The sequence below is a fragment of the Rousettus aegyptiacus genome, unplaced genomic scaffold (genome assembly GCF_014176215.1).
Source record: "Rousettus aegyptiacus isolate mRouAeg1 unplaced genomic scaffold, mRouAeg1.p scaffold_m13_p_4, whole genome shotgun sequence".
Taxonomy (NCBI): domain Eukaryota; kingdom Metazoa; phylum Chordata; class Mammalia; order Chiroptera; family Pteropodidae; genus Rousettus; species Rousettus aegyptiacus.
In genome coordinates this window covers 5,268,359-5,409,840 of record NW_023416307.1, presented here as the reverse complement: position 1 = coordinate 5,409,840, position 141,482 = coordinate 5,268,359, and the positions used below count along the sequence as shown (strand labels likewise).

General features: G+C 49.0%; 2 protein-coding genes, 1 long non-coding RNA gene and 1 other non-coding gene across 8 annotated transcripts; 2 read left to right on the top strand and 2 right to left on the bottom strand.

Annotated features, from left to right (window-relative positions):
- Positions 1-13,397: 13,397 nt before the first annotated feature.
- Positions 13,398-22,975, bottom strand: KCNE1 (potassium voltage-gated channel subfamily E regulatory subunit 1). Of its 4 annotated transcripts, none has more exons than XM_036219516.1 (3): positions 22,883-22,975; positions 21,872-21,966; positions 13,398-13,915 (listed from the first exon to the last, which is right to left on the bottom strand). In XM_036219516.1, exons 2-3 carry the CDS (start codon positions 21,872-21,874, stop codon positions 13,475-13,477), a joined length of 444 nt encoding a protein of 147 aa, XP_036075409.1. In that variant the 5' UTR covers positions 21,875-21,966; positions 22,883-22,975; the 3' UTR covers positions 13,398-13,474. The 4 variants fall into 4 exon arrangements, with proteins under 4 accessions (XP_036075409.1, XP_036075410.1, XP_016019562.1 ...); XM_036219517.1 differs by having other exon boundaries at positions 21,881-21,966; XM_016164076.2 differs by lacking the exon at positions 21,872-21,966 and having other exon boundaries at positions 22,883-22,972.
- A 9,143-nt stretch (positions 22,976-32,118) lies between these two features.
- On the top strand, positions 32,119-32,187 carry LOC118602371. Its single transcript, XR_004950708.1, has one exon. It is a non-coding gene; the product is annotated as a small nucleolar RNA SNORD109A (small nucleolar RNA).
- Positions 32,188-50,421: 18,234 nt separating this feature from the next.
- RCAN1 (regulator of calcineurin 1) lies at positions 50,422-125,828 on the bottom strand. Of its 2 annotated transcripts, none has more exons than XM_036218929.1 (4): positions 125,455-125,828; positions 55,607-55,780; positions 53,694-53,853; positions 50,422-50,960 (listed from the first exon to the last, which is right to left on the bottom strand). In XM_036218929.1, the coding sequence occupies exons 1-4, from the start codon at positions 125,698-125,700 to the stop codon at positions 50,788-50,790; spliced, it is 753 nt and encodes a 250-aa protein (XP_036074822.1). In that variant the 5' UTR covers positions 125,701-125,828; the 3' UTR covers positions 50,422-50,787. The 2 variants fall into 2 exon arrangements, with proteins under 2 accessions (XP_036074822.1, XP_016019584.1); XM_016164098.2 differs by lacking the exon at positions 125,455-125,828 and adding an exon at positions 58,449-58,635.
- On the top strand, positions 99,568-100,791 carry LOC118601611. Its single transcript, XR_004950356.1, has 2 exons — positions 99,568-99,662; positions 100,431-100,791. It is a non-coding gene; the product is annotated as an uncharacterized LOC118601611 (long non-coding RNA).
- Positions 125,829-141,482: the final 15,654 nt, after the last annotated feature.

Sequence of the window (141,482 nt, the reverse complement as noted above, 5' to 3'; positions counted from 1 at the left end):
CCCCCTGCAATGCAAAAGAACATTTAAAGTGTTGGTTCAGTTCTATGGGCAACTGAGCTTCTTCCTCGCCCCACTAGACAAAGGACTCCCCACAGCCCTGACCGGTCAAGAACACAGATTCTGGATGTTTCTGCCTCTGCAGGGGGTAGAACCTTCTAGAGGATATTTAAGAGATATTTTGCATATTCAAAATCTTTAATTTATATGTCACTTTTGCCTTTTAACTTTAGTATTGTTTTCTCCAGCATTTAGGGACTTTAATGTCACCGTCCGTCTCCAGGGAGGTACAGAGGAGGGCTCACGACCTTTGGAACTGGAGGACGAGAAGACAAAAGCCAGTGGATTCAGGAGATATTTAGAAAGTAGAATGCGCAGGACGCGATTCGTTTGTGTAGCAGGTTGAATGGTGTCTGCTATGAGCCGAATCGTGTCCCTCTAAAATTTATATGCTGAAGCCATCGGGTTTAGATGGGGTCACAGGAGTGGGATTGGAGCCGTTAAAAGAAAAGCCATCCAGAGATCTTGCTTCCTTCCTTTCTCTCTCCCTGATGTGAGGGCATGGCCAGGAGGCTGCCGTCTACCAGCCAAGAGAGCTCTCGCCGGACGCCTAATCTGCCAGCACCTTGATCTTGGACTCCCCGGATTCCAGAACCATGAGGAAAACATTTCTGTTGTTTAAACCACCCAGTTTGTGGCATTTTCTCATGGCGGCCCAGACTAAGACAGCGTTCTCAAAAATATATGTCCACTAGAAACCTCAGATGTGACCTTCTTTTAATTTTTTGATTAATGACCTTTGCAAACGTAGTTAAGGCAAGAATCTCCACTATCCTGGATTAGAGTAGATCCTGCAGCCAATAGTGAGAATCCTTGTAAGAGACAGAAGAGGAGAAGCCACACAGAGACACGGGAAGGGGCCACGGGAGGACAAGAGGCAGAGACTGCGTGACGCCTCCACACGCCAAGGGACGCCTGGAGCCACTCGCGTTTGGGAGAAGGGAAGAGACAGCCATCCCCCTCAGCATCGCATGTCCTCGAACTTCAAAAGCATGATGCCGAGTGAAAGAAGCCAGACACGAAAGGCCACATATTGTATGACGCCATTTACATGAACTTTCTAGAAAAGGCAGAATTACAGAGACAGAAAGCAGACCGGTGGTTGCCTGGGGCTGGCGGTAGGAGTAGAGATGGGTGCAAACGGGGAGCAGGGAACTTTGGGGGCTGATGGAAACTTTCAAAAACGGGACCGTGGTCGTGGTTCACGATTGTACACATTTATGAAAAACCACCAAACTGTACCCTTACAACGGCTAGATACTATGATGTATAAATTATATCTCAATAAAATCGCTTTATATTTAAATTAAGCCAATTCATTCCAGATGTTTGGAGAAGAATAACAAAACAAACCTAAGGAAAGCAGTGGGGAAATGATTAAAAAGGATAAGAACGGAATTTAGAAACCAGGAAAACAATAATGCTAATGATAGTTAAGAGCTGATTCCTTAAAAAAGAAAGAAAGAAAAAGAAAAAGAAAGTGGATAAACCATTAATTACCCTAATAAAGAAGTAAAGAAAAAGGTATACAAAATAAGAATTGTTTGTGAATGAAATAACAATAGATACATAGGGAATCAAAGAAATGATTCCTTAATTCTTCTGCTCGATTCTATGCGAATAAATTTGAAAATCTTGACCAAATGAATGATTTTTTAGGAAAATATAAATGACTAAAAATGACTCTAAAAGAGTTAAAATACACACATATAAATAAATAATCAGTTACCAACGAAGATTCCGAAAAACTTGCTAAAGGGTCATCCACCTGGAGAAGCATCTGGTTCAGACGGTTTCGCAGGTGAGTCCTACTAAACCATTACTGACGAGAGAACGCTGTTTTCATACTGCTCTAAAGCATGAAGAAAGAAGAAAACTTCCCAGTTTTTCTGACGAAGCTGATAGATCAATGATAACCTCACCTGGTAAAACCATCACAAGAAAAGGGAAACCCAGACACCAGCTTCGCTTATGGATAAAGATGTAAATAGTCTAAATACAATATTAGCCAATAGATCCAACAGTGCATTAAAAGACTAACATGCCACAAACAAAGATAGTAATGCCAAATATGGAAGAATAGTTCAATAGTGGGAAATCCATTAACGTGATTTACCACACGAGTAAGTCTAAATGAAATGTGTTCATCTTCACAGATGCTAGCCAGGTCTTTGTTCAATTTCAATTCTATCCTGATTTTTAAAGTCTTGATAAATAAGATTACTTCTTTAATTTGCTAAATTAAATCTACCTAAGGTCAGAAACTAGACTTATGCTTAATGGCGAAACACGAGAAGCACTTCAACATAGTCAGAAATAAGAAGCAAACACCTATTATCACCACAGTCATTTAAGTTGTTCATTAAGGAGTTATCCGATTCAATCAAGCAAGAGGTACAGACACTGGAAGAAAAAGAGGCAAAAATGATCAGTGGCTGTACGATTGGAAAAATGAAGAGGATTAAAAAACCATTAGCAACAGTTGGATAATTTAGTAAGCTGAGTGGGTACAAAATAATACAAAAAATTCAATTTCCAACAATCTAGACTAACAACTATAACTTTGCAAATATCATTGAAGAAAAGATCCCACTTACAAGAAGCACCAAAAAGATAAAACACCCAAGAGTTCAATAAGATTCATACGAAGAAAATCTAAAAAAGAGGAATAAAAAGGAAGATTCAACTAAATGCAAATGTTCCCTATCTTAGACTTGTGTAAAGATGACAATTCTTTCCAAATTAATCTATAGCTTTAGTATAATCTCAACGAAAAGAGCAACAGAGGTTTTTTTTTTATTATTATTGTTGATATTGTTCTGTCTTGTTTTGAGAACTGTGCCGACTGCCAACTATTCTGAGCCCATTCTCCATTTGTGAATGATCTTATTCTTTTCTTTTCCAAACAAAGGTTTTGAGGGCCTTGCCCCATTCCAATTGACGTGGACAAGCTGAGTCTAAAATATATATGGAAAACTGAACACACAAGAACAGCCAAGACAATTCCAAAGGAAAAAAGTAATGACATTTTCCTGTAAGATGCTAAAATGTATTATAAAGCTATAGAAATTGAAAGCACTTGATCCTAGCATATAAACAGGCAGACAGATCAATGAAACAGAATAAAGTCCAAAAACAGACTTAAAAACTTTCAGGAAAGTAGTATAAAATAAAGGGGGCATTTCGAATCAGGGGAGAAAAGATGGGTTATCTCATAAATACATAGGATGACTGGGTAGACATCTAGGAAGGAGTAAATTGGATCTCTACTTTGACATTCACACCAAAATAAATTCAAGATGGAGCTAAGTTATAATTTTTTAAAGCATGAAAGAGCTTGGAGAAACATGAGAGATTTATTTTTATAATCCCAGATCATGGCAGTCTTTCCAAGCATGACATAAAAGTCAGAAATCATGAAAGACAAGACCGATCAATCCAATCACATAAAAATTAAAAATGTCTTTGTGGCTAAAACAAAAGGCTATCAACGGACTCAATAAATAAATAAATGATAAACTAGGGAAATCATTGGCAACACACATGATAAAGTGTCAAATTTCTTAATATTCCAAAGGCTTCAAATGTTAAGAAACAGGTGAGCAACTCAACAGAAAGATGACCAAAAGACATGAACAACGAGTCACAGAAAAGGGAGCACAAATGTTTTTTAAACAGATTTTTTTAAATGCTCATTCTTATGTATAAGTGCAAATTAAAATTTTACAGAAATGTCACTTACTGCTTGTAAGTGAGTAAAGATTATCTGTAAAATGGGTCTACCCACAGCGCCTTCACCACAATTCACAGAACAGTCAGAACAGTGCCTGACACATAGTGACAGCTCATAGAGGCCAGTTACTGTTAATTGGCACTATTAAAATTTTATAGCATACATATCTCTGATTGCTCAGTCATCCTCTAGGAATTTTGGGGATTTAGGCGTGAGCTATTTCCAGGACATAGTTCCGGGTCTTGTCACTGCCCCATTGTAATAGTAAAAGATTGAAAATCATCTAAATGTCCATCTAGAGAGAACTGGTTAAAGGCAGCATGGAAATCCACGCCATGGGGTCTTGTTGAAGCATTGGTCTATGCACCATGAGGAACAACCTTGAGAAAAACAAGCCGGATGCAGGTTGGTGTGTGTTGTACACCATTTGTATATAAAAGCTGGATATCCTTACATATGCATAAAATATGTCTGAAAGGAGACCTAAGAATCCTGTTCTTACCTCCTTTCAAATAATTATTTTTTAAAAATGTGTGTCTACCGCCTATTGAAAGACAAATCTATTGTCTGAGTAAAGAGTTTGCAGGGAACATATTAACTCTTTGCAGGCAATCAGCCGTTTCTGCTTAGAAGTTCTCGCTTTCAGACATTTTAAATCTGATTCCCCGGACTTTCCTCTCTGCCCCGGATTTGCATCTTCTTGTACGAATGTTCGAATGTTCGTTTGTGGAAGAGAAACGACCTGCCTCGCAACACAGAGAATCAATCACCTGAGGTGTGAAAACTGGACGTGCGGATTGCCCAGACTCTAGCCAAAAGAGCCTTTTGAAATTCAGTAATTCGTTCTCCCTTTGATTCAGGGCCGCCGGAGATGACCAGTTCGGTAATTCAGCGTAGGCTGCCCCGATGCTAACGCCAGCAGACCTGGGCTCTCTGAGCGCGCTGCGGGGCCCCCACCCCGCCGAAGGCAGGCTCGGGGACTCCGGGATTCTAGAGCGCGGGGCTCCACGGTACCGGTGTGCGCTCTGCCCCCCTGTGGCCAGAAGCTGCTATAACAACCAGGCCAGCGCCGCAGGGCTGCCGGGCGGGGGGTGGGGGGCGGGTGGGTGTCCCGGGGTGTCCAACGCAAGGGCTTTCCATAGAGAGCGCCGAGGAGACAACCATGTTCGCGTGCTGGAGCAGCACGCTTCTTCCTAGCACAACAATGGTCGCTATGTGGATTTTACGCATACACATACACAGCACGGACCTAATGATAGTTATTGATTCTTTTTTTTTTTTTTTTTAAATCAAATTCTGGTATTCTATTTTTAATCGACAAAATTCTTGCCAAGAACTAGGGATATGATCATCAGGTACCTGCCTCAGTCCGACCTCAGAGTGCCCACTTGCCTCTCACCTATGGCTCCTGTAGTTGGATGCCCCAGAATGTGCATCCACGGGGCCAGGCTTAGCAAGCTTGGCCACATAACCAAACATTCAGAATGGTTCTAGAACAGAGGTCAGCATCCTTTTTTTTTTTTTTTTTCTGTAAAGGGCCAGATGATCAGCATTTTTGAATCTGTGATCCATATGACCTCTGTCACTAGGACTCGAGTCTGCCTTTGTAACATGAATGCAGCCTTAGGCAGGTTGTAAATCAATATGACTGTGTTCCAATAAAACTTTATTTATAAAAACAGAGGGTGGGCCGGATTTGGCCTCTGGGCCATAGCTGGCCCAAGTCTGGTCTAGAATGTTCATCTCTGTCTCCAAAATCCAGTAAAATACTGTACGTCGTTGGCGGTGTGATGCTTCGCGGTTTGCTGTCCTGCACGGTTTTGTGCAGTGCAGCTGTGGGACGTGCACAAGCTCAGTGGCTGCTGTTTGCACAGTTAGCACGTCCACCGTGAGTCTGTTCCAAGTTCAGTATGTCCAGACATGCCGCTCCCTAAGTAAACGTATAACCTCGGTCAGCTGAGGGGGGAGGGAGGGGTCACATTGAATGCCCCAAAGTCTTTGATCTAAGAACCCAGCTCAAAACATGTAGCCATCGAATGTTCCCAGCCTCACCTGGCTGCATCAAAATGCAAAGTTTCCATACCTGCTTCAACCTCTCCCAAAGACCCTGTGAACCCAGAGCCCGAAGGAAACGTATCTTCTGCCTCGGTTCCCCCGGCCCCACGTGTGCCTCGCTCCTTGCCCTTGACCTGACTGCATGATGACGCTTTTCTCTCCTTTTTCTTTTCTCTTTTAAGGTAGGGTCCGCCCTTGAGTGTGTGCCCTCGGCTTCTTCCTGAATTCCTGACCGGAAGGGGTTCTGTTCTTTCAGTTCCTGGGGACTTGCTTAATAGTTGACACTTTGGGGTTTTTCTTTTTGTTTCTTTTTGCCACAAGTATCAGAAAGTCCATCCTTTAAAGTAAAACAGGCAGGAAGCTTCTATCTACTGTGTCCAGCATGTAGCTTTAGAAGGCGGTCTCTGACCCCTTCGGCCCTAAAGGAAGAGTCTTGCTTCTAATTCCCTGCTTCGGGCAGCACATGCGAGGATTTGTTATCATTTCATTTTATTTTTTATTTACGTATAGTTGGTATGCAATATTATATTAGTTCTATTAGTTTCAGGTATACGACATAGTGATTCAACATTTATGTACCTTACAATGTGACCACCCCACTAAGTCTTGTTATCATTTGTCACAATGTTATTGACTATTAGCCCCTTCACCTTGATCATCCATCCTCCCACTCCCCTTCCCTCCGACAATTGTCCCTTTGGTCTCTGTTTCTATGTCTTTGTTTTGTTTTGTTTGTGTGTGTGTGTGTGTGTGTGTGTGTGTGTGTGTATAAATGAAACCATACGGTATTTGTCTCTCTCTGTCTGACTTATTTCACTCAGCATAACATCCTCTAGGTCCATCCACATTGTTGTTAGTGGCAAGATTTTATTCTTTTTTTTTTTTCTTTTTTATGGCTAAGTACGTTCCATTGCATATATGTACCGCATCTTCTTTATCCAATCGTCTATTGATAGACACCCAGATTTCTTTCGTATCTTGGCTATTGTAAATAATGCTACACTAAACAGAGGGATGCAGGTATTTTTTTTTTTTTTGGAATTAGTGTTTTCATTTTTTTCGGATAAGTACCCAGAAGTGGAATTGCCGGGTCGCATGGTTATAGGACCCCCGCCTTTTCCTGTGGCTCCGTTTGCTGGCCACTCCCTGCAGTATCTCCATGTTTTCTCTGCCTCTTTTGCTTTTTTTGCCTCGTTAGTTCTTTAACACCTGCTTAACCAGTTCTTCATATTAATTTCTCTGTCAGCATAGAGAGTGAGGTTTCTGTTTTCCTTTTTGGACCCTGAAGGACCAGCTGCGATGATAGGCATGTTTGCCGAGAGGGGAGACTATGCAGTGAAAACCTCACTTGAGAAAAACCACGAATGGTTTAGAGCAGCAACTTCCACTTGGTGAGAACTGCCACGCATTGAGTGCTTATTAAGTGCCTGCAGCTGGTCTGAACCCCAGGCCCAGAATCGCTATAGGGAGCTGAATAGAATCCACGTCCACCCACCATCTCAAAATGTGGCCTTATTTGGAGATATTGCCGTGGCTGATGTAATTAAGGTAAGGGTCCCTATATGAGGTCATCCCGGATTAGGGTGGTGTCCTAAATCCAAGGACCAGTGTCCTTATAAGAAGAGGAAAAGGCCACGTGAAGACCAAGGCAAAGATCGGGGGATCACCTGGAGCCACCAAAAGCTGGGAGAGGCAGGAAGGGTGCTCCCCTAGAGACGTCGGAGGGGACACGGCCCTGCCAACACCTGGATTTTGGACTTCTGGCTTCAAGAACTGTGAGAGAATAAACCTCTGTTGTTTCAAGCTGCCGATTTGTGGTGACCGGTTATGGCAGCCACAGGAAGCAAATAGAATCGGTCACAGAATTCTCACCCACCAGCTGTGTTTAAAAAGTAGTCTAGAAACCTGGGTCCTTGTCTATGCATCTCCTGGATTTTCCCCAAAGAAGGCTCATCCTCCTTTCTTCATGTGACCTCCGGGCCATTCGCTGCCAACTTACCTCCGAGTCCCCTGCCCTGTCCCCGGCGGAAGCCCCCCTGACCTGCGGTGCAGCCCAGCCTAGCTCAAGTCTCTGCTTCCCCTCTTAGTGTGTCTTTGGAACTGTAAGCGAGTGGCCTGTTTCTGAGAATTGTCCAGTGTGAAGGGCTCAAAGGCCAGCGGAGACAGAGGGGCTGGAGCAGGTCGGGGAACCCGGCCCGTTTTGAGTGAGCCCTAGACAAGTAGCAATTTCCCTCGTTCTTCCTCCCTGTGACGGAGTCTGATGGGGGCGCCCAAACAGTCAATTACCCAAACTTGCTGATCCGTTTCAGGAAAGCAGCTTAGATTTTTAACCTCACACGAGGCGAAAAGCCTTGTTCTCCCTCCCTGTCATGACTCTGCAAGGCCATCGGGAGGCACGAAATTGCTCCACTGGGTCACTTAACATGCCCCCCTGTCCCCTCTCCTGGGGGGCCCCAGCGGGGACTGTGCTTGCAGGGCCGTCCTGTTTGTGGGCCGGGTTGCTGAGCATCGTCTGCACTCAGTGGCAGGTGTGGGAGTCTCAAAGGAAACGAAGGTCAAGGGCGGTCACAGAGCCCCACAATCCAAGTAGTGTCCTTTGAACACATTGGAGAAAGAAGCCCCTTCTGCCGGCAGCCACAGTCCCACTCATCAGAGACTAGTGAACTGCCGTGGATCTCAGTGAGCAGGGTGGGGCGCTGTGCTGGGCCATCGTCGCGCCCCTGGAGTGGGTTCTGCCCCCTCGGCAGCGGGGTGAGGAGGAAGCGCCCCGAACGTCAGCATCCCCCATGGTTTCCGGTCGGCTCCTTTCTGCATGCACAGCGTGGGTGGGCGCAGGACTAGAGCTGAGAGGGGCTTGGGTCTGGGTGAGACATTACTTTCCCAGAGCTGAAAAGGATGATAAAGAGTTACTTCTGGAAAGGGAAGGGGGACGAGCAGCCTCCAGCACACAGGAAAGGAGAGGGGGTCCCAGCTACCGCCGGAGAGCTCTGCGCGCCCTGCTCAGAGGCCGGCTCCGTAAGGTGCTTCCAGGAGACAGAGAGAGAGAGACAGACAGAGAGAGAGACAGAGAGAGACAGAGAGAGAGAGAGAGAGACAGAGAGAGAGAGAGAGAGAGCGAGAGCGAGCGCGCGCCTCAACGTGACCAGCAGGGGGCGGCCGCACCCCAAGTTCCTTCCTCTGCACAAGGGAGACTGGCGGGCAGAACCCAGCAGTTTCGGAACTACCTGCAATGCCAAGCTCAGCAATGCACGCGAGAGGCCAACTGCTCTCAACCTCGGCTCCTTTGTGTACTTTGATTGGATTTGCGTTGTCCAACGAGCCTGCTCACTCAAAGACGTACCCACGCCCTGCCAATCCGTTCACAGCTCTCTGCACGTTTGCTTTGCCCCCAAGCGCTCAGAGCCTTCGGTTATCTCCCGGAGTCTGACTTAGTCCCTACGTCTCACTCGTACCCGTGGAGAAGTCATCTACTGATGTGCAGGAGTCTGCACTCGGCCCGGCGTTGCCTGAAGATTCAAGGATTATGAAATCCCTGTTTCCTCTGCCTGTCTGCTTATTTCTAACTCTTGTGGCTACTGTCGAGAATGAGAGTCGGAGCCAGTCCAGAGGCAACATTTCAAACCACATTCTCATGGTCTGCAACTTGGTGCCATTTTTGGCTGGGTCTGCTTTCTCTGCCCCCCTTCCCCCGCCCCACCTCCCCCCACCTCTTTTCTCTTTTCCTTTTTCAGTGCTCTGGCTCATGAACTGGACTACCTTACGGCTCCTTAAGCAGACCTCTGGGTGTACGGTGCAGACGGCATTCGCACCCTTTTTGAGAATAACCCGTCTGATGGTACTGTTGTCCTATTTGAAAATGATCGCGTTAGCGTACACGAAAGAATCAAATCAGCGCCCTGGAGGGATCCCCGGCCCCTTGCCCTGCAATGTCCACAAAGTCGTTGCCCCCCATGGTCATCGGCAGTCACTTTCCACCTCCGAGCAGGCCTGTCGCTCCTTCCCCGCCTCGCGGGCCAGGTGTCCGGCAGCCCTTGGCCTGTCTAAGCACCAGGAGGAGGGTGAGAGCCAGCAGTTAGGGAAGGAGAGAGCTTGCTGGCTTCCCCCTTGAAGCAACCGATGGCCTGGGGTGTGTCCACGCTGAGTCTGCTTCCTCAGTGGTTCAGTGACAGTCAACATCACAGTTAATGGTGTCGTTAACCTTGATGGCTCTTCAAGGCCAACTGTCCAATGAATTGCATACCTATTCTGGAGAAGTTTTAGAGCTATCCGGAGCCAGGCAAGGGAACTCCAGGACCGGTGAGGTGTGAATGTTGGCTCATTCGCCCCAGGCCACGGTCAGCCCTCAGTCTCGTAGGCGGCTCAGAAGCCTAATTTGTCTGCAACGTAGTGGGTCTCTCTCACCAGGGCGGACTCCCACAACTAGCTCCAAGGGTCTGGGGGGCAAAATTGGAATTGCAATTTCTATAGTGACAGAGCGAGAGGCCTGACGTCCCAAAGGGGGCGTCAGATGAATGGCATGTCCTCTCGGTGCCAGGTGACGGCAGTCTGATGCGGCGTTTCATCGTAGGGCCGGGCCCTGTGGAGCCGCTGGCCAGGACCGCATTTGGGAGTGATCCTGCCCGCTTCTGTCACCAAGGGCGGCAGCCCTTTGGATGCAGGGTCCTCGCCCTGACTGCCTTCTGTCGGCATGGCTTGGGGCCAGCTGGGAGCCGTTCTTTCTCTTTAAAGCAGAGGTTATACATCGGAGGTCTTTGGGCAGAATTCAGCTCAAGGTCATATTGTTTGGCCCACATAATTATAAAACAAAAAAAAAAATTGAATGCGTTGCCAATATTTAAAAATCAGGAGATTTGAAATAAATATCCAGATTTCCAGCTGATTTTAAAAACCCACAGGTTCGACAAGATGGTGCCACATTTCCGGCGGCTGAAAACGCATTAAGCTGCGCCGCGGAAGCGCCCTGCCCGGGGCTGTGCTCTGCTGCGCAGAATGCGACCATCCACGGGCGATCTGACGTCCTTGTTCCCGAGCCCCTCGGGCAGTCTCATCAGAGCTCGCGAGAACCTACATCCGCTTTCTGAAAGTATCGTAGTGATACTCAGAGGTCACACACCACGGATCGTGATAAAAGGCTTCAATTTTTAAAGAAGATCTTATGAATACCTCGATAGGCATGTCGCCTTATCTGATGAACACATAAAATAGTGCATATAAAATATTAATCGGGATTCTAATTTTTAAAGAGCTCAGAACAGTACCCGTGCACAGCAAGCCCTCTATGTATGTTAAACCAATTTTTGAAACACGGTGACAAGCGTTTGAAAGTCGGCGGCTTGCAAGAGGTTTGAGGGGTGCAGGGAAGTGAGCCGAATGGCTGGTCCCTCGAGGGCAGGGAGGACTAAGTCTTCCCCTGCAGGAAAAGCCACGGGGGCTTCAGTGGGGCCAAGTGGATAAGGAGCCCGGTCCCGTGCCAGGAATATCACAGTCAGTGTGACACTGAGTCACGTGATGGGTCACACGTGCTTTGGGTCCGTCTCCGCACCCCGAGCTCCCAGCCTGCCTTTCCTTCAACACAGGCGACATGTGTCTGTCAGCAGAAACTCGCACGGGGCCATGGCGGGTTTTATGAACACCTGAGAGGGTGGGCAAAATGGAGTGCATGTGTGTATTTTGGGGGCGCGTGTGGGGGCGGGGTCATTAGCTTTCATCAGATTTTCAAAGGACTCTATGACCCGAAGAACCACCCACCTCGAGGACTGCACTAGTCCATGCCAGGGCTCCGCCCGGAAGGGCCGGGGTCGCCCGGGCCGGGTTGGTCCACTCGCGGAGGGCCAACGATGCCACGTGATGCTTTTCATGTACATCACGTGCAGGTTCGGAGCGGCTCTGTGTGCTTTAAATAGTCCCCCCTGTTCAGGAACGCCCGAGCAGGCGCGCGTTCTGGGTGTCGCCCAGGGCTAATGCTGCCCATGCGCTGTGGTGCCCTCGGGCAGGTCGCGCTGCCGAGGCCCCGCCCCAGCCCCCTCCCCGTCTCTCGTCTGCCGGGGAACCTTGTCTTGTGAAGGGAAGGAGGCCGAGAGGAAAGGAGCTGAGCCTCTGGGGTAGAGTGAGAGGCACCGTGTGAGTTTCTAGTGGCTGCCATAACAAAAAGTCCCAAACTAGGGGCCCTAAAACCATAGAAACGCGTCGTCTCACAGTCCTGGAGGCCGGGAGTCTGAGGTCGAGGTGTCATGGGGCCGCGCTTCCTTGGGAACGTGAAGCGGAGAACCCCTCCTTGCCTCTTCCGGCTTCCGGGGTGGCCATCAACCCTTGTGTCCCATGGCTGTGGCCACATCACTCCGGCCTCTGCGGCTGTCATTGCGTGGGGTTCTCTCCTTGTGTCTTCTGCTAAGGACGCCAGTCATATTGGATTAGGGCCCATCCTAATGACCCCAACCTAGCTAGATGACCCCTGCCAAGACCCTGTTTCCAAATAAGATCTCCTTCGCCCGTACGGGATTCAGCACTTGAATGAATCTTTGGTGGGGGCGATGGGGGGGGGGGCACGGTTCAATCACAATGGGTCCATCGCCTTAGTTCCATGTGCTTTCATTTGTCTGCACCCACTTCTCCCCTGGCTTTCGGGGTGGTGGGTGTTCTCCTCCCTCCTACCATGATCCCGAGCACGTTCCTTTCTGAAGTGGGGATTTTTTTCCTCTGCATGTCAGCTCAGCAGGAAGCGGGTTCCTTGGAGAGTGGGAAACGTGAGTTGGAAGCGTGCGTGTGCGTGCGCGGGGGTGTGTGTATGTGGGGGGGTGTGTGCGTGCACCTATGCATCTGTGGGTACAGATGTGTCTCTGTGTGTTTCTCTGTGTGGCGCATGTGCCCACATGTGTGTTTGGGGGCGAGGCTTCGTGAAAGGTGGGCCTGATGGAGAAGTGGGAGGCAGGAAGGAAGAGGAGGACAGAGCCCCGTCGTGAGGGTAGAATTAACAAGGCGGGCCGTGAGCTTGCGACAAAGAGACAGAGATTACGCCTTCGGTCTCAGCCCATAAGGTAAGTAAATTATTCAGGATACGGATCCTGCTGTGTCACCAGAAACCAACGTAGCCGTGGCTTAAGGAAGGCCGGAGTTCGCGACTCTTTCTCGTAAAGTCTGAGCTGGTGGGTGCGCAGCACGGTCAGGGGGTCCTGCCCACAGCACTGCCCAGGGACCCCGACTCTTGCTGCTCTGCCATCTGTGAATACACGCTCTGTTTCCAGAATCGAAGCCGACTCACCGCCTCGGCCACACCCCAGCTGCTGGGAAAGGGTCTCTCAGAAATTACCCGGATCACTCCCACTTCATCCCATGACCTTGCTAGCTGCAAGGGAGCCTGGGAAATACAGCTCATCCTCAGAGGCCATGATCTCGGGGCTTCTGCTAAAATTAACAGGGCAGGGGCAGATCCTGGCGGACAGCTGATAGTCTGTTATCGAAGGAATGTGATTTTAGAGGAATAATGTTATCAACGCACCCTTCACCCCCCCCCCTTACAATAGAAAAAAAAACAACCTCAAATGTATCCATATAATAAAGAGTATAAGAGGCATAGGATTAGAAAAATCAGATTGTCAGGTAGGCTTCGTCCGGGTTTAACCGGCTTTGGGATCACGGTGAAGGCTTCATCTCGGGAAGGAACGTGTGGGGCCGTTCCACGGCCAGCTGGTTGGCAGCGACGTAACATGCCTTGTAGCTCTCCAGGACCCGGGCCCGGAAGTACGCCTTGTCTTTCTCTTGCCAGGCGTCCGACTGGATGTACACGCTGTAGGGGTCGTGCGAGTGCTCCAGCTTCTTGGAGCGGATGTAGCTCAGCATGATGCCCAGGGTGAAGAACCCGAAGAAGCCCAGCACCATGAGGATGTAGACAGCCTCCATCTTGCCGTCGCTGTCACCGGGGGACCTGCGGACCGGGCCGGACCCGTTGACGCCAGGCTGCGCCAGCTCCTGCCACAGCTTGGTCAGAAAGGGCGTCACGGCCGTGGTGTTTGGCAGGACCATCCTGGACTTCGAGGTCCCACTGCTGGAGAGCGACCTTCCTGGGCAAACCTTCTGCAAGACAAGTTTGACCTGGAATCAGAAAGAACGTCTTGGCCAAAACCCGCGCGCGCGCGCGCACACACACACACACACACACACACGTACACATACACGCACACATGCGTTTCTTTAAAGCTCGGGTGAGTGGTGTGTCCTGACACACTCTTCGGTCATGGCATGTGCCATCTTGGCTCTGCACAACACCCTCTCTGGATGGATCAAGTGACAAATCGATTCCCCTTTGCCTCCACCACCACTCCCACGCCTCGTCCCCGTAAGTGCCCACCAGAATGAGCGCCTTTAACATACACATTGCATTGCATGGGTGCATTTTATTTTGGTGCTAAGGACCAAATATGTCCCCACCCCCCAATTCATATGAAGCCCTCACCCCCAATAGTGACTGTATCTATGAAGGTAATTAACGTTAACGCCCCTAACGAATGGTACCCTAACCCGATAGGACTGCAGCCTTATAAGAGGAGGAAGAGAGGCTTCTCTCTCTCCTTGCCATGTTAAGACTCCTTGAGAAGGTGGCCGTCTGCAAGCCAGGACGAGAGCCCTCACCGGAAACCACACTCCGCTGGAACCTTGATCACGGACTTCCCAGCCTCCAAGGCTTTGAGAAGATACATTTCTGTCGTTTAAGCCCTGAGTCCACGGCGCTTTGTTACGGCAGCCGGGGAGACCGACACATTGCGAGATGGTCCCAGGTTACATCCCTCCGTCCTTTCCTCTTCTCCTCAGCGCTGTGGCTTCACGGCTCACTTGCGAGGCTACGGGTGGGTACCCCGCGTGCCTTAACTCCCACTGTTGCGTGGTACCCATGGCGTGCACCTGTTTATTCTCTCTGCCCATCCCCCAGAGCTGGACGCTGCCGCGCCACTAACTCCATAAAGAAAGGGGTGACAAACAGCCTCATCGTTGTCTGCCAATGGACCTGGGGGAAAATAATCACACATTTCATCCAACTGGTGCCCGGTGGTGTATACCTCTAGTCAGACTGCGGTGCCGTCAGGCATCTTAGCAGGTAGCGGGGGATGGGTGGTCTAGGCCACCGCACACATCAGAGGAGCAGAAAGCCGACCCTACCGTGTGCCAGCCTTTGCGACGACTCTGGGGCTTCATGTCGAGGGCCCCTCGAAAGGGCCAGCATTCCAGCTTGTGCTGTGTTCGCCTCCTCTCTGCCTACGGCCGATGTAGAAGGCGACGGTTCTCCCATCACTTTAATCTGGATGTCGCTGTCCCTGAATAGCCACATAATAGGTCTGGGCTCCATAACAGGAAGCTCTGGCACTCTGTCAGGGGGGTTGTGTATTCTGAAAGCCTCACTTCGGCGGCCTCGTGATCACCGATAAGTTAAAATAGGTTTTATTCATTCTGTCGTTGTTGTTTGAGAAAATGCCGGCCTCTACCCACCGTTCCTGCCGGAAAACAAAATCCCCAGGGCCAAGGGATGCGGCCACACTCCAAGCTCGACCCAGACGGGGCCACTGGCCAGACAAGCGGTCTCACTTATTTCTCGAGACCCTCGAAGCGGCCGAGTGTACCACCCTCGGGGCAGCTGCTGCGACTAGGGGTGCAGGGCGTGCGGGGGAGCATAACTTCTCGCAGAAACGCTATGGAAAGAGAAATTCCAGTGTACACTGTTGGGGGAGGGGCAGTGACCTCATGCCTTGTCTGCCTGAGACCAGTGTCAGCCTCAGACACCTCCAGACTAGACCAAGAGCTGCTGCTTTACAGAACCGGCCTAATTTTCAAACATGCCCAGAACCCAGCGCCAGGCAGACGGGAGGCCCCTCCCCTGCGCCCTCTTCCCCTGCGCACCCCTGAAACGTTGCTGCACCCAGATTTCTGTCATCAGCATTCCTCTTCCTCTCCCTCTGCCCTCCCCTTGGGTGACTGCACCTGCTCCTTCAGGTTCTCCCACCTGGCCATGATCCCGGGCACCCTTCTGAGCACCACAGCAGTGCGGCCAGCAGCCAGCCAAGGACGCACTCACCTTTGGCCATCCCCAGGCTGCTCGAACTCAGCACCCGACCCTCCTCCTAGAACCTGCCCTACGTCGCCTCTGTGAGCCGAGCGGCAGTGTCATGCTCTCTGAAATCGAGTCACCCTCACTGCAAATCCTGTCATGCCAGTCCCCAGCTCAAAGGCCGACCTTGGCTCCCCCCCACCTCCAGGGGAAACCTTAGGTGGGAGGGGCCCCGCCCCCCTGTGCAGCTCCACGTGGCCGCTGTGCCCGGACCCCGTGCTCCAGGCCCCTGGCCACGTGTGGAACCCTGTCCTCACGGTCATGTCTTTGCCTGTCTCCAGCACCAGCTGCCCTCCTTGGCCCATGAAACTCCTCAATGGTGTGGAGTCATGCTTGAAAGGCCACTGTGCTAACTTCGGCGCCGTCATGGTCTCTGTCTCCCTACCCCGCTCCCCACAGCCTCCCTCGGCCAGTGCCTGGCACACGGCACACGGGAGATGTCCTTGAACTTCTTAATACCTCTTCACGGGTGGGGCCTGGCTCTTCGTGGCTCACTTATCCGATCAATAGATGCCATGAGCTGCCTCCAGAGCCGTAATGACTTATCAGAAGCAAGTCCCTTTTTAGAAGGGACGACTGTCTCCCTCCCTGGACCACGGGCTGGGATGCTGTGAGGAGAGGAGCAGACAGCGCTCAGATGCTGGGTTTGGGTTCCAGCCCTGAGGCGTCACGGCCACGTGACCCCGGGTCAGGGTCCTCAGGCCCGCTCAGTCCTGACTTTTTCCCTTCGGAAAATGGAAAGAAACAATCACCAGCCTCTGCGGCTTTCAGATCCCTGAGCGAATGCTCAGAGTAACCAGCACAGAGTGCGGCGCACAGCGGTGCCTACTTAGCGTCCCGCGCCTGAGCAGGTTGGTTTCTCTACCTCATTAAGAAACAGCGGCCCGGGGATCTGCGGTTTGGGATCTGCCTCCTCTATGGTTGACCACTGCGGCTCCCTTCTTTCCCTGGCTGAGAAGCGGTCAGGAGTGAGGAGCACACGCGTTTGTGCCTTTCATGATAAGGGAGGAGAGGAGGCATCTGAAAAATGCGAAGGAACGGGCCGCGGAAATGACCGACTCCGCCGGTTAAAACTGCTCTCACCCCCATTCTGCCCAGTGCTCTCCAGCTAACACGTTTTCCCACGGCTCCCTCCCCCACCTCGAGGACTCGGCAGCTCACATCTGTTGATAACGTAGCTTGCTCTCCAACTAATGGCCTTCCTTATCTCTGTAGCCGCGTAGGAATAACAAGACTGTGTAAAGCCACCTGTTACGTTACAATCGTTAACAATCGGGGCTCAGCCCTTGGCTAGGAATCCGCTGAGCGGGCGCCGGCCTCAGTAAGTGCTGCTTTCTGATTGATTATAGCCTCGGTGTCCCGGCTCTCTGTTCGAGAATCCTGGAGCAGTGCTGATAACGCCAAGGTCGGGGTTCTACGAGGCAAAATGACCTATAAATAGGTAAGTCCAGCGGTTTGGAAATTCCTCCTCCCTTGCAGGCCCCCACCCGAAGCTCCCTCTCCTCATCCTGAGTCACGAAGTGCATAGGACCTCAGACAAAGGAATCACACCCCTAACCTAACCTAGGGGAGCTTGTGCACGGTGCTGTTAACCCCATGTGCTCCGCCGGCCAATAAATTCTCCTTCCTCTAAGAAAGTTGTCTGAGCAGCCAGTTTCCTTCACGTTCCTCAGCGGGGTGCTGCTTCCTGCAACAACGATGCCTCCAGGGCTTCTGAGTCCGCGCCTGGGGAGCTGCCAGGGTTTCGGCTGCAAGAGTCTCTCCAGCACTGTGCCCCGTTCTCGCAATGGGGTGGCAGGAATCGTTTGGCAAAGCATTTTTTTTTCCTTCAAGGCGTATACTCAGAGCTGCTGGAAATCATTGCAGCCCCCGGGGCTCTGGGCAGCTGGGCTTCCAAAGGTGATGGGCAGCATTTTCTTTTTTGAAATGCCACTTACGAATGCAGAGAACCTGGCCCCAGAGAGCAGGCCTCGAGCTGGTTATAATCCGCCCCCCGCCCCCCATTCCTGGAGTGACCATAATTGGCAAGCAATCCCGCCACCAGTGACGGTCAGAGCTCTCATCGCTTCTGCATCACGCGAGACTAGAATTACGGCAGGCGGTCTCCAACGGCGAAGTGATTTAGAACCCACAGCGAGGTCAGAGGAGCTTCTGCAATTAATCCACATTGCTAGAAGCACCAGGGAAGACCCGTTGCTTAAATCCAGATGGACTTTTCCGTGGCCGGAGGAAGCAACAACCAGAAACACCTGCTTTAAAAACCCACCAGGCCGGCCGTCCGCGGCCTCGCTCTCAGGCAGTGTTCTTGCCACTGTTCACATGCTTCAGAATCACCCTGTGAAATGCTGGGGTGCTGGCTCCACCACCAGGCTTTCTGGGGTGGGGCCTGAGAATCTGCATTTCTAACAAGTTCCCAAGCGGATACTGTTGGTCTGGGCTCCCCATTTAATGGCCTATTAGAATCACCTGGGGACCTTCAAAAAAATACCAATGCTTAGGCTCCACTGCCAAAGTTTGTGATATGTCTCCCTGGTCAGGGCTCCTGTCTGGCACTGGGACTTTTGAAAGCTGCTCAGGTGATCCTAAATTGTAGCCAGGCCCGAGAACCACCTGGCTGTGATGTGGGATGGCAAGAAATTGACCAATCCGCCTTTTGAGCTGCAGGGAACTGGGAAGAATTTTATAAGAAGAGAAACGTAATTTCACAGCATAATTTGCCAATCTCATTTGTTTTTTCAGATTTTCTTCTTTGGATTTTCATGTCCCTGATGTAATCTGACAAGAAACTGCAGAGAGGAATTGTCGAGCCTTCACTGAGTCCTCGGCTGCCCCCATCCCTAACTCACGCTGGCATCTTAAACGAGGATGAGCCTGTCAGAGCTTCATGCCGGACCCGAAAAGTCAAGTTAATTAACTGAATCTTTAAAGATAATTCTGTTTCTTGTCTTGCACTTAATTTATTGTATTGCTTTTGCTAAATGCCCTCCATGCCCCTCAGGTCTACGTGATGGGTCACGTGGTGTTTTTATGTAATGTCTCGAAATGAGTTTGACAATGTCCTCTGATAGCATGGGGAAAACGGCACAGATCCCAATCTGCATGTCAGCTGGGGGTTCATGCCTCATTCCCCAAGTTCACTTCCATTTTAATGACAAAACACTGCCTAGTGGCCACCGTTTTCAGACTGCTGGACTCAAATGGACTTAAAGAGGAACTGAGCCAACAATCTCAACTTACGGAAAACTGGGCTCCGTAGAAATGAGCTGACTTGCCCAAGGTCATGTCTCGTATCAAAAAAAAAAAAAAAAACCATGCAAAATTTAATCATTTAGCCACGGACTCACATTTCATTGGTATAGAAAAGGGGGTTCTCGGGTCTTTGCAGAGAGGAATGGATTCTTTATTTAGGCTCAAAGGAACTGAGGTGGCAGCCGCTTGTATCAGGTAAAACTGGCTCTACCCAAATGGAGCCCGGCTTCTCACTTACTATGCCATCAGATTCCCCGCCGGGGAAAACCACGGCTTTCGTGCCTTGCCCAACGAACAGGGGGGCCGGGGGAGCAGAAGCAGCACAAGCCAGGGAGGTCCAACTCCAAACACAACCAGTTCAATGCTCGGATGGTGCCCACATTCTCTAACTGGCCTTCTTGGGCCAGAAAGGTGGCCAGGGAGTCTAGAAGTTTCCATTTCCACCTGGGTTCGAGGCCTCCAGTCAAGGCAAGTGCGTTTTCCTCTTTCGTCAAAGCTCAGACCCCGAGCTGCTGGACGTCACTCAGGACCCAGGGCTCTGGGCCACCGAGCTGAGCTGACAGCTGCGAGTGGACTCCCCTGGGCCTCCACCACACTGGGCTTCAGCGGGCTCCCGGAGGGGGAGGTGGCAGTGGGTGACGTGCCCGTCCTGGCACACGCCGGCCTTCTGCATTTCTCCCTCACGTTCCCGTGTGTCGCCTGTCAGCGCCGACAACAGTCCAGACGCTTTCAGAACAGACTTCGCCACCTTTCATTCTTTCTAAGCATTTACTGGATGGGCCAGGCTTTTGTGGCGGACCCCAAGCCCTCACCTGAGACGGACAGCTTCTGGGAGCAAGTAGCGGGGAAGGATGTCAGACTCAGAGCTCAGAGACCTGAGGTCCAGCCTCGTTCAGTCCTAGATACACCTCACAGCCCCTGGGCCTTAGCTCACGTCTCTAGGTGGAACGGAGATAGCATTCCCATCATTCTTAACGGAATTCCCTAAGCATATCCTCGGAAGAGCACCAGGTCTTGAAATCATCATTAGGCCTTATTTGTTCCAGGAAGTAGAAGTAGGGTAAAAACAATCATGAATAAATCTAATATGGGTGAATATGATCTTATTGAGTCAAGAATTCTGTGAGCCAGTTTTCCTTGGAAGCAGTTGTCAACTGTTTGCATCATCATCGCAACATGAGGTCCAAATTCTGGAGACACGTTTACTTCCTTTCAGAAAAGGAGCCAACGGGGGCCCCCAAATCCTTCCAGGCTTGTTCTTCCCATCTGACCTCTTCTAGGAGGCAGTGAGTCACTCAGGTGTACAAAGTCTCAAGGAATCAGGATGAAACCCGTGCAGAGACAGTATCCAACGGTCCTCGCAGCTCTGAAAAGCGCTTTCTGTCACCTGCCTGTCGGACATGGGGTGTGGCTCTTGAGCTGGGTCATAGGACCAGGAGCTTCCCAGACCTCTCCGTGAGTGATAGGGAGGGGGCTTCGGGAAGTGAAGGATGGATATGCAAACCAGGGCACTGGTGAGAAGGACCCAGTCAAACTCATGCGAAAAAGGGTGAGCGTTTTGGCGTGGAGAATGGATAACGGTAGGATTCCCAGATCTGGAGAGCAGCTGGAGGCACACAGAAGGAGGCTAGATGGACTCTCACGTCCAGCAAATCAAATTACTTCAAGGAGCCTCAGCTTCTCACCTGAAGACTGGGAATAATGGGATCTACCTTGACTATTCGGAGTTTTGTGAGACATGGCACACTCCCACGACTTTCCTGTCTCTCTCTCTTGCTTTTGCTGCTCTCTCTGTAAGACAGGTGTGACCACCATATCTGCTTGTCAGAGTTCTACTTGTCCTCCAAAGGCCAGCTTCTCTGCCACCCTGCGTGTGCGCACCCTGCATCCGGACGTCCCCAGCCCTCTTTGACCCCTCATCGCGCCTTGTCTACACCACTCGTATTCTAACTTGCAACGATTTGTGGACTTGTCTGGGCATTTCCTTCCAGGGACCTTTGCTCACCTGTTCCCACCCGGGCACCCAGCATGTTTCATACAGCTTTGCTGAATTAAATGAGAATGAAAAGTAGTAGATTCAAGACAACGGCTATGTGGACATGAGAGCAAATAATAAAGTATAATACACTCTGGAAAGAAACTGGGGGTAACCAAATGAAAACCTCTTTCAACACGGCATGTTTCTTTATAATAAAACATAAACTATTTTTACATTATATGTGTATTTTATTAGTATTAGTTATTTTGTTTATTGAAATGTATATGATTAATATCATTATATATGTATCTGCAACCCAGCTCATTCCTCAAAATGTTTAAGGCATCAGGGATCGTTAATAATACAGCATAGTTTTCATTGTCCTCCCCGACTCGCGGTAACCCAATGCCCTGCTTTTTTTTTTTTCCGTGCTACTTATCACCTGCTAATATAACGTAGTTTTTAAAAATTTATTATGTCCATTATTTGTCTCCTCCTGCCCCCCGCCACCAAATGTAAGCTTTTGAGGGCAGGGATCTTTGTGGGTATTGTCCCCCATTATACCTCAAGGACTAGAACAGTGTCTGGCTTATGGTAGGGGCATGATAAATATTCATAGGACGCAGGCATGCATGCATGAATGCATGAAGGAATAAATGTTCTGTTCAACTACCAGAAAGCCCAAAGCACACAGAAACTGTCTCACCATCCCCACCTGCAGCGGCCTGAGGTGACGAGAGAGAGTCCCTCCGATGGCTTCGAAGTGTACTTTATTTTCAAAACAAGTCACACTCTGATAACCTGCCGAAAGCAAGCCATACCTGAATATTCTGTAAACTCAGGATGCCTTCCTCAGCCCCATCCTCAGCTCACCTCTGATGAGCAGCAGGAAGTAGAAACAGTGGGAACTTTCTGCCCCGTCCTTAGAAATCCGGGGACCAGAGTCAAGGCACCTCCTGGCCACTCACGCATCACACCTGAATCAACTGTGTGATACAGCCGAGTTCCCCACCACCTGACTGGTGAAGTGGCAGCCGTGGTTACTGAGAATGTCCTTCATCAATGGAGCTGGAAGCCCCTTCCTAACCCAAATGTGGACTCAAAATAAACGGTCGGTTCACCTACAGCAATCTGAAAAATCCGGTGGGATTTTCAGTGCGACATGTGATCGATTCTGAAACGCCCGTGGCTGCTGCTCCCTCAACTTTCTTCTGAAAATCGCGCATTCTCCCCACTGACTATACACGAGATCAGATACCAGTGATGCTCTCTGTGCCTCGTGCCTTTTGCCCGGGGAGACGCCACGGTGGTCTCAGAACCTTCTTGTTCGAAAAAGCAGAAGTTCCCTCTGAGGCTGCTGTGTATTGCCTGAGTTGGGGACTGAGATTGTGGGCGATTTTAGTTTTCTTTGGATGCTTTTAGGTTCCACATTTTCTACAAGGATGTCTGCGGTTTAATAACACTGGGGGAAATGCTGTCGTGACTTGGTGGCGAGAAGTTTCTGTGCTTGCGTTCAGAGGACGGCAGGAGAGGAGGCGCGAGCCGGAGCCGCCTATCCAAGTCTCCCTCCCACGGCGGGGGTCGCCGCGCCTCCTGCCTGGATCCGCCCGGTGCGCGCCCGGGGCTGCCACCGGGTCCCTGGGGTCCCCTTAGGGTCTCCCGACTGGGTCATCCGCGCGCCAAGAAAGGAGCCGGGAGGCAGGAGGCCTCTACTTACCGGGTCTGGGGCGCCGAGAGAGCCGTGTGTGCAGCGGGATCCGCGCGGGGGAAGCCCTGGGGGTACCGGCCGCCGAGCTCCAGGCGGCGCGCTCTGGGACCAAATACGCGGCGCGGGGCGCGGGGCGGGCTCGGCCTCCCCAGCCAGCCGCGGCCCCGCCCCGCCCCGCCCCGCGCGTCCTAGGCGATCGCAGGCCAGTGTGGCCCCGCAGGCCGCGTCTCCTGCGACCCTGGCCAAGACCTTTGGATCACGCCGGGTAGGCTCAGGGCCGGCCCCAAGTCGTGTTAGATCTGCCAGCGAGCCAGGCACAGAGAGCTCTACCTTCCTGCGGCAAGAAGCTGCTGTGGCTAAGAGAAAGGCCACCCCGGAGACCCCCTCGGCAGAGCGCCCAGACAAAACCCTACCAACAGGTCCAAACAATAGCTTCAAATATATTCCCAACCTGAACAGATTCCTGTTAGCTCGTTAGCTGCAGCCTACCCCCCAGTTGTGGTCACGCATCTATTGGGCATTTATTGAGCACCTACTGAGTAGCTATGGGCCCTGAGCTGGGCTGCAGCCGAGGACTGGGCTGGCGGGGTCCCTCGCCCGCCAGAGGCAGTCACTGCAGCCATCCACGCCTTGGCACCCACACTCCAAAGTCCTTGGGGGCCAAGGGAACAGTGTTTCCGGCCGTGAGGGGTAAACTGAACAATGTCCCAGTGACCTCTGGCAAATTCTCCAGCAGCTGCCCACCAGCCTAGGAGGCAAGACTGAGATGGGGTCCAGGCTGCATGGCAGTCGGTAGCCCAGGGAGATTTCTGACAGAGCAAGAAGACATTTTCTGACAACAGTAAAAACAAACAATCCAATTAAAAAATGGGCAGAAGACCTGAACAGATACTTCTCCAAAGAAGAAATACAGATGGCTAACAGACATATGAAAAGATGCTCAAGGTCGCTAACCATCAGAGAAATGCAAATTAAAGCCACAATGAAATATCGCCTCACACCTGTCAGAGTGGCTATCATCAGTAAATCAAAGACAACAAGTGTTGGCGAGGATGAGGAGAAAAGGGAACCCTCAGACATTGTTGGTGGGACTGCAAATTGGTACAGCTGCTTTGGAAAACAGCATGGAAGTTTCTCAAAAAATTAAAAGCGGATATACCTTTTGACCCAGCAATGGCACTTCTGGTTATTTATGCAAAGAAAACCAAACAATAATTCGTAAAGATCTATGCACCCCAAGATTCATGGCAACACAATTTACAATAACCAAGATATGGATGGAAACTAAATGCCCATCAACAGACGATTGGATCAAGAAATCATGGTTCATATATACGATGGAATATTACTCAGCCATTAAAAAATGAAACCCTACAAATCGCAATGACATGGATGGACCTAGAGGTTATTATGCTGAGTGAAACAAGTCAGACAGAGAAGGGTAAATGCCACATGAGTTCACTTACATGCGGAATCTAGGGAACGAAAAGAACAAATTAAGCAAAACCGGACTCACAAATATAGTGGTCAATTTGGTGACAGACAAAGGGGAGGAAGTTGGGGGGCTGGGAGAATGGGGCGAAGGGTTAAAGAAGTAGCTGATGGACGGGCATGGGGATGGGGAGCACAGCACAGGGAATGCAATTAGTATTAATATGCGGGCAAGGTGAAGGGCCAGGGGAGGGAGGGGGCAATTGGGGGAATGGTTTTATAAACTATATAGATATCTAACGAATGTACTATATACTTGGAACTAATTAAAAGAGAGGAGGGGGAGGAAGGAAGGAAGGAAGGAAGGAAGGAAGGAAGGAAGGAAGGAAGGAAGGAAGGAAGGAAGGAAGGAAGGAAAGAAAAGAAAGAAAAAGAAGAAAGAAAGAAAGAAAGAAAGAAAAGAAAGAAAGAAAGAAAGAAAGAAGAAAAGAATGAGGGGGGGAATGGAGGGTAGATAATAATGAAGTAATTGAAGGAGTACTTAATTACCTTAAGGCCTTCATTACCTTCCTTTTCCTTCATTCCTTCATCTTTTTTATTTTCTGTTTTTCCCCCCCTCCTTCCCTTTTCCGTTCCCTGGCCATCCCTCCCTCCGACCCTCCTCTCTCCTCTTTGTTGGGCTTTCGGCCGGAGGGGCGCATGGGAATGTGTGGAATTCTAGCATTCTAAAGGACTCAGCCCCACTGGCAAAAGTGAAGCTGGCATGTTAAAAAAGCCCCAAAATGACCATGGCCTTGTATTTGTGCTGTGTGAAATCTCTTCTATGGAGAGGATCTGAACTGCAGAAAAGTTTTTTGCATAGAAAAGTCCTTTGTAGTTTTACTCGCTGTCACTAGAGTCTAAATAGAAAAAAGTTAAATTATGGTATGTAAGAATGTTATATGCAATTGTTAAGATAATGCGTACAAATAATTTGTAACAACATGGAGATTCCCTATATTATAATGTTAAATGAAAAAAATGCAAGGCAGTAAATTATACGTGCAGGATGCTACGCATTATTTCAAAAGACTAAGAAAACATACCACAATGTTAATACTGTCTGTTAATGGTGGGTTTACGAAAGATTTATTTTCTTATTTATACTATTCTGTTTTCTTTTTTTTTTTTTTTTGGCAATAAGTCCATATGTTTTAATAGTGAGGAAAAAATACATAAAATTTATCTGAAAGTTCCCCGGATTCCCCCTTTTCAAGGTCATGCCGTATGTTTACAGTACCTTTCCACAAAGGACTCCACCAGCAGGGAACATGGACGGTGGACGGAAGCAAGGTGTTTGTCTTAGCAAAGGTATGTGTAGCCCTTTAGTAACAACTCAGGCCAAGAGAACATGCAAGGAGCACCCCCAAACCAGCTGCGGAGGTCACTACTGTCTCCCCGCCAGCGGGTAGAACAATGCCCGCCCACCTGTCACCACGGTATTGTGCAGATGGTGTGTATGGAAGTGTTTTCAAAAAGGTGAAGCGTGGTGTGAACGCAGTGTTCTGTTTCTCTTCCTGGTTCTCCCCCCGCCCCCCCCCCACACACACACGTGATGAACGATTCTACTCTGACAATGCTGTTGTTGTCATTTTCCAGTTGTGATGATAAGACGCGATGACAGACGAGAGTGTGCTTCGTTCCCCTCTTTGAGCTTGAAATGACTTCTTCTCTCCCTCGTCCTTCCCCTTCCCCTCCTCCATTCTCACCCCTTCCCATTCTGAGGGTCCGATTGATCTTAAATAATTGTAACAAGAGCCGCAGAGCACCAGCCGGCGGGTCAGCTCCCTCCCTCTCTCTTTTTCTCTCTCTCTGACTCCTCCATCTTCTCCATCTGTCTTGGTCCCTTCACTAGAGACTGTCCCTTGAGAGAGGGGTGACAAACATGGCCCCCTGTTCCTCCCGGTGGGTTTATCTTCATCTTCCATGAGCAGGTGAATCCAAAGCCAGAGCTCTAGCCAGTTCTCACTTTTCATAGGAAAATCTCAAATCTCAACTCATAACTGCTTATGCTCCTAACTCTGCTCACGTGTCACCAGAGCAAGAACGTCTCTGTCACCAGGAAGGACTGATCCTCAGTGTAACCCACTCAGGACACACTTGCAGGGTTCAGGATCATGTGGACGTTTCTTCGCTGTTCCCTCTGGCTGCCATTCGATCTGTGTCAGATGCCCCTCCACTAGTCTAGGGACATCCCCTGCCCACTGGTCCCCTTCCTTCCTGCTTTTTGATGCCTTACCCCATGGCTTCTACTGTCCCCACGGGCAACTCTCTTTCTTAGGGAGGAGAAACACCAGTAGGCAAACAACTTTTCTATAGCAGCAGCAGAGCATAACCTGGGTACAGCAGTGTGCTAAAATCACAATGCTTCCTTCCCAGGAGAAAAACAAAGAGGAGGAGGGGCCAGAAAGTCCCCATCCAGCCCCCCTGGTGACTGGTGACAAGTGAGGAGATGCAGAGTGATGGAAGAGAGCCCCCCACCCCCGCCACCTGGAGAATCATTCCCCCACCCCCAGCTGTCCACAGCTCCACCTTCGTCTCACGCAGACGGCTCCGCATGTCCGTGTCCCCTCTGACGGCCATTTGGTGCTCTCCTCTCTCCTGTCCCCCTTCCTCAGCCAACATCTCCTCCTCGTCTGATTCATTGGTCACAGAGGTCTGCCTCACTTTCCTCCCAGGACTCCTGCACAGAAGAGGCCTCCTTCTCGAACGCAGAGACTCCTAGCCATCTCCTAACCCCGCTAGAAGATGGTTCGCGGTCCGAAAAGAAACCACCAAAAAACCACCGCAGCCGGCTCGGGCCCTGCGGGTCATCCCCGCTCCAAGCCCTCATTCCCCAGTGCTCAGACTAATCTAGATTTCTGGCTTCTCTTAGAAAACTCAATGGATCTAGAAACGTTATCCCACCTTTGGCACAGCAACAAATGGCAGGAGCTAATTCAGTCCCTTTCCACAAAAATGCAAACTGGGGTTTCCCACAGGCTTCACCACTCCACCCCCCACCCCCCGCTCCCCCATCAAGGACACGTAGCAGACCCCACTACTCACTGAATGTCCTGCCCGGTTCCGTAGGGATTGAGTTGATCACTTCTGCTCTGGGCCTGTCTCTTCCAGGACCCGCGTTGCGCAAAGCCCCTCATCGGGCTGCTCCTTCCCTTTGCACGCTGTGATTGATCTCCTCATCGGATTGTTTCGTCCTTGATACTCTGTGTCCCGAGTGCTTTTGGGCTGTGTGTCAGACGCGTCTGTTCTATTTCTCCATTTAGAGCGATGGTTCTTAATTTTTCAGGGCTCTCCTTCAGAATCTGAGAGAAGCTATGGCATCGAGCCTCCCTCCCCCCACCCCACCGACCAGATGCACCTGGGCACAACATCTTATCTGAAATTCAGGGGACTTACGGCCCCCTGATGTGCCAAGCGATGTGTGGCTGCTGCGTTAGAACTCTTGATTTAAGGCAAGAACTATCTTTTCCATAAAACAACTTCTACTCTACACCATCAATTCTATGGGCCTCTCCTAGGGACTGTGCTCATCAAATACCACTGAGTGTTGCCCAATTAGCGGACAGCAAGAATGTCCATTAAATTGCCTCTGCCCAGGTGTTGGGATGTTTGCACTAATTCTTGGCACCCTCAGGTCACCTAAAAAACACAACACGGCGGGCTGTGGACTCACGGATTCGGGCATTGCAGCTGCCCTTGCATCTGAAATAATCACAACCTTCACCTTGTCATGAGAAGAGCACAAATCCAATTAAGAACGCCTCACACCCCCCCGCCCTCACCCCCCATTTCTCCACCCCTTTTTGTTCTGGAATAAGGCTGTGCTGATAGGAACATGGATAAATTAATTACAGCCTGGAATGTTATTCATGGCTAGGAAAGAAAACTGAATCTACACATATAATATTTGACATCTGAATACAAACATTGTCCTTATGTTTTCTTTAAAAAAAAAAAAAAAACCAAACAATTGGTCCGGTTTACACAGACAAATGTATAATCCTTTTAAATGCTGTGGATTTAAAGTCACAAAGGTAACAGTGTTGTAGTTCGCCAAAGATCCAGGAGGTGCAGGAATGAGATTAGTATCTACTCAGTTCCTTGCATGTGTGAGAGCATTTTGGTGTACCTCCAATTCCTGGTAACACAGAAGCACCGTTGTGGCCAGAGTCCCTGAAATGGAAGGACACTAGCAAGTCCGAACTTAAAAACAGTGCCGCAGCCTTTCAGGGGCAGTGCGTGAAGGTCACTTTTTAGACACGAGACAGTCCACAGCCATCGTCATGGCTTCTGTATTATTTCAACCAGGACCTTTGGTCTGGGAGTCTGGATTAATGTGGGTCGCTGTTGGTCCTCCATGGGGATCGAATGACTAAGTAAAGAAGTCAGAGGCGATGTCCAGCATGACTCAAAAGGAAATCTTCAGCAAAGCAAATCCCAAAATTTGTAGACAGTGAAAAGCTTTTGATGACAACCTTGATCTTCAGACTGAACCCTTATTCTAACACACACCTTAACCTGAACTTAAAAACTTCTTCCTTTGAAATTTTCTCAGTAAGTAAATTTCTTCTTTGATGACCAGTCAGTTCAATTCGGTGTTTAGCAAGTTCCCGTATGGGCACCCAGTCAGATGCATGCCAAATTCGCCCACATTGCAGGTGGGGCTAAAATGCTCACCCCCTTCTCTCGCCAACCTCTCTCCTTCCAACTCACACGAAGACTTTTGGGGAGAAGTGGCCTTCTTTCTCCATTGAGGACTGCTGTGCAGGGTCCAGCTGCTCCAGGCCCTTGGCCATGACCTTCGGCCCCTAGCGATTTCAGGGACCATTCCTCTCTTTGCCTTTCTGAAGCTCCCACCACAGCCCAGTACATAGCAGTGTTCGCCAGGAATCTAACAAGAGTTTCCAGGCTGATCTCTTGGCCTAATCTAACCCTCTTCGTCTGTCCTCACGTAGTCTGTTTGATGATGCCTCATTCCCCATCTCGCGTGTCGGTCATTGGTGGCCACATCTGTTCTCCTCGTGGGCAGGATGGGCTCTGCGAACTTTCTGTCCTCTCCTGCCACCAGCGAGGAGCCTGGCACGCACGAAAGAACTCAGAGATTATTTCTTGATTGAATAGCTGATTACTCGTCTACCCATGATTTGGGGGACAGCCCTTTCTGGACCAGCCGTAGACCAGACTGAGTGATGTCTGAGCATGACAGAGCCTCAGTGAACTCTGCTGAGTTGAGCTGAATTTAATGGAAAGTCAGGGCCTGGACATTTGGAGAGAAATGTACGTAGCAGGAATAAGTGTGAATGACAGCTCTTAAATGAAAATCCATGTTGTGACAGCAGATGAGACTTTTTATCCTCCGATACTGTTTTTTTTTTTTTTTGGAAATCACAAAGTTACCAAGGAATCATAAACATTGAATATTTGAGCAAGTGGGTTGTCTTGAAAAAATGCCGTAATCGTTTCTATATTTCTTGGCGGCTAGCGTGACCTGAAAACTAAAATGGGACAGAGCCGGACCCCTGCGTGGAGATGCAGGCCCTGCAGGCGACCGTCCATCTACCACACCTGAGCAAGGACCCTCGAACTCTTTGTTTCTTGTTCTGCTCATTCGTCACTTGGGGTTGTAAGAATCTCTGCTCCATTTGACTCATTGTGCCAGAGCGATGAAGTAAAATAACTTCTTTAATCCCTTTGCAACAAGGCAGTGAACCGAAAACAAGAAAGATAAGAAATAGTGTTCTGGGTGAGACAGTTCAATGGATTCATGCTCTGATATATCCTTCGGCTCCGAGCACTAAGCTGTGACAGATACGGTATAAATACAGAAAGCTAAAAAGTGATATCTGGCTCAACAGAAGCAGAATAAGTATGTCCAGAAGCGTCCGACCTGCTGGGCTCTGTCTAAAAATCACCAGGGAGTTTGGCTCCCACTGGGCAAATTCAAAATGCAAATGCGTAAGATGGCAGACAGGAACCAGGAAATGGAGCAGAAGCCCTGAAGAAAAAAAAAAAAAAGAAGAAAAGCATGGCTTTCCTTTGTCTGGAGACCAAGATTTTAGAAGCGTGAGAGTCTAGGATGTGGCACTGGAGATCTGACTCCCAGGCAGAAACTGACCAGGCCTGGGCTCATTCTGGCCTCGTGCCGTTTTGGATGTCCTCAGGATTTCTGTGGAACAAAACTCCAAAAACGCCATTGTAAAGTCTGGCCCAGGATGGAATCCCAAAGTTCAGGTGGAAGCTATCACAACGCGCTGGCCAGGGAAGGGCTGGCTGGGCTGGGCAGAAAAGTAAAAAGAAAAAAAAAAAAAACAAAAACCCCACTCAAAATGAGCCTAGCGATCAAAATTCTAAAACCTGTAAAAAAAAATTCTAATATTAAGAACAGTCAAAAATCCCTGACTCATTTTATAAAGTTATAATGCTTAATACCAAACCATAGGCAGATAAGACAGAAAAAGAAATTACTCGTCAACATTAATTTTGAAAATAGATGCAAAGATGTTCGATAAACTATTAGCAAACTAGATTTAGTAATTCTAAAATAAACACTATATCATAACAAAGGTAAGTTTACTCTAGGAATGCCAAGGTATAATATATATATATTAAAAAATAGATGTAATTAATATACTAGTAGCATTAACATTAATATTATGATGTTTGGTTAATTTTATGTGTCAACTTGACTGGGTCACATGGTGCCCAGATATTTGTTCAAACATTATCCCGGGTGTTTCTGTGAGGAAGTTTTTGGATGAGGTTAGCATTTCAATCTGTAGACTGAACAACACAGGTTGCCCGCCCCCCATGTGGGTGGGGCTTACCGATCAGTTGAACACCTGAATAGAACCAAGGGCTAACTTTCCCCTAGGTCAGAGAGAATTCTCCTGCCTGATAGTCTTCTAACTGGGACATAGGCTTGTCCTGGTTACAGCAGTCTGCTGGCCTTCAGACTCAGGCTGGGACATTGACTCTGTAGATGTTGGACATGTGAGCCTCCATAGTCATGTGACCCAATTCTTTAAAATAAATGTCTTCACATATTTGATACACACACACACACACACATACACTTTATGCATAATATGTGATATATATATATATTATCCTGTTCTGTTTCTCTGGAGAACTCTGACTAATGTATATGGTATTATTATCAAACTTATTTAAATGACATATTAAAGAATAAAAAACCGTATGAGCATTCATTTCTTTATTTTGCTAACATCTACCTATTGAGCACATTTTACTGTTTTAGGCGCTGGGACACAGGGATCAACAAAGCATGTTTGGTGGTGGGGAGGGTGAGAAGGACCCACAATAAACAAAAGGAATAAATAACATTTATATAGTATGATAAAAATGTAGAAGTGCTATGAAAAAAATAATAATAATAAAGCAGAGAAGGGGGATGGGGAATGTTGCCCAGGGATTGAAGGGAGGTTGCAGTTTTGAATAGGATGGCAAGGGAAAACTTCGTCGAAAAAGGGACATTAAGGAACCGAGGGAGCAAATTATTCAGGAACCTGGGGAGAGGTAGAGGGAGCAGCAAACGCAAAGACCCTAAGATGGAAACGATCCGGTGCTGGGACAGATAAGTCGGTCAGTGTGGCTGGAAAGAGGGAACTGGGCAGTGGAAGGGACAGTCCCCGAGAGAAATGGGGGAAAGATCGTGGAAGGACTTTTATAAAGATCTTGTAAGATGGGGAAAGTGGATGGCTTTAAATAGAGAAATGATATGCTTTGACTTACGTTTTAATGTGCGCACTCTGGCTTCTATGCTGAGAATTGTCTGAAGATGCTGAAGGAGGGGGACTAGTCCAGAGGCTAAACAGAGATGCTCACGGTTTGGATCAAGAGAAGCAAAGGAAATGGCAGGAGGTGGTCATAGTCTGAATTATATTTATATTTATTTGAAGTCGTGCTTATTAAGGTTTAATTTACATTGAATAAAATTTATCTTTTTGAGGCATAAAATTTGAGGAATTTTGACAAATGTATAGTTATGGAATCACCATCATAATAAAGCCCTGGAATATTTTCTTCATTCCAAAGTGTTCCAGTGTGCCCCTTTAGGGCAACTCAATCTCCTAACCCTAGCCTCTGGCAACCACTGATCTAATTTCTATTTCTATATCCTCATCATTTCCACAAGGCCCTTTAAATGGAATCACACGGTATGTAGCCTTTTATGTCCAGCTTCCTTAACTTAGTGTAATGATTTGGAGATGTTGTTTCAGGTATCAGTAGTCTGTTCCTTTATAATGTTGATTAGTGTTTCCTTTCCGTATGGATGTACCACAGTTTAGCTATCATTAGTGATGGACATTAAGGTTGTTCCCATTTGGGGTTCTTATAAATGAAATTGCTAAAAACATCCACGTGCAGGTCTTTGGGTGGACCAACGTTTTCCTTTTTCTTGGGTAAATGTTTAGGAGAAGTAGTTGTACGTTTGTGAAAAATTTCCAAACATTTTTCTCAAACTAGCTGTACCATTTTACATTCCTACCATCAGTGTATGAGAGTTCCAGTTGCTTCCCATTCTTGCCAATGTTTGGTGTGGCCAATTTAAAAATTTTAGTCATATGGTAGGTGTGGGGTGGTATCCAATTGTGATTTTACTTTGAATTTTCCAAAAGACTAATGATGTTGTGTATCTTTTCATATATTTGTTGGCCATCTGGTTTCTCTAGTAGAAGTCTATCATATAGCTATTTTGCAAATATTTTCTCCCAATGTGAGACTTGTCTTTCTTTTCATGGCTGATCTCATTCAAAGAGCAGATTATGAAATCTTATTAAATTTAACTCTAGATAATGGTTTTTAAGTCCTAGCTAGGAGTTTGTCTAATCCAAGATCACAAAGATTTTCTACTATGTTTTTCTACTAGGTTGTGTTATTTCATTTAATCCAATTTGAGTTGAATTTTTTATAAAGAGTGAAGAGAAGGTGGAGAATTATGTGTTTGCATGCTAATATCCAACCGTTTCAGTATCAATTGTTGAAAAGACCGAACTTTCTCCATTTAATTACTTAGGCTTAGACTATTATAACTAGTTAAATGACTGTTCTGGAATCAGGCAAAAATAAAAAAAATTTCAGAATTTCATAAATGAATTCGTATTTGCTAAAAGAACCATTAATGGTTGTGCTTCAGCCAGAAGAAAACAAGATTGGAGAAAATGTGTGACATTCAAGGTAAAATGGAAATGCAAGTTATAAAGCATTTAAATAATTTAATAATTTAATTATCTATTAAATCAATAAAATAATAATGATTAATTAAGGGGTCTTAAAAGGAGTAAGATCAATTAAATGGTTGAAAGCTCAATGGATAATTGAGGTTTTCTGGGGTCCTTGTGATCAGGAAGAAGATAGAAATACTGAATAACTAGAAACTTTGTAGGAAATGATTGAATTCATAGTTCATTAAAGATGCTAAAGAAGTATAGGTAATTATGAGAAGAATATAAAAAATCTGTAAGTTACAAACCAATCAAATAAATTCTCTTTTAAAAATAAAAGTGAATAAGAAAGCTTTTCAAACCAATAGAAAACAGGAAGAGAAAATACTGTAGGAAAAAAAGGTGTTAAATAGAAGTAAAAAATATATATATGGTAGAAATATATCTAACTATATCAATAATCGTAATATCCTTAAACAATATGCACACACTAAAAGAGCTGGATTACCACATTGATTAACAAAATAAAAGGTGGCTACATGCTGTTGACAAGACCTACATCTAAAATAAAACCAAATCAAAAAGTTGAAAGTTTAGGTATGTATTTACTTATTATATCCTCATTATATAAAGCAAGAACTATAGAACAAAAAGGAGAAAAAGACAATCTATAAACAGAGTGGAATTTCAACGAACTTTTGGGAACTAATTCAACAGACAAAACCACCCAACATACCCCCGTCAAAAAGGTATAGATTTGAGCAGCATGGTTAATAGACCTGATCTAATTTGAAATACATATAACACGACACTACAAAACTGCAGAGTACATGTTCTTTTCAAGTTCTACCATGTTCCTACGGTGAAGACCAGAGGAAAAAAAAATCCCTTCCTCTAGCAGAGGAAAGGGAAAAGAAACCTTTTTGAAATACCCTAGAGCATTCTGTTCTTTTTAACAAAACCTGTCCTCTAGAGAAACTATTTTACTAGAGTCTGAGCTACTGGGGTTTTGTCAAAGCCCGACCTTCCTGGGGGGTGGTAAACACCCAATTACAGTATGATCTCACCTTCCTGTTCCACAGACAGGGAGCGAAGGGAAGACTGAGAAGCTCTGGTGAGGGTTACAGTCCACAGGCATAAACTCGCTAAAAGCCTGGGACCTGACCCTGGGACTGTCGATGCCTCCCCCCCCCCACCCTCACACCTCACCACCGAATCACTAAAGGCCAGCTTGCCAGAGTTCCTTTTAACCAGGACATTATGTCTGGCTTTCAACAAAAAATTACGAGGCTCATTAAAAAGCAAAAAACATAATTTGAAGAGAAAGAGCAAGCATCAGAAACAGATTCAGATATGGTATGGATGTTGGAATGATCGGACGAGGAATTTAAAACAATTATGATTAACATGCAAAAGGCTTTAACGAGAAAAGTAGACAACATGAAAAAAAAGATGGGTAATGTCCGTAGAGACGTGAAAATTCTAAGAAATAATTTTTTAAAATGCTAAAGGTCAAGAACACTGTAACAGAAGTAAAGAATGTCATTGATGGGCTCGTGAGTAGTCTGGACAAGGCTGAATAAAGAATCTCTGAGTTTGAGGCTATATCAATAGAAACTTCCAAAAGTTAAAGGCAAAGGGGAGGGAGGAAGTCATATAAAGCCAGAACAGAATGTCTAAGAACTGTGGGACAACTACAAAAAACATAACAGATACACAATGGAGAATACCAGAAGGAGAAGAAAGAGAGAAAGGAGCAGAAGAAATATTTGAACCAGGAATGACTGAGAGTTCCCCATAGCAATGTCAGACACCTAACCACAGATCCAGGAAGCTCAGAGAACCCCAAACAGGGAAATGCCAAAAACAGTACACCTAAGTATATCATGTTCAAAATGCGGAAAGTTAAAGATAAAGGGAAAAATCTTCCAAGAAGCCAGGGGCAAGAAAGAACCTTACTGACAGAAGAGCAAATATAACAATTCAATCTTACTCCTAGAAACCACACAAGCAAGAGAGTGGAGTGAAAGATTTAAAGTACTGAGAGAAAAAAATCACCGACCTAGAATTCTGTTTCCTGTGAAATGATCCTTCAAAAATAAAGGAACAATAAAACCTCATAGACACAAAAAGTAAAGGGATTTGCCTTCAGTAAGCCTTGCTTGAGAGGAATGTTCAAGGAATTCCTCAGAGAGAGAGAAAATGATAGAGGTCAGAAACTCGGACTTACATAAAGAAAGGAAGAGAACCGGAGAATGAATGAGTAAAGGTAAAATAAAAACTTTTACTTTTATTATTTTTAATAGCAACCGTGTGTTAGATAATTATAGCTTATGTATAGGCGAAACAAATGGTAGTTACGACAGAAGGAATGAGAGGCTGAATTAGGAGTATTTCGATATGGTGTTTGTACTATTCACGAAGCGATATAGTGTTATTTGAAAGCGAACTTGGATTAGTTGTAAATGAATACTGCAGACCACTAAAAAAAAGTATAACTGATATGCTAAGAAAAGAGAAAAATGGAATCATACGAAATGCTCAATTCAAATCACGAATGCAGAAAAAGAGTGGAAGACAAAAATAGGGACGAAAAACAAAGGCGATAACTAGCAAACGGTAAAAAATATGACAGATATCAATCCAATTCTATCAATAATCACTTTAAATGTCAATGATCTAAACATACCAATTAAAAGATAAAGATTGTCAGAGCGGGTCATCAAAAAATAAGACACAACTATATGTTGCCTATAAGAAACCCACTTTAAATATAAAGATAAGTATAGATTAAAAGTAAAAGAATGGAGAAAATATGCCACGCTAACATTAACCAAAAGAAAGCAGAGCAGCTTATTAATTTCAGATAGAGCAGACTTCAGAGCAAGGAAAGTTACCAGAGGTAAAAGGTGTCATTACATAATAGAGAGGGTAATTTTCCAAGAAGGCATAACAACCCACAATATGTATGCACCTAACAACAGAGCATCAAAATACACAAGGCAAACCTAATAGAACTACAAGGAGAAATAGATAAATCTACTATTTTAGTTGGAGACTTTCAACACTCTCCTATCAGAAAATGGGCAGGTTTGGCAGGCAGAAAATTATTAAGACCATAGCTGAACTCAACAGCACCATTAATCGACTGGATGTAATTGAAGTCTAAAGAATACTTCATCCAACAACAGAACACACACATTATTCTCAAGATCACATGGAACATTCACCAATATAGACCATGTTCTAGGCCATAAAAACTTTAAAATAGAACTCCTATGATGTTCCCAGACCATATTGAAGTTAAACTAGAAATCAATCACAAAGATAGCTGAAAAACCCCAAACTACTTGGGGACTGAACAACATACTTCTAAATAACAGATAGATCAAAGAATAAATATCAAGAGAAATTTTAAAATATCTTGAACTAAATGAAAATAAAACTGTAACTTGTCAAATTTGTGAGATGCAGTAAAAACAGTGTTCAGAGGAAATTTATAGCATTATGTGCATATATTAGGAAAAAAAGCAAAATCTGAAATCTAAGCTTCCACCTTAGGAGACTACAGGAAAAAAAAAAAATTTAAGCCCCAATCAAGTAGTTGAAAGAAATAAGTAAAATTAGAGTACAGATAAATAAATTAAAAACAGGAAATAAAGAAAATCAATAAACCCCAAACCTCATTCTTTGAAAAGATCAATAAATTTACAAATCTCTAGCCAGGCTAACCAAGAAAAAAAGAGAAAAGATACAAATTACCAATATTAGGTATAAAAGAGGGATCATCTCCACTGATTCCACGGACATCAAAAAGATCACAAGGGGTTATTGTGAACAACTTTATGCCCACAAATTTGATAACTTAGATGAAATGGACCAATTCTTTGAAAGATACAAACTGCCAGAACTCACCCAAAGAGAAACAGATAATCTGAATAGGCCCATATTTATTAAAGAAAATTGAATCAATAATTAAAAACCTTCCAAAAAGATAGCACCAGAATGAGACGATTTCCCCGGTGAATTTTATCAAACATTTAAGAAAGAAACAATATGAATTCTCTACGATCTTTTGCGGAAAATAGAAACCGAGGGGTCACTTCATATCTTATTCTCTGCGGTTGACATTACTCTCATAAATAAAGACATTACAAGAAGGGAAGATGACAAACCAATTTCTCTCATGAACATAGATTAAAAATCTCAACAATATGTTAGCAAATCAAATCCAACAACGTATACAATAATTATATGCCACAAACCAGTGGGATTTATTCTAAGTAAGCAAGGCTGGTTTAACATTTGAAAAATTAATTGATGGAGTCCATCAAATCAACGAGCTAAAGGGAAAAAAATCATAAGATCATATTAACTGATGAGGAAAAAGAATATGACAAAATCCAACACCTACTCATGATAAAAACTCTCGGCCAACTAGGAAGAGAGAAACTTCTACCTCATAAAGAGCAATTATGAAAAAAAAAAAGTGCTCTATCGCTAAAATCATTCTTAATGGTGAGAAACTGGATGTTTTCTCCCTTATCTGAGGAACAAGGCTACATGTCACCTCTTATGCCCCTATTTACCTTTGTACTGAAGTTCTAGCTTATGTGAAAAGAAAAGTAGATAAAAGATATATTGCTCAGAAAGGACACGTCTTTGTTCACAAATGACATGATCATCTGCACAGAAAGTCTCCAAAAATTGACAAAAATGTCTTAGAATTAATAACTGATTGTATTAGTTTGCTAAGAGTGCCATAACAAAACAGCACGTGAAAAAACACAGAGAAATCTTAAATGCATGTGCTTAAGTGAGAGTAGCCAGTTTGAAAAGGGTGCAAACAGTGTGATCCCCATCATAAAACATTCTAGACACTAAAACTAAGGAGACAGGAAAATGATCCGTGGTTGCCAGGGTGCAGGGGAAGGCAGGGGGCGTGAATAAGTGGAGCACAGGGGATTTTAAAAGGGAGGAACATTATTACATCGTGAATACGAGATGTGCACTTGTGAAGACCTACAGAACAGAGAGTGAACTTTAATGAATGCAAATAAGAAATATATATATATATTTCAGAGGTTTGGGGATTCCAGGAAGAAATGCAGACTGTGACAAGAGAATTTAACTCTATTACAAACATATGAAACGACCTTACTCAAGGGGTCGGGTAGATACAGGGGTGGGGGTGGGGTGGGGGGCATGTCTGGAAATGAGGGCAGCGTCTAAGACTAAAGGCGAAGAAAGGAGCTGCTTATGAGCTCTGTACTCTCGCTGAGGAAACTGCTTCCCGCGCGGGTCCTGGTGAATGGTTCTGATCCTGCCCGCTCCCTCTCTCCCTCTCTCTCTCTCCGTCTCTCTGTCTCTGTTTCTCTCTCTCTCTCCTTCCTTCTCTCTCCCCCTCTGACGTGTGTGTGTGTGTGTGTGTGTGTGTGTGTGTGTGTGTGTGTGCAGGCGCTGGAATGGAATAATTACATAAATGCATGACAGATGGCAGGACCAGGTTTCTCACCACCGAAGAGGGAGTTTGTAGATAAACAAGGGGAGGAAGCCAGAATGATCCATGTTGGAATGAATTTGAGTTGGAGATACCAGTGTGAACTCATGTTTAGCTTAATATAGGTAAAGATGGTTACATATACAAATATTTATGGATAAGTGTGTCTATAGATAAACGTGTATGTTTTGTGCTCTGTCATCTGAGAGGGCCTACAAGAAATGACTCCCAGTAATGACAAGCAGGCCTTATCACCCAGATATTGGTTTCTAACAACATTCTCCAATAAAAGGAACCAGGGCTCTGGAGAGATGGCTGATTCTACGACTGGGGCAGGAAACAGACGAGACGAGCCCAGAGAATCTGGTAGTCCCAGAAGTAAGGGACTTAAAACGAAAACAGAACTTTGCTAGTGGAGATACAGGAGCACGGGCCCCGATGGAGAAAGCCCTCCCAGTGACTAAGGCTGGACTCTCTAAGCCACAAATAAAGTAGTACTGGGTTGTAACTAGAAGTATAAACATCCATGAGTCCATACCGATAGACATAAATGATTGAATAAATTACTAAGTGAGAAAGAAAAAACAAGTCTTCCATGCAGAAGAGTTCCAAATAACTTAGCAGATATCTCTGAGGAGAGGGAGTAAGACTCTCTGACAAATAGGACCTCGAGTAAGTGACCAAGGCCACCATCAACAGCCCTAAACCATGCTGATGGTGTGTGCATTTGCTACAATGTAATGAAAATAGCACTTTGCCTTTGTGGTCCTCCCCCCTAACAACCTAGAATCTCAGTCTTAGCATGAGAAAAACATTGGACGGTAGTGGGGTGCCCTACGAAGTCCCTGAGCAGAGCTTGGAGCCCTCAAGGGCGTCAAAAAAGGAACCATTTGAGAAGCCACCACAGCCATGAGGAGCCTGAGGAGATGTGACAACTAAATGCCACGTGGAATCCTGGAATGGAAAAATAGGGTGTTAGGTAAAAACTAAGAAAATCTAAGTAAATTATGACTTTTTGTTAAGAAAGTATCAATCCTGGGTCATTGATTGTAACGAACGCACCACACTAACGTCGGAGTTTAGCCGTAGGGAAACCGGACGCGAGGTATATAGGAACTCCATTCTATCATCTGGATTTTCCTGAAAGTCTAAAACTTTTCTGAATAGTAAAGCCCATTAAAATAAAAAGATTTTAAATGAACAAACTACTGCTAAACAATAACAACAACAACAACGAAACCCGAGTAATCTCTCTAATACTACATCGAGCAAAAGAAACCAGAGACGAGTCTACAAACTCTGTGGTTCCTTCCGTATAGAGTTTTTAAACTGGCAGCTAGAGTGAGAAGTCGAGAAGTTCCCTTCGGGGAAGTGGAGCAGATGGTTGAAGGATGATGTCATACCAGGGGCGTTTAGGTTGAAACTAATGTTCTATTTCTTGATCCATTTGATGGTTACGCGGGTATGTTCACCTTATGAAAGTTAGTTACGCTGACGCTCATTATTCATGTACTTCTCTGCACAATTCAGTAAACCTCAGTAATGGAGGAAAGATAAGAATGCATGAAGAATGAATCAGAATGTGTACCCACATGGATAAAGATAAACAACAATGTTGAATTTTAAGGAGTAATTTGCCAAATACTACCTAAAATAACCAGTTTTTAGAGTTCACCATCACTAAAACAAACCACATCTTGCTTACAGACCTATAAAATTTAGCCTAAGGATAAAGAGACTCGTGAGATTGTAAATAATGAATTCATAGAAAACAGTTACCTCTGCAGAAGGAGGAAGAGAAATAGAATCATGGAGCAGGGTAGATAGAGGTTCTCACTTCTACCTATAATGCCTCTCTCAATCTCTCTCTCTCTCTCTCTCTCTCTCTCTCTCTCTCATATCACACACACACACACATAATTTGTGTGTACACGTACACACACAGAGACTCCTTTAAGAACATGTAACAGCTTAGGAGAATTGGCAAGTATTTTGTGATCAGTACTTGGCCTCTGTGCTGCTGGGGGGGAGTGGACCCCTTGAGCCTTTGCAACGTGGAAACCACCGGCTTCTCCTTAATCGGGAGGAGCGCCACCTCAGAGGCTTGTGACCTTTGCATTTCACCAGCTCCTTGTTAACCTCAGATCTGTCATGAAATGTTATCTCGAAATTTCCTGGAAGATAAATTACATCTGTTGGCAATGCTCTTGTGAACCAATGGGAACAGCCAGATATTGGAGGTCAGCGAGGAACCAAGCCGGCTGCTCGCTCGTTCTCTCCAGAGCGTGAAGCGAGGACTCCCACGGTCCTCGTGTGATGCGTTGGGGCTTGTACTAAGCTGGTTGCGGAGGAGGAGAGAGAGAAACAAACAGGTCGTCATGTGGCAGAGCCCAAGAGGTGCCAAGAGAACTCGAGCAGGTCAGCGGGGGGTTGACCTGAGCAGCTGAGGGGAGGCCGGTGCCATTAACGACCATGAGGAGGCTGGGGATGGGGACCAAGAACTTTGTCCTCTTGACTGTAAAGAGGGTTTTACGAATTTGAACTCAAAGGCAAGGGAAGTAAAAGCTAAAATAAATGAAAGGGACTACATCAAACTAAAAAGCTTCTGCTCAGCAAGAGAAATCGTCAACAAGGTAAAAAGATAGCCATCTGAATAGGAAAATATATTTGTAAGCAATGCCTCCGATAAGGGCCTGATATCTAAAATATACAAAGAACTCATACAATTCAATAACAACAGAAAAACAAATGATCCAATCAAAAAATGGGCAGAGAACCTGAACAGACACTTCTCCCTAGAGGACATACAAATGGTCAACAAATATTTGAAGAGATGCTCAACATCGCTAGCCATTAACTGCAAGTCAAAACCACAATGAGATACCATCCCACACCTGTTAGAATCGCTATAATCAACAAGACAAGTAATAACAAATGTTGGAGAGGATGCAGAGAAATAGGAATCCTCATTCAATGCTGATGGGACTGCAAATTGGTACAGCCACTATGGACAACAGTATGAAAGTTCCTTAAAAAACTAAGAATTGATCTATCGAATGATCCAGCAATCCCTCTGAGTATTTACCCCCAAAGACTCTCATATTACGTTTTATCTCTTTAGTATTCTTGAAACATTTTGAAATTAAAATAGTTTAAAATAAAAAAAAAATAATAAATTTGTCCTAAACATGAGAAGATTGGGGTGCCTTTCAAAGCCCAAGTCTGGAAGGGGGCCGTTGTCTGTTGAATCTGGATGTTTCTGCCCCTTCGTGAGGGGATGTTCACCTCACTTCCTGCCGTCAATGCCGACGCCTCTTCTTCTGGACACGGAGTTAAAGATGGCAGAAACCCAAGGGCGGAGTGTTATGGCAGAATGTCTTTTTTTAAAAAACATGAAAAATATGCAAAACGTGAGGAAGCAGTCATTGGTCAGCTTTATAGAAATATCCATAGAGGTCAATGTAAATGACAAAAGATGTGACAAGACTTTCATTTTAAATTTTAAGTTGATATACAAGTATATCCATCCGCCCAAATGTTCTTCTCACACATAGAATTAAGTAATTTTCTGGACCGCGGAACTGGTCTAAAGTGTTTACGCTTTACGAGTGGTGCAAAATTAGTTGGGCGAAGATTTAAATCGAACTTTCAATTACCCATGGAAGTAGCAAATCACCCTGCAACTCAGCGGCTGGAAACCACCACCATGGGCTTCCTTGCCCCACGCTGCGCGTGGACTGGCCCCAGCTGGCCGGGGCTACGGTCTCTGGCAGCTCTGGTTTGCGAAAACTTTCCAGGACCGCTTCTCTGCTCACATGCCTGGTGTTTGAGTCTCGTCCTCTAGGGCCCCCTCTCCACGGGAGGTAGCTGGACTGTCTAAGAGGACAGCAGCAGAAGCCGCCAGGCCTTCTTAGGCCCGGAACAGGCACAGCATCCCTTGCATTGGTTAAAGTAAGTCTTAGGGCCAACCCGGACTCAGCGTGGCAGCAGACTTTCCCAGGGCACGAGTGCCGGCAGGCGCGGCTCCTTGGGGCGCCTTCGCACGCCTGGCGGCCGCACCCCGCGGTGCTAGGGAGGCTGTGTGGAAGGCGGTCAGGGCACAGCTCTGCAGTCAGACAAATAAGGCTTGAAATTTTGCCTCCACACCGGTAGTAGAAGAAGTGACAACATGGTGGAAGACACGAAATAAGACTCAGTGCTATGTGCTACCTTGGCCTCTGGAGGAATCGGGCTAACCACGAGTCCCCCTCTGCCCGCTGCTCCCGTGGCTGGGTCCCCCTACCCAACAGCGCCCCCTTCTAAGGGAGCTGGGCTCGGTTCCTGCGGATCCCTGAGCAGTGGGCTTCCCTTCCCTCCAAGCACGGGGAGTTATTCACACAAGTCCGTCACAACCTCCCGTGGGAAACAAGGGTCGCCCCACCTTCTCGGGCCACAGAGCCCACCTCCCACCCCCACAGCCCTGCTCGCACCCTGTTCCTCCCCGCGAACGAACGCTGCGCGGCCCTACGCAGCGCCCGGCGCCCCCTTCGGCGTGCTGCACCTGCGGGCAAGAGACTGCTGCTCTTCTCCTGTGTCCTTGGCCGGGTCTCGTGTGGCCGTGAACGAGGACCCCTCCCTCACCACGAGGCGGCGACTGAAACAGCCGACGGAAGCGAGGAGTTGGTGACCGAGCACAAGGCACGACGGGCACCTGCAAGGAAGGCAGGTGGCCTCCGGAAACTGAACCGGGTCCTCTTCACAGGTGCAGAAGGAGCCGGCCCCGCCCACGCCCTGGTTCTAGACCCATGAGCGGGTGCACCTGCGTTGTTCCTAGGGCACTAGGTCTGTGGCAATTTGTTACCAGCTGCCCTAGGAAATGAATACATCTTGTTTATCATTTTCATGGCATCGCTCATCTGCAATCATTGAATCGATTTATTGACAAGTTTTCCGTCTAGTTCCTCCTACTAAGCTCTGTGAGAGCGGGCACGCCGTTGGCTTGCTTTGCCCACCTCACCTCCGGCTCTGCCAACAGTGCCTGGGACATCCGGGTGCTCGACAGACACCGTTCGGATGAGCGTTGAGTGAAATATTGCAATTTTGCAGTGGCTGGCTGGTGTGTGCAGCATCTTCCACTAGCCCACATCATCACGGGAAGTCCGATTTTTTAAAATCATGGTAGTTTTCTTTTGCATATTCTATAACAATGCAACAATCGTACTCTTCAAAAAAAAAAACAGAAAAAAAAAACAAAACAAACTCAAACCCACCCAAATTTATAGCCATATCTCTTTGTAAAATTGCTTAGGAAGGAGCTTACTAAAATGTATTCATAAACATAGTCACTGAAAAGGAGACGAGAAGTCAGTGTTTAAGTCAGCCTGAAGCACGCAGTACAGGGATGGCTTGAGGGGCGCCCCGGGGGAGTTTGGGGCTGACAGCTCACTCGGGGCCACCACCTGCCGGGAGGTGCTGGCTCTGGGCTGGCTTTGTGGCTCTGATGAAGCAGTCACACCTCCCCTTTGAGGTCACGCGTGACACCTCTGTATTGATTTTCTATCGCCGTACGAATAATTGCCACCAGCATAGGTGTTTGTCCCCCCACAGTTTCCCTGAGGTTCAGGAGTCCCGGTGTGGGTTGGCGGGGTCCTCTGCTCAGCTGAGACGACCTCGAATCAAGGTGTGAGCCAGCGCCGCGGTCTCACCTGAGCCTCAGGGTCCTCTCCCCAGCTCAGTTGCTGGCAGAATTCACTTCTCTGCAGTTGCAGGACTGAGGTCCCCTTTTTCTGGCTGTTGGGGGTGGGGGAATGCTCTAGGCTTCTAGACGCTGCGCCCACGTCCCTGCCACGTGGTCCTCCTTGCATAACCTGGCAGCTCTGCCTCTTCCCCTCCTGCAGGAACCCGGCTACTGGCCCTTGTCCGCTTCAAGGGATCGCCTGATTAGGCCGGGCCCACCCGGGATCATCTTCCGTTTGATTTACTCAAAGTCAGCTGAGCTGGGCACTGAGTTCTATCTGAAAAACCCCTTTTGCTGTGCAAATAATGATGGGAGTAACGTCTCATGGTAGTCCCAGGTCCTGCCCACACACGGGGGAAGGCGTCTCTGTAGGGTTTGATCCCCCGGGTGGGGAGGTGGCAATCTTGGGGGTCATCTTGGCCATTCTGCCTGCCACAAACCCTCCACCCAAACTCACAACTTCACATTCTTCTCAATCCCACCCTCTCCAACTCTGGGCCGGGCTTCCTCTAACCCTCGGGGACGCTCTGGTGACTGGAGACAAAGGAATTGTCCCTTCAAACCAGGGACGCCACCTGCTGAGCCCCCCTTATGTTCTCCCGCACGACCCTGCATGAGGTGCCCGGTCACCTGTCTGCCTCCCCCTCCATCTTCCGTGTGACTTCGACCCCGGCCCCGCCTCCCCCCCCCCCCCCCCACCGGTCCCCATCTACGGCTGTGTATTCCTCTCCTCCGTACTCCTGGGGTGTGCACAGCTCGATGCGGGCAGCAGGGGGCGCTGCTGGCTTTAGCTGGCGGGCGGCCGCATCCCAGGCCGGTCTGCGGTGCTGACGCCTAAGATCTCCTCCCTCCCAGCGTCTCCACCCGGGACTCCGGCCCTGTCCCAGGTGGGTGGCAGGGTTCACCGACAGGGGGCCTCACATGGCCAGGCCCCTCTGTCAACCGATGAGTGAGCCGCCACCTCCTTCCGTTGGTTCCGAATATATAAAAATTAGTCATATGTTAAACTTCAAGGAAATAAATATGACCCAAGTTGAATTTTAAAATTAAACGAGTTGTCATGGACATAGCAAGTTCTTCTAGGAAAGCTTAATTAGCATGCTCTCATGAATTTGGGATGCAGCTTTGCCTGGCTGTATGATGCTGTTTTAAGAATGCGATTAAAACATTATACACTTGGAAAATGTGTTTACTATGATGAGATATGAGAATTAAGACCTTCCCCCAACTTGTATCCGTTGTCCAATTTTTTTCCTTTATCCTGATTTTTAAAAAATGAAGTCGACTTTATTGAGACGTATTACAAAATGCTCCCATTTTAAGTATGCGGTTTGATGAGTTTGGGGCAAAGGTTTAACTATGACTGTGCTGTTACCGACATCGCGACTGCGTCGCTCCGCCAAGATGAGAGCATTCCCGGCCTCCGAAAAGTTATCCCGGGCCCTTTCAGGCCACTCGCCCTCTAGCCAATCTCTCTGTTTTGAGAAGAACGTTTTAAAACGAAGTTTCTATTTTTCTTTTCTCATCTATCACCATACCCCAACACAATTGTCTCTTTTTCTCTCTTTCATTCTTGTTGCTCCAGCAACAAGAATTTTGGAAATTTGTTGGATTGAAGCACTGAGGTGTTTATGGCTCTATTCTCTAGGGCGAGAGGGACATGCTTCATTATCTTCGTTTTCTTTCAGTGACCTTTCACTTCTCTGCTTCTGAAACCCCAGACTATCCATCCACCAACCCACCCACCTATTCATCCATCCATCCATCCATCCATCCATCCATCCATCATCCATCCATCCATCCATCCATTCATCCATCCATCCACCCATTCATCCATCCATCCATGCACCCACTCATCCATCCAACTTTTGTTGAACGTCTACTATTACCCGCAGGCTACCAGAATCCTGCCTCCACTTGACTTATGTTCTAACGGGGAAGACAAGCAATTTCACAATTATGCTAAAAAGGCAATACATATTACAATGGGACAATATGGGACACAATGGGAGACTCAGCAGCAGTACCTGGGAATGATTTTCAAGGGGAAGAGACATGGATGGAGCTTGTAGGACAAATATCAATAAGTTGGTTAATGATTTCAGTGACACTTATTGAGCGCTGCAGCCTGGGCATGGTGGTAGCTGCTAGGGATTCAGACATGGGCCTGCGCTTGTGGGGTTCATATCGCTGTGGAGTTGGTCCGGGCTGGGCTGGGCCAGTGAGACAATATTCCAGGCAGAGGGAGCATGGATAATGGTGTGCTGATAAGAAAGAACATCGAGGGTTAGAAACACTGAAAATCCCAGGCGACCGTAGTCCGAATGTCAGTCCGGAGGGGGGTCTGATTGAAGGAGCGAGCCATGAGCAGTGGCCAGAACCACGACTTCGCTCCCGTTTCGCTGGGTAAGGGAGTCATCGAGTCTCCAATCAGACTTTCAAGAGGAAAAGAAACGCCGAAGGTAGACACCACACGTCAATCATGTGCAAATCATTTCCTTCTTTCATAAACACAGCCGTGATTAAAATGACCTCTCCCGAAGAGCAGGGAGTACGGAAGAAAATGAGGCATGTGAGAATAAAATCCATCCATCTACCTGATTGCCAGGTAACCTTTCGTGAGTCACAGAGTGAGAATTTCGGATGTGAATTAAAGGCATGGTGATTGCCGGGAATGGTGTCACACCTGAAAAAAAAATTCCCTACATGTCCTACTTTAGGATATGAAGACCAGAAAATCGGGAAAGAAAGAATGTACATCTTACCTATATTTTAACTTCTTCCCAAGTATTTTTCAAAGAAATGACTTTTCCATCCGAATTGTTGACCCTTAGATGAATATTACTTGATAGCCGCTTAATTTAGTGAGACAATATTCCATGGGGTTCTGTAAATGCCGTGAAGTGTGACATAACCTAGCTGCTGATCCATTTTTGGTCATAACATGTTTGTATAGCATATTTAATCCTTTGCGCTTTAATATTTGATAAAATCTAATTACTGTGTAGCGAGTGCTGTAGGTCGCACCTAATTCATAGCTCTCTGAAAACCTCAGTCTTTTGCAGACACTCGCTTATACAACATTCTGGAAATGTAAAGCCCCAAATGCCTGCCTCCTGCAAGTCAATGCTTGTAACCCGAGTGTTAACAGCTGCATGGGATGCTACGCTTCTCTTATCCTTTACCACACTTCACATGGATGTGGCGTATATTTCGAGGGGCCGATCTTTTTTTTTCTTGGGTGGCTCCATGCTACTTACCATCAGGTCAGAGATAGTCTATCAAAACCCATTTAAGGAACACATTTGCTCGGTGGCAAAGGTGTTCTGGATGATTCCACCTGCTTCGTGCCTGCCATTTTGCATTTTAATGAGCCCTCTCGTGAGCAGGGCCAAAGAAATGCCCAAGCCATCAGCACACTCATGATTTGGGGCCTTCGTGCCCATGGGCCTGGCAACCAGCGACCGTGCACACTGGCTGCCACATGCACCTGCCACAGAACATCTTTCGAGACATCAACTCCATGAGTGAAGAGGTTCGTTGACTTGTGATGTCTACTCTAGGGTCTGCTGGCCTCACCAGCGGGGAGACCACCCACCTACACCACCACAGCTGTGCATGGCGACCTTCTGGGAGTTGGATTTAACTGACAACACGTTTCAGCCTGCGTCCAGGGCTCTTTATGAAACAGGATCCTGGGCCCGCGCACTTCGCAATCCACCCCTGTTATTCACTGGGCTCCTTGCTCTCCAGCGGGATACTAAATGACAGTCCCCCTCCCCTCAAGGTGTTCGATTAGTGAATCTGCTCAATGATCAGGTTCAACCAGCCGGACTGAGATGTGGATTTTCCAACGTGTTTAAACCTCAGACATACATGGCTTGAAAGTGTGCACACACTCCTGATAAATAGCTACCTGTCAGAGCAAAAAAAGAGCGTGTGATTTTCCACATTCTTGATCAAGGTGAATGCCATCTGCTGGAGTTCAGCGAATAAATGCTGAGTTAGGTAGGCTTGGTGGGCTGGCACAGGAAGCTCCCTGCCACTTGTAATGAGTCCCTAGGAAAAGGTGGCCTGAGACGCAAACGGAAGGCTCATGGACAGACTTTCCGAACGTAACTGGCCTTGGTAACTTAGCATCTTCCATGGATGTCTTTTCTAGCAGGAAAGAGAACTCCGCAAGTTAACAATCAAAACGCTGTTGTTCAGTGGAGGTTTTTTTTTTTTTTTTTTTTTTAATCACTTGTCATCTCCCTAAGCCGAGGCAGTGCTCACACCTGACTTCGGTTCCATCCGCACATCTCCCCTGCTCTCAGGGGCGTACCGTTCACCTGCTCGCCCCCTGCGTGAAGCACAGCAAAGAACTGGGAGTTGCTACACCCAGACTGATGAAGAAATGCGTCCTTCTGAGACTGAAGGATCTAAAGGGTTCATAGACCGCTCATGAGAAATAAAAAGACACATGGATAACTTTTCCGTAAAGAGCATATTGTGTCGATTTATTATAGAATGCAGTTAAAAAAAATATCTTGAGGTCAGCCTCTCCAGTTTAAAAGCACTTAGCTAGAAATACTTGAGTAGCTACGTGATGGTGTTTCTCCTGCACCTGCTCCACCCCCACCGAGCTCTGTAAACAGGGTTTCGAGAACATTCAGTCAAGACAACGTTTCTTGACGCGAACACCCAAACCTATTTTGCTTCTTAAAGAAAACCGTTTTCCAAATGTCCAAAGCATGCATTGTTACTTGGCATCGGGCATTTCAAAATGACGAACTTTGTGATGGTGTTTTTAAGGCCAAAATATAATACCTATTTACCAGACATACACACACATTACAACAACTAGAAAAAAATTACAAACATTAACCTAGTGTAACGGGTCCACCAGGAATTAATGGGGAAAGGCACTGCACCCCTCTCAGATCACACGTCCCCTATCCACGTCACATGCTTTGAATGCAAATCCATGTCAAACGTCTGAACAGCGTTTGCTATGACATACAATGCACAGGTGGGCCGTTAATACGTTTTACACTATTCCTCCATGGCCATGTTTGTCACCCAAGTACACAACAGGTATGAATATATGCTATCAGCTTTATTTACAGGTTTATCTTGATGTTTTAGTGGGATCAGAAAAAAAAAAAAATCCACTATTTTAACCAACGAGTCTCAGGAAAGGTTTCTGGCTGTGACTCACGATAAGCCACCGTGTGAAAGAAAGAAATGAAACCGATGTCCCACCCCAAACACCTGAACTAAAATTTCTCTCCCACTAGAAGCTGGCAGTGAAACTGCTATTCTCTGGATTTTAGAAGCGACGCCCCACGTAGGGATTCGCGATTGACTGCCTTAGCAAGAGCACACGGCGCATGTCGCACCGCGGAGGACGCTGAGGGGGTGGACGTGGCCCGGGGGGAATTCCGCGTGAGGGCTGCTGGGGTTTCCCGATGCTCTCCCATCTTCCCACGGCACGTAAAGCAACGAGGGAGTAACTCCGTGTGCGAACGAACCGTTAGTGGTGAAAATCAGTGATACACACGCACAAACACTGGAACACGAGGGGGAGGAGCGCGGCACTACGGTGTCCGCATTGCGTTGCTGCTGTTCTCACCACCTTTCCGCGCCTGGCGCTTCGTGGCTGCACGCGGCGCCCCGTCCCACTGGTAGAGAGTCCGCCCCGGGGGGGGGGGGGGCTGGTTAGCAACAGCAGGCTCTCCCCAGACCTGCCCTTGGCAAAAAAAATACAGAACCTTCCAGAAAAAGAACAAGTACAAAACACTATTGTTATCGGTTTTTCTCGAGACGTTCCCCAATGTCCTTGTGTGATCACCCCAAACTCGGCGATCGGCCCGGGACATTGAGCATGGACTGATGTGCAGGGTTAGAACCAGGGGACCGGGCCCGGGTTCTCTTCTGAGCGACATGGACGGGGATGTCCGCCACCGCGATCGCAGCCGCCACCTCCGAGGTCGCCGTCCCAGTACCAGATCCCTCCCCGTGAGCGTGATGTGGGCTTCTTCGCCGCCCGGGCGCCGGCTCAGCTTAGGTGGAGGGGCGTGTACTCCGGCCTTCTGGTCTGGATAATTTTGGGCTTGGGCCTCTTCGCCCTCTCCGGCTCGTCCTCCTCCTCGTCCTCCTGGTCGCTCTCACACACGTGGACCACCACGCTGGGCGTGGTGTCGGTCGCTGCGTGCAGTTCGTACTTCTGCCCTGTGGAAAGAGGAGGGTGGCGGGGTAACTCGAGGCAAGGGCGAAAGAGAGGCAAGCGCGTCGCCAGGACGCGAAGGGGTCCGCTCGACCACGCCTCCGGGGACTGAGGGGCACAGCCAGGCACAGTCTGGGTGGGTGCTTCTTTGGCGACTCATTCAGGGACACACACACACACACACACACACACACACACACAGAGTCACTATCCTATATTATTCTGCTTTCAAACATTCTGAGTCTAGGCCTCTGGAAGGTATGGAAGGAATGTATTTTAATGACACGTCGCATGCCCGCCAGGCCTTCTAAACTACCCAGGAGACGCTCCCAGCGCCATCGGAGGAAAAATCTGTTCAGGAAAAGGTGCTGCGTGATAAAGGCGTTAGGCAAGGACAGCATGAGCCCACCCCGCAGAGCACACTGTGGAGAGTGGGGAGGTCGGGCACGGAGACATAGGCGTGACCAGCTGAACCGGACGCTCCACAAACACGTGTGACCCCAGCACCCTTTTCCGTGTAACAGCTGTCAACCCCCTGGGACCAGGAGTATCCTGCTACCCTATGTCAGCCCGAGCGTTACCAGGTTCGGCCAAGTTCAAGCCGCTCTGGTCCAGCAAGAATGGGGCGGCTGCAGCGCTCTGTGGTGCTGGTCTGGCTACAGGGGGAGTCTGCACCATTTGGCTGAGGGTGGCTGTGTGGCCAGTGGCCAACACTTGGGCTGTCAGCCCCGCCTTTTAGTACCTGGTGCTTGTGGGCATGTCCTTTGCCTCTCTGTGCGTCTTAGTCTCCAACTCTGTAAGACGGGGATGATGGAGGCATCGGCCTCACGGCGCTGACTCCGACCGCATGAGCGAATGCGTGCAAAGCACTGAGAACCTGGCTCACAGTGCACGTGCCCTGTGGGTGCCCCCTAGTCTTATTACCTTTCAACATAGAGCCTCAGTCGCTACTAGTGGAATGCTGGGAGTAGTAGGTGCTAAGGATTTTAAATGGGAGCAGGAGGGTTTGCTTCCGCTCTGCTCCACGGGAAGGGGCAGAGAGCCTCCCCTCCCGCTGCTCTGGGTACCCCTCTGAGCAGGAAGGAGCTTTTAGTCACAAAAGAGAGACGGTTTTTCTCTCTCTCATGAGTGTGAGACTGGGATGTGGCTGCAATTGCGTTTGAAAAGGTGAAAGAGCCTCAGTCTGGGAATGGGGGGTGGAGGGAGATGGGAATTTTGAAGGGTCAGATCACTCCAAACGTTGGTGGGGCACTCTACAAATCCTGTCTACCTACCGAGCATCGCAATCCAGGAAGTGTGGGTATAAGACTATATTTGCAAAACTCTGCAATCGTACTGGCTGCAAAGCACAGCTGAAATGTGAAATATTTCCTATTCGAGCTCGTTGTTAGGTAAACGAAGGGAAATCTGATTTTACGAGGTCTGTTTTCAAAAGAGTCTTCTCAAATAAGCCTTCTGTAAAGGAGTGGTAGGTTCTGGAGTGTGAATAATTTTCTATAGTAGCAGTTCTTGCCTCTGGAGCCGTACGACACTTGTCCCTGGTGGAGACCCCCATTTCCTCCCTTCTCCAACACCCCAGGGGCCTCCAGCCGCCCCGCTTTGCTGATGCACCTCGGCCAGGGCCTGCCAGGAGGAGCGTGCCCTTCCTCGGACTGGCCTTTCCCACCTTGACCTTCACACCATGGTCAGCAGTAAGTAATGTGATTCTTGCTTTCGACCACAGAGGAAGTTTCTGTCGGCAATGCTTTCAGAAACATGATCTTTTCATTATGAAAACTGCTGATGGTCCAAGAAAATAAAATCCTCAGCCCAAAGGAACATCAGATCGCGGGTCAAGGAGAAACGAGGAGCTGATGGTCTCAGCATTTATTTTATTCGCTGCACTGATGAGGCAGGAGGGGGCCTCAAACCTCTTCACCCCAAGACCCCCTCCACCTGATTGCTTGCCCAAACTCTCTATCAGACAGGACAGGGACCACCGACATTTTATTGTTCCCTAAAGCCACAGACTGAGTGGTGCCTATGGGTCAGGCACTGCTTACAGCTCCACGGGGCAGTCAATACTTATTTTATGGGGGGAGGAGCCTGAGGCCAGAGTCCCTGTCTCCCCAGATGCTCACAGCTTCCTCCCTTCAGAGAACTGGAACCTCTCCTTCCTCTGGCAAGCTCTGCAGGTGACCACTGGACCCCTTGGGGCCAAAAGGGCTTTTCCTCATTATGATCTATGGTCCTCCGTTCCCTCAAACATTCACAAGGGCAGGTGGAAATCAGATAGACGGACGGAATTACTAAATTCCTAAAAGTTCTAAAACAGAGGGAATGTCTGTTTTTCCTTTCCAAAGTCCAATCGCTTATCCCCACTTGGAGCCACAGAGCCTGGGGTCTTGAGTCACCCACTCAGACAGCGCTCAGTGGGTGGGGGGACGGGGTCATGTGACACCAGCTGGGGGTCAGGGGTCACGGTGCTTGGTCCCCTGGCCAACTCCCATCCCTCTTATGCACTTCCCTAAAGACTGAGGCCAAAGGCAGGCACACGCGCTCCTGGCATGAGTCACCCCGACACAGACGCTGCGGATGGAGATCGTTCCCGACACACTCCCGCGTCCACCATGTGGGAGCCGACTAGGGCAGCGGGGGCGCCACGGTCCCCCGACGCGGGCGGACACTGGCGCCTCGGGCCTCTAGCGCCATCTCTGCACGTCTCCGTGCCCCCTCCCCTCCTGAGAGACACTCCTTACCTGGCCCCAGCTTGGAGATGGCGTATAAAAGATCATAGTTTATGACGGGGGTGGCGTCTTCCACTTGCTTCCAGCCGACGGGCGGAGAGGCAGGAGGAGAGATCAGAAACTGCTTGTCGGGATTGGGGGGAGCCAGGTGCGAGCTCCCTATGTGCAAAGTCTGAGGACGGAAATGAACACAGGTGGACGTTTTGCAAGGGAAGAACGGAACCGCGCCCAGTGACGGCTCACGGAGGGCGGGGCCGAAAGGACACACGGACGTCCGGGCAACAGAATGGGCGCGATTCAAGGGTTAATGGTAAAATGGTCTCTAAGGGGAGGACGAAGAGCTGTCTGAACTCTGGTTCTGGTGCAAACATGATCAGAGCCCCCTCCCGGGCCTGGGAGGGACTCACAGGCGTGGGAACCGCATGGGATTATGTTTGAACGAGACCGATGGAAAATTAAGAGATGATTTTTGTATAAATGGAAAAACTGCCATTCAGGTTAGAAGGAATCTAGAAATTCCTTTCTCATCGTTTCAGAGGCAAAACTGAAGCTCCAAAAGGCTTAATAATGGCTCTCAGGTGATTTTTGGGGGGGGAGGGGCAAAGAAAAGACGGAGAGAACCCAGGACCCCCACCCACCCCACTCTCTGGCTTCCCCCCACCCAGTGGCAGCCCTGAAATTCCTTCCTTCTCAGGCTCTGAATCAGATGCCAAATGCGAGGGGAAAAAAAAACATCCACCTTCCAGGAGATAAAAAATAATAATAAGGAAAAATAACCTAAGATCCTAGTTGGGGCTTAAAAGTTATACCAATGATTACTTCAAAATCATACTAGTTTGAGTTTTCTTTGTACTTTAAGATCCACCCCCACCCCCCAAATTTTCACAATGAAATTCTTTAAGAATCAGAAAAGGTCGTGGAGGGACTAGATTATTTACACGGAACCCACCAAATGCGGGAGTGCACTCACAGCCGAGGAGCCAAGGTCAAAGCCTGCGCCTCGCACCACCACTAGGGGGCAGGGCAGGGCCGCCCAGCTCTCACAGGTTTGCTTTTCCTCACCGTCAGGCCGCCTCTGCAGAGGGGTCTGCTCCCACGCCGGTGCGGGGGACTCTGAGCCCCGATGGAGCAGCTTTTCAGAAGCTCCTTCCCTTCCCCCGCCAACCTGTTAGCCCCCTGCTATATCGTCAAATGGAACATTGCGGGCTAACTTGAAGGTGAATCACCTATCATGGAAGGTGGAGGTGTGCGTGCAGGGAGGGGGGGGGGAGAGGGGGGAGGTTGGAAGGCTGGTGGGCTGGAGAAAAAGCGACCCCACTTACAGCCCCCGATCCCTACTCCTGTGAGTGCCCTGGGGCCCGGATCCCTGCTACCAGGCGGGTTTCTGACTGTTTGCTACCTGACTGGTTGACTCAGGTTTTTTTCCTTTCGAGCCGGGGCCTGGCTGCCCTGTGCAGATGTGTGTGCATGGTGGGTCACCTTGCAGATGACCAGCTGAGCACCGACTGAGGAGGCTGCTGAGAACCTGCACAGGACAGGGGACCACTCTGATCTGCCCTCTACAGGGAAAGAGTCACTAGCCCAGGCCCTGGACCAAAGGCATAGAAACCTGCTGGCACAAATCTTGGAGGCCTGGGTGGCCACGCCCACCCACCGGACTCCGGGACCTTCCAGGATGACCAGGAAAGGCGTTCTTTCTCCTATCATTACTCAACCCAGGAGTGCCAGGAGCCGCTTCTGAGGTCACTTTCAAATATACCCTCATGTTTTCTTAACACAGGCGACACACTGAAAATTCAGAGTATGACTTTTGCCTTTCTCAGGATGAATTCTTTATATCAATGTATAATGTTATCATTGTATAAACTATTATTTAAAAAGGATGAGAGGGAGAGGGAGAAGCATGCACATCGAACTCGACTCACCTGAGCAAAATACAATTTCATCTCCTTTCCGAGAAATTCAGTCTTATGTAGCTGGAGCCTGGCGTCTGCTGCAGACAAGGGGTTGCTGAAGTTTATTCTGACACGTTTGAAGCTCTTAAAATACTGAAAGGTGATGTCCTTGTCATATGTCCTAAAGAGGGATTCAAATTTGGCCTGGAAAAAAAAAAAAAACAGAAATAAAAGGAATTAAATTTACCTGGATATGACCCTTGACAAGACGATGTCACTACATTTCTTATTTTGGATGGGAATTATTAATTCTTTCGGAAAAGCCTAACTTCTTAAGGAAGACAGAGGATAAGTCTTCCCCTCTGTGGAAATGCTGCTTTCTGCCATTTTCATTTTAATACAGGTGATTTCATAAGAAGGAAGAATGGATGATTGACTAAATTCACTTAATCAGCAGAACAATGACTAATACTTAAACGCTTCTCACAGAAACATTCTTTTTAAAGTAGGACAAGCCTTTCCGAGGAGGTACACTTTAGTCACTTGTCACCCCTCTGGCCGGCCAGTTCCTCTGTCCAGTGAGTGACCCTCCAGTCTAGCGAACTCCATTCCCGCCACCCAGCCTAAGACGGTGCCATGTCCAGTACAGGTTTCTTTAGGGCTTAAAATCACTTCTGCTAATGTGAGGAAATCATTTCCATTAACTCGGAAAACAATGAAATAAAAAAGCCTTGCATTTCTTAATGCCAAAGAATTCCCGGTATTCTTTTCCCAATCTGTTGCGTTTTTACTCTCTAAACTAACACCGATTTAAAAAAACAAACAAACAAATGGACTGCAAATGGACCCGCTTCTGCACGCCGTCTTTAACCTATGTACGTAGCTTGCTCTAGTGTTAATAAAGGCGAGTGAAAATTATGAAACGTTTCAAATTGGAATGCTGGAGCCCAGTGATTACACGCTTGGCTTCAGGAAAGAGTCACCGGCCCCCTGGGCTGGGTCCCGGGCTGGGGTGTGTCAGTGGGAGGGGGCGCTGGGAGGACTGGGCAGCCTCTCCAGAGCCCAGCCAGAGAGGGAGGTGACAGACAACCGGATCGGGAGGAAGAGCGGCCGCGTTTTCCGGCAGGGGAGGGTGGAGGGGGCAGCGCGCCCTCCACACAGGAGAGTGACTACCGGGAAGGCGGTGGCCCCACAAAGTCCCCTGGAAAACTATGCAAGCTCAGTGTTTCTGCAGAGGGGAGAGGATCCTGAATAAGAGCGAACATCCTCGGGAACGCTCAGCGCGAGGAAGCGCGGAGGGAACCGGCAGGTGCCTGCTCCGCGCGCAGGTGCCTGCTCCGCGCCGCAGGGCTGCAGCGGGCCTCGCATTCCAGCCTCTGCGGCGTCTCCGCCAGGCAGGTAGGTGGTGAGGGGGAGCGGGAGCAACTCACAAACTTTCCCTCTTCCAATTCCCTAGCTTTCCGCCTCTGCCTCTGGTGACTTTCCCACGAGGGCCGCTGCAGAGGCAAGACCGAGAAAGAAAGAATGTGGAGCAGGTGCTTAAGGCTCACCCTCATCTGGCTGCCTGGTTTCTCCACGTCTCTCAAGCGTGGGCAAGTTCCTGGCTAAGGGTGTCTGCATAAATTTGGACTTTCACATGACTTCATCGACAGGCGTTGGGACCAACTGTGTAGTTTCGAAGTTATGATTCATAATTTAGGAAAGATGACTTTGATGCATATTTTTAGACTACAAGTCAGTGCTCAGGACCCGAACACAAGAGAAGGTATTTTATCTGTTAAATCTGCCTTACTACTAGAACATTCTTTGATAAAATACTCTTATTGTTCTAATAAGTGCATCTAGTTATTATAGTTGTTGAATGGTATCACTACTTAAATAAATAAGTGATTTTATTCACATGAGGCTAATGTTAAATATATGTTGTACTTTTAAGCACAGAATGTGCTCTAATATCTAGTTCACAAATTACGGCCCCTGTCTGGCAAGCATAGTACCCAATTATGGAGTTAAATTTGATTACAAGAAAGAGAGAGAGAGAGAGAGAGAGAGAGAGAGAGAGAGAGAGAGAGAGAGAGAGAGAGAGAAAGAAAGAAAGAAAGAAAGAAAGAAAGAAAGAAAGAAAGAAGAGAGAGAGAGAGAGAGAGAGAGAGAGAGAGAGAGAGAAGAAACCTTTACATATCCCAATATGACTTTTGGTATAAAGCATGTAACACAAATACCAACCCCCAAACAGAATATACAGATTCATTTATATACAATATTGTCAAAGATCGATTAGAGAGCTGGGTAGATACTGATGAAAATCTTACATCTTAATCAAATGAAGAAGAAAAGCATAGTAACGAAAATTAGTAATTGTATTATTTACCAGCAATGAGAGCTGCTTCCCAGAAGGTATACTTACCCCACTCACACTTAAATTATTTATCCCATTTTATTATTTGCTATGGCTGCTTTTTCTGTAACTAGAGAAATCTGGAAACTTGAGTATAGACCCTTGTAATTACTGCAAATGTACAAAAACCTTTACAACATTTATTTCCTAAGATAAAATCAAATTATTCTGAACTCTGGATGTCAAAGTGAAACATTCTATTCGCCACCAGAAAAGATCTCTTTCTAAAAAAGTTTACCCAGAATGAAAAACGCACAATGCCCAACGTTTGCCTTGCTAGTCGATCGGGGGACCTGGATGTTTTCAAATACTGAGAGCTCAAAGTATTTCGGATTTACTTGGAAACCCCAAAACCCACAAGAGAGAGCCACTTACCACCCCTCTCAAACATTTCAGCTAACAGTCCCAATTAACATAAGGCTTTGAAGATTCTCAAAAAAAAAAAAAAAATCACAGTGATAGTAGAAGCCTTACCCTGGTTTCACTTTCGCTGAAGATATCACTGTTTGCCACACAGGCAATCAAGGAGCTAAAACTGCAGTTAAAATTTCTAAAATGCATCTTGCCTTCTTACAGTGAAAGCGCTAGGCTCACGCAGTCACGCGGTCAAGCCCCTGAGTGAGGCTCCTTTACAAGAGGCTGGAGGTCCCTTCTGGAGCCAACGCTTATAAAGCACCGAGGTCCAGCCCCCTGGGAGGGGAGTAGGTGGGGGGTGGGGGTGCTGGTGGGGGTGGGGGACACACAGCTTCCAGCGTGTCCTGTTTGGACAGCAAATTCCTGAGTCGAGTCCTGCATGCTTACAGACAGACAGGGGGACACAGCGTAAGTTTCTACTGGGAAGAGGTGACGTCAACACCTTAGTCATTTTCCCTATGCTAATTGGCTCTGCGGGCTGCCGAGGTTTGCCGTGCAGCTGCCTTATCTTCCGCGGCATACTTCCCGCTGGTAGTAATGTCGTTGGCCACTCAGACGCCCCGCTCCGGGGCTGAGCGGGTCGGCCCTTTTTAAGATGGAAAATATTACAAAACAGAAAGGAGGAAGGTCTGCACAGTAAACAGTAATTAGCCTCTGGGGACTTTCAAGGGTTTGGGAAATCTGGAAACGCAGGTTTGGGCAAAGTCGTTGGATCCCTGTTATTTCCTGGAAAACAGTTGAAGGTTCATACTGGGGTATTAGAGAAAAATCTGCAATCTGTCCTGGTCAATGAACTCTGTTTTTCAAGAAAAAAACAGTGGAATTTTCATTTTGAAATATGGCTCCCCTCCCCCCGCCCCCAACTGAACTTTATTGGATGGATGTACAGATTCCCACTTGTCTTCCACAGTGGGAACATGCGAGGATCGAGGATTTTCATCGAACAAACTTTATTATTGTAATTCGAGAGAAGAAACATGCAACACTTCGCTCTTGTTCTAATGGCTACTGAATTCAGAGAAAGCTACAGAAACATTTTAGAGAATCTAGTGCCTGAAGTGCAGAGAAGAAGCATGCAGAGGTCTTCCTGCTTGGAGACTCAGACTGAAAGTTTTTTTTTTTTTCTTTAAATAGGATAAGAAGTGGAAAGAATGTACACTACAGTTGAAAAGTTATTTCAGCGGGCCTTTTTTTTTTTTTTTCAGGTAAGATGTCTGGTCTGGAGAAGCATCCTGTGATGGCAGGGTGCCAGTTTTTTTCAAAAGGCTGCAACTCTTTGAACTTCTAAGCACTTTACCAGTTTAGATCCCTCTGGCAGTCTGGGTCCCAGGTCCTTCCCGCTCTCCCCAATTTCATTATCACCTAAAAGCACTCAAAGTTATTTATAAAAGCATTCTCTTGTCTGGAGACATCCAGGGATCCCTCTTAAGTCTCTAAGAGTTAAATGGAACCCTGCCATTCACATTTAAAGATTAACTTCAAAGAATCATTAAAGTCAGCCGATAATAAAAAAGAATATATGCAACAGGAAAAAAAAAAAACAAAAAAACAAAACAAAACCAGAACATTAATCCCTCCAAAAAAGGAAAATGAAGTCTTCTTGGGTGAGTGGGCATTGCTTATCCTCAGTGCCTTATTGCCAACCACTGAGTTATGTAATAAACCAGCTACGGTGTTTGCTTTGCCAAATTACCCATAACTCCCAACCCGAAAAGACCTAAATACATACATTCTAAGAAAGCTCGGAACACTGAACAGTGCGGCTCGCATCAGGCGCCAAGGGGAAGGGGTCGTGATGGATGGGGCCTGGTGATGGAAGTGTGTGCATGCTTGTGCCGTGTCCCCAGCGTGACCTGGAGGCACCTGCGGACTCTGCTGGTGCTCCAGGTGGTGGTACGGCAGGTGTCGGGGAGGCTCAGAGGACAGGGAGGAGGAGGTAGGAGACACAGCTGCACCCTGCTCCAGAGGGGCTGCGACCTCCTTCGAGGGGTTCTCCCTCCCTCGGCTCCAATCGCTCCCCACCACTCCCCATTTTTCGTTCTCCCGGGGTCCATTTTGGCAAATAGAATTGATCCGGGGAAGAAGAAGAGGCTAATTCCTTTTGTAAAAGAAAAAATTATGACATGAAGCTTCAGTTCCGGTTGTGGGGCAAATCTAGAACCTTTCTGCTTCATCTGAGATAACAGTGCCGAGCTCACCCACATCTGCAATGCTGGCTTCAATATCCGGGTAAAAAAAAAGGTAAAAAGAAAAGTGAGGTATCTGAAGATTGTTTAACTGTCTTTGCTCATAGAAATAAATGATAAATGATCTATCTTTTGCTAGGCTGTCCAAAAAATTCTAACAAAATGTGTAATCCTGTACCTGCCTTTGAACTGATTTTAAACTCCATCTGAATCAAATTTAGGGAACTTGAGGGCTTCCATTTTTACATCAGAGAAAGGGGCTCAAAATAGTTGCTAACTGCAGGAAGGCTGGATCGGATGCCGTTTGGCAAAACATCACCAGGCCCGATGGGTACCAGAGCCCAGGAGAGAGGGCACCTAGGGTCTGCCAGCACAGGCTTCCTCGGCTGCTCTGTGAGAGATGCGTAGCTGATTCTAGTTTTTGAAGTGTGTCAGGCTGAGTAGCGTGGCTCCACTGTGTTCCAGGACGCTAACTGGCCAAAGGCACAGACACCTGTCCCTGTCCCCAGAGGTAACACTGCTTTCAACTCATCCCAATTTCCCTTCGTCTTCTAATCTGAAAGATTTTGTTAAGAATGCTTGCCCTTTAACTGCAGGTCTACTACATATGAACTTGGATTTCTAAACATCCTATGCAAAAGAATTTACTTTGTAAACAGTGATTTTCCTCGAGAATAAAAATTGACCTAAAAGCAAGTATTAAAAAAATTGACTTTTAAACTAAACAAATGGGATGACATCAAACTAAAAAGTATTTCTGCGCAGCAAAGGAAATTATCATCATAACGAAAACGCAGCCTACTGGGTGGGAGGAGATAGTTGCAAATGATCCATCCGATTAGGGGTTATTACCCAATATATATAAAGAACTCATGCAACTCAACAACGACCAAAAAAACCACCTGATAAATACATAGACAGAGGATCGGAACAGACTTTTTCCTAAGAAGTCATATAGAGGGCCAACAGGCACATTAACGGGTGTTCAAAATCACATTATTATGGAAATGCAAATCAAGACCACAATGAGATAGCACCTTACACTTGTTAGAATGGCCGTTATCAAAAGGACAAGACATAACAGGTGGAGAGGATGCGGAGGAAAGGCAACATTCGTACGCTGTTGGTGGGAACGTAAATTAGTGCAGCCACTACGGAAAATAGTGTGGAAGCTCTCTTAAAAGATTAAGAACAGAGCTGCCCTATGATCTAGCAATTCTTCTGAATATTTATCTGAAGAACACAAAAACACTAATTCGAAATGATATATACACACCTCTGTTCACTGCAGCGTTATTTATAACAGCCAAGATATGAAAACCCGAGTGTCCATCGATGGATGGATAAAGAAGATGGGTACACGTGTACAATTAAATACCACCGCGTCATAAAAAAGAATGAACTCTTGCCCTATGTGAAAACATGGATGGACCTGGAGTGTACCACGCTAAGTGAAATAAGTTGGAAGGAGAAAGTCAAATATCACACAATTTTACTCATGTGTGGAATCTAAAACAAATGAACAGAATCAAACCAAATTCATAGATATAGAGAACAGATTGCTGGTTACTAGAGGGGAAGGGGTTTGGGGGTGGGTAAAGGGGCGAAGGGGGTCAGTTGAACGGCAGTGGTAACTTTGGGGTGATCGCTATGTAGTGAACACAGATGTTGAATTATAATGTTGTACACCAGAAACTTCTATTGTAATAATAACAAATGTTATATGTAGCGTACATATCACAAGAGTATACAGCTGTCAAAACTAAATTGTACACTTTAAATTTATGAAACTTATTTTATATACATTATTCCCCAATAAAGTTGATAAGAAAAAAAAAACTAAAAAAGTTGACTTTTTTTATTCGTACATCCCTGTGGTTTGGGAGATCAGTACATTCTTGCTTCTCGTTTGCTGGATGGATGTTCGATGATTTGAAGGAAGTGCCAACAGCAGTGCTTCATTAGGACTCTTGAAAAGCATACTAAAAATTGCACCCAGAATAGTAAAACTGAAACCAGAAATTAAAGCAGAAATGAAATACTTTAGTTAACTGAAGGCTTTACATGTTTTGCATTTCTTCCATCCACATCATAAAAGTCTTAAATGAATCTCTTTGACCTGCATTTGCCTCCTCTGGCTCTAAGCAGTTAGAACATATTTTCATTAAGAAGTTTCTATTTTCAGGGAGGAAAAATTGAGATTTATGCTGAATTCCATCATTCCCATTACAGCATTCCTAAAGTATGGTTAGGATGACCTCAGCATGCCCATTAGAAACCCCAAGGAGGTTACGATTTTGCCAAGAATGTGCCACCAGTGAAACTTTCTACTAAATAACCAGAGAGGGAAACTGAGTTTGGCCTTTGTCCTGCAAACCAAAGCAGAGTGGAGAATGAGGAAATTTGCGCAAGAACATGAGGAAAATGACACACTCAGTGGAGATAAAAGGTGTCCGTGCATTTATCTTGGATGCTAAGGAAACCTGCGTTTTGGTGGAGCTTTTCACATCTGAGATAATGGGACGGTTTTATTATTATAGAGTATTTGTAGCCCTTCCCTTTATAACATGGAGCATTGTTCCATCCTAAGCTGCTATTCAAAAGAAAAACACAGGGCCTCTTTCACTTACTCACCGTCGTCATTTCCCTGTCTAAACGCTGTTATTAACTGAGGAGACTGTTCTCGGCCCCGACTTGAAAACGGATTAACATCGAATTCAGAGTTTTGGCGAGGACCCAACGACATGACAGGCAAAATGCCTAGCACAGTGCCCGAAACGACACAGGTGGTTGACGCGCGTCAGCTGCGAGCGTTTCCCGTTCCGCTGATACAGACACTGAGGTTCCGAGGGGCGCGTGGAGCTCGGGAGACGGGACTCACCTGGCCTCGGGACTGCGGCTGCCGCGCACGCGCACCCGCAGCTCTGCCCGCCCCGAGGCGGTGCCCTTCGGCGTCGCAGCTCGCGTCCTAGTCTCCAGTCTCCACTCTCCATCCCTCTAGCGGACTCCTGTGCCCCAGTCCTGTGCCCCACCCGCCAGTGCAGAGTTCTGTGGGCGCTCTGTACCACCCCCCCACCCCCCAAATTCGCATTCCCAGCACGCCACTTCAGGAAGCCCTCCCTCGGCAACTACCTTTCTAACTGGCCTCCAGGTGGCCAATTTCTTATCGCTCCAATGTGGTAAGTCCCACATCGCGCTTCTTGAAGCCGAGCCTAACCACGGTCCTCTCCTACTATAAAAAACCTCGGCGACTTCCCAGTACTCCTTAAGTTGTAGACAAAGACTTTCGCCTAGTATTCATCTGTTCATGCGTCCATACACCCGTCCACGAATGCATCCATCCATCCGTCCGTCCGTCCGTCCGTCCGTCCATCCATGCATGCATCCGTCCGTCCGTCCGTCCATCCATCCATCCATCCATCCATCCATCCATATGTGTGTCCGTCTGTCCGTTCCTCTGTCCGCCCATCCCTGCATGCATCCATCCATCCATCCGTTTGTCCATTCATTTATTCTTTGGCCTGAAGCCCTGGGCTAGGTGTTAGGGGTTCAAAATGAACAAAACAGACAAAACTCCTGCCCTCATGGCGCTTCCATTCTCGATGGGCTGGGAAAAGAGAAAGAGACAAGGAAAGCGGGTAAAACATACAGGATGTTTAGATACCGGCAAGTGCTGAGAATAAGGCAATGGGGTGGGGGGTAGGAAGTAAAGGAGATGCCGAAAGACCAGTCAGGTCCAAGGCGTCCTTGAGAAGGTGACCTGTGGATAGGTCGGACCCGAAGGAAGTGGGGAGTGAACCAGGGGCTCGGGGAACAGCACCCCAGGCCCGGGGAACGGAAGCGACGCAGGCAGGAGGACCCCGGCAGGCTGCAGGCCCGGCAAGAGGCTTAGGGTGGCTGCAGCAGAGGCAACGAGGCCTGGGGCAGGTCTCCTGCCATACGCTGACTGGCTGACGCAGGTGGGAGCCGCCGGGGGGTGTTGAGTGGAGGCGGCGCCCCGCCCTTCCTCGTTGCAGGCGCTATGGGGTGGGTAGGGGCACGAGTCGGCGCAGTGGGTACCCGGCACACCCCCGGGCGTGCTTTCTCTGCCTTTTCCGGGGGCTTGCAGGACCTCCGGGCACCGGACGGCGCCATCGAGTGTGGACTCTGAGGCCCCACCCTGTGGGACATGACGCGAGGCCTGTGACTCTTCTTCCGGGTCTACGGCAGTGACTTTGATGATTCTTTGATGCGTGCGCAGAACATAGTCAACTTAACGTATGTTCATCTTGTCTTTTGTTAAACGTGTGTTTTCGAAGGTACCCAATGTCGAGCAGAAATTGCCTACAATTTACAAATAAAATGCTTTGACTGGCACATGTCCTTGAAAAGTTTTTTACCAGTGAGGGCCATGATCAAAAATGTTTGGAGACCATTTGTCCAAGCAGTGGTGTGAGTCAATGGCCGACCTTCTTAAGCTTCTTTCTAATGATCAAATGTAAGAAAGAGAACAGGTAAACTTTTTTTTCCCCCTCTCTACAGGAATTTTCATTTTTGGTTACTTTTAGGAGAAATCAAGGAAAGGGCTTAGGAAGGTCAGGAATTTACAACTCTTAGCACTGCTTCATTACTGATAAAATCTACCTGGCCACAGGGATGGGCCTCCATTTCAAAAAAAAAAAAAGGTAAAACAAAGCAGATAACCTTTTCTGATGGGCTCGCAGGCTCTAAGCAGAACCCCCTGGAGAAAACGGGCAGGCGCTGGTTCTCCCACTACAGAGCATGGCGCCTGAGGGTCCTAAATCTGAAATGAAAAATCACCTTTATATTTAATAAGCATTAATCTTCTGAATTTGTAAGGCGACACAGAAGAAATGATATTAATACTAAAGTCAGCCTGGCACGGTTCTCATACTTTGAGAAAAATGGAAAAGCCTGCAATATTTGATACTTTGCACGGATTAGTACATGACAATGTACAAATAATATGTGTTTCAGGGATAACACACAGAACTTTCAATTACTTAAATGAAAAATGTGGATGGTTTACGTATTTTAGCAGTATGGTAGTCACGCTCTGTTCAAGCTTATAGTGGAAATAAAGAAAAAATGTAAACTTTACAGAAAAAAAGAAGGGAAGGAACAAAGAAAAAGAAAAAAAATGAAAGAAAATAAAATGAAATGAAATAAAATACCCAACAGATTAGGGAAAAATGGGGAGGAAGGATTTATACCTTAGGAGAGGTCACAGTTCATGTGAGATTTCATCTTGTTTGTCAAATTCCACGTGCGCCTGAAATCCCATTAACTCTTGTTTCCTTGTTACCTCAATCTTTCCTTCGCACATAAAGATTAACCACCCATGTGCAACGTTGGAAACACACTGACTGCAGTGTGTAAGATGAGGAAATAGCCACAGGCGGATCGAAACTCCGCTTAATGGCTTGGAGGCCAGCCGCTGTGGATTAAGGGAGTAACATTCATTTAGAGACGATGGAAGCCAGAAAGCACCTTAATTAATAGGTCCTGACTTGCTCTCTTGAGTCCGTTCCTCCCCAGGCCCACCTTGCTTTAATTTGTGATTTTAGCTTCTGCTTCGCCGCCGTTCCCAGGAAGAGGCACAGTCCTGCAGTGGTAACCCGGGGCAAGAACAGCCGTAGTGGAGCCGGCCGGCGACGGTCTGCTCTGCGCCCGTCGGTCACCAGCAGCGGGCCACCTTTCCTTCCGGCACTAAACAGCTTTCACAAACCCTAGACGGATTCACTTCCATCGAGTCAATCTCTTCACATTCAAAGGATGAGTTCTGCTTGCTGGTGTTCAGGCAGATGGGAAAGCCTTGACCTTCCTCGCCACACGCCACGCTCGCCTCAGAATTAGTGACACAACTCAGCCCTGGCCAGGACGTGAGCCGCTGTGAGGCAGAGGCGGGATCTCATTCTCTAGGTTCCCCCAGAGAACCTGGGGGACAATGCGAAGGGCCTATTGATACCGGCGAGTGATGGGCTGACCTTCAGTAGAAGGTCAAAAGATAAAAAAAAGTCATGGAGGGAAGGAAAAGAAACGGGGCCGCGTGGAGACCTGGAAACCTTTCACACCAGATCTGAACGCAGTTTTCGGTAACTTTGCTCTGCGGACTTGGTAACCGCACCCGATTTCAAAACTCAGGCGTCAGCTCAGAACTCCCTTTTTTTGCCGAGTGCAGGCGAGGAAGAAAGCGCCCCCGCCGCCTTGCCAGCTCTTCCCATTCCCACCCACGGGCCGGCCTCCTCCTCGGCGGCTGACGCGGCGCCATGGGGCCACGGCAAACCCCGCTCCGACACTCACACTGCCTTCTCCGCCGACTGTTTAAAAGTCTGACGAGGCCCATGAGGAAGTACATCCGTCATCTCCATGCGGTTAACACAGCAATTCGAAACATACTCGGAAAAGCAACGAACTATCGCCATGAAGCAAACGAGACCTTGCTGCAACCTGGATGTTAACGCCGGCCACCGAGAGCCAGGACGCTGGCGCCAGCTCTGATCGTTAGGAGGACCTGGGCCTTCATGTCACGTGACCACCACTGGGGCGCACATCATTGCAGCAGGGTGCCTGAGGTGTAGGAGCTGGCCTCTTTCCGGCAGTACACTCACCAGGTAAGTGTACTGGTTGTGAACTGGCAGTCTCCCCAAAGTCAAAAAAATATTAGCTGTCAATACTTAGAAATTGGGAGGTTTCGCGTAGAAATAGGATTTCTGGCTTCCCTGGGGAAAAGAAAGCAAGATGTGGCAACTCGGGGCTCAGAGGCCCACATGGCTATGGCTGAACCTGTCTGTGGCTATAGCCATGTTCTCCAAACCCCTACGGCCATTGCTTCTGACCCAAAAGGTATTTGAGGTTATGGCCTCTGCCTTGATTTAATCAGTCATCAAAAGCAGATGAGTCACCTGCTGTGAGCCAGGCACTGTGAGAGCTACGGAGACGCACACAGCAGCTCCCCATCCGGCCCGTGGTCCAACGTGTGCTACGCCCAACGACGTACTTCGGATAATGTAATAGGGGATGTGTCCCTCTCTCCCCACGCGGCAATCCTTTTATACTCCCGGCTCCCTCACCGGTCCATTTCCACCGGTGCCTGGTGGGCACTTGCAGGCCGTTCCCTCCCACTCCTGAAATTATATACTGTAGTGCAAGCGAACCGCGTAGACGACTGTTCTCGGGATGACCGAGGTTCTGCTCAAACCTTTACAGACCACGGTACGATTCTTCAGTAGGAAGTGACTGGGCCGCCCCGGGGAGGTGGACGGCGCGGCTCGGGATCCGAACCTTAACGCGCGCAGAGATTTCCGCGGGGCTGGCTCACGATGGATGCAGGCAGAAAGGTTTTCACACGACCGGCGCTAGAAGACACGGTGGGAAAGGTGATCGGCAAGCAGACGGAGACCCAGGTATTCTCAGGGGGAGGTTTGGAGAGACCTTTCTGAGAAGACGGCATTTTAAACCGCTCTTGTAAAGATCTAGTATACGGTGTGAGTGATCTTCATACGTGGACGTAACTGTCAGGGAGACTGTGCTTGGCGTCACCCTTTCGAGGAACCCTCCCTGTGAGGCTGAGCTGCCCTGGTCTCTTCCATCCTCTGGGAGGTCGAGGCGGCATGGCTGCCCTCCGTAGAGGTGAGATTTGTGGCACATACAGTGACTGACCGCTGGGGTCTGCTGAGCTCCCCTCCTCCCCGGCCACCCTCTGACCAGCTGACCAACCCAACAGGCACTGGCTGCTTCCAGCCCCCGGGTCTGAGTTTCTTGTGCAGAAGGGTTACTGAGGAGTGGTTCTGGGGTGACACCTGAGGAAGAAGGGGGGAGGGGCGATGGGAGAACATGGGCCAGAGCAGAAGGAGAGTGGGACTACAGTGTGGTCGCCGTGGAAGCCTCCCTGATCTTGCGGGGGACTCTGAAGATGGGACAACCCTAACTGGAGCCCTGGCCTGGGCGTCGACCCCCCGCATTAGTCAGCCCTGGGGGGAGCAGCTACCTGGAGAAGGGGCTGGGGCTTAGGAAGGTGGCTCTCCTCAGCTGAAGTAATCCCCCACAGGGACAACTGCCTAGGGCAGCAGGGAGACGAATCTTTTATTCCTGAAGGGACCTGGGGCGTGTCACCTAAAATTTCTCACGAATTCGGCAGACTTCAAAGTGGACACCAGGAAAATACTTCCGATTCCACGCCAAATCATTAGCTCATCCATCCATGTAGGGAACTCGAAAGGGATTATGGTCAAATAATGAGAAAACGCAACAGTTTAAAGTTTCAGGATAAACTAGGTCAACGAAAACCCTGAATACTGACCCAAGAGTTTCACTCCTAGGAATTTATTCTAGGAAATCCTTGCGGCTGCCGGCAAGGAGTTAGCTGCAAATACATCCTCCGCGATGCTGTTTTTGCAAAGGACACACTAGAAACAGCTCCACATTCAGCCAGTGACCAGCTAAAAACACACCGAGGCCTTTGAGCAGAATGCAGAGCCACACGCACTGAAGAGGTGAAAACTGCTTAACGACACAAAAAAGATGCTCACGACTTGTTGCCAAGAGACAAAAAAGCGGGTCACGACCAGCACTTACTGCTGAGACTCCATTCAGGTGAAAAGGGGAAAAAAAAAAAGCAGGACGGCATTAAAGATTGCATTGTTTTCCTTTTTTGCTTATTTGGGTTTACTAGAATTCCCAAGATGAACATTTGTTAAAACCCTTTTCTCTGCCCCCTCCCCCCCGCTATATGATTTATGTCAGTGGCCGCGTGGCTCACCGCTAACTGCTCCACAGGTGGGAGGTTCGTCGGAGGGGACTTCGCCCCGCCTTTTGCAGGCGGGTCTGGTATCGCGGCCTTCAATTTCTGAGCACCGCGTTTGTTCTGCACAAGTTTCACATCTCGTGTATTTCACCCATCGATGTTTTAGAATGCCAACTGTCGAGAGAATTCCATTTCTTACCTAACTGTCTATAAAAAGAGGGATTTCACCAGAAAACACTGACTTTGCTTTTCTGGGGTCATCTCTCCTGCCAACGGTCCTTATCCGTGCAATGTGCAGCTATTCAGGTGTGTGGACTGAGCCCTTCTCGCTAGAGTCGGGGCCATGCACCTGCCAGGAAACGGTCGTGTGATTCTGTCCTGCTCGGCCGGCGGGTCGGCTGGGCCAGGTTCTGCTGATCCCACACGGCACATTCTGGAGGCTCCGAGTGTGGCCAGGAGGGCAGATCTGATCTGATGTCCTTTGGAAAACCTCCTGTCCGGGCCTCACAGGTGACCCCACCACCCCGCCTCACTGGGCAAGGCCTCCTCTGAGCAGAGCTGTCCCTCTCTTCCCAGTCACGGCCACACCCATCGGCCTCGTCCTCTCCCTTCTTACGCTCCCGGGGGTGACAGTGTGTGTCTTCCTTTCTCGCCGGGATGGTCCTGCCCCCTGCATCTCCCTTCTAAGGAGACAGGAATGTCACCTGACGCGCTTCTTTCCCATTGCAGCTGTTGAACGTAGGAGACCTCCCAGCAAACTCGGTCTCATCAGCAAGTCCCGGAGATTGAAATCCAAGTGCCGAAGGAATGTATCGCTAAGGGGGGAATTCCAGGCGGTGGTCAGGGGAAAAAATTCCCTGGACAGGTGGGCTCCCGTGGGGCCAGGTGCTGCCTACCTGGAGATGAGATACATTTTCCGAGCACCTACAGCGAGCAGATTCTTATGCGGCTGTTTGGGGTTAAGAATAGACTCCAAAGCCTTAAAGAAAACCACGCATTTGCTCATTCATTCGTCCACCATGCATTAAAAATCTGCTACGTGTCCTCTCAAACTCCACGACTGGGTCAAATTACACCTATTACCTAGTCTCAGAACACTGGGAACCTCCAGTTCTTGGCATTGACCACGTTTTAATTGGTTTCCTCCACTAAACTAAGGGCAGACCAAGCCAGAGACCCTGGGACACATCAGGCCCTCCAGAAACGCCTGTTGCACAAACGCATGCAGCTAAGTACCTGGTTCTTCACTGGAGATCCAAAGAGCAGAAGGTCCGGCCATTCCTTCAAAAAGCTCATTGTCTAATAAATCAAGAAATACTTAGCAAGCCCTTAGCAGGTGCTCAGCACTCCACCGGAAGCTTCAATGCCTAAGACACGGGTCCTAACCCTACCTGAGCTTAACCCTGACGCCAGGGACACAAGACACCAGGCTGCGGATCCAGCGGCAAGGCAGCACGTGGCCTCCATCGTGTACTGCAGGCCAGGACAGATCGGTTTACTGGAGGTGGAGGGTGGTGACCAGCGAGGGCCAGTCCCGTATGTGACGACCCTGTCTCCGTAAGCGATCAGCCCCGTTACAGAGGGTCCCTTGAGGAAGGCCTCGAAAGTAGGCTTATCTCCCCGTGTTTTTCTCATTCTTGCTCGAAAAGAAAAGGGATTGGGAAAGTTAGCGTTACCTTTAGCCGCTACCGGGTGAATGGCAGCTGCGGCCACGGTCATTGTGTGTCCTGAGGATTTCCCGGCTCCTTTATTGCGTTTGAAAAAGGTTTAAAAAGCACAAAAGAAAACAACCTTCCAGACGCACCTTTTCAGGTATAAGATCGGACTGACATTCTGCCAACAGCAGACATGGGGGACCGTGAAAATTCCCCTTTTCCTCTTCAACCTGAGGGTCAAGGGCAGCTAGAGCAGCTACAGAGGAAAAATTCTGATGGCAGCGGGCGGGGAAGATGGGACCGTGTCCCATCCCACACTCGGAGAGGCTGCGAGCAGAGTCTCTGGCACTATAAAAACAGGGCCTCCCTCACGGGGTGGTTGTGAGGACTGACGCCCCCAGGCCCTTAGCGGACCTGCCCTCGGGGCGACCTGCTCTTCATTCCCCTCTTCCTGCTCCCTCCATCTCATCCCTTGGACACTTCTCATGTCTTCCGGCTTTTTTAATTCTCTTTTTTGACTGGTGTTAGCACGGTTTACCTTTCTCCAGAAAAATAAACTTATTTTTAATCTCTACGTGCCTGTTCATTTCAAGCAGGTTCTTGAGGACAGCGTCTGGTTGGGTCTTGTTTTCGGACCACGCTGACAATCCGTCCCTCGCTGGTGCATTTAGACGGCCGACGTCCAACGTGATTGACTGATATAGTTAGAGTAATATCTACCCTACGTTATGGTTTCTGGCTCTGTTTTAAACCCCTGCCTGTTTCCTCCCTACCCAAAGTTCCTTCATTCTCTCTGGATTGTTCCTGAGCCGACCTCCATCCCTCCTCCTCTGAGGGAGGACTCCTTCACCCGAGGCTGACTCGAGGGTGCGGTGGATGCCCACAGGTGCTTTTTACGTAAGCCTCGGGCGGCCTGTTTATTGGGATGAATGTCTGGAAGCCCCACCCAGTTCTCTGCCTGCGACTGGACAGCAACGGGGCCCCGTGCACGAGGACGGACACGTGTCTTGGGATTGGAAGGCGAATCCTCTTCTGTGAGACGTTCTGAGCGTGGGCGTTATGAAGTGGCCTGTCCCTCTCCTCCGGCTGGCCCCTCCATGGCCTCCGTCTGCTCTCAGGAGAAAACCCAGCGTGGCGACCTCTCGGTGCTGGTCCTGTGCTCGTCCTCACCACGGTCTAGCTCAGCCACGCTGGCCTGGTGCGTCGGAGCTCCCCAGGCTCGTCTTGGGGGTCACCGGGCCTTCATTCCTGCCACCCCCTGCCTGCAGCAGCTCTGGTGGATTCCCACCTGAATGAAAGCAAAATATCACTCCTCAGAGAGGCGGCCCTTGGACCCCGCTGGGGTTAAGTCCTCTTCCTGGCTCATGTGACAATAGTCACTTGGTCCCGGTTTGTGGCCTGCCATATCTCCACATCTGCCACCCAGAGTATGGCTCCGTGACTATCCGTTAACTGATGACTAAATGAATTAATGACCATGTTCTCTGTAAACCTCAAAATACTGACCTAAAAAGAGGAATTCAGGGAAAAAAAAAAAGAAAAGGGAGTCGGCACCTTTTACAACTTGTAAATGAGGGGGAGAAAAGCTGATTTCTGGATGTCGGGGGGCCTAGCTCTCCCTTCCCCATTCACTCAACAAGCATTTTCTGCGACTCCGCCCTGTGTGAGGAGCCAGGCTGGTTCCCGAGAGAGGGGCATCAGGTGAGTGAGCCGGGGCCCTGCTCACTGGGAGCAGCCGCCTCAGGTCGGAGTAAAGGGCCCGTTCACAGAACTGAGTCTCTGCAAACTACAGTATGGGAGGCGAGCGCCACCCACGGCAGGCGGGGAAGCATCTCGAAGGCCGTGGACATGAACTTCCAGATCTGTCCTTGGAGGCCAGGAGGCAGCCACATAGATGGAGGCGTTTAGATGTGACTCTATGTGACAAAGCTTAACAGAGTTGTCCGGCTCGCTCGCAGTGGGATGCCCTCTCTGTGGCCCTGGGCCTGCAATCTGGGGAAGTCTGGACCGGACTTCTACTGTCCTGCAGTCCCATCTGCTTCTTGGGGGGATGCGATCCCTCGGAGGAACCAAATCCAAAGGCAAAAGCAAAGAAAAGTGACCAAAGCAGCCCCCCTCGGTGTCACCCAAAGTGGGCTCTTGGCCCTCCTGGGGGAGATTACAGCATCGCACAAGGGGAAGTTCGGGCCGGTCGGCCTATGTCACCCACACTTGTGAAACCCAGCCGAAGGACAGTCTGCACCCCGGCTTGACATTTTCTAAGCCAAGACTGTGAGAGTGGAGTACACAAGCCCTGGGCCCCTCGCAAGCTGACCGGAGCCATGACTAAGAAAGGCACCTTAGAAATGAGGAAGTGTGTCTTGGGCGCCTGTGGTTTCTGAAGAAACTGCTGCATTGTGGGGCATGGGTGAAAAGAAAATTCTGGAACCCCCCCCCCCCCCCCCCGCGACACACACAAATCGGTGTGTACGTTTAGTTTGCTCTACTGCAGGATGAGGGAGCTGGACTAGATGGGAAGACTCTTTATGTCCTAATACCCAGGAACCCATGATTTCTCTCAGCGTCTCAATAGTTACACTGATCACATTCAGGATGAAACCATTTTTCCTTGGGTGGCCCTGTCCTTTGCATTCTAGATGGTTTAGCAGCCTGCAGGTCCCTTCCTGCCAAATGCAGGCACCCTCCCCCCCCAAACTGCCCCCACCCCGCCTCAGTCACTGACGCAATCCCAGTCTCCCACGGATTTTCAAACGTCCCTGAGAGGATAACACCTCTGGGATCTTAAATTAAGCAGGTTTGTTCAAACATCCTAAGAACAGCCCCAGCACACCAAATACATTCGTCTAATTTCTTATTCAACAGGAAAGAATTTCTTTTAACATAGAGCTCCTTGGAAACGTGTCATTTCGAACCAGTCCAAAGGAGATACTGTCTGAATTTCAATGCTTGGTTGAAAAACATATGTAGAAATGTTGAAAGATTTCGGTCAATCTTAAATAAAATGAAATCCCTCACAGATGCCACATGCTCTTTGATCATCTGAAGGCAGTAAAAGAAAGTGATTTACAGATATAAAATGGATAACAACAAACATTTCGGTGACTCAGAAAATGGCTAGAAACCACATCAGGGAAAAGTTCACTTTTTTTCTATTAAAAAAACCCCCAAAACCTTGCCTATAACAACCTCCTGCAACATTTGCCGGCAGGCTGAGAACTTGGTCAATATTGGCTCTAAGAAAAATGACATAAAAATATTATGTATTTATTCCTTATTTCTTCCTTATTATTAGCTTTTTTTTTCTTAACTTAGATAACACTTACTTTGTTTCAAAGTAAAAGCAAACTTTAACTTAACATCATTTACTAGTAAAATTGAGCATTAAATGATACGAAAACACCCTAATAACGCTGCTAACCTATTGTCGACAGGGGTATCATGACTGTTTACAGTAGAAGCTGATGCAAAGGAGAGACGGCAAACCTGAGCATCAGAGAGAAATCCTTGTAGTTTAAAAACTGTCCTTGTGGTTTGAAGATGTACACGGCGTTCTCGAATACTAATAAATAAGGGACCGTAACTTCTCCGAGTCAGAAAGTAGCTGTCAGAGGGCACAGGCGTCAACCTCCGTACCAGAAACGGAAGAATAGGAGGAAGCAGGTTCAGAATAGCAGCGGGGTTTTCCCCGAGACGCAGATTTTACAAGAAATGTTCAGCTCCACTTTAGATATGGAAAGATCGTATCTTTTTCCCCATCAAAAGGGGAAACAGGAAAGGTGTAAAATAGCTTGCCCCATTACTGTGTCCTAGCTGGAAAATCAAAAAAGGGGAGAAAATGATTAGTCCTAAGTGCCTGACTTACTAAAAATGACCTTCTGGATTAAAAAAGAGAGAGAGAGAGAGAGAGAGAGAGATACATACCTGCATGAATGAACACTTCCCCAAACCACTACGTCTGGGGTCCACACTATTGACAGGTCTATGCAGTGAGCGAGGCAGGGGATTCTGGGGGCGATGTTCTCTTTGGAACCCAAAGGGTCACGTAAAGACTCAAGACGGCTGCAGCACGTCCACGGCAACCCCCCTCCTGCAGGACCGAGGAGCAGGGCCACCAGGGCATGGCTCGGGCCCCCTGCGCCGGGATATCTCAGGGGCCTGAGCCCCAGCCTGGGACTCTCCGAGCGCGTCTCGGGGCAGTTCCAGGGGAGCCAAGAGAAGACCCTTCACGGGCAGCCGGATTGTCGCTCAGAGGGATAAGCGTCCGTTCCCATGCTTCGGTATTTTATTACAGCAGCCCGAGCTGACTGAGACCCACGGTCACCCAGCTCTGGGAGCCCACGTCCCCCACAACTGGACTTCGCCACTGTGTGGGAAGCGCCGAATCCAGACGCTCGAGGTGCTTTCATTCCAGTGCACTTTTTGTTTTTCAAAGCGACACGTGTAATTTGTCTTTCGTGGTTATATATGTGCTGGATGATTAAGAAATTTGGAGATGCACAGATCAATACTCAAACCAGTTCTCTTAATAAAATGACATTGCTCTGATTTCTGCAAAAGCTCCTCAATGACCTCTTAAGCTGGGAAAGCTGGGTTTTCAGATTCAAACTAAGAAAGGATAAAAATGATCAATAGCTTTATTGAGCTATCATTTAAATACCATCATGGTACTTTAAAAATCTTTAACTATACTGCGAAAAAATGGAAATTTTGCTTCACATCCTGAGAAATATTGTTCTAACTAAAAAAATATTACTCATAATTTTAAAAGTGGTTATGAAATTCTACATCTACCAGTAAATCTATTAATGTTTAGTGCTGACAGAAGAGTATTGAATTACATCTTAGTGCCAGCTAGATAAAACTTTTGTTTTTCTAAGTTTTTACTATGAATTCAAGGAAAGGACGTTAACAGAGTGTAAGGCAATTACAAAGAAATGCATGCTTCCCTCCTCTGTGCCTGTTCTGTGGAGGTGTGATGATCTTGCTAGATCGCCAACAAGCCGGCTGGAGGTCAGGCGCCCAGGACAGGGACTGGGAGATCTCACTTGCCCGCTGCTGGGGCACGAGCAAATGGTCATGCCTGAAGTTCGCCTTCATCTGCCTTCTGCTCCTCGGGCTCTTTACTCTCTCCATCCTGGATGATGAAAGAGAGGAGAGCTGTGTGTCTTCGGCCCCTGACTAAGACGTCATGCCCGGGCACGCACTGTTTGTGTCCTGGTGTGTTCTGACTCATGCTGTCAGCGGACCTCAAAGGTACTGGGAAACAAAGGAGGATCAGACACGGCTGTGGCAGGCCGCATTCAAAAGGGTGACACACGCCATGGAGGCACCTTCCGGGACAGGCCGCGACTTATGTAATTATTATTTTTCTCTCTTCATAGCAATGTTCACTTTCTGACCTGGCGGTGGTTTAGGTGATGCTCTAATCTGCGTTTGAGTCTGGACATGCATCTCCTGGACGACTCGCTGTGGTTGCTCGAGGCCAGTGTTTGCGGCGGGTGCGCAAGACGCCAAAGGAACAGATGATGGAGGCGGGCTTGAGAAACTCCCTCTCACGGCCAGGGGGGTGCTGGTGCCCCTCCGGTCCAGGTGGAAACAGGGCTGTGCACCACCCGCCATGCTTCCAACATACGGAAAGCAAAGCAGGGTTTAAGGCCGCCGGCGGCATCCACGGCAGCAGCGGGGTGGACGAAACGATGGGAGGACTAGGAGGAGGTCAGAGCCTCGGCGCCTGGCGGCCTTCTGAACTACTTCTGAGTGGAAGCAGGTGTGAAGTGGTGTGCCATTGTTGCCAAGCTCATCCATCCATCCATCCATCCATCCATCCATCCATCCATCCATCCATCCACTATCTCCGTGAGCCACATGCTGGGGCTCAGAATCATCTCCGTGAGGAGAGGAGAGTCCCCCGGGGAGACCTGGCCAAGCTGGCCTCGGGAGCTACCCGGACACAGAATCCAGGTGTAATGCTGGGGCCCCGCCCCCCAGGTGCTCCTGCTGCGTGTCGACGAATGGTGAAGAGGAACGAAGGACATGCAGCCGAGGCTCCTCAGTGGCGAGGGTCCACTCTGTTCTCTGCAAAGCACCCGGACATATCTCTAAAGAAGTCTTCTCGCAGCGTTCGAACCTCTCCAACAGCCGAAAATAGAGAATATCCCGTTGCTGCAATTCTTACTTCCACAATAAAAACGCCAGATGTGTCATCTCCCCGCTAAGAGGAAGAAAGAACCATTCTTGGAAAGAAATGAAAAAATTGCAAAATAACCTGAGTCAAAGAAATAGTTTTGCAACTTCAAACTGGTTTCTGTGACCTTTGTTATGTGCTGAATTGCGTCCCCCCCCCCAAATTCACATGCTGAAGCCCTAAACCCCCAAACCCTAAAATGTGACTGTATTTGGAAACAGGGCCTTTAGGAAATTAAAGTTAAATGAACTTGTCAGGGTGGACCCTAATCCTATAGAGCCGTGTCCATACGCAGAGGAATAATGGCACGCGCAGGCACACCAGGGTGCACACACACAGGGGTAAGAACACCCCAAATCATGGCAAATACAATTAGAAAGAAAGAAAGAAAGAAAGAAAGAAAGAAAGAAAGAAAGAAAGAAAGAAAGAAGGAAGGAAGGAAGGAAGGAAGGAAGGAAGGAAGGAAGGAAGGAAGGAAAGAAAGAAAGAAGAAACAATCCCATATAAGACAAGCACAATAACGAATCTGACAGCATGCACGCACCCCTCACCTCAAAAGCACCCATCCCGTCCCTCTCCCTCCCTCCCTCCTCCCGCCCTGCCCTCCCTCCTCCCGCCCTCCTCCCTCCTCCCTCCTCCCTCCTCCCTCCCTCCCTCCCTCCCTCCCTCCCTCCTTCCTTCCTTCCTTCCTTCCCCCTCCCCTCCCTCTCCCTCCCTCCCTCCCTCCTCCCCCTCCTCCCTCCCCTCCCTCCCTCCCTCCCTCCCTCCTTCCTTCCTGCCTTCCCCCCTCCCCTCCCTCCCTCTCCCTCCCTCCCTCCTCCCTCCCTCTCCCTCCCTCCCTCCCTCTCCCCCGCTCCTCTCCCTCCTCACCTCCTCCCTCCTCCCTCAGAAAGAAAGAAAGAAAGAAAGAAAGAAAGAAAGAAAGAAAGAAAATGGTCATCTCAAAGCCCACGAGAGAGGCCGTAGAAGAAATCGACCCTGCTGACACTTCCATGTTGGACATGCGGCACCCTGAACAGCGACAAAATTAACTCTGCTGTTTACGCCACCCAGTCCGTGGTATTTTGTCACGCCGGCCCCGGGACACTAACACGACCTCCGGCTCGAGAGCACGTAACAGTACGAAGCGAGCGCATCCCAAACGGCCACTCTTACCAGACCTCCCTGCACGAGGTCTCTGCGGGGGCTCACGTCCCTATCCACAGCCCGCCTTAGCGACGCCCAGAGGTCTCCGGAAGCAAAGAGACAGAGACGGGAGGGCGGTGAGAGCTCCGGCTCCACCCTGGACACGGCCCGCTGCCCTCGGACACGTCCAGTGGCGTCGGCAGCACTTCACCGTCTGTCTGGTGGAACTCGTGCCCTGCCATCATGCCACAGCAGGCTGGAAGGCAGTCGGTCACACACGCGAAACCGCGTGGCCTTCCGACGTTGATGAAGAAAGACAGGCAACTCCGCGACCGTGATTAAACTTGCTTTTACAAACGCCACATTCTTGGCGATCATTTGGAATGGAGTACTTCCCCGACCCCCCGCCCTCACCCCACCCCGCAAACACCGAAGGAAAAACAGGGGAAAGGCTTTCAAAGGCGCCCGTGACGCTAAGGAAAGCCATCGAGGATGTAGACAGGCCCATCGAAACCGTTTTCACCCCTGCATCCCCAACACTGTTTCTTTTCAAACCCTGTGTGTGAAAGGTACGTTGGCTGGAAAAGTCACAGAGAGTCACCCTTGCAGGAAATATCTATAATGGTTTCTTCCTTGGAAAAAAATAAAATAAATGATGACAAGCCCTGAATCATATTTCCTAGGATCTTAAAATAATGATGTTGATTTGCTGGTTTATTTAAAAATTCCACAGGAATAAAAACAAAAACGAAAACCTCAAGATTTAACCTATTTCCATTGGGACAACCAAGGGCAAAGGAGGCAGCGGCTCTGCTGCTTAACAATTCGAGAGCGAGTCCAAAACCCCTGTTCTGATCACCGGCGGTTCTGAAACGTGTCCACGGCTGAGGTTCCTAGGCTGGGGAGGTCCCCAGGAGGGCATGCCTTCTTGACTTTTTCCTTTAAATCAGACTTAAGGAAGTCGTAAACCTCTTAAACCCTCGTTCACAGAACTTGCAGCGCTGTTCCCTTGGTCACTTAAACCTGAACTTTCGGAGGCCTTCGCCTGCGCGTTGGAGGGCGAAGTCATGTGGGCTGTGTTAAAAAAAGAAAAAAAAAATCTTAGAACGAAGACCTAAGAGTAGGGCTTGTGGGTCTCACGAGAAGACTGAGATGACTACAAGTTCTAGAAATCGTCTTTTTGCTAAGAGGAGGAATTGCCGGACCTTTCTGAGGCTTTGGCAGAGTTTGGGGCAGACAGCCAGGTGCTCAGGCGTGTGTCCCGAGACGCCAGGCGGGAAGGCCAGAGGGGACTCACGCCACGTGCCCGCCGGGGTTCCTCCACCCTGGGCTGTTTCCCAGCCCCACCAGAGGGGGCCTTAACGTGATGTAAGAAGACTTCAGGTCGCGGACGCAGACGGTCTTGCAAGTACTGGTGTCGGGCCGAGACACCCCTTAGGGTCTGGCTTCTTGCTAACTCTGCGGACGTAGTTCATCGTATGGCACTGGCCTCGGTACCCACAGGGCGGCCCCGACCCAGCATGGCTGGCATCGCCTACGAGCTTGTGAGAAACGCAGGGTGCTGGGCCCCACCTGAGATCTACCGGAGTAGAGTCCGCATTTTAGCGAGACTCCCAGGTGACTCCTACGCACACGCCGTCCGGGCAGGCTGCTGGGACAGAACGCCATAGACCGGGTGGCGTGCAAACAACAGACGTTTATTTCTCATAGCTCTGGAGGCTGCGCAGTCCAAGGTCAAGGCGCTGGGGGGTTCAGTGTCTGGTGAGAGTCTGCTTCCTGGTTCTCAGACGGCTGGCTGCCTTCTAGCTGTGCCCTCACACAGCGGAAGAAATAAGTGAGCTCTCCGAGTGTCTTTGATAAGGGCACCTCCCAAAGGCCCCTCCTAATACCACCACCTGGGGGGTCGGATTTCAACATCGGCATGGTCCAGGGTGGAGGAGGAAGAAAAGACAATTGTTCCCTTGTGATGATGAGAACGTTCAACTGTCCTGGGTTAACTTATGGACGAATAATTCCCCATAGAAACCTTGCCAGATTGCCACAAATGGCAAACAAGGCAAACCTGGTTTACGGGATTCTTCCAGAGAAAATATTTACCAGGTTGCCAAGGGCATCGGAGTCAACTGGAATTTCATTTACGTTCGACGGGAGCGCGAGCACCCCCACGCAGGCTGCGTTCTGAATTTTATTATTACATTAGGTATGCTTATTAAAGACACATCTACACACGGACACATATATGTATGTATAGATTTATGTATGCATCGCCCAAGCTGTAATCAGGAGATGCTCTAGGTACCTATTAGGCATAACAGACATAATAGGGAAGTGACTTGATTACTCAATTGTGTTTTAACTGACTTGCACTATCAAGAAGACAACAAGGGTATTTCCTTCCACATGCAATTTTAGTGCGTGACTATACTTTTTCAGCATTTTCCTCTAGAGATGCAGTTTTACGGACGTCATGTGACCCAAACTTCGAATCTACTTCACTTCCACAAGTTTTTCTTTTTTCCCAGGATGACAGAAGACCGGAACACGCTGCCTTATTCTGAATTTCTGAGTACCTTTCTACAACACAATGTAAGGCAGCAGGGAGAAGCAACTCCTTTGCAGACCATAAATGGCATGGTTTTATAAGGAGCGAGACCTGCAGGATGAGAAAATGTATGACGAGCAAAACAAAAAAAAAAAGGGGGAGAGAGAGAGAGAGAGAGAGAAAGATGCCGCCTTTTGTAGCAGCAGCTCTGTCAAGGCTTTTCAGAAGGGACCTCGCAGAGACCCCATGGCCTTTCGGGGGAGCGTTCCAAGCTCGGACGGGGCGGGAACGGCGTGAACACCCATTCGCGCCCAAGGCTGCGGTGGCTGGCTAAAAAAAAAGACTCCAGGTGTCTGGAGCATTATGCCCCGTGATTTATATAGTACATAAAATCATGGAAAGTCACACCACTTCCTGATAGCACACAGCTCATGTTGGCCACTGAAACCTTCTGACTAATTCATTCCATGCTGCAGTTTTCCACAGCTGACTCACCAGCATATCCTACTTTTCTCATTTCCTGAAATGATTTCTGATGAACGTTATTCCACATAAAAAGTGGAATGAAATATAAAACCCAGAAACCTAGGCACGGTGTTCAAGTCTTAACTCTAGGTCTCAAATACCTTTTTGGACCTGAATTCCTAAGATGGACCGATGTTTCTGAGTCTGAATGGACCTCGTGTGCTCTAGTAGATGAGCCTGTTAGCACAGGGCCGGGCCCGTGACCACAGCTCAGGGAATCCAATTCCACAATCAACTGCTTGTGATGAAACAGATAAGCTATAGAGCAAAAACCTCTTCGGACCAAAGAGAGGTCTGAAACGGAGGTGTGATCGGAGTACAAAGGGGACCAGAAACAGTGTATATGCTCCTGCTCCGTGAAGTGGTGGCCCATTATGCTTTATTTGAAGGAGTATTTCGATATCGAATCACTGACTTTTTTTTTTTTTACATTATTAGCAAAAGGAACGTGGAGTACTTTGAATTGCTTTAATTTGCTTGTGTTTTAAGAAGATAAATGCTTTAAAATGACTGTGTTCTCTTTAAAAAATCTCTTGGAAACAAGGCACATTTCAGATCTTTTTTTGGAGCTTATAGAAAGGTGGTAGATGAACCAACCCTTTAGTGATTATTTTTCATATTCGTCTTCCTTCCTTGAGGCTTAGAAGTCTTTATTTTTCTAGTTAGCATCCTGAAACGTATGTTTCTATATAAAAACGTGAAACCGTTTTGAATTGCACACTTTCCCCTAAAAAAAGATCATTATTTTATTAGAACCACTCAGCATTTCTAATCCCCACTAAGAAATCTTTTTGGAAAATCTTTCAAGCTGAGTTATGCATTGGGCGCTGAAAGTTAAGTTTCAGATGCTGAAACCCTAATGAGATGATGACTCGAGAGGCCCGGGTCAGAAATGGCTGCTCAGACCAGCAGAGGACAAGCTGATGGGGAATGTTATAAGCGGATCAGGCTGACCCCTCCAGAAACCAGGGGTGGGCCGACGTGACACACGGGAGAGACACACCGTCACTATGCGCCGCGCGGCGTTCAGCCGCAGTCAGTGACAGGACATCTCACGTGAACGAAATCGAAACAAACAGCGGAGTCCGACTCTCGCCCATCTGCCAGACCCACAAGTTTACAGTAAACAGAGCGATAAAGCGATGGGCGGAATGAAGGACATCCTAGCAGAGGAGTGACCCGCGGCTTCGAACGCAAAGGACCCTGGGTGGGGAACCCAGACCTCAAGACGCGGAAGAGCTATATCGACCAAATGCAATGGGTGGATCTTAGTTGGATTAAGATTCAAATATGCTAATTACAAAAAATAAATAAATAAAACAGACTCATGAAGCAGCTGGGGAGATGTAAACACAGAAAGGCTACTTAATATTAAGAAAGGACTTTTATCTATTTTTTTTCTTTAGCTCTTAGAGAGGTATACAGTTGCAATGATATGATGCCTGGGGGGGTATGTTTAGAATCACCCCATGGTGTGAGGATTGGGAGGCCCCCTTCTATGTGCTGATAACCGGTAAAGCTCCATGATGAGTTGAGTATGTATGGGGCTCTCGGTTTTTGTTTGTCTTTGAAAAGTTCCATAGAACGCAGACTGAGTAATAATGAAGCTTTTGTCTCTTACTGTGTAACAGACCTGTGTCAAGTCAATCAGGTGACCTGAGAGGTCAAAGGGTGCTGGGAAGTGTGCTCTTCCCTGCGCTGCCGCTGGCACGTTTGGATACCTGACGGCATTTCCGAGCTGGAGCCACAGGGAAAGGGGACAGCCGCCCAACGCGACATGCCACTCGGCCACCTCGCGCTCGCACTGCAGCCACCCATTCCGGGAACACGGAGCCCCGACTCCCACGACTGCCGGGCGAGGTGTGGAGGTGGCAGCCTGTGTGTCTTTATTTCGTCTACGAAAAAAGACTGATACGGATCATGTGGTTGCTCAAGTCGGGGAGCCACTCAAGGGAGGGCAGAAATAAAACCCAGCCCAACACTTCGAAATCACCATCACGATGTGATTTCGGGGTGCGGGGGGGTGGTGGAGGCTAAACTGAATGGCAAGGCGAGATGCGTATGAGCAAGTATCAGGTGATGGGGGTTTTAAATTTCCAGATTAATTTTTAAAAATAAGAAACACTAAAACCGCCTTCACATTTAATGTACTTAAAAGATGAGAAACGGGGTGTCTGTTTTTTCACAGAAGATGATGTTGACAGACTTAGCAGCAGAGAGCGACCATGCCGACGATGGAGATGACGGGAGACAGCAGCTCCCGTGAATCCCGACTTGCTATCTCCCAGGAACCGAGGCCGGCGCCCTGTGCACATTCTCTTTCTTCGTCCTCAGCCTGCTGCCTGAGGAAGGCACTGTTTCTTCTTTTGTAGGTGAGGAACGAAGGCGACATGGCCTGCCTACTTCCCTCGGACGCTGGACCCAGAATCGGATTCTGAAACAAAGCGACAATGAAATGGGACCCGGCCTGACACGAATTCTTAAAATAGTGAAGAATGATCCATCATCCCCGGTGACAAACTGCGTTGACAAGTTCAACCTGTCGAGGAGGTGGTCCCACGTGCTGTTGATGGAGAAAGCGTGATTCTCTTAATGCGGCGGACAGCTCACGAGACGGCGGTTATTCTGTGGGAGGGGTCACCCAGTCCCTCACTGACACCCTGACGAAGAAACGTGCCTGAGAACGGCAAAGAGCAGCAGGCTAGCGAGGCTGGCGACTTTTTCCTAAGAAAGCAGACATCTGGCGCAGGGCCTGTTTTTAACTTAGGTACCACGCCACCCCCACCTACAGAGCGAGGCACCGTGACTGAGGCTCAGGATGACTGACCAGCTGGAATGAGCTAGAAAAGGCATTGACGAGAATTATCAAGAGAGGAAATTATCAAGAAAAAGCCTCACATCCCTCTTTGAGAAGTCAGGGTTGGACTGTCTATTTTAGGCACTGATCCCCAAACAGTTCAACATTAAGCTTCTAATAATCGAAAGGTTGTATAGCCTTCAGCTCTACAGAAAACCTGCAGGTCTAAGGATTCTGAGTGGCAGAGGTTGGATTCTGGTTCCCGAGGAGCCACGGCATCTTGGACAGGAGGCTGGTCCAGTCCCAGCTTAGGCACAACCAAGTTGTGCCGAGCTGGGCACCGCATTTCACCTCCCTGGACCTCGGTCTCAGCTGTTGCAAAATCAGTGGTAAAAGCTCCCTCAGCTCCAGCATTCTTTTAGAGAACCCTAAAAGAATGACAGCAGGGACCTACAAGACAATTCAGCTTATGTCACGGGGCACACAGTACAGGAAAGTGGGCAGAGCTATTAATACTCAAGTGTATTAATACTATGCTAATGAAACTGTATAAACTATAGAAATGTTTTGCCGGAATACTAAGCTTCCAGTAACATCATAATTAAAAGAAAGGTCATAAATTGCTGTCCCCCTAGCTGCTCGAAATCCCCATTCGAGTCACTGGAAATTGTGAGCCTGCAAAGATGGATAAATGTAGCCTACTTATTCCAGGAATCATTGGAAAATTCGGAACGAGGCCAGGATTAGGAAAAAAAAGAAAAAAGAAAAAAGTCGACTTGCCTGACAAATTAAGTCGTGTCAGGAAGTTTAATACAATCCGTTTTTGGATTCACAGCACAGGATTCTTTCTGTGAGAACTCTGTTTGTTCTGGAAAATAGCTGATACGCTCATGAATGAGCCCAGACAAGTGCAGCTTAATGTAGGATTCCGTGATGAATCCTGTTATGTAGGCGTTTCTGCAACTTTCACAGGCAAGGGAGAAGATAAAGAACTCGTTGTGAGCTGCACAAATGTCCTGCTGGGGATTGTCTGATCAGCCTAATGCCTGAAATGCCATGCTCTGAAATAGCCCCTTGTTCCGGAGGATTAAATCAGTCAAAACATCCGGAACTGGGTCCCACAGAAAGTCCCGACCGTCTGAGAACGGAACTCACATTTTCCAGTTTATTATGCAGGCTCTGCCTGATCATCATTCCAAGTTACATCCAACCTACACTTTGCGGTTTACTAGGTCTTTTCACATGCATTAATTCATTTGAGGTTCCTGACACCCTCGAGAGTACACAGGGAAGGCATTCTTATCCTTCCTTACCTTTGCAGAAATGAGGCCCGGTGAGCTCAGATTACTTGCCCGAGGTCACGTACCTCATAACTGACAACATCAGCATGCACATTCATGCCCTGACTGCTGCCCACGACGGCTATATCCAAACACGCCTTCCTGTAAATCCTTGACATAGCACCAAAAAAGGCACGGCTCAGGTACGTGGGCATGCCCTCCGATTTCTGTGGCGAGTCAGTAAACACGACTTGTAAAGAGAATATTGGTGAGCTCACTGAAGGCTCAGGCTCTGAGCTGAAAAAGGATTAAGATCATCAAAACAAAAATTTCCCCCAAATTTGTCTTAGATTCCAAGAAATCAGGTTCTAGGCATTCTCAAGCACTCTAATACAAACCCCAAATCTGTCTAAACTAGTAAAAGAGACTGCACGATTTAAAATTCTAGCAAGACTGTTCAGTCTGCAGGTGGGGATGGCCACAGGTAAGTATGGCACAAGGCAGGCAGGCACCTGAAGGGGCCAGTCAGGAAGCACCCACAGGGTTAGTCGCCGGCAGAGTCTGCGAGAAGGCTGATTTCAAAACTCCTTCTGCGAAACTTCCACGTGAGGGTGCCAAGCCTCGATGTCTGTGAAAATTTAAAAGCCTAATCTTTCTTTATCATTTCTCCATCCGGAGAACTTAGAACAAACAGGTGGTAAAGACTGAGCAAGCACACAAAACTGAGGAAAAAGAACAGAAGCAAACAACGAATACCCTCCATCCACCTTGGTATTCAGCTCAAGGACGTTGATTTTTGTGGGACCTCCTTTCACTGGAAAAGGTCTCTACACTAAAGGAGGATTGCTGTCCAGTTTTGAATGATGAAAACAGGGTTTTATAATGGAAATTATTTTGCAATTCTTTAATAATTTTAATACTTACTATAATAACTTGAAATGTACCAGAAGAAAATGTGGTCGAAGTGACAACAAAAAGGAAATAATGTGTTAAAAACTGGAAATATCAACGTGATTTCACAGAGACATTGGAAGAACGACACATCTGGTTAGAAGCACAATGAGGACCTGGGGGGAGCTAAATCCTCCCCCCCACCCAGCATTTTAGAAATAAAGAAAACAAAAAAGAGTCACATCCAGTAAACCTGTTCTGACCGTACTTAAAAAACGAATGCTCTGTTGAAATGATTCTCAATACAAATACAAGATACAAGTTCCCAATCTATACCATTTTCTCTACCACCGGGAAACTCTTCACGGTTAAGTGGTTACTTTAAATCTTTCATTTTTTGGTACAAGAAAAATCATCCCCAAGGTATACTTGTAATCCACGGTTGGACTATTTCTGATGCCAGAAATAGTAAACTGCTTGCCTATCCTACTTATTTTAAATACTACTCTAATGCTCTCTATGTGAACAAAAATACACTGGGATCATTTCAGCTTCCTCCAAGAGTTAAAAATATTGTTGCTAGTTTTACTTGGCTGGTTCGAATGCTTGCAAGCAGAACGGGGGAAACTAGCACTTTCTGGAGAATGTTTACTTCTTCCTGGGTGACTTCACATACCAGTTGGTTACCTGAGTAATCTGCTGATGAAAAGAAGGGAACCAGATATTCGGTGTCGATGCCAATCAACTCTGATTTTTAACTCAGAAACATTCTGTCCTTATTGGGCCCATGTGGGGTCCGCGACAGCCCCGCCGTTCGGAAGAGCCGAAGCACGTTGGGTCAGCGTCCGCCTGACCGCGTTTTCCGTAAGCCCCTAGGATTCCCCTGAAAACCCTCTTTTCCAATTCTGGGATCCGCCTGGGAAATTCCAGGTCGTCGATCACGCCCGGGCACTAGCCCTGCACGTAACGGCGTTTTCTTAAATGCGACAGCGTTAACCGAAGAGGCCACCCCGAGACTGGCCTCGTTTTTCCTGTGAGGTCATGCAGAGGAAGCACTTCAAGGAAATCTGACCAAATGCTCTGCGCGTCCCATTACGAAGACATAAAATAACTAGCCTGCTCCGCGTCCCTCGGGCCTCATCTCTTCAGGTCACTTTCTGGCTAAAAATCAATAAAGACGTCACGGGGCACTGAGTTACTCTGCAGTGACATCAGTGTTGGTACATTCTTACCCTCCTGGAAGTCAAATTACTCTGTATTTCCTAATTCCCCTCAAATATTTTGCTTCTCTCAGTCATCACTGATTGAATACCCACTATGTGCCAGGCACGCCCAAGAAAAGTGTATTTTCTGGGGAGCACACGGGCAGCACACGAAGAAAGTTATGTGACGAATGCCCCGGGAAGGACCCGCAAAGCTCGGAGCAGTTACACCGGTGGGAGGACAGGAGGGAGGGAGGGAGGTACCAGGTGAGCCGGCATCCTCCCCAGGTGCCATTACCTGAAATGTCTACGCCGCTTACCGAAGGACACTTTTGCACCACGACGTGAAAGTACTCGACGCTAACTGAAATGTACATTTAAAAATGGTTGAGACGGTAAATCTTAATGTGTATTTTGCCACGGTTAAACGCACGGCCCGAATTTAATCACGAGGAGACAAAACCCCAAATGAAGGGCACTCTACAAAATGCCAGGCCGGTTCTCCTTAAAAGTGCCCAGGTCGTGAAAGTCCAGGAAAAGACTGTTCCAGACTGAAGGAGAAAAGGAGATGCAAGACACAGGACAGCCACACGCAACACGCACGCCCCGCCTGGGTCCTCTGGCCACGAAGGACGTCGCTGGGACAAATGGGGAACTTGAAGTGGAATCTCAGGTTTACGCGGCGGTTACGTACCAGCAGCAAGGTTCTGCTGCTGACCGTCGTACTGTCACTGTCTATAAGCATGACCTTGTTTTAAGATGTCCTCCTGCGTTTCAGGCTGGTGGGGCATCAGGCAGGTTGGCAACTACTTTCAAACAGGCTCAGGGAAAAAAAGTTACCTGGATTGAACTTGCAACTTTAATAATTACGACAACAGTAACAGTAACTGCCAATAAAAGCACTCGTACCTCAAGTCTGGCAGATGGAGCGGTTCAACACGGCACTGTCACCGGGCGGTGTTGGCCTCTGGGTTACCCAGGGTCGAATGCCAGCGTCGCCCTGCGCGCCCGGTAGCCGCCTCCTTGGGCAAGTCGTTCGACCTCCCTGTGCTTTCGCTTCTCATCCATACAGAGGGAGTAAGAGCCCCCCCCCGCTACTAGCTCGTGCATCGTGCGGATCCGGCGGGGCAGTAAGTGCATCTGCTCACGGCACTGCCGTGGTGGGCACGCGACGGCCTCCACCTAGGCTGAACACGTAGGTGAGAACGTCCTCCATCAACGAACCTTTCATCTTCTACTCACCTCAGCATCGGGCCACGTCAACACACATCATTGCCATGCTGTACTGACTATGTGCACGTTGCTTTCGGGGTACAAGGCAGGCCCACGCCTTTGCAGAACTAACGCCCAAAGCGGAACGCTGATGAGTTTGGCGCTAACGATTGCAAACGGTAAGAACAGACCGTGTGCTCTAGTGTTTAACGCGACTTGGGGCCAACGCGAGCCCGATATTTCTGAGTTAAAATTCAGGATTTATTGACGTTAATGCTGAAAAGTGGCTCAAGTTTTCTGGAAAACAAATTGGCAACATGCAACCATCTGTATAAAGGGTCCGTAAACTTGGGCTCTATAATCTCATTTGGGGGAATTAATGCCTCTATTTAAAAAGAGAGATGGTATGAATATGTTTAAAGTTGGTGATGTTTATGGTAGACAAATAGCTAGGGGAACGCGGCAAATGGAGAGCTTGTTCGCCGAGCGCTGGGTGCGACGCTGGTTCATCGGTCCCGTAAGCGGGGAGGCACGAAAAGGCAGGATCCTTCCAGAGCTGCCTGGGGCTCATGGGGCTGAAGCACAGTCGGTAGGGTGGGAGGGATTGTAGCGCAGGAAATAAACAAGAAATGCGGCTGGAGAGGCCGGCGGGGGCCAGCACGGGTGGTGGAGAGACTTAGACAGCGTCCCGTGAGAGCCGAGGGACCACGGACCACGTCTGTGACTCGGGGAGAGAGCGCTCTGGGCTCCGAGGGCCTGACGCGGACAGAGATCAGAGCTGAGAGGGGGGGACAGTGAAGGAGCTGGGACAGCGACCAGGTGGCAGGTGAGGGGGGCCAGGGGCTGGGCAGTGGCTCTGGCCAGTGAGCAAAAGCAGAACACATGCACAGGTAAGGATCGCGGTTACACAGAATGTGTGCTCGTTCACTGGGAAAGACTCGAAAATGAGGGAAAAGTAATGCAGATTAAATAGATGTGCACTGGTTTTCTCCTTTTCTGAAAAAAAATTATGAAATTTCATAATTATGAATTTACGTACTTATCATTTTAAATCCAGGGTTTGACGTCTACTTATGATGTAAGAGCGCGCTACCCAAGTGCGGGCCGTGGACAGGGGACAGCCAGTCCGCAGTGAGATGAGGACGGAAATGAGAGGAAGTGTTTAGAAACTTAGAAGTGTTTCAAACGATTTATCAGGAAAAAAAAACGCACGTCAGTTGCATCTGATAATTAAAAGGTAAGGCTTATGGTTTGCATGTCCCTTTGTTTCCCACTTCATTGTTCTGGTCATTTATTTTTATTATGTTATATTTATTAGTTGGCAAGAGGTCGGAACTTGAAACGAGGCAGGTCTTCCTCGCAGATATTTTGAAAAGCGTTGATTAAAAACACTGCCCGGTTTCCGGGCTCTCAGATCCTGGTGTGGCCCACACGGAAATGCCTGCTCCAGCTGCGGGCTTCTCAGGGCCTCAGCCCAACCCCCTGCCCCAGATCAGGGCCGCAGCTCCGTTTATGGGGGGCTCAGGTGGGGGGGGCCCGGGAGCTGGGCGGCAGCCACACAACCTGGTTACGCGCTGTGCCTGGGGGAAGACACTCCTTCCGTGATCATTTATCTGTGTGTGTGTGTGTGTGTCACACGTGACCACAGACTGGGAAAACTGCCCAAACGAGGGTACGGTTAACATCGCACCAGGGCCTCTCCCCGACGGACACCACTATTTTTTGTCATTTTTCAAAGGCGCTGCTCGGCGGAGCCCACGGCCCTCTGCGTGCTCTCTGAAAACTGTGCGACTCGCGTCTGATGACTGCTTCGCCTCAGAGCGGTGAGCAGCTCTCTAATCCGCAGGGCTTCGTGGTGGCTTCTTGATAGGGACGTCGCCAACGTGTTTGGCGGCTGCTGCGCAGGGTGGGCTCAGCCGGGTTTCACGCACGTCGGGTGCCAGGGACACGCGTGTGCACAGACCCAACTGCGTCCACAAGCACACGTGCATGTCCACGTGTGTACACACACAGGCACAGGCCAGTCGCTCCCCCCCAGCACGGAGCAGGAGAGGCCAGAGGGCATCTGACCCCAGGAGACACAAGGGGCCAGTGAGGCGCAAATCTCACCTGGAAAGGGGGCCGAGGAGAGGTCACGATCACGCTTAGCACCCCCAGTCCGGCATCCTCTGACCCGATGGCTTTCGACTAAAAATCCGATCAACGGTATTGCTTCGCCTTCCACTACCCTCGTGCCGCAAACCCCTCTGTGGTTCTCCCCGATTCTGCAATCAGAGGCTCCGTGTGAGCCCAAGCCAAATGCTGCAAAGTAAGCACGGCACAGATCGTTTCCACGAAAAAAAGAAGCTCTGATTGCTTACGCGACTGAAAGCGGAAGCTCTGCGGGGCACCATCCCTCCACCATAAAAAGGTAACCGACGATTCGGAACACCCCCGGGTCAACTCCGCACCTTAAAACCCCAGCCTCGGCGCTGACCGGACAGCTGCTCACAGAAATCTTTGTAAGAGTTTACCGACAACCTGAGAAGTCTCTAGCAAGTACGGGCCTCGGTGGCATTTCCTACTCGCAGTCGCTGTTGCTGCGGCTGGGACATCGCCGCACAGGAGGAACCGCGTGCCTCTCTTCCGCCATTTATATTCCCGTCTGTCTACGACGTGGACAGAAACAATCGGAGTGAAATAGCTCTTGTCCTGGGTCTCTCATGCGTTCGGTTGGCGGCCGTTCTCACAGTCAGAACCAGACCCGGTTCGGTGGATACGTGCACAGAAGGGGCTTTGCTCTGAGGACGGGGGAGGTGCTGGCTGGCACACCTGCGTGACCGTGCACGTGAGACAGCTGTCACCGGCACGTGTGCGAGCCTTCCACTCGGGACCTGAGCTCCGGCCGAGAGAGCTCACCACGGGCCCGCCGAGAGGAAGGAGGCCGGATGCGCACGCTGAAGGCTGACCTCCTTGTCACGGCCCCGTCGGCCCCTCCGACGGTCAGCGTGGCGTCCTGACTCTGGACGCCGTCTGTGCCCGCATCAGGCGGGGGGCAGGCGCTCGGAGTCTGATGCAGTCCCCCTGCCACCAGGCCCGTCGGAAGACCTTGCTACAGGGTTAGACCGGCTGTTACGAGCTCGACCGCGAGTGTGTGTTACCCTTCCCGTTAGTGCTCGTTAACGTAGTAGTTTCCTGACGTTGACGGTGGAGCGGCCTCCTGAGACGGGCATAGAGCACGCTTCTGTTCACACAGGTGTGCATGACTGCACACGATACACACTTAAAAAATCCTTTCCCCAACAACCTGCGAACTTTAACAAAGACCCACTAAAAAGCTAATCATGATTATGAAGCCGTCTCAGAGGGAAGCTGTTTTATGAATGGATGGAACATATTTAAATATAGCAAAACACATGTCTGTTTTCTGATAAGATTATCCTGAAAAAATAAAATAAATCACTACCTAAAAACTGAGTTTAAAAAAATTGATTAAATGTAGTCTGTGAAAATAAGTATCACATCAAAACATAGATGTACTTTTAATTAAAGAAATCAAATTTCCCCAATAATACTAATCGATTCATTTTAAATTAAAACTATACAGAGAATACAGATAAAAATTTTAAATGACTTTACAATGAATCATCAAGACAATTAATTTAGTAAATTACAACAAACTGCTTTTTACTTGCGTGCCTATCAAAGACCCAATCTAATTATCACTGACATAACTGGTGACCAAGAAAAGGCAGAGGACGACCATCCTACTGCAAGAAGAGTCCTCCTCGTCGCTAGGGGAACACAGCGCCCAGTGGTTCTGAGGAAGGTGGGCTGGAAGACCTGCAGAACCGATCTGCCCTTTCTCTGGAGGGCATGTACGCCTCTGTGGGATAGAACGCAAGCAGTTGACTCCCAAGGATCAGGAGGTTTCCTAAGAGCCTAAGGTCAAGAAGCCAAGGATTAAAACTCTCTTGATGTGGCCCCTTTCATCCCCTTGAGGAGCTAGAATACCGAAGGTCTGAACTCATACACGTGACTTGCAGGTGTGGGGACCCCACTGCTTCTCCAATGGCAGGGAGAAGAACCCAGTGAACAGAATGTGGCGGGGGGGAGGGGTTCAGTTCTGACCCCGCCTGCCCTCTTCAGGGCTCAGCTTCATCAACTGTAAAGTAAGGAGCAATCCCCGAGTCCGTGGCAGGAGCACCCCGTGGGGCCGCAGGGCAGACCCCGCTGCAGGTGGGGCGGCTTCGCTTGGTCCTGCTCACCGCTGGGCGCAGGGGAAGGGCTCACTTAAAAAAGATATTCCACTAAAAACAGCAAGGACCCCTGGTGAGGCCGTTTTGAACTTCTGAGCTTGTTCTGTAAGGATTCTTCCTGCGTCAACAGTCTGAAGTCCATGACAGTGGGTGGGCGTGGCCATCCGGACTCTGCTCCCAGAGCCAAGCCAGCGTCAGCTGGCAGTCCTGCGTGCGAGACGGAATTACTCTCTTGGGCGAGGCTCTGGTTTTGCAACAGGGATCCAAGGACGCTGTTTGAAAACAGACTTGATATAAACGGCAAGATTTTAGTGGAGACCCTCCGAGAGCTCAAGAATGCAGCCTGCCTTAGAGCGCCCCTGGGCAGCACCCGGTCATTAAATGCCACGGTTCCAGAACTCCACAGTTAGCCTCCCCACTCCTCCTCCTGTTTCCCAACACCAGGACAGGGCTTTGCACTGTCTCTCTCTGTCATATCGGCGTGATCACCCAGTCTGGGGACTCTGAGGCATCATACCTGCACCGCCCCAGCCTGGGGGCCATGCCCTCTACCTGACCTGTCCCTCCCAGCAATGAGAACTGGGACCTCTCCAAGGACAGGGCTCTAGCCAGCTTCCACAGGAGCCTGTGACAGGGAGCAAGAGCCCCTGGGACACAAGCCAACTATGGGGTGGGCAGCTGTTCAGGGTCCCAGGCTCGAGGGGGACTTCCTTTTACTTTAAATTCGTTTATAATCGTCTCATGTGCTCTTAAACTCAACCTTTCTTTTTAAAGAAGAATAGTGAATTGCATTAAAAACAAAACCAAAAACAGCCAGCAAATACAGTCCTTCGAAGAAACAAATTATAGCGGATTGAGAATAAGGAACCAACACTTGGAGAAGTCTGCACATTTCGGTAAATACACATTTTTATTTTAAAGTTCAAACTGGGCAGATTTCCAGCGGGTCTGCTCAGCAGGAATCTACTGAGGCCAGGTGAATCTATAATACAAATGAGCGGGCAGGAGAAGACCCAGAGGTACTTCACGAATTATGCTTTCCCCTTGGGTAATGATACGGCATGGTTTTTAAATGACCTGCTAACTCATTCGTTCATCAAACAATTATTAATAAATAATACAGCAGGCAACCGTGCCAGGAGCTGGCAATAACCAAGACGATTTCTTCACTGGAGAAGATGAGAGAGGGTAGGTCTGAGACAAGGCTATCCGGGGTGGATGGATGGGGCACGGAGGTGAAAATACTCCTTACACCACAAGGGTGGACGTGTGTTGTCACACGTTTGTCCAAACCCTCAGAGAGTGCACCACCAAGAGTGAGGCCCCATGTGGACTGTGGACTGTGTGCGCTGAGGCGTCAGCGTGGGCTCGTCGGTTGTGACAAATGCGTCACCCCGGTGGGGATGTGGGTGACGGGGGGTGGAGGGGGAGACGGGGGACATGTGGAAATCGTCCTACCTTCCAGTCAATTTCACTGTGAGCACAGAACTGCTCTGAAGTGTAAGGTCTATTTTAAATATGTTTAGAGGCTATCGGAAGAACCAGCAAGGGTCAGCTCGACGTGCGGGGGGGATGAGGCGTCCCCGGTGGAGCCAGCAACAGGTTCCGCCACCCAGCACGCCACATCCTGGGGATCCCAAGTGGTGCGGCACCCCCATCTTGGTGAGTTGTGTCAGGGAATGGGAGGGAGGGGACGAAGAGACAAGCAAGAGCCCAACAGACAAAAGGCCTGATCTGCAAAGGATTTGGAGCTTCATCTTAGAGATGCGGGTACGTGTGGAGGAGTTGCGAAGAGCAGGACGGCGAGGTAACGAAACAGGTGTTCAGAAAGCCCTCTCGGGGAGCGGAGCCGGCTGGAGGCAGCCGGGCAGTGCGGCCGGAGCGGGGCGGGGAGCCAGGCCGGGGAGCCAGGCCGGGGACTGTCGCCGCCGTCCAGGCAGGAGGCACTCTAAGCTACCGAGCTAAGGCAGTTATGTGAGGACAGGAAAGTGAAAACAGATGGGAAGCATGGGAAGATGTGAAACCTACAAAACTTTTGGCTGAAAAAATGAGGATGAGAGAGAAAGTGTCAACATCCTCCATTTCCGGCATTAAAATTAAAAAAAATTTTAAAAAACCTGAGTGGATGGGAGAGAACGAAAGAGGTGGATGGTCTGTTCGGGAGAGAAGACAGAGGCCGGGGTCGACACACGCGGCTTGGCGGGCCTGTGGGGGGCCTGTGGGGGCCTGCGGGGGGGGGGGTCTGCGGGGGGAGGGGCCTGCGGGGGGCCTGCTGCTAGGAAGGTGACCGGCCAGGCCCCCCGTCCTGCAGGGGGGCCTGGGCGGGTCGGTCGGCAGACTATCGGAGGCGCGTCTAAACGAGATCGGGAAGCTGACCCGCCAAGGTCAGAATCCCCAGGACGCGCCGCGTGGAAGGACCAGATGTCTGCTGCAGAAACGTAAGACCACGTTGTCCTTGACCCTCGTATTTCTCTCCTTACCCTGTGATTTCCGCCGCATCCTCCCCTGCCCCCGCCAAGATAATATGTTATTTGCCTGAGCAAATGAGGACGTCACCCTGGACTCCGTAGTAAATGAGTACCAAGGGCAGGCACAATCTAGAAAACAATTTTCTACCTATTCTGTCTGGAAATAAGTGAGAATAGTAGATGGAGAAACTCCAGGAAGAGGAAGGAGGGGAGAACGACCTCACGATGCTCTTCCAGGAGGAAATGAAGAGATGCGAGACGCCAGGGGTTACTGTGGCCCCTGCCGTGAGTGCGACGAGCCGGAACCCCTCAAAATCCGGGGCGGACCAAACCGCATGTCCTTATCATTTCTCCACTGGGCCAGGTAAGCAGTGAGGCAGCTGGCGCCCCCTGTGAAGCCTTTTGGACAATCATTTTTAAACGGGCCCTTTAACTAACTGAAGCCGCTGAAAACGGAAGTTCACCGTCTTGACCACAGAGCCGGCTGTCAGTGAGCAGGGTGCCCAGGCAGGGTGCCCACGCGGGCTGCCGTCACGGGGCAGTGGGGAGGTCGGACAGACCAGCTCGGTCCCACGGCCAAGCCCCGGCATCTGCTCCAGCCCCAGTGGGCCCTGTCTGGGCCTGGGAGAGGTGGTTTGGCGATGGCCCCACGAGTGACCCCTTCTAAGGGCTGGAGAGAAAAAATAATCTTCTGAACCCACTGGGGGCTCTGAAAGGTCCGTCCTGGCCACGGCGACTTTGCAGGAGCCTCAAGCACAGTCCCGAATATTGGTGACCAGGAGCGTGGTCCGTGAGGCTATGCGGACCGCGCCTTGGCCGTCAGCTTCCTCTGGCCACTCCATCGGGCTACACTCACGATGCCTGGACAGGGCAGGGCAGGGCTGGTGTCCAGGCCCCCGTCTCAACCCAACTAGCCATGTGACCCCAGGCAAGGTCACCCAACATTTGGGCCCTGAGCTCTTCACCCGAAAAACAAAATACAAGCAGAAAAACATAAAAAACAAGCAAATTGGGGGGGTGAGGGAGAAATCACTTTGCAATTCTCAACTGTGTGCCCTTTAAGGCTGTTTCGGGGCTGCTCGGGCAGCTCATTAAAAATGCAATGCTGCAGACAAGATCGGCGACCCTGGGGTTGTCGGCAGGGTCCGGGGTAGGACCAGGGCAGCTGCGTTCTTAATAAGTTCTCGAGGTGATTCTGAGCAATGGCCAGGTTTGGGAGCCGCTGGATTAAATCATTACTAAGGTCTCTCCCAGCTCCAACAACATGTGACTCAATGCATGGATTTCATACACGCTCATGACCCAGTCAAAAACCAGGACCCGAACCTCACCGTGGAGCGGCACTGCTCAGGTATCACTCGCCCTTGCTGATGAGTAACTCTCTGCTTTACGGAGAACAGAGTAAAATTAGTCAAGAGTCCTGAAACAGACCTGCATCTCATTTCCCTTGAATACATTTTCTAGAACTGAAATAGTGCTGGCAAGGTCCCCGAGCTTGCGGGCGGGGGTGCTGAGCCGGCAGGCCCAGGGCCGGGTGCTCTAGTTCCGTCTGGGCCACTGATCTGCAATGATGACCGAGCAGAAGAATTTTTTTTTTCCTTTTAAATTGCCTTTCTACGCTATAAAATCACAGCCGCCCATCTGTCTCCCAGGGCGGGCGGGAAGAGTTCGTGTGGAACGTGCCATCGCTCTGAGCCTTGACAGCGAACACCGGGCAGCGGGGAACGGGGGGGGGGGGGGGGGGGGGGGGGGGGGGGGGAAGGTCGCCTTCTGCTCGACTTTCCAGACCCAAAGCGTCTGCTCTGCGCTGCTGCGACTTCACCAGCTTGAAATAAGAGAACCGGGCCACGGGTTGTCGAGGGGAAGGGAGGCCCTGTTAGTCTTGCTGTCGCCGGGGAGGCGAGTCCGGCTTTAGAACACCGAGGGCCGCCTTATCGACCCTCGAACGCACGGGAAACGGGGGCCGGGCTGCGCGGCGTGGCCAGCGCGTGCGACTTCCTGTGGCCGGGCGCGCTGGCACCCAGGGTCGGCGTGAGTGGAAAGAATGACAGCGTGCCCTTCCGCCTTCCCGAGGCTCCGGCTGATATGGAAACCGGCTGGCCCGGGCGGCGGTGGAAAGTCTGAATCCATTCTTGCCCGGGGTTGAATGACGGCCGAATAATCAGATGGGAGCTCGCGTTCAAATATCACTGCAGCTCACTTGATGAGGCTATTATCCAGCCACGTCCTTCGGGCTGCGGGTACTATAGGCTGCGACCTGAAGCCCGAAGGGGCTGTGCTTGCAAAAGCTTCTGGGAACTGAGCGAGGTCGGGAGGCGAGACGGTTGCCGTGACTGCCGCCATCAATCGCCCACGAGTGCCCCGCAGGGGCCTGGGTGCTTCTCCTGGGGCCCCTCATCTCGGCGAAACCTCATCATGACCCCGAGAGAGCAGTATCCGCCCCCACTCCACGGACGACGGACCCAGAAAGAAGGAACGGCATGCCCGCCATCGCCCAGAGCAGGGTCCCCAAAACCCCGGGCCCCGTGAGACCGAAACCTGAGACCTGTGGGCTTTCCTGCCCTCTGCCTGTGCCCCACTCATGGACCTACAGAGAGCACGCTGCAGGCCAGGAGACAGGATGTCGGCAGACGGATCCAGGGAAGAGGGGGAGGAGGAAAACCAGGCGGAGCGTTTTAGGCCAAAATTTCAAAATTGTCTTCTAGACGAGCACTAGAAGAACGCAAAAAACCCAAGCGCCGAGCAGTGAGCCAGGAGTTCCAGGCCCTTCCAGAGAGGGGCCCAGGGTCGCCCCAGCGATGTCTCAGTCTCTGTTGGAAAGACCAATTGAAACGACTTCAAGCTAGAGTTCCAACAGGTTTGAACGCCCGCCTCCTTTTTTCCCCAAGGGCCTTAGAATCGAAAGCTACCTATTCCAACATCCCAACCAACTCAAGGAGCTGTTTCTGGGGTCCCAGCCGCCCCACTGAGACAGGTCCAGGACTGGGCAGAGAAAGGAAGGCTGGGAGCACAGGCTTTTATTTGAAACACAGAACAAAACGAAATGAATATCCTCAGGAGTCAAACAATATATTGATAGTGCCCCTTGAAGATCTGTCCCCCATGAGGAAGTGTTATTCAGCCCTCCTCTTTCTTCTTACCTGAGAAGTTTCCTCAGATGGAAGAGGAGGAGGAGGGAGGAGGAGGAGGAGGAGGAGGAGGAGGAGGAGGAGGAGGAGGAGAAGGAGGACATTCCCAGCCCTCCGGCCCCCATCTCTGCTCTCTCCATTTGCTAGACTCTGACCACGGAAATCAAGGAGCCCCAAAGAAAAACAGAAGTCATTCCCAGACCTTAATGCCATTACTAAAAAAAAAAAAAAAAAAAAAAAAAAAATCACTGAAAGGGAAAAGCTTGTATGGCTTATAGGCCTAAAGAACATCAGATTGTGTCTGTTTGTACAGTACCTCAAATGACAGTTTCCACAGAGTATTAATGAAAAAAAAAATCTTAATAAAAGAGGAAGGTCAGGAAGTAGCCTACATGTCCGCTGAGAGGGAAGGGTGAGAAGGGTCCCCCCAGGGGCTGTGTCACATTCCTGCAAAGCAGCGCCTTCCGTGTAGGTCACAGAATCAGGGACAAGCCTCATCGGTGACCTCCCAGCTCCGAGTTTATCAAAATGCCAACAGGCCTGCTCCCTCTCAAGCTGGACGGTCATCTACTCTGGCACCCAGGCGGCATGTCAGGCACGGAGAACCGGCCTGGGCTGGTGCCAGAGGGGGGCTGGTGCCATTTTAAGGAGTATCTGTGATATTGTGATTTATAACAAGAAATACATATTTAGGCGCAGAGCTCCTAAAACCTTTGGAATTTCCTGTGACGGAAGCAGAAGGTGCCTCTTGTTTAGTTAATGAGGCGACATCTGGGAGGGGTTGGTTGCCAGGGGAGACGACCAAGTGATAAGAGAGTCGGAGCTTTCAGCCCCACCCCGCCAGGCCTCCAGGGAGAGGAGAAGGGCTGGGGCGTGAACCAATCGCCTGTGGCCGACTTAATCCGCCACAGCTACGTGACCCACAGGCCGGGGTTCAGGGAGCCTTGGGGCTGGTGACACGGGGTGGGGGTGGGGGTGGGGGGGCAGCAGCGTGCTCCGAAAACATGGCAGCTCCCTGCCTTCACCCCACACCGTGCCCTAGGCGTCCCTGCCACCCCCCGGCTGTGTTTTTATCATAAACCAGTGGGCGACCTGGTAAGCAGAACGGTTTTCTGAGTTCTGTGGGCTGCTCTAGCAAACTAAGGGTAGGGTCGCTGGATCTTTAGCTGGTCTTTCAGAAGCACAAGTCACAACCTGGACTTGCAAATGGCATCGGAAGTGTGTCTGTGTGTGTGTGGTGGGGGGTTGCGGGGGTGGTCTTGTGGGACTGAGCCCTTCTCCTGTGGGATCTGACGCTAACTCCAGGTAGACAGTGTCAGGCCTGAGCTGATCTTTAGGGCGCCTGGCTGGTGTCCGAGAAATGACGGTGTGGGGAACCCCCCTCCCCCACACACAGACTAGAATTGGGCCCAGAGTTGTCAGCGTCAAAGAGAGAACGATCTGATTCATTAGCGGTACTAATGAATTCCTACACACACACTTCTTTTCACCCAGCTTTACTAAGGTATGACTAACAAAAAATGTATATATTTAAGGCGTACAACACGATGAACTGATATGCACAGACCTTGCGAAATGATTACTACAATCGAGCTAAGGAATATACCTATCACCTCACACAGTTACCCGTGTTGTGTGTGTGTGTGTGTGTGTGTGTGTGTGTGTGTGTGGTGAGAACACTTAAGATCTACTCTCTTAGCAAATTTCAAGTATACAATACAGCACTATTAACTACCGTCACGGTGCTGGGCACTGACCAGGTGTCCAGCACATACTTATCTCATTGCAGAAAGTGTGTACCCCTTGAGTGACAGTTCCCCATTGTGCCCGCCCCCGACCACCATTCTACTCTGTTTTCACTAGAGAGCTAACGTTATAGTGTTATGGGCTGAATTGCACGCCATGATATGCTGAGGTCCTGACCCCAGGCCCCCAGAATGTGACTCCATATTTGGAGATGAAGAGGCCCTGACGGAGGGCCCTCATCCGATCTGACCAGTGTCCTCGTGAGAAGAGATCGGGACACACAAAGGGACGTCAGACACATGCGCAGAGAAGAAAGACCACAAGAGGACTCGGCAAGCAAGGGGCGAGGCTTCGGGAGACACGAAACCTGCCGGCACCTTGATCCTGGACTTCCGGCCTTCTAACCTGCGAGAAAATAAACGTTATGTTGTTTGAGCTGCCTGGTCTGTCAGACTTTGGTACAGCAGCCCTAGCTGACTGAAACACAGAGCCCCCATTTTGCTTTGAATCTCTATAGGATGATAAACTTAATCATACTTTACAGGGATCCCATGGTTAGCTCAGCCGCTGCAGAGGCCTGAAGGCTGACCATTAAAAAAACAAACCACACACACACTCACACACACACATACTCTCAAAGTTCATCCAGGTTATGAAGTCTAACTAAGAGTTATTTCTTTACTCCCGATTACCTACGGACAACTTTTCTTCAAACCTCCTTGCTCCTGCTCCTGTCCAAAGTCTGGAAGGCAGGGCTGGCCACGGACAACCTGCAAGTGCCATCTGGGGCTCCCACCCTGCTGACTGTTCTCCCACAACGATCCGTTGACTTTAACCTTTTGCCCGTGTTCTAGAGGCAGAAAAATCTCGCACCTTATTTCAACTATTCTCTATTAATATCCCTCCCTAGACCTCAGAAGAGATTAAGAATCCAAAGTGAAATCAGAAACTCAGCTAGAAATATCCCAAATGTCTCATTCGGAATGAATTCATCAAAGCAAAATAGTGAGGAAAAATAAGCCTTCCAACACCAGAGTATTTCTGAATGTTTCCACCAAATGTAAGAAAACAGACATTACCATGGTTAAAAAAAAAAAAAATTGTACTTTGTAAAAATAAAACTTCATAATTATAGTTTGTCCTTGTGAATAATTCCACAAATACAGCCTTCTTGCAAAAGATTTCCTTATACCGACCTCCTCTTCCTCCACTGCTGACAGCAGTGGAAAATCACACGCCCCTGCGAAACATAATCCTGGTGATAGTAGCACCTAGTACGGCTTTCATCAAATTGCTAGGTGAGATGGTGTAATTAGGGACAGGCAGGGGGAAAATTACAAGATGCAGAGGACATCAGTCCAAAGGAGGTAAATACTAAAATGCTTTTAACTCTGGATCATGTGCTTATAAATTAAAAAGAGATCTCACAGGCTGGGCTTTTTTGAATCGTTGCAGAAACATGTACCTGCTTGTCTGGTGACAGAGTCTTTCTGAAAATAAACCTGGACATTTTCTAAACCTGACTTTCATCAGAAGATTCCTAAGATCATCATGAATCCACTGACAAAATTAAATGCACACTAACCACTAGTTCCTACAACTTCATGTAATGTGTGGCCTTAGGAATAAAAGCGAGAATTATCTGCTGTTAAATGCTTTGATGTGCATTTAATAAAGACTATTTCTGCATGTTGACAGGGCGATGTTTTAAATTTTACATAAACTGTGTACTTTATGATAAAAATGATATATATGTATGTGCGTATGTACACACATATACATACACAAAAGTTGACAGATCAGAAGGGAGAAATAAATCAAAATCATAGTTGGAAATTTCAACACTACTTTCAGCAAGAGACAGACTAGACAAAATCAGTAAGATGATAGAAACAATGCAAATAACAAATTTAACCCAATCGACTATAAGTTGCTGCTAAGTGACTACATCTAACAACTGCAGATACATGTTGTTTAAGTTACATATGAAACTCTTTATTGAACCATAAAGCAAGTCTGAAAAAAAATGTTGGGGACTGAGATAGAGTGTTGTTTTTTTTTTTTAATCACATGGTGGAATTATGCTGGGAATCAATAACATAAAAGATAACTAGAAAATCTCAAATGTTTGCAAGCAAAGCCATGCATTTATAAATAATCCGTAAGTCAAAAAAATTATAATAGAAACCAGAAAATACCTTGAAGTGAACCAGAAAATACCTTGAAGTGAATGATAATGAAGATATTACAAATCTCAACTGTAAGATGCAGCAAAAGCCATAATTAGAGAGAAATTTATAGCATTATATACTGGAAAAGAAGACTGAAAATCAATGACTTACAAATTAATCTCAAAAAGCAAGAAAACAGAATCGCAAATATAAACCAGAGAAAGTAGAAGGAAAAAAAGAGAGAATACGTTGAAACAGAAAACAAATATACAATAGAAAAAAATTAACAGTCAAATGTTAGTACTTTGATAAACGTAAATTCAATAAACCTCTGACAGGACTAATGAAAAAAAGGAAAGAAAGCATAAGTTGCCATAATCGAAATTTTAAAAAGGTCACTGCAGGTCCCACAGATATTAAAAAGCTTATAAAAATATAGCAAACATTTTATGACAGTATATTTGAAATTGTAAACAAAATGGACAAATTCCTAGAAAAATACAACTTACAAAACTGACAGGAGAGTCAATTAGGTTTATATCATATTAGAGAAACTGAATCCCTAGTAAAAAGCTCTCCAGGCTGCCTCACAAATCAGTGAAATCTTCCAAACACCGAAGTAAGAAAAACACTGATCTTACATAAACTCTTTAACAGAAAAGACAGAAAAGGAAACTCTTCCCACTTGTTTTATGATTTTAGCATAACTTTGATCCTAAAACCTGACGAGGATGTTATAAAAAAGGAAGTTATTGACCAATGAACATAGACAGACATAAAATTCCAAAACAAAAATAATAGTAAAGCAAAGCTGGAGTAACACAAAAAAGAACACTGGACCACGACTAATAAAATGTGCATCTATAGTTACAATAAAACATGCAGAAAAATGGTATAGCTGCACTCTTATGATCCTCCCAAACCGGAAAACATCCTGACGGCCTTCGATGGTTGAATGATAAACAAATTGTGGTACGTTAATACCATAAAATAGAAACAGCAATGAAAACAAACTATAACTAGATGTGGGACAGTTAATTTTATGTGTCAGCTCGGGTGGGCCACAGTGCACAGATAACTGGCCAAACGTTATTCTGGATGTTTCTGTGAGGGTGTTTCTGAATGAGTCTAACGTTTAAACTGGTGAACTTCGGTCATGCGGATGGCCCTCCCTAAAGCGAGTGGGCCTCATGCAGTGGGTTGAAAGTCTGAGTGGAATGAAAAGACCTGGTCTCCTTGAGAGAGAAGAGATTCTAGGACGGAGGGCCTCTGGACTTGAACCGCAGCATCGGGTCTCTCATGGGTCTGCCAGCCCTTCCTGCAGATGTTGTACCTGCCTGCCTCCACAATCGTGTGAGCCAGTTCCTTAAAATAACTCTCTCTATAGCTACGCACATCCTATTGGTTCTGTTTCTCTGGAGAACTTTGACTAATACCACATACAACATGGATGAATGTCATAAACATACTGTTGAACAAAAGAAACCAGATGCAAATCATTAGAAACACGTTTCCATTTATATAAAGTTCCAAACAAGCAAAACTAATCTCTATCTATCTATCTACCTACCTACCTATCTATCTATCTATCTACCTACCTACCTACCTACCTCCCTCCCTCTGCTATTAGTTCCATTTCTCTGGAGAACCCTGACAAACACAGATGTCTAGCAAACATTTTCAATACTTACCCATTTTCCCTTTGTTCACTACTTTGTTCACGCCGGCTTCCTGCGTGAACGCAGCACACTCTTCCTGCCAGAGGCCTCTGCACCAGCCAGTCCCTCTGCCTGGGCCCGACTCGGCCCTTTGTACCCCTCAGACCGCAGTTTAAATGCCACCTCCTCAGAGAGGCTTTCCAGCACCCCCCCCCCAGAAGTCTCCTGTTATTTTATCACAGTTCTCATTGGCTTTACCCGTAGCAATAATCGTAATCTATAACCGATATACTTAAACACGTTATCTGTCTCTGCCATGAAAATGTACATTTCATGATGGCGAAGATGAGCAAGTGAATGAATCCATGAATGTCTAACGAGCACGCCACACAGGATGTTAACTTCTAAAAGGAAAAGGAAGCAGAAACGCACAGAGAAGAACATTCTGAATTCTGGTCTCGACTGCATCTCTTCAGCTGAGTATTTTTCTCCACGTCAGCCTGACACTCATCTCTTCACGTGAACAAACCCCCCTCCCTCCCAGCGGCCGATGGGCTGGGGTCGGACAGCCCAGGGCACTGTGACGTTAGCCAGCGCGGCCCTCCCCTGTGGCACCAGGGCTAAGGGCTGGTCTGTCACAACTGTGACGACCTTCTCAGCAAGGCCCTCAGAAGAAAGGCCACAAAAGGACTAGAAGACATGTTTCTTACGTGTCAGAAAACTAGGAATCTCATGGATTTGAATAAAGTAAAATTACGTCTTTGTGGAAATGCAAAGTCTATCTAGATGACTATGGCTGTATAAGGAAGTGACCAGAAAGACTGGGTTTAGAGGGTCTAGAAATTTCTGGAAACTATAATATTCACCATCTTAACCTGAGGGAGATGCTATTTACTCGGTAAAAACCCGTCAAGCTGTACTCTTATAACCTGTGAACGGGTGACGGCCGTGCAGGGTTCAGAAGACAAAACTGGCCAGGACACATGGGAGTTATTGTCCTACGAGGAGCATGGGATAGAGAGACCCAGACCCTGTCCTCCGCCCCCGGAGGCCCAGACGCCGCCGGCGGGAAGCCTCGTACCAGGCACTGCTGTAGGCGCTGGGGATATAGAGCTGTAAACGAAATGGACCAACCCCACCGGCATGCAGCTCGGTCTGGAAAGAAGAGATGGACAACAGAAAACAGGGCATCGTGTGGTGAGAAGTGGCCCGGAGGAAAACCGAAGTAAGGCGTGGCTCAGAAAGTGCAGGGGACCGGGGTACGACTGGAACAGGACGGCCAGGGACGATCTCCCCGAGAAGGTGCCATGCAGCCGAGGCCTGAAGGCGGTGAGAGCAAGTGCAAAGGCCGGGGGTGGAAACTCAGAGCGCATGGAGTCGGCAGAGAGGGGCAGCCGGCTCCTGCAGGGACGCCCCGCACTCCAGGGACACGGGAAACCCCGCGCGGTGTGCCCAAAGGGCACGGAAATGACAGCTGAGCTTCAAGCACAGCTACCTGAAGACTAGAGCTGAGGTCGTTTAAATGCCCCCGAACTCCAATTTGATTAATCGATCTATTTAAAGTGTTTGAGATCTTCACAAGCTGGATCTTGAGACTGTCAGACTAATATCAAAACTGCCACGGAACAAGCCATCATCTAATTCCCCGTCCCCACCCCAATTACGTGACTGGCAGTCGAGCTGTACAAGTGCCATCGCATGTCCTGAGGAAGGACCCCGCCCCCTCACACCGTGCCAGATCTTCAGATCCCACCACTTTCACCAAATCTCCCTCTGTTTGGGTTATCCGCATGAAAAAAATAATAATAATATTGGGGAGCCAGAAAATCTGAGAAAACTACCCCCAATTCACCCAAACTTCCATTTGGGAGAGCAGTTCTGCTCTGGGTGGGGGGGGAGGGAGAGTTGGGGTACGTCTCAGCCTCACAGCACACCTGGGCATCAGGACGAGTCAGAACCCCTTTCTGGCCCTGTCTGTGTGTAGCTCTCCCACCCCATGGGGCTCACCCCCAGAATCACTGTGGGTGCCCAAGCTCACACCCACGCTCTGCGGGCAGTTCTCGGACTGACCGGCTAAAAACAGATTGTTTAAAACCTGAGGATCAGGACTCAGGCTGCTATTCTTCTGAATAACATGCTGGCCAGGAGGTGGCTGAGGTCCCAACAGAGGAGGGAAGCTCTCTTTTCCCAGCACCAAGAGGAGACGGCAGGTCAACACAGGGGGACGATTTGTCCCCTCGCACACCCACTCAGGTCCCCGGCCTCCTTTTTCCAGCTGAGCCCCCTCTCTGGGCCATCTAGGCGCCTGTCACCACCCCACACCAGTTCTCGAGGTCTTTAAGAACATTCATCGAGGATCCACATCGAGTCACGTAGCGTTGTAACGTGGACAGAAGCCAATCACCTGTGGCTTGTGTTTCTGATTCCAAGAACAAAACCTTTCTTGGCTGAGGCCGTCTCTCCCTGGCTGGGTTTTCCGATGTAACTTCTACGCACTCCAGTGACTGAGCTGGAGATGTCGGTCTCCAGTTATTGGAAGACCTCGATGGTCCGACTGAACCGGAGGGCCAGAACGTGGGGACGGACAGCAGCGCTGTTTCTTCCAGGTGCGGGCGGCACCATGGAGACAGGGGACGGGGCCCTGGGCTCTGAGCGGTCAGTCCCCAGGGCCGCAGAAGACCCGCGCGGCGGGACGAGCCGCCGCTGGGCGGTGCTGCAGGTAAACACGGGCGGGCTTCGCTCTCAGGTGAGCTGGGGTTTCCCTCGCCTGGATTACAACACGGCCCGACCCCAGTGTACCCAGACTAGGACGTCACAGGATCATCGCGGTCTTGCCGTAATTATGGAGCAGCTCATTACGAGACGGTCTCATCTGAGAAGCCGGATGACGAGAGGAGGCTCAATGGCGAAGCGTCAGAAATGCTCAGCTATTTGGCAATTTTACGTGTGTTTCCATGACACTAATTAGCCCTCGCCCAACAACCACAGTGCTGACAGGGTGCTTGTACCTGTTAGACAAGGTGCGGCCTGTTTCGATCACATGCAAAGCTCACCCTTGCCCGGCCGACCCTCTAAATGCATCATCACGAATCATAAAACAATCGAACCGTGAAAAAAAGAGATTTGGCTTATGACATGGCCAAGGTGCCACCCTGAATCTGAGGCCTCCTTTTAGGGACGTCATGAAGGGAAGCTAACCTAGCGAGTCCCTCCTCCGAATCCTTTGCATTTGCCAAGAATGCGAAGCACCGCCAGGCATGAACCCGCTCAGACCTGAGCGAAAGGCTGCCTGAACTGAAACAACTGTGCCTGCCTCGCAGGCGACAACAGAGAGCCTCCCGGGAGAGATGGAGACGCCGGGCCCCGGCGAGGCCCACAGCGGGGCTGGGGCGCCCCCTGGCGGCTGAGCCGACTCCTGCAGGGAGCGAGGACGCGCAGGTCTCAGAACAGGGCCGAGGCTCGGTAAACATACAAATGAGAAAATGTCTGGAAAAAACGAGAAGAAAACTGCCGTGCGGTTTCTCTTCGTGGCAGTCCTGGGCCAGCTTCTGGCATCCTGGGGCTTCCCACCGAATATGTGTGCGCGGTCCACTGTCACTCCCGTGACGGACACTTGCAGACAGCTCCTGCGCACCGGGTCCCAGGCTGGGGCGCGGGGTGAACCAGGCCCGCCCCCTGCCCTCGAGGGGCCAGCGCGCAGGCCCGAGGACTGGCTCCTGCCCCGGGTGACCACTGCCGCAGACACACGGTCGTCCTGCGGGACACGCACGGAAAACCCTGCCGGCGCGCGCGCGCATTTTCATCCTGAGGCTGGAGGCCCGGGGCGTGGACGCCAACTGCATCCTCATCCTCTTATTCAGTATGAGGGGCAAGAGATTATTTTCGGAGTCATCGCAAAAGGGGAAAGGGACAAAATGTTACACATCCATTGCTGAGATTGGAGGAATTTTCAGTCCCGAGCCTTGAGTCGGAAAGTAGATCCACCAGACACAAACCCGTCCCACAGCTCCAGGGGCGAAGGATACGCGCGGTCCAGAGGGGAGGGGCTGGAGGAAACGGAAGTGGGCAGCGCAGACGCGGGAGGACAGAACAGCTCCGTGGTCACACGGCTGGGAAAAAACAAGACTGGGAATGTTCCGTACAGGGGAGGCTTGAGTCCCCTGGAGTCAGTCGGGTGCACCTGACCCGATGCGCATCACGTGAGGGGCAGGTGTGAGGCAGAGTCAGGGCTGGGGCAGCCAGGTGCGCGGGGAAGCGCGGTATTTGGAGTCAGAGCCTCAGGTACGGGGTCTGAACTCCAGCTCTCCAGGCCTCGGTGCCCTCATGTGATACTGCGTGTGCCTCACGGGGATGCTGGCATCAGGCTGAATGAGGGACCAGAGTGGACAGGCAGCAATGGGGGGTGGGGGGGCTAGTGGCGAAGAACATGGACTCGGGGACAAATCCCGCCCCCTCCCCCAACTTAGCTGCACCACATGGAGCAAGTCACTTCCCCTCCCAAGGCCTCCTTTAGTCCACCCACAAGATGGGGACAGTAACAGCATCTTCTTCAGGGAGTTTGTGTGTAGATTCAATGCGACCACATTTTAAGCACGTGCAGCGGTGCCTGGCACAGAACACACACTATGAAAGCATTCACATTCGCCGACACACACGGCCACTCGTCATGGGGCCCGGACACGACAGGTGTGGAGTAGAGGGATGGGTGAAGTCACTGCAGCCCGCTCCCCACTCTGGCTGTGTTGGGGGGCAGGTAGAGGGGGTCATCCAAGCGGGACGAAGTTAGTTTTAAGCTCTAAGAAACTATTCCCAGGCTCTCTGCTCCGACCACAAGGAAAAAAAAAGAAGCAACATCTGCAGAAAGAGTAGAACCCTACTAATCCTGAGTTCTGGTCAAGCTGAGTTTGACCTTCCAGCAAATTACTGACCCTGCCAGGAGTGTACACAGCCCATCTATTCCCCACCAGTCCCAGCGTCGGGTAAGTGGGTCCCGAAGGCCAGGCTCTGCACGTGGGGACTGCCACCTAAGCCACCGCGGCAGCCCGTACCGAGAGAGGGCGACGCGAGGGCTTTGCTCGGCCCCACCGCAGAGTGGAGGAGGTGCTGTCCTCCCACGGAGGAGCTGACCGCTTAGCTGGCCAGCAGGTTCAGACACGCACGCGCCTCTGCCGGCTGCAGGGCTGGTGTTGCTCCCAACTCCAACACCCCGCCTGGATGGGCCAGTGTCCCCACAGCTCCAAAGGGGTCACCATGGCTGGCCCAGCTGCCCCAAGGGGCCTGGGGCCCTGCTGCTGGACAAACCAGCCGCCCTCTGCCGCACCGGGGCACACACGTGATCCAGCCAGGGAAGGGGACTGTCTGGGCCAGTGGTGAGGCCAGGCCAGCTTCCCAGACAGGCCTGCATTGAGCACTCTTGCTGAGGGCCAGAGATGGACCAAGTCTGCCGGTCACCTGCCCCCAGAGCACAGAGGCCGTCACCTCAGCGGGAAGAAGAGTTGGCATTTGCAGAGGGCACCCCAGTGAGCCGAGCCCTCTGAGCACCTTCTGTCTACGGATGGATTCGTGTCGATTGCACTGGGGCCCTGCTTGCCTCATGCTCTTCTCTGACTCCCGAGGTCTCTTAAGGTGTAGCGAGTCATAGGGCACAGAAGCAACACTCCGCCGCCTGGCTGGATGCACAGATGTTTACACTCTCTCAGGAGAAGGACCAGAAAATACACTTGGACCAAAAGGGCCAACGTTTCCTACAATTAACATTTCCTGAGGATGTTGCGCCACGACCACTGTGCCCGATGGTGCTTTCAGTCCCAACGGAGAGACCAGATGCAGAACCTGGGCGGACAGACAGGCGCCGTGGCCTCCCAGGTCCCTGGGCACTGCTCGTGCCACGAGAGACCCTTGCACTGCAGAGCGAGACGACACGGCCCAAAACTCGACAACTGCACAACCCTGGCGTCCGCCCACGCCCAGGGAAGAAGTCAGTGGGCCTGGGCGTGCGTGCGGATGCTCGCTGGTCTGCGCGCAGCGGGGCTCTGGCATTTAAAGACGGGCAGTGGGAAGCGAGGGGCGATGTGGGGGTCGGACAGAGTGGGAAAAGCTCGAGACGTCTGGTTTCGGTTTAGTCATGAACTTGCTGTGTGATCTGGGGGCCCATCTCAAGCTCTCCAGGGATGACGAGCGGCCACTCGGTCCCTCCCAGTGCACACGTCCTCTCCTTTCGTGATGTAAATGAGGTCCCCAAGCTGCCCGATTCTGTAGCTACTGGCCACATGTGATTATGGCAGTGAAAATAAATTAAACGGAAAGCCGAGAATTCAGTTCCTTAGTCGTATCCCCCGCGTTTCACATGCTTGGTGGCCACTGCCCTGGGCAGTGCAGACAGAACGGCCAACGTCCAACACAGGACGTTCCACTGGGCGGCATCAGTGCTGCGCACATGGAGACGTACGGTGCACAGAATATTCCTGAAGCTGCTTTTTTAAAAGGAGAACTGAGTGCTAGGTTAGAGCCTTCTTTGGGGGTTGGGGTGGAGGACAGTTTGAACGTGATGGAACGATTCTAAAGTTCACAATGAAGAAAACAAATGACCCTGGCCAGGAAAATAAATTCCGAAAGAGACAAACGGGAGAGAATTAGTCCTCTTGTTAAGCAGACTAAAATGCATGGCCACGGTCATGAAAAGAGTACGAAACTGGTTCAGAAATGGAAAAGAGATCAACAGCAGAGGCCTGATTCGAGTATATTTGACCACTTAGGTGATATTTCAAATCTATAGGGAAAAGACTGCTTAGTAAGAGAGATTGAAACCTGAAAAAACGAAAATCAGAAACTGAACTTACTCCTTATACCAAATTGTCCAGTGAATGAAAGGCGAACATCAAAAATAAAAATGTGAAAGTACTAGAAGAAAACAAACTCCATACATCTTGGCCCAAGAAAAAAACTCTCTAGGTATGAGACAAGACGAGAAGACAGAAAGACAAAATTTCTCCATCTGAACTACAAATAAAAAGAATAAAAATTTCTGGGGGTAAAAACACCACAAAATCGATTGCCAAACTGGGGAAAATATCTGCAATATATGTGCTGAAGTACCAACTTCCTTAATATCCAAAAAGCTCATAGAAACTCATTAGTACAGACCAAAAATCTTACCCGAAAAGTAGCGAAAGATATAAATAATCAATTTACAGGGAGGGAAAAAAACAAACAAACGATCAATAAGCATAAAAGATGGTCAACCGTGTTCCTAATTAAAGAAAAGCAAATTAATACAAGAGATACCATTTTTCACCTACCAAAGATCCTGGCAATGATCCAAAACGATTTATAATCCCCCGTGTTGTCAAGAACGTGGGGAAAGAAGAACTCTTATGTAATGCAGGTGGTTTATATAATTTATATAAACATTTTAGAGAGCAGACTTGCAGTATGTACCAAAATGCAAAATAACCATATGTCTGACTCAGAAATGAATTTTATAAATATATTTACAGCAATAAACAAAGATATATGTATAAAGATGCTGTTTGCAACATTGTTTATACAGAAAAAACAAACAAACAAACAAACAGAAACAGCCTAAATGTCTCTTTCAATAGGAATCACTGGTTAAATTATGTTACAGTCTTATATAATAAAATGCCAGACATCAAAAGAAATGCACTGGGTTTACTGGAAAGACGTCCACTTTTTAAAACGTAAGGAGCCAAAGAGTGTATGTAGTATGATATATGTAGTGTGTAGTATGATAAATATACGTATGTAGTATTTAATTGCATTCATCTCTTTTTACATATACCACATTTATACATGCATAGAACGTGCAGGACAAAACTTAAAAGAGGTTATCACTAAGAAACACGTTGAGAGAAGAATATGAGGAATTTTTAGTAACTGCTTTCATTTTTATGACCAAATATTACTTTTGTAATGAATTACTCTACAGATCATGCAGCAATTGAGACAACTGTAATAAGCGAGAGCAGTACCCAGCAAACGGGGCTCTACAGAAAGTTCTCCCTAACGCCACTGCCTCCCTCACACCTGGCCCAGTGTGGACCTAACGCAGCTGGTGGGCAGCTTTTTCCTTAAGTCAGCTCATCATGGCTGTGCTCTCTGGCTAGCAGGATGGATAAGGGGTGTGTTATCTTGGACCTAAAGCACAGGGAACTGGTCCTCAGAACCACGAGCACAGCCCCTCACACTCCAATCTTCATGCCCACTGGTGCCACCCGATGACGTAAGCATCTCAGATTGCTATAACTGGGGACAGACTGCTGGGTGATGCTGCTGCATGGATGAGAATCGAGTTCTTAAAGACTGGTTCGTTTAATTAAAAGCACAGCAGGCTGCTGGGTACTAAGCAGACAGCGCGCGTCTCATTAAGGAGTGTCATCTTTCCTGGCACCTCCTGCTGGAGACCAGGGCAGCACGCGGCGAGAGAATCCTAGCTGATCGTGCCCTCTCAGGATGAGATTTGGCAAAGATGACCAGCCACCTTCTGTCACGATGGCAGGGGCTGGCTGGCACGCTAGGTGGAGACTTAGCAGATGACAATGAGTTTCTGAAAAGAGCTATGTCTAGGAACCCCTAAAAGGTATTCTAAGAGCAATGAGAGAGAAGGGAGGGAGGAAGGGAAGGGAAAGAGAGAGGAAGAAGGGAGGGAGGGAGGGAGAAAGGAAGGGAGGGAGGGCGGAGGGAAAGACTTCACAGGCGCACAGGCATTTGTTTTTCAATGCTGACTTTTTAATTGCGCTTCTAGGAAGCCTGGGACTTCTTATCAGCAGCAGTGATGATTTTATGCTTTAAGAGTTTATGGGATTCTTATATCCATTCTCTTATCGAAAGTTTATTTTTTTTGGTTTGAGTTTTCGGCTTTCTAACAATGCTTGTTTCATGAAAGGACATCCTTTTGCATCCCAACATAGATGACCCATGAACAACATGAGTTTGAACTGTACGGGTCCACTTATAACGTGGATTCTTTTTCAATAAATACCTGCACTGTTTTTGGTCCACAGGTGGGAGTCTGAGGATGTGGAGGGCTGACTGTGTGCACTGATCTATGCCATTCTGCATGGGGGACTTGAGTGTCCATGGATTTTGGTATTGAGTATGTGGGGGGGGGGCGGGGTTCTGGAACCAATCTCCCATAGATACCAAGGGAGTCAAATGTGATACACAAATTTTGGACTGGGCAGGTTATTGGTGTTCCCAACCCCGTACTGTTCAAGGCTCAAATTTAGTAGGTTGAAATTATAGCTTTTTCTAAGTATTTGCAACTGTTACCAAGCCATGCCAGTCTTCTGGTATGATAAATCTCACTACAGTATTCTAAATGTTCAGAAACATCTAAGTCTGTTAATTTCACACAAACACACTCTCACACATCACTGCAATAATTTTAAAGCTGAATACCCTACCAGCCTAAAATAATTTATGCAACTTCTAGAAGGGCCTAAATTACTCCTGGGAAAATAAAGCTTAATATTTAATGCATTAAGAGAGCAATATTTTCATTTTTATGTGTTTTACTTGCACTGCTATACAAATATTTATTAAGTGCCTACTATGTGCCAGGCATTGCCCCAGGCATAGGATGAACAGCAGTGAGCAAATACAAAGACTAAAATCTTTGCATTTTAGTAATTTTATTAAAATTGCTAACAGGTACTAAATACTTACTACAAGCCTAGGATCATTTTTAGCCCTTTATTTATTTGCTATCTTTTCATCTCACAATAACCCTATAAGTTAGGTACTTTTATTATCCCATTTTACAAAGGAAGAGACCAAGGCATAGAGTAAAGTTATCTGCCCAAGGTCACACAGCCAATTGCTGGCAGAGCTGGGATTTGAATTCAGACGAACCTCACTTTGAGGCCCACCCTCTACAGCACCTTTTAACGCACACAACTCCAAACTAAAGTGGGTATCTGTCCATGAAGAAGGGTGGGCATTCGTGAGGAATGTGTGTACATGCCCTTGTATGTTTCCACTCTTGGCTGAGCCATAAAAACACATAAGATTAATAACGAGCGGAGAGAAACCCCGCAGGCAGGTGATCCTGCCAACGTGGTTCCTGTGCCATTTGTAAACAAAGGAGGAAAAGAAGATAAACGAAAAGGAAATAAATGAAGAAACGAAAATCACCTGGCGACCTAATACAAAACCTCTAACGCTGAATTAACTGACATTAAAACAGAGTCCTAGGTGCAGACTACGATTTTTTGGAGTCTCTCCTGCCTTCGGATACCGTCCCAACGCTGTCGTCCAGGTGAGGTGAAGGCGCCGCCCGGCCCCCCCTTTCACAGACGTAGGGCGAAGCTGCTCAGATCCTCAGCCACAGCCCTCAAGGCAGCCGGCTGGTTCTGGTTCGTCCCAAGCAACTAACGCTAACGCCGCACGAAATGCTCTGATCTGATGTGTCCTTTGCACAACCCTTCAGTGAAGGCAGGAAGTCAGCCCCCCTCCCGCCCCCGCTGACAAACCACCCCGCTTCCCCGCTCCCCCCAACCGCTGCCCACCACACCTCGCCTAACGCCACAGGCTCAGCAGGCGCATGGTGCCGAGAAGCGGGCATCATCCCAAACCGATCTAAGTGAATATTATGAACTTGGAAGTGACACAGTATCTTAAGACCTGTTAACAGTGTTTCTCAGTATGCATATGCCGAAGATCAAACGAGTATTTGACAAAACAAAGCACAATGGGGTCCAAGTATCAGCCCCTTGAAAATTTATGAACCACTTCAAAGAAACGCACAAATTCAAAATCGACTTAAAAAATGAAAACCACTCGGGGAACATTGTGTCAGGGGAAAGTGGCTGGTTGAGTTTGAAAGATACCTCTTGGATACAGCTATTCTAGAAAGAGAGATAACAGGTCCAAACCAACCCTGAACCACTTTCCAAAAGTCTGCAAGTGGCTTCAGGCCCAGTTCATGAACTGTAACCCAGTGAATTTTTCTGATGAGTGGCCTGTTTTCAGGGGCTGCAAAGGCGTTTTGCAGACTGCTGACCTGGACCCAAGGGGTCTCCACCACCATCTGAGATCTGCAGTTTAGGACACAAAAGTGGATTGTGCAAAGTCAAGATCTACGTGAACTCCCCAGAATCCCAGCTCCAGCCCAGAACTGTCAGTGTGTGGCCGGAGGAGCAAATAATTCTGGAATCGTGCGAGGACGGGGACTCCCAGGTGAGAGAACGCTCCCCACCACAGGTCTGGCGACTTGTCCACCAGCACGCAAAAAAGTAATCTAGGGCGTAACCTATTATCTGAGGTCAGCTCAGAAAATTCCCCTTATCCCTGAAATAAAGTGTGGGTTTCATCCGAGCTCTCTCTTTGTATTTCTTTGTGCTGATAGTTTGAATCATAGTCCAAACAAGTGGCAACAAATCTGGGCAGCATATGGCAGGGAACGGCACAAACCTGTGCCCAGGCACGGTTGGAGCAGGAGGGTCATTCCTTTAGGCGAACACAGGGCCCCTCTGTCTCCTGATTATCCAAAAGGGGTCTCAACACCCAGCATCGGGGGGGGGGGGCCCACTCCGGGGGGTGGCTCTCACACTACCTCGGTATTCTGCTGTGCGTGTGTGTATGCACGCGCGCGTGTGTGTAGCAGGGAGGGAGGGGGGGCCACAAGGTGTGACTTCTCCCTTCTGAAATGCACTGTGTCAGATGCTGACGCCCACCGGCAAGCAGGCTGCGCGGCAGAATACGTGTGACGTTGCCTCCCCCTGGTGGTGAGCGCTGGCGTTCCAAGCGGCATCACCCGGGCTGCAAGGACCAGGCTCCCGGGGCCCCTCCAGGAGCAGGCGTCGGCAGCTCCCAGGGCAGTGTCTCCGGGGACAGTTTTGCCTGCTCTAGCTGACTCGACTCTAGATGTCCTCTCCACTGTTTGCAGGCTCTGAGTTCTTTGGGCTGGGGTAAGGGTGGGAGGGAGGGAGGGAGGTACATTATACCACAGAGAATTAAACGAGTGGCATAAAAACCAGTGGACCAGGAGGAAGGAGACCCGTGTGCCAGCTCCGGCCCTGCCAACGGCCGGAGAGCGCCGCCGAGCAAACGCCGCCGCCTCTCTGAGCCTCGATTGCTCCTCGGAGAGAGGACAGGCTTGGGGCTGGGCCCTTCCTGCGTGGTCCCTGACAGCGCCCAGTCAGATGTCCGGTTGCCATGGATTCCACGTGCTGATTGGTTTTGCAAAGGGAGAAGGGCAACGGCCGTGTTTATCTTAGCGGGTTGTAAGGAGGATTACGTAAAATGATGTACGTAAACTACCTGGCAGAAATGTAAGTGCCAGATAAACAGGGGGCTTATAATGAACTGTACGATAACTACGTATGTGATCTGTCATGCAAACTGCGACCTACTGTCACCCCGTCAATAAGTAATAGGTATCAGGAGACACCTATTACTCAAGAGCACCGGCTTTGTGAGCATCTCTCTCTGGCAAACCCTGAAATGGTCACGACACAGAATCGATGCCCGGGTCAGTGAAACCCTCTGACGCGGGGCCCTCTCAGGTCAGCCCTGCGTAAGTTCCCAAGGCTGATGACAGAAAGGAGTTTACGTGACACATCCACAGCCTCTCTAGTTACAAACCAGCAGACAGGCCTCCCGTGGACCGATGCAGAACGAGGCAGGGGCACGGGCGTGAAAGAAACCGGAATATGTCGCCCCGAAATGTGCCTCTTTGACATAAGTTATTTTGGGCTGCAGGCAATCGTGCATTGGCGCCGGCAGGAAAAGGTCTCTGCACCCTCTCCCCACCCCTCTGCCCACAGCAGGATAGAAATTCACCTCTCACGGGGATGACCCTGAGCCTCCCACAGCGCGGAGAGAGTCCCAGAGGCTCGGGATGACCTTGAGCCTCCCGCAGCACGGAGAGGGTCCCAGAGCCTCGGCCCACGGCCTGGCCCCAGGCGTTTCTGCCCACACGGCGACTTGGAAGCCTGACCTGCTTTCCCCCGCCCGGCCACCCGCAGTTCCTCTGCAAGTCCAGTTCTTCCCTGAGGAGGCTCCGGAAGGCCAGCTCTGCGCCACGCGAGCGTGACGCTCCCCTGAGCTTTCTCCGGCGTGACGTGCGCTCGCACGCACGAGTGACTGTTTCTCTCCCGTTCATCCGTCCACCTTGTCGCTGAGAGCCGCCGCCGGGTGGGTGCAGTTCTGCTCCCCCGCGGACGGAAGGCTGGAAAGACCGCGGGGAAGAGAGCTGGAATCGCGGGAGGCCTTCCTGCTTGGAAAGATGGATTTCACCTGCGGGGGCCGTGGGGACAGCGGGGCCACATGCCACGGGTCCAGGCGCACAAGCCATCCACTTCCAAGAGAGCCAGATGTGACCTCACAGAGAAGACCGGATAGGAGCCACTCGCCTCGCCAATGAAGCCACTCGGATCTGGAAAGGTTAACAACTCGCCCAAGGACACGTGGTTTATTAAGGATCTATTAAGCCCTTTGGCTATATTTATGTAACACACAATAAAAGAAATTAATTCTGTGTCTTCCCTGCTAGCCGTGAGCTCCACGAAGGCTTGGTGTCTGCCACTCGCTAGGGGCTGTCTACGGCTGTGCCCCGCCCCTTACACTGACCCCACCATGACCCTATCTTCGTTCTGCAACTGCGGCATCCCGGCTTGGGGACGGTGACTGACTCACCTGGGGTCCCACAGCTGGCCTTCCGAATAGCACGGCCCTCAGTGAGGATCTGCTGAATGAATGAATGCATGCATGAATGAATGAACGAGTGAAGTGGCAGACCCAGGATTCAAACCCGGGGACCAGCACTGACGGGCTCCGGGACCGGGGGTGGGTGGGCGGCCTCCCCTGGCGATGACAACGGTCCCCATCTCACAGAACTCTCGTAAGAAGATGAAATGATGCGTATGACACATGAAGCACATACGTGAACAGAAACCATTTTATTATCTTTGAAATAAAGCAGGAAGGTGGACAGAAAATATAAAAGGGATGAAGTGAAACAAACTGTTGCTACGTTGAGGGAAAAAAAATCCATAATTAGCTATCTGAATTAAGTGACATTTTTGTTTTTTTAATCCGGAAACCAGGCCAACCTCGGTATCTCTTTCTATGGTGTTAATTCTGATCACACATGGGAAATTCGTAGTGACTTGCTGAAACCAGTAACGAAAGGAAAAGTACCGGACCTTCCCAATGTGAAAAAGGTTTAGTTTCCTGAGCTCTTTTTTCGGAAACGTAGTGAGTGGCTGACAGCTCTTGATAGGTCAGAGACTTAGTGACCTAGTCATAGTCCTATCAATGAGGTGTTTGATGCTGAGATGTGGGGGCCGACACTGTTCTTCTATAGGGTCGAAGCGAGAAAATAGGGTAGGAAATGCCTCAACGGACATTTCTGAGTATGAACTGCTCCACGGAAGTCAAAAAAAGTTTACGAAGAAAAAAATGTACTAACAAAGAGCTGCTGTGGCGGGGGCCTGAGGGATGGCCCCGTGACCCCCAGCGCGTGGCATGCACGCCCTGGGGTGCGCCCCCTGCCCCCCCCCCCCGCCCCCGCCCCAGCGTGAGCTGCACCTACTGACTCGCTTCTAATGAACAGAGCACAGCACACGAAAGGGTGGCCAGCACTCGGACTTCAGGTTACCCAGGCTGAAGTCCGCTCCGACTGGCGCGCCCCCGCTCGCCTGCGCTGGCCACGGCCAGCCTCCATGTCGCCAGCTGCCCGACGGAGGGGGGCTCCAGCCACCAGCCACCCAGGAACCGAGGCTCTCAGTCCGACACCCCACCGACCACGCGCCGGGGCCTAGAGGCAGACGCTCCCCCGGGCCAGCCCTCGGATGAGCCCACCGCTGACGCCGCGTTGCGCACCTGGAGGTCGAGGCGCCAGGACAAGGCGTCCCGGATTCCGGACCCTCGGGAACCGCCAGAGAACAAAGGCCGGGCGTTTCGCACCGCGAAGCTGTGAACTGGTCTGTAGACCGTCGGCACGCTAACTCGTGATGTGTGTGCGCCACGTCCTGGCCACTTTTTGTGCCTTTGACGCACCTCGTAAGAGGGAAGTGCTGCGAGGAGCCCGTCCCACGGCTCCCCGGAGTCACGCGTAAGCGGTAAAGCCTCGGCCCGAACCCCGCGCCGTCCTGCGGCGCTGCCTGCTTGGGCGCGCTTCAGTGGGGAACGTGAGCACGGCGAACCCCATTGAATCTTTAGAGGCTAAAGAATGAAATAGCACCTCTCTACACCAACTAAATCAAGTTTAGTGAAGGATTTCTACCATGACTGAAATCTAGGCATGAAGCCAGCCAATCCTTTCCCCAACGTCAAACTCTGAGTTAAGGTAATCAGTATTTTCCTGATGTTACATTCCGAAAATGTTTCTGTTTTGCCCGAGAAGGGCAGAAGAGGTATTTTTACTTCCCGTCGCCTGTCAGTGCTCAGAGAACAAGGCAGAGTCATCTGTGTCTCGATGACTGTGAGCGTCCCCACGTGTTGATGGCGATTAGTTTTTACAAACTGATTGTATTTCAAACGACTGGCACTCCCCCCACGGCCCCTGAAAGGCGCCCTCGCGAGAGAAACCACACCGAGGGGTCTGCCTCCCCTCCATCCGACACGCCTCCTGATGTGTGCGCAACTCAACTGCGAGCACGGTAACCGGGTTGGTGACGCGGTCACAGAAAAGGGCGCGTCGGCCCCTCGGTGACACATATGAAGAGCCGGCTGTGTCATCCGATGACATATTTTTTAAAAAAAAGGAAAGAAAGAAGACGACCTGAAACATAAACACCGGACTCAAACAGCTGCTTCGGCTTTGGCTCTTGCGTCCTATCACGAAGCCTATTTTTTGCTCCCTTATGTAATTGTCTTGGGGCTTGAAAAGCCCGGAGTTGCAGGCAATAACATTTAAAGCTACTCCTACCTAAGAAAAAAATGCCGTGATTAATGGATTAATGGATGGTGGCAGCAGACTGAGCTGAAAAGGGGCTCAAACCCTTGCTGGGGAGTGGAGCGGTGAGAAGGATCGAAAGAACCTCTGGGATAAAAAAACACTTGATTTATTGAAGAGCCAGAAATTCTAAAATTAGGGGAATAGTGGATAACCTGTAAAGTTTGGGGTTTTTTTTGTTTTGTTTTGTTTAAACGTACAATATTCTGAACATCCCAAACAAATTAAACTATACAATACTGGTTTAATCTCCCTCCATACTTAAGAAGGTTTAAGGGGAAATTTTATGTATAATTTAAGTCTGAGAAACCACATGCCTATGGCATTCGGGCAAAAAGTGAAAATGGCCTAAAAACGCCTGGATTTTTCCACTGTAATAGAACCCAACTGTCACTATCCCACTGGAATGTCACATTTTGCAACATGCTGCCACAGATGGCCTCGTGATGGCAACAGACAGTGGGGGGCACAGCCAAACACATACAACCTCGGGAGCAGAAACTCTGTTTACCAGTTGGATCTTAAAACTGTTCCGACCATCGAATCTCTCTTGAATGAAATCTTGTCTGCCCAGAACAGGGTGGGAGGGGGAGTCAGGACCTGGTATTTGGGAGGAGTGAGCAGCTGCGTGAGACGATGAGCGCCAAGGTGGGGGGGACAGAGGCCACCCCGGGTTAATGGAAGGGTTCTCGTTGCACGTGTCACCTGCCCGAAGGCTCTGGCTCTCGGCCGGAGGGGCCATCACCCTGCCTGCTGGCGGCACGAGCAGACGCCGCCTGGCGCAGGGGCGGCGAGCCCGAGCACCTGGCCCCCACGTCAGACTCGAGGAGACCAAGGCACGGGGCGGGCTAAAAGTGGACCCCGATGATTGATTACCGGTAACCTTCACGACATGGCAGTGACTCTGGCCAGGACCACGGTCCGCAACCTGACTGCCAGTTAGAAGTGCCTGGGGACGCTCTCCTGGTGGGGCTTCCTGGTGGCCTTGGGGCCCCCGGCAGGAACTGGTCCCGGGCTCCGGGATGGCCTGGGCGTGGGGGTTTTTTCGAACTGTTCAGGGGTCTTCACTCACACAAAGAACGTAAGGGCATAGCCCAAACTCCTTCTATGCCTATAAAAACATTTCCTGTTATTGAAAGAAAGCCATGGGAGTAAACGAATTTTAAGCGGGCATTTGTTTTAAGAAAGGTGAGTTTATCCACTGGAAGACTCAATTTTCCTATGATTAGCATTTTCCAACTTAACCTTCATGCGAAGCTCTCAACCAAATGTACATTCGTGTTTCAAACAACAGAAAAAAAAAACAGAATCATGTCTATTATTGTATGGAACTACGTTTACTGGAAACCCACAGAATATCACTTGAGAACTCTGATATTTCTGGTTGGTTCCGTGATGGCCAAACAAACTCTCACCCTGAGGAACCAGGAGGCGCTGCCGGCGACCCTAGGTGCACGTGTGACTGGTTCGGGGCACGGCTCTGCTTTCCCAGTGAAGAGAAAAAGCGTTTTCAGACGGCGACGGTGATGGACATGCTAAGCGAGTATTTGTACCACAGAAAACAATCGTATTTAGTAAGTTTTCATTCATTTGTAACGGTGTGAATCTAATATTACGGTGTCAGTTATTTTTTAGATAAACATTTAATGAACATTTTATAAATTATTTACAACTGATGACGATTCAGGTAAGAAGAACAACTTCACATATCAGACCCAACTACTATGGTTAGAAAACGGCTTCTGATGTGAACTCCCAAATGAACTGGTGGTTCAGGGCAAGTTCTTTCTTTCTTTCAAGACTGAAGTTAGAGAATAATAGGAACATATAAGAAGTTTGACAAGTCTTTTTCCTTCATACCATCTGCCATGGTCTAGATGTTTGTGTGTCCCCAAAATTCACGTGTCGACACCCTAATCCTCACAGAGGGCGTTAGCAGGCGCGGCTTGGGGAGGTGACTAAGTCACGAGGCCGGAGCCCTCATGACGCGATCAGTGCCCTTATGAGAGACCCTCCCCGCCCCCCCCACACACACACACACACTACGAGTGTCTGAATCCCCGTGAGGCTCTCTGTGAGGCCACAGCCGAGGCCTGCGACCCAGGGGGAGCCCCTCTCCTCGCCCTCACTGGACCATGCCAGCCTCCAGAACTGTGAAGATGACGTTCTGTTGTTTGCGGGCCACCTGGTCTGTGGTGTCTTTTTATAGAAGAAGAACGGGATAAGACACCGTCACTCACTCAGGTGACCCTCCGACACACCGGTTAAGGAAAGGGGGTGGCCGGCCCCCTGCACAGGGACTTGTGTCAGCAGTGCAGTCAACGGTCCACCTACTCGAGGGTCAGACGCCGCCCACCTGAAGCGGTCCCATTTACTACACTGCTCAAAGGTGACATGCCAGCCTCCAGGAAGGGTGCCCTTAAAAATAATAAGGCTGTTGGAGCAAAACCTCAGAAGCCACATCTTCCCACCAGAGATAGTTCTAGCTCAGTGAGGAACCATCTCTTCCCTGGAAGGCTGCGGACGCCTGCGGCAGGCTCTGCTCTCGCGGTAAAGCCGTCTGCCTGCACGGACTCTGAAGCCCTCAGCCCAGCGGGTTTCTTCACCGATTATTTTACATCTGACAGGGTGATAGGCGGGCAAGCGACACACAAAGGTCCCCTGCCCCGTTCTGAAGCCCTGACCCTCTGACCGGAGGGCAGGCGCAAGTGGACGCTCTGCCCTTCGCTCCACCTCCGGCGCCACCAGCCCAGTCCGGACAACAGCAAGAGCCTCCCAACCAGCCCCCTTGCTTACACTCTTGCCCACCCACCTTCCTTCCCCAAGAGACACTCTGCACTCAGCTTTGCCATTAGAATAACATCTGAACCCCTGCTGTGGCCTCCAAGGCCCTCTATGGGACTGGTCCCCGGCTGTGTCCAACCTCAGCTGCCGCCACCTCCCACCTCTCACTCAGACCCCACCAGGCAGGCCCCTTCGTGTCCGCTGAATGCACTCAGGTCACCCCTGCCTTGGAACCTCTGTATCTGCTATCCTCTCTGCCTGGATGCCGGCCACACAAACTCTGCGCAGGGAGCTGCTTCCTGCCAGGCAAGCTGAAGCAGTGCAGAGGTCTTTCGGGGCCACTCGACTGAAAGTGGCCACATGCCGACCCCTCTCTGCATATCCTCTTACCTGCACTGTCCCCAGAGCCACCCTCCACTCCTCCCTACCCTTCTCTGGGCCATGGAAGGCTGACCCCACCAAAAGCCTGTACTGCTTGGCTTGGCTCCGGTGCCTCTGGGTTCTGCCAAGGAGACCCGAAAGCCTGGGGCAAGCCTGGGGCAGGCCTGGGGCAGGCCTGGGGCAGGCCGGGTGTTTCTTCCCTGCCTCTCCCTGCATTAGCATCTCAATCCCATACCTCCGTCTGCAGCTCCTGCCAGGTGGCTCCTCTCCAAGGGTTCCAGCAATGCTGCTTCCTCCCCTTGATCCGACACCCCTGTTTATTCCCTCGGTCCTGGCCTGATGGGCCAATTCTTCGTTAAGACCTCTCGAACCACCACAGGGTGCCTGTTAGGGCCTGACTGATATGACCCAGCCCCTCCTCGGCCACTCCGTCACATTACCCTGTTTTATTCTCTCCACTGCGCTCATCGTTATCTGAAATTACCACGTCCGCTTACTCTTTTCTAGAGCCTATCTTCACCTCGGTAACTGGAATACAAGCAGGAAGCTCCTTATGTTCACCACTCTATCCACTGAGCCTAAAACGGCGCCTGAAACAAGCGAATGAATAATACCAGCCCACTGACTCTGCTCGAAATGTCACCTCATCGGCAAGACCTCCTCTCATCATCTGCTATGAAACAGCCATCTCCCTCTCCTCCCAGGCTTCCACCCCCTCCTCCCCCCTCCCCCAAGTCTTACTTTTTCCTACAGCACTACCACCTCCTGACACATTTGGTGGTTCTCCCATCAAAAATGTCAGCCCTGAGGGCGGGAATGCTATTTTATTCACTGCTGTGTCCTCGGAGCCTAGATGGATGCCTGGCTTATAACAGAGTCTCAAAAAACATCTGTTTAAATGAAGAGCAAGCAAAGAGGGCAAAATTTCATACAAAGCCAGTTCCGAGTTGTCCACAACACTTCCAGGAAAGAATATAAAACTGTGAATTGCTAGACACCCAAGTGGGTGTTACGTGACCTGCCCTTGCTCCATTAGAGAGACAGCCTACAACCCCCTCGAGAAAGACACTTGAAATGCTAACTAGACCCTGGCTTAGGAACTGAGATTTGAGAATGAATGTGGCCCTCCCCTTTTGACAATTGCTGCTTTAAAAAGTGTGCACGGAAGCTTACCTAAGTACACAGCTACTGCGAATCCTTTCGGAAGGTAGATGGGCATATAAATTATAAATAAATGGGACTCACGCCCACCATCCTGTTCCACAGCGGTGCTCCTCCTGGCAACGGCCTTGAACTACAGTTACTTGACAGTCTACGCAGACCCAGAACCAAGCAGGGGAGGCACTGCTTTCTGACAGCTGCTTCCCTCCGAGGGCAAAGCTCTCAAAGGCAGGTTTCATTCTGCAGCGCCTACACTGTCCAAATTTTATTCTGCATACTAACTGAATTAAAGTCCTCCTCCCCACCACTGATTGATTACTCAAGCTTGCCCCCTCACCCCCCAAAGTATCTACACTGTGTGGATTTGGGGGTGGGGGTGGGGGTGGGGCCTCCCAATGTACCAACTGTCCCTCAGGGCGGCATGTCACTCCTTCGGGGAGCAAGATTCCCGACTAAATGTCCTAAAGGCCTAGAAAGTGGGCCCCTTCCCCCCAACACCATTCAACCAAAACTGGCCAGCCGCAGGATAATGAGCAACCACGGATGCTCACCCAAACATTGGTTCTTCTCCCAAGCCGCAGATTGAGGACAGCGTGACTCACGGTCGCTCAACGGCTGTTTCCTCCACCCTATGAATGGGGTGACCACCCCCACCCCCCAGTAATTGTAGGGCGACGGTACCGGGCTCGGGGTGACGGCACGAGCTCCCCGGCCACTCTGAGCTATAATTCATAGCCCGATCCTCTCCCACTCCGTCTCCCCCGGGGCGGGGGCGTCGCTGGGAGACGCTTACCACGCTCGGGTCAAAACCCTGGAGCCCGAACCCCTCGGGGCCGGCTGCGCGCGCGGCCCGGCGGGCGCTCGGGGACCCAGGACCCTCGAGGAGGACGACCCCTCCCAACAGGGACAGGAGGTGACCGCGGCAGGTCGCCGCGTCCCCGAGGGTCCCCTCCTCGTCCCGCCGGCGGCCCGGGCTGGAGACCCCGGCGCTGCAGCCCGCGCCGCCTCCTCGGGGCAACAGGTGTCCGCCCTCCGCCCGACGGCCCGCGCGGCCCGGCCCTCACCCGGCACAGGCCGTCCACGAACACGCGCGGGTCCAGGTGGCAGGCGATGGTGGCGCTGGGCAGGTCCTGCAGGTCCACCTCCTCCATCTCGCAGTCGATGAAGCTCCAGTCGCCGCCGCTCTCGTCGGCCTCGGCCACCCCCGGGAACGGCGCGAAGGGCCGCAGCGTCAACGCGGGTCGCGCTCCGGCCGCCTCGGCCGCCTGGGCCGCCTCCCCGAGCCGCGGCCCGGCCACGCCGTCCTCCATCCCCGCGCCCGCGCGCCCCTGTCGGCGGCGCCGGGCTCGCGCGCCGGGCCCTCGCTGTCTCCGGTCCGCGGCCGCCGCGGTTAACCCTCTCGCGGTCGCGTCGCAGGCCGTGACAGTCCGCGCGGCTCGGGCAGACGCAGCCCCTGCGCGCCGCCCCGCCCGCCCGGTCCCAGGGGCGGAGCTCCGGCGGACGCAGCGTGGGCCCTTTAAGGCCGGTCCCTGCCGGGTTACTGTGTCCCGCCCCGCCGGGAGGGACGACCAATAGGGGAGCGGGATTCTTCTCACGTGATGCTTACTGCCCTGCCCTCAGCCTGAAGCCTCAGAGCGGCCTTGCTGGTTAGGGGCAAAGCCATCTCTCGCCTTTTTCGCTTTTCCAACTGCTGGTGCCAGTTGGTTGGCGCCAGTCAGGGTCTTGGGCGCCGGATGATAGCTAAGTTGGCAGCGCCTCTGTGGTTCTCATGCGGTGACGTTTTGAAGCACAGAGGCCAAGTTTTGGAGATTTAAGTGTGATGTGGTCCAGGCTATGGCTCCACGGCCATTGTCAAGTGGTTAGATGCTTACCGTATGTTATCACATATAGTCGCAATAGAATTCGACTAGACCATGACAACGACACCTTACTTTTATATTCAGCCTATTAGTTATATATCGTTGTTCAAAATGTATGTAATCAGAAATCATTTTTTGACTTACCACTATATACAATGTACAATGGGAGATAACAAAAGGAGGAAATCATTGGACTTTGCCTTTCGGGAACTTACGGATTGAAAATAGATCCTTGGATAAAATTCTCTCTCTCTCTCTCCCTCCCTCCCCCTCTCTCCATCTCCCTCTCTGGAAAATAGAATTCCTTCACTGTGAAGGACTACATGCACAGTGAAACTTGAATCTGAATTTCAGCTTTTCCATTAATTACTTGGGCAAGTAACCAGCGAATCTCAGTTTCTGCACCAGAAAAATAAAGTCATAATATATGGTAAGAATCCAGTAAGGGCCCAATAAATGGTAGCTCTGTTTATGGGCTAGATTGTTTGAAAGAGGTGAAATTAGACCTGTATTTCCTCCTAAAGGAGGTTTACCATCTAGTTAGGAACTGTAACTGATTATAATTAAAAAAAAAAAAATTATATCCAAATCACAGCTGAGGTTTTTCCAGAACATGCTATGTGCTTTGGTGGTTATTATGACACCTTCGGGCAGTTGGTGCCCTCCAGAAGCTCAAATCCAACAGGAGTAGTAATAAACATGCAAAGATAACTCAAAGATAACTGTAATGTGAGGACCTGGAGAAATTGGAATCATCTTACATTGCTGGCGAGAATATAAAATGGGGCGGCCACTTTGGAAAAACTGTTTGGCTGTTCCTCAAAAAGTTACAGAGCCACCACATGACCCAGCAATTCCTCTCCTAGGTATAGACCCAAGAAAAATGAAAATATGCATCCAGGCAAAAACCTATATACAAAAGTTCATAGCATCATCATTTATAATCGCCAAAGAGTGAAATAACCCAAATGCTCATTACCTGATGAACGGGTAAACCAGATGTATACCTGTACAATGGAGTAGTAGTATTCAAGTATAACAAGCAATGAAGTCCTAACACATGCTACAACATGGATGACCCTTGAAAAACAATGCTAAGTTCAAGAAGCCAGTCACAAAAAGCCGTATGTTATATTATTCCACTTCTACGAAATGTCCATAATAGCTAAATCCATAGAGACAGAAAGCAGGCTAGTGGTTGCCAGGGGCTGGGGTAGGTAAGAAGGATAAGGAGAGTGACTACTAAAGGGTGTGGGGTTTCTTCTGTGGTTAAAGGAAATGTTCAAAAATTGGGTTGTTGTGATGTTCGGTTGACTCCATTAATATACTAAAAATCACTGATTTGTACTTTACAGAGTGAATTTTACGGTATGGGAATTACATGAATCTCAGTAAAGCCACTATTTTAAAAAAAGAGCATGTGATAAAGGCCACGAGGGGTTAGATGAAGTGCGGCAAAGTGGATGACAGCGCAGAGTCGAAACTCTCTGCAAAGCCAGCCAGGCATCCTGAAAAGGGGGACAACGCAGAAGAGGCACTAGTTTTGGAAAAAACACCAACCTGTTGCTAGGTGGGTCCCCGTTGTCATCACCCTTAGGACAGGAAGCCCTTTCAATCCTGGCTTATGCTAAGCCTCTTACAGCATGCAGACAAAGGGCGCGAGAGGAGAGAAAGCACCAGAAAGGAAAGCAGGGGAACCTGAAATGCACACAGAGCAAGGAAGGCATTACAGCTGGCAAAGCCTGTGAACTAAGAGAGGAAAGAGCAAGTTCGACCTCAGGCAAGTAGTAAAGACAAAGTTACTTGTCATCGACTTGAGAACGCAGTTAGTTATTACTGAGACACACACATTCCTTCGGTGACTTTGGATTCCCTCTTCTGTCTTTCTCCTCTCTCTCCCCAGACAGCAGGGTAAAGAGGATGACATTTCTAAGTTGTCTGTGTGACCCCAATAATAATACCGCTTTCATCTGAGTAGCTCTTAAATAGTCAATGGATGTACAGAAACTAGCTCACATAATCCTCACAAACAGGGATGATTACTCTGGATTTTGAGAACTGAGGATCAAAGAATGACCTTCTCACAAGCAAACAGGCAGTGAATGGCCAGGCAGAAACGCCCTGCTGTCCTTCCGGTGCTGCCTTTGCTCACTTGGTACTGGAGGAAACAGAAAAATGAGAAGGAAAACATCAAAGAAAAGTAGAGAAGAGGGAAAATAAAGCAGAGGACCAGGAGAGGAGAGGAAAGGAAGGGGAATGAGAGAGGTAGGGAGATTGAGAGCGGAAGTAAGAGGTGCTTGAGTTTCCAAATGGGGAGCAGGGGCGATTACGTCGGGGAATTGCCGAGTCTCCCCCCGCACGGCCCGCCACGCAGGGCGCACTCTCAGATGCTCAAGGCCAGCGCTGGGCACGAAACGTGAAGGACAAAGAGCTCTCGAACTATCAGAGCGACGTGGCAGACGTTCTCAGTAAACAGGGTTATCATCACGCCTTCACATCTGGGCGCCCGGGCACCTTGTCCTATGGCAGGCGGCATATTTAGTAATAAAACATCAGATTCTTCTTTCTACTTAGAAAATAAAATTTTATAGTAACTTCCATCTTTGTCCTGCCTTGTAAGTTTAAGGAAGGCAGCGCCGTGCCTTGTGCCTTCACTGATACTACCGCCCCCAACCAGCAGGGGGCTCCCCCAAGGAGGAAAAACAGAGGAGGCGTGCTGTCTACAGCACAGGTGGGCGCTGAGCAAAACACACTGCTTCAGTGCAATTGCAGACATTTCTAAGGCTGAAATCTTAGATCAGACTGGAAGGTAATCTTTTTCAGAACTGCTGTGCCATAATCCGTACAAAATCCCTCAAGTGTCCTTTGGGAATTCACTGTCCCTCTTTTTCAAGCTGTGGGGATGGAATCTAAGCTTTACGCTTCAGCATCTGTCTGACTAGGGAGCTTCCGTTCTCACTGGGTGGCAGGAGCAGGTTTTGAGATGCCCAGAAGGGAAAGGAACCAACATGGGTACAGAGCTGTTCTCAGTTACACCCCATGTTCATTGCAGCCTTACGATAGCCAAGATATGGAAGCAATGTAGGTGTCCATATGTCAATAAACAGATCATGATTTGGAACATATGTACAATGGAATATTACACGGCCATAACAAGAATGACATCTTGCCATTTGCAACGGCATGAATGGACCTAGAAGGTATTACGCTAAGTGTAATGAGTCAGACAGAGAAAGACGAATACTGTATCGTTTCGCTTATATGTGAAATCTAAAAAAAAACAAAACAAGTGAATACACAAAATGAAACAGAGACCCACAGACATAGAGAACAAGCTGATGTGGAGGACGGGGGTGGATGAAATTAGAAACAAAATAAAACTGGACAACACAAGGTACCACCATGTACAACGGGAACAAGGGCGACAGCAACCGGGCTGCTCTAATGATGCTGTCTTTGAAACGGAGGGAGGGGCGCGAATTTTGGTGCACCCTACCCCCGCCCATCCTTTCCCCTCCCCTTACACTTCCTTGGTGTCGGCCACCGCAATTACCGAAGACGAAAGGAGGGAAGGGCTCGGAAAGCCACGCTTGGTCCTTTGCGATGGCTCACACCAGCACGCCTGTGCGGGGAGGAACCAGCCACTCACGCGCCAGGCGGGACAGCGCCACCGCGTGACACTTTCCAAACACTTTCCACCGCTTCTTGTTTTGTTCTGGAAATCGAAGGGGGCCGTGTGCAGCAGGCCCTCCCTGAACACGTACTAAAGGAACCAAACACGTTTCCGCACACTCCGGGTAATTACGGGCATTTTAAAAATTATTTAAGATGGGAGGCAACTAGCTGGCTTTCCGAGCGTTTGCTTTTACAACAAAATAAACTGTTTCAAAGACCCCTCGAATGAATAAATCCCTTAAATAACTCAGTCCAAAGTTTCTATTTTGTTACCTTCTATAAAATAAATAAAAAATATTGTCATTGTTATTTTAGAGAAAGAATTTTTTTTCCTTACTCAAGATTTAGTCTTAAAATCCACTCTTAAAAATCACTGTTGTTGTTGTTATTATGTATAGTCTTCTGATGCTTTTCAAATCAGAAAGCCAGAGTTATAAACTGGGTTTTTGGGGAAAATATTGGAATTTGGTTACTTTGCCTTTCCCAATTTAGAAAAAAAATTCACTGACTTTTATATTACTCTAAACTCCCTTTCAAAGTTGACAGTATGTGTGGGGCTTTTACGTGAATTAGGATTCTTCTAGATGCAAATAACCAAAACTCTGGAGCCAGGATAAACAAGAGAGAATTTAAATTAAGGACACAGGGAGTCTCTTGATAGCCACAGGCAGGACTGCCACCAGCCCTGGAGAAGATCCTAGAGACTGGACCTGGACAGCTGTCCAGACGGCAGACTGTCACTTTGCCATCTGGAGGCTGTCAGAGAAGGGAGACGGGAGCAGAAGCAAACGGCTCCGCTTCTCACCCTTCGCAGACTGTGCATTTGCAACGAGCTCTCATGGTTCGGAACGTCTTCGTGTTGAGCTAAAATCATCCGTCACTCCTGTAATAGGTTTGAACAATGTCCCATCGAGGCCCAGAAGTCGGGTAGATGTGGTCTAAATGTGCCCTTCGTTATCTCTGTGGCCGTGAGGAAGTGGCTGACCTCTCTGAGTCTCCAAACTCTGGACACAGAAAGGTGATGTAAACGGCTTCCTTTCAGAAGGGATGCGGGGGCTGGAAACCATGTTCCACTGACTCCGGATACTGAGCAGAGGCTCAGCACAGAAGGGCTATAATTCTGCCCTTGGTCCTGAGTCTCCCACTTGGACAACTCTTCCGTATTAAAGTGTGTTAACCACAGGATAGCAGGTAGACAGATCCTCCCCTCTGACAGCTTCTGGGGGAGGACCCCAGGACAGGCTCTGGTCTAGGGGCCACTTAGCTCATGCACTTGTTATGAGTTCTTCATGGTGTGTCCTTGAAAGCCACCTGTGTGTGCTGGGCCAGCCTGTCCTGAGGTCAGGCTGCTGCCATTGTCATTACTCAAGAGGAGAGGTTTGTTTGCAGGGGTTTGAGCGGTCAACAATTGCCTGTTGCGATTGAACAATGATAACAGCGTCTTTGTGAGCTCACCAGGAGCAGGGCCAAAGTGACAAGCCAGCCAGCCTCGTTCAGGCCTGACCCCAACCTGACTGTGACTCTGGGGACTCCCATTCTCATTGGGATGCAGGAATCAGACAAAAATCCCCACCCTCACCAGGTGTATGTCCCAGCGGTGGGGGCAAGGGAGGGTTAGAGCAAGTCTATAGCAACCACTGATCTGCTTGCTGCCACTACAGGAGAGATGAGCAAACACGTCTTTCATCTTTAAGGGTGTTCCTGCTCTGTCTTTAAATAGAGTTCTCTCCGAAATTATAATTCAATGTAAACATTTTTATGGGTCTCTCGAGTAACTGCTGTGGCCTTCAAAGCAATTACCCTGTTTATCTTGTTCTTTCTCTTTTAGTTTCTGTGTTTTCCTTTTGTCTGGTCAGCCTTGGTTTCCTTAAGGAACAAGGACTAAGCAGCTTTTCCCAGTGCATTTCCTTTGCGGCTGAAAGACATGTTTTTCTAAGGTGTTCCGAGTGGTGATTCTGAGTGGCAGCTCTATGCGAGGCGGGACTAGGGTTACGGGCGAGGTCACCATCAGCCTGCCATGCGAGTTGTCGCCCGGGGACCTCCAGAATTCGAGAGGGGAAGGGCTTCCCTTGGGATGCCAGCATTAACAAGAAAATTCTTCACTTCCCCCAGGTAGCGTGTTTCATTTAGCAAAAGAGCCACCTGGATTGTTGCTGTATTCTGTTTGTTGTGTGTCTTCGTATGTGTGTGCACTTATGTGTGTGTGTGTGCATGTTCGTATATGCATGTGCATATGACATATGTTTATATGTGTGCTAATGTGTAAATATGTGTGTGTGCAGTGTGCATCTTTCTATATGTATAGTGTGCACGTATACATATGTGTAGATACCTGTATGTCATAGCACGTATGAGTTTATATGGATGGCATGTGCATATGCATGTATACGTGTGTGCATAAACATGTGTGCATGTGTGAATGTTCCTGTATATGTGTGTGCACGTGTGTGTGGTATGTGTGTGTGCCTGTGCGCTAACCCATATGGCTGTTCGCTATGCAGAGGCTTCCTGTAATCCCCATCCCACCCTAATCCTCTGCTAACCTGTAGAGAGCGGGTTGCAAACTGACAAGGTCCTTGCAATCTGTGAGGTCAACCAAGGGTTGCCTCGCCTCTACAGACCCTCTGGAGAATGGAGAAGCACGAACTGATCGGAGAACACTGCGGTGTTGCTCCGAGGCAGAGAGTGCGCTCATAACCCTGAGCAGAGGAAACTGCAGGGTGTGTGGGTGGGGCGTGGGTAATCTCATTTTAGCCAGCAACTGTATGCTCATGCATGAAAGCCGCTTGCGAAAATAAAACTAGGCCACTGCTCCATCATCAGTGGACAGTGGACCTCCCGATCCCGCTTTCTGTCTTCTTTCTTTTCTCTGTCTCCAACCGTCCCCGCTCAGGTTTATTTTCCGGAGCCGTGCTGGACGTGACAGGATTTGCGGCTCTCTGGACACGTCACTAACCCTGGCCCTGGCTTCCCCGAGCCGCATGGGCGCCTCGAGATCCTAAGCCCCCTCCGAGAGGCATTTGTGGTTCGGGTTTCTTAATTTTACTAAGTTGGGTGGAGGAGGGCGGGTCGAAGCCTCGTGCAGGTTTGGCCAGAAGGGCCGCCTGTTCTTCACTCATGACTACGCTTCGGTGCCCATCTGGGTGTTTCTAGGTCACCTGTGAGACCAAGGCCATCCTTCCCAGAATGGAAACACCACTGCCATTTTATTTTACAAATAAAAATGTTTTCCCTCTACTAAAACCGCTCGCTTTACCTGAGTTTTTCCATTTAGTTTTGGTCGGAAGAGAGTCGAATTATTTTCCACACTCAGTGTAGAGCACTCCGAAGCGTCTTAGACGCAGATCCATTTCCTTGCTCATCAGCTGAGCATAGAGGCGGAGGGATCTCCTTATACACAGTGGAAGGTCCCTTTGCAAGACTCCTGTGGCCACCTCATTTCTATTACAGGAAGAATCAGGCTCTTCCTTGGAAAGCAGCTAGAGCCCCGGTATTGCAGACAGTGTTGCGATGAAAATGCTCAAAGTATTCTCGCCATTTTCCAACCTTTTCGATAACAATCTCTAATAAAACATGGTCTTACCATATGATCCAGCAACCACACTCCTTGAAATTTATTCAGATGAGTTGAAAAACACAACCACACAAAAGCCTGCACACAGGTATGTATAGCAGCTTTATTCATAATCACCAGAACTTGGGGGCCACTAAGATGTCCTTTGCTTGGTGAATGGATAAATAAACTGTAGCCCATCCAGTCAATGGAATAGTATTCAGCAAGAAAAAGAAATGAGCTCTCCAGCCACAAAAAGACATGGAGTAACCTTGAATACATATTATTAAGTGAAAGAAGCCAATCTGAAAAGGCTACCCACTGTATGATTCCAACTCTGGGACATTCTGGGAAAGGCAAGATTATGGAGCTAGTGCAAAGACCAGTGGTTGCTAAGGGGTGTTAGGGGAAGGGAGGGATGAACAGGTGGAGCACGGAGGAGTGTTAAGGCAATGAAATTTTTCTGTGTGATGCAGAGGTGGTGGATGCACGTCACTAAGCATTTCTCAAAACACATGGAGTGTACAATACAGAGAGTAAGCCCTGATGGAAAACATGGACTTTAGTCCCTAATCATGTATCAATCAATATTGGCTCATCAATTGTAAGAAAGGTACCACAGTGAGGTACGCTGTTAACAATAGGGAAGCCGATAGAGTTGTTTACCAACGGTTTGCCTTAGGAGATTTTCATCAATAAACTAACATGAACAACTATCATTAAACATATTTATATAAAAAAATAGAGGAAACTGTGCTCTATGTGTGTGTGTGTGTGGTGGTGAGGGGGGGTGTGATGAAATGATATTTGAGAACTCTGTAATTTTTGCTGAATTTTCCGTTAAACCCAAAACTGATCTAAAAAGTAATATATTATTATTTTTTAAATTGTCTAATAGAATGGCTACAAAGCAAAAAAAGTCCAGTAAACTCGCTGGAACAAACTAGTTGCAAATTGGATAATATTGGAAAGCACGAGTCAAAAATAATTAGTTTTAGAGTAGCTATTGTGAGGGGCTTTCTCCCCGCTTAAATATGGAGAAGATAAGCTCATTTGTCTGGCGGAACCGCTCTGCAAAATGCCGGGTAAGGGAGAGCAAGCCATGGAAACACTGACACCTAGTGGTAGGAGACAGACTTGCAAGAACGTGGCTAACTGCTTTGCACTGGTCATTTTCTGTGATATCATCACTAACAATGGGAGAAAGGAGAAATGTGAGGAGGAAGGTAAGTGGGGAAAAGGAGAGTTGGGCTGCTGAATGGTCGAGTACCTAACATTTTCCATGAGACAGACTGACCTAGGCAGAAGAATCAGATCTGGAGGGCCCAGAAGGCCACTGCCCAGACCAGAGTGTTTTAAATGGTTCTGCAGGAGCTGTTTGCTGAAAACATGCCAGAACGCAGAGCTCAGCATGAAGCTCAGGGTACACGTGCTTCCCTCTGCGCCAGGCAGAGGCCTCGGGCTTCGGTGAGAGACCCGATGACTTTTGCTTTGGGTTTCCGATGAATGCTGATGCTAAGGTGATTTTGTGTTTCTGAGATCGCCAGGAGCTGGTGGGTGACTGTGGTGGGATCTGGTGGCTGGCAGCTCTCTTTCAGAGACACGAGGCTTGGAAATCCTCAGAAGCCTGCAGTTGTGGGCTGGGGAGCACCAATCCCTCCCCAGACCTTGGAAGAACTCACGGTGCTCTGCTAGCAGGTTCAGACACACAGAGAGTGGATCCCGAAGCAGCACATTCAAACCCACCAGCACAAACCCAGAGCTGATATGATATGGCCCCTATCCCCAAGGGCAGTGGGTTTGAGCTCAGTGGTTGTCATCCTATGCATTTGCTACAGGACTCAAATGACCCTGAGTATAGGAAAAGGATTCTGGTGCCAGGGCGTCAATGATTGGTGACGATAACCTCCCACAACGCTGTTTTTTTTGTTGTTTTTTTTTTTTGGCGCTTGTGAATAATGTTGTAGCGAACACTGGTACCCACATACTTGTTTGAGTCTCTGCTCTCAGTTCTTTGGGGAATATACCAAGAAGGGAGATTGCTGGGCCATATGGTAATTCTATGCTTGCTTCTTCGGGAAATCAACAAACTGTTTTCCATACACGCTCTTTACTTTTTTTTATAAGCAAAACAAATGGAATGTGTTCGGCTCACATAACGTATGTTTGGGATGGAGCCCACATGTCCTGCTGGCTTCAGCGCTCCATGAGCCACCTCTGGACTCGGTCCCTCTCCGCCTCTCGCCCCGCACGCCTCCGTCCGCACGTCTTTCTCAGCATCTACAATGATGGTGAGGTGGTTGCAGCAGCTCCCTTATCCGGCCACGTTCAAGTCCGTCTGGTCAACTCTGTGAGTTCTTCGGAGAAACTTCAGGGCTCTGACTGGCCAGGAGGGTGACTGGATTCCAGGTGGCAAAGTTGTGACCACACCTTGCCTGCTCCTGTAAATTTCGCTCCCACCTCAGGATGAAATCAGCTTCTCCACCCCTAATATGATGTTAGGAATAGAGACCAGCCTTCTTCTGGTGTGCCGGGACTGTGTTAGCCAGAGAAACGGAACCAGGAGGCTACACACCACATGCGTATAACACTCGCTGTGCATTACATGTTACACATACACATTACAGGTATACTATTATACAGAATGCGATTACACATTACATGCTTTATGTATGCATTATATATGTGCATTATAGGTTCGTAACACTGTACCTTCTGAGGTTTTCTCTTAGAGCAAAGGAATTTTCCCAGCAAATCTGCTTTCACGACATTGCCCAACGGGTCTATTGCTGGACTCATCTTTGGTGGGAAGGTACCACCTACTGAGGGACGAGGCTTGAGTTCTGGAATCCAGCCCTGACTGGGCGGGATGGGACCACCCTTACAGCTTAGATTAATGAGACTCAGCCCTGGGCGGAGGCCACAATAACCATAGGAATGACTGCTACCCCGAGTAATTTATTGAAGAATCAGTGGGAATTTATTGGACTTCTCTCCAGATGCAAGACAGGGGGTTTAGGTCACGTTAGGTTGCAAATGTTATAACAAAAGAATTGTATATATTTTCATTTATTTTATCCGTCAAGTATCTTTCCCTTTACCATTTAGAATCTCCTAAAATGCCCCAAGCAACCAAGCCTGGGTAATGGGACAAAATCAGCCTCTTTACACTCTTTCCTCTGAAACGCTCTCCTGGATGATTATATAGTACCTGGAAGGAAGCCTTACATTGCCGCGATGTAAAAACCTAGATGTGCCTTACAGGCCAGCACCTAGAGACGGCCATCGGAGGGACTCGGGGGTTTAGGGACACTGTGGGAAAAGAGGAACCCTTCAGGAAACTCTAGATGTCCCCGAGTCCCACCCCGGCATGGGGAGCAGGCACTAGCTACTAACACCTGTGTGTTTTGCTGTGTTCTCTGTCTTGCTTGTCCCACCTCATTCCGGGAAACCATACCATACATAGTAGGCTGGGGAACTAGTCCTCATTCGTTTCTACATTCCATGGTGCACCTAATTCATTCAAACGTTGGAAGATTCGAATGTTTCCTGCCTTTAGCTATTTAAAACAGGGCTCTGTGAATAGCCTCCTGCATTTATCTTCTTCATAGTTTTTTTTGGGGGAGGCAGTAAAAATAGTATTTTATTCCACCCCCTCCCGCCCGCAGTGCACTTTTTCCCCTCTCATTCCCACAACAACGTTACAATCAGAAAAAAAATAAGTTTGGGGTGGTGGGATTTGGGGGAGAATTGCTGGGTCAAAGGGCAAGAGCTATGTAAATGTACTAGGTACCGTGAATCCTCCTCTACCGTTTTATACCATTTGGATCACAAGTTTTTGTGTCTGTCTCTCTTAGGCTGTGAAGCCGGAAGCTTTACGTTTAACTTAGTGGCACGGTGTCCCCCTTTGAGAAAAACGATGCTGTCTGACTAAAACTTTTGTTCCCATTGTTACTGGAGAGCGGGGTCCTCTCCTGGCGCGTTGTCCAGGTTCTTGAAGTCATGAACAAAGAATTGAGCAAGACACCGAAATACAGTAGACAAGAAAGGTTTTATTAGAAGGAAAAGTCCACTTCCAGACGTAGAAGTGAGGCTGAACCAGAGAAGCGGGGCTCAAAAGGCCGGAAACAACGCCTTTGGGGTTTTATCCCTATTTGCTGTGGGTGGTTACTTAGAGTGGGCTTCCTTGATTGACGACTAAGATTGACAGGACTCAGTGATTCATCATTTTGCTTTCTGCGCATGTTTGTTCCTAGAATTCAGTCTGTTATAATGATATCAATGAACTTCTGAGCATACGCATCATATTATAATGATAGTATAATGAGGCTCGGGTGAGTTGAAGGTCGTTGGAGTCTTCGTTGTGCAGATGCGAGTGACTGGCTTAAACTGGTACCTAATTTTCTGCCTACTTGTTTCTTCTTGAGAGTTGAAAAATGCCTTCTGGCTCGCTTAATTGCCGGCGGATTAGGGCAGACCCCTTCTAGGTTAGGATGACCTCAGTGTCTTTGCAGGCAGGCCCAAAACCCCCTAACTAACTTTCCTGCCTAACTCTTTTCTGAGAGCCATGAACCCCCTTATTATTAGTGTGGATGTTGAGGGACGGGAGGTCTCTTCTTCCATATCTGCTTCCTGCTGGGAATGTCCAACAGTACCTGCCTACAGGGGTTCTATGGAGCTCTTTCCCTTTCTGCCTCAGTCAGGGTGGGGTCTTGAGTTTCCTGCAAAGCACCACCTCAGTCCCTAGACAAGGAAGAGAAGATACAAACTTATTATTTAAACCATATATTTATTAATTTCTATTATTGGTTTGCCTATTAAGCGAGTAAAGGGTAATGGGATTGGTTAATATATTTCTTAAAGGGTAAAAAAGACCTTTGGCCTAACGTCCCCTGCCCCCTCAGACTCTAAGGGCCCTGCCTGGCTTAACACCATTTCTGCTAACAATGGCTGATGACCCTTATCAATAGCCAGAGGATCTGAGTCGCCAGTTTCTGGCAATTATCAGGATCTGAGGAAGAGGGCCTTTTTCTCTAAGAAAGAAAAAAACCTTAACTAGGTTTACTAAAAAGATTAACATTTTACAAGTGCTGTCCTGTCTCGCCATTACAAATTCTAATCAAGTACTCCTGAACTGGAGTCTTTATTGTGGGTAGACACATGCCCACTGGACGATTTAATAATTAGACACTAACGAAGGTGCCCTAATGCCATCTTTTCAGTGTTAACGACTGCCTATTTCAGCATCATTAAAAATATTGCACGTTGAAGTTTTCACTGAAAATAAAAAAAAAAAAAAATTCAAGCCGTGCCCAGGGGGAAGATTCTGGTGCGGAGTGTCCCCGGCTGGCATCGCTCACCCCTCAGGTCCTATAGAAAGAGAAAACTTCCTCGTGCTTTGAACGATGAACCTCTCTCTGCCTTCGTTCCCCTCATCGCTCATTCCCACGGGTCCAGCTGGGGGCGGGGGGAGCAGCTCTGGAAATTCGGGAAGGATTTCGATTCTGTTTATCTGGGCATGGTAGAGGCACGCGGTGAGACTGATACAGATGGGTGCGTCACAAGTTCATGGGCTGTCCCCCGAGACTGGAAAGTTTGGGCCCCATGATCTAAGGCTTTCGGTAGAAAGTCAAGGCTTCAAATTCCTGGAGGCTGATCGCCTGCCAAAAAACCCCTCTACAGGTGAGTCCTGAAAGGAAGGCTTGCACACCTTGGATATACGACCTGCTCGCTTGAGCCAAGGGCTTTGAAAAAGGCTTGTGAAGGGACAGCGGCCCCGGTGGAGGAAAACAGAAACTTTGACCCCTCCGAGCCTGTAGATATGAGAGAGGGATCAGGTGAAGGATCCATTCAAAAGCTTCCTGTAGAATAAACGCGCTTCACAAGTAAGTCCTGGAAGAAAACAAGGTTCACTGAAACCAGACCTTTGTCCGCTTCGGGAAAGATTAAAGGGAAGGGTGAGCCTTTTTAAAGAAACAGGGTGGAAATCACTGTGTAAATTTCACAGGAAGGGGCTCTCAGCCAGCATGGTGTGTTGTAAAAATGCCACTGATTTATTGTGAAGAAAGGTCATCAGAAAAATCCAAGGCTTACGTGCAAAGTGCAGGAGGGCTAGAAATTTGGGAATCTGAATGGCTAACCTCTTTAAAAAAAATAATTAAATATTATTTTCGAATTGGCAAAAATAATTTTTAATATATAATGGTCAACTTTTTAATATAATAAATCGAATGTACAAGACTCAAAAAATTAAAGCCACACTAAATGGTCTTCAGAGCGACGACTCACTCCCACCGTCACGCCCGCCCCCCGAAACTGTATATTCTTGTTTTTCCTGCTTTGAGCGCAGCCAGCCCTGGCGGGCAGTACCTGCAGCCTTCCTGGGAATGTGGGAAAGGAAAGGAAAGGCGAGAAAAGCCTGATGAACACGACACTCCTTTCCAGCTGTGGCCAGGAGGCGGCACCTTTGATCCAGGCTGCTTTCCAGCCAGGGGGACAGGCGGTCGGTCACCTTCCTGCGGCTGAAGGGCGGGACCCTCGCAGGACCCTCCCTGGGCGGGACCCTTCTCGCCGTGGGCAAAGGGGGCGGGGCCCCGGGGCTGTGCTAGACAGGACCCAGGCAGGTCGCCTGACGGCTTCACGTCTACATTTGTCAGAAGCAAAAGTTCCTTAAGGGAAAGTGTTGAATTTTGGGAGCCTCTAGACACTTTTAGTCTAAAAACGTTTTTAAAGCATTGGAATAAATAGAGCGAGCTCCCCAACTCACCTGGTTCCAGAGGCCACGCTCCCCAAGTCATTGCCAACAGTGTTTGATTGAGCACCATTATTAGCAAAAAGCAAATAAAAATAAAATAAATATATATATTTGACCACATACTCCCAATATCCCAATATGCTAAAAAGATTAATGAATGTTAAAATACATAAATATTTTATTCACAGAATCTATATATTAGTAAGAGACTGTAACACTATAAAACATACACAAAAAAATATGTATTAAGAGTGTTGATACCAAATGTCTGAGTATGTGCTTGTGTTTACTTTCTTCACCCCTGGGGGGCGGGACCACTGCCCCCCCCCCGCCCTCCGCCCCCCCCTGCCCCCACCCCTGCACAGCCCTGGTTTCAGAGGTGGAGTTCTAGATTGGCCTGAAGTTCGCCCTCAGTCAGTCCTTCATCTAGCGCCCTAAGCTTACGGGGAGGGGGGAGGGGCAGTGGAAGGGGCCCGGCGTTGCATTGGGTCGGCAGAACGTGGTGTGGTGGCCGATGCCCCGCCCTGGACGGCCGCCGCGCCCTTCTCACCTGTCTCCTGCAAGTGCTCTCTCTAGATGCCCATCATTCATACCACCCCCAGCGGGCAACCTCCGGGGTGCCTCAGCGCTCTTTGGGTAAAGCCTGCACTTCCCGATGGGGCTCGCAGGGTTCTTCAACGCCCGGTCCGTGCCTGTGTCTCTAGGGTTCTCAGGCCTTTGCCGCCCCGCACCCCCATCGCCCACCCATGCTTTGCCCCGTCCTCACTGGTATGCTTCCATCCCCCCCCCCGCCCCTCCCCCCTTGTCCGCCCCAGTTAAACTTCAACTTATCCTTCAGGTGTACCTTAGACCTAACTAACCAAGCCTCACTTTGCACCTACCTGCCTAGCCACAGGTCAGGGTCTGGCACTCCAACAGGCTTCTAACAGGACATTTACATTCCCCGTATTGTAATTGCTTGGCTAATTGTCAGAGGCCTCCCAGGAAGGTGGCCTTATTAGGACATGGGCTATGTGGCCTTGTCACCCTTGTATTCCCAGCCTTGGCACACCAGCAGGTCTCAGGGTATCTCTGCTCAAAACGTGCACACGCTACGCAGTGCCTGGCACTAGGCACGTGCTTCCCAAACATTGCGAGGGGTTAAGTTCATCCACGCTGGAGCCAGGCTGCCTAGGCCCGTCTTTGGGCTCTGCGGCTTTCCAAGTGGGTGCCCTGGGGCAAGTTACTTATTCTCTCTGTTCTAGTTTCTTC

What these genes read in the sequence shown, in the direction of transcription:
- RCAN1 (XM_036218929.1), bottom strand. Translation starts at nt 125,700, where the DNA reads ATGGAGGACGGCGTGGCCGGGCCGCGGCTCGGGGAGGCGGCCCAGGCG. An exon ending in TGAAATTGTATTTTGCTCAG is followed by an intron (nt 53,854 to 55,606) that starts GTGAGTCGAGTT and finishes TTCCGTCCTCAG; the next exon opens with ACTTTGCACATAGGGAGCTC. An exon ending in CATCTCCAAGCTGGGGCCAG is followed by an intron (nt 50,961 to 53,693) that starts GTAAGGAGTGTC and finishes CTCTTTCCACAG; the next exon opens with GGCAGAAGTACGAACTGCAC.